This window comes from Dendropsophus ebraccatus, chromosome 5 (assembly GCF_027789765.1).
Source record: "Dendropsophus ebraccatus isolate aDenEbr1 chromosome 5, aDenEbr1.pat, whole genome shotgun sequence".
Classification (NCBI taxonomy): Eukaryota; Metazoa; Chordata; class Amphibia; order Anura; family Hylidae; genus Dendropsophus; species Dendropsophus ebraccatus.
The window spans coordinates 101,113,950-101,258,128 of NC_091458.1; the positions used below are offsets into that span (position 1 = coordinate 101,113,950).

At 43.9% G+C, this 144,179-nt stretch overlaps 2 protein-coding genes across 2 annotated transcripts; both read right to left on the reverse strand.

Annotated features, from left to right (window-relative positions):
- Positions 1 to 4,415: 4,415 nt before the first annotated feature.
- On the reverse strand, positions 4,416 to 57,615 carry JADE3 (jade family PHD finger 3). The gene is made up of 11 exons (XM_069970825.1): positions 57,295 to 57,615; positions 46,475 to 46,536; positions 40,902 to 40,984; positions 37,654 to 37,811; positions 36,012 to 36,202; positions 33,729 to 33,940; positions 31,673 to 31,840; positions 30,919 to 31,035; positions 27,848 to 28,318; positions 24,415 to 24,532; positions 4,416 to 9,798 (listed from the first exon to the last, which is right to left on the reverse strand). Exons 1-11 carry the CDS (start codon positions 57,606 to 57,608, stop codon positions 8,912 to 8,914), a joined length of 2,781 nt encoding a protein of 926 aa, XP_069826926.1. The 5' UTR covers positions 57,609 to 57,615; the 3' UTR covers positions 4,416 to 8,911.
- A 14,885-nt stretch (positions 57,616 to 72,500) lies between these two features.
- Positions 72,501 to 92,635, reverse strand: RP2 (RP2 activator of ARL3 GTPase). Its single transcript, XM_069972383.1, has 5 exons — positions 92,372 to 92,635; positions 84,724 to 85,389; positions 83,619 to 83,733; positions 82,084 to 82,169; positions 72,501 to 73,033 (listed from the first exon to the last, which is right to left on the reverse strand). Exons 1-5 carry the CDS (start codon positions 92,501 to 92,503, stop codon positions 72,950 to 72,952), a joined length of 1,083 nt encoding a protein of 360 aa, XP_069828484.1. The 5' UTR covers positions 92,504 to 92,635; the 3' UTR covers positions 72,501 to 72,949.
- Between the last annotated feature and the right edge of the window lie 51,544 nt (positions 92,636 to 144,179).

The window sequence follows — 144,179 nt, forward strand, 5'->3', positions numbered from 1 at the left end:
ACAGTCCAAAGGAACAGCACCGGTTGGAGTATGTAGAGTTTTAGTTCGAGTGCTCGCCTCACCAGACAGGACCCTTCCGTCCGGGCATAGATTCAAACAAATCCAAAAGGAGACAGCACTGCTCACAGCAAACCTGATTTCGTTATTCACATCCTACTCCCGCAACGTTTCGGCTGGTTATCAGCCTTTCTCAAGTGTGACTAACACAGTGTCCAAATCACTCTTAAATGTGCTTCACAACAATTCCATATCAATTAACTTTACAGTGTATCAATTCATAAGAGATTACAGCAAAGTAGACTATTGTAATCATAACGTGGTACATATCATTGGTACATATCTCATTAATGGTGCATAGTGGCCGGTGATATATATTTCACATAAAATATCAGACATTCCCTATCCCGACTGATATCAAATCACCCACACTGCAAATATGTAACTACAGTTAAAAACAATTAAATACTTTACCACATGTTCCCGTAACATGGAGTGTTCGTAAACAGCAAACGCTGGACTTAGAACGTCACTGCGTCAGCGTCATCCGAGCACGTCATCACGTCAACTCGTGTGTGACCGGCGCATGCGCAGTGACGTTCCAGTATCCCGGGCGCCATTTTGGATACAGGAGATTAGATGGGCATTTATCATAGATTAAATCTATGTGAAATCAGTTTTACAGATTGCCGAGCCGGGGAGTCCCGGCTCGGTAAGGAGAAGGGATCTCCCCTCTGCGATCGTATTGCACGGGGGGGGGGGGGGGCAGGGCTGTATTAACAGCTGCTGCTGCCCTAGGCACTAAACCTGAAGACACCCCATCTTCACGCACCTATTGGCGATACCAGACCTGACCAATACCGCCATACCCCCCACCCCCCTGGAAGACACTAGATTTACTGGCAAGTCTGAACGGGAGGAGGGAAACTAAAAAAATAAAAACAAAAAAATTTGTTTTTTCTGTCCCCCTGCTCTCTGGTGCTGCCCCCCTGCAAGGTGCTGCCCTAGGCACCGGACCACGGGTGCCTAAAGGTAAATACGGCCCTGGGGGGAGGGGGGGGGGAACATCAATCAATAATAAACATAGTTTTTACATTTACCGTCCCTCCGGAGTCTGTCTCTGTTTGAATTTCCCGCTGTTTGCAGGTCCTTGAAGCTCCAGTTGATGTCTTTATTTTTTCTTTACTTCCTGGTTTGGGCTTTCCCATGATGCACTTTGTCTTTTGTGATGTCTAACTGACTCTGTAAAACTGTTAGATGGCTTACATCTTGCTCAGCCAATCAAAGCTGAGCAACTTGTGTCATCTGACAAAGGGAGGCTGGCTTAACAGGGCCTAGACCCGCCTCCCTCTTGATGATGTCATTGTCACAAAATGGCTTCCACAGAACAGCCTGGGGTCAACAGTCATTAGGTAAGAATGAGTTTACTTCACTTCCTGGTGGGGGATTGAGGGGGAAAAGATAGGGAAGGGGGACAGATAGGCGATTAAAGCATATTACAAAATTATATAACTTTGTAATGTGTTTCAAATACTGTGAAAAAGCTTTTCTCCGGAAAACCCTTTAATCTGAAAGCCCCTATCTCTTAGGATCAGCCTTTCAGCATCCATAAAGTTAAGTGCAAGTGGGGAGATGCTGGATGAACAATTGGGCCTTGCGACAGAAAATCCGCCCTCTCTGGGAGAATCCATGGCTGATTGATTAAAAGTCTCCTGAGATAGGTAAACCATAGACTCTTTGGCCAATATGGCCATGTTGCCTTATCTTCCATTGTCTTCTTTAGGACTCTGAGGCTGAACGGAGGAAAGGGATATCCCTTCTCTTCTCCCCAGTCCTGTGAGAAACCATCCACTTCTCAAGGAGAGTCTTTGAGATTGAGGGAAATAGTTTTTCGTTCTCCCTGGTGGCAAATAAGTCAACTGTTGGTAAACCAAACCTTTTTACCATTGACCCCTTAAGGATGGAGCCAATTTTCATTTTAAAGGCCTTAGTACTTGCATTTTATCACCTAGAAACCCACATGAGCCTTTATTTTTTGTGTCACTATTTCTACTTTGCAATGGCAGACTTAATTTTTGCATAAAATATGCTGCGAACCCTCCAAAAAAAGATATGCGCGGTGAAATTGAAACAAAAACGCAATTCTTTTTCTTTTGGGGGGGACTTAGTTTTTACACCGTTAGTCATATGGAAAAACTGACATGTTATTTATGTTCCTCAAGTCGGTACAATTAAAACGATATGTAACATGCATAACTTTTATATTATTTGATGGCTTTTAAAAAAATAAAACCTTCGACAGAAAAAAAACGTTCCCTAAAATCGCTCTATTACCATGATCTGTTCTTTCTTTCGGTACCTTGATTGCGTATATGCGACACCAGGGACAGGGGACACAGCTGCTATTCAAATGCAGCTGTCAGCTTTGACAGCTGCATTTGAATAATTAGCCGGCCGCGGCGGCTAATGCACGCGGTCCCTGGCTGCACATAGCAACCGGTGACCGCGGGCTGCAGATGGCTCACGCCGGAAGCCCTCTCTGATCGCCCTTAACGGCCGCATGACGGGTATACCAGTCATGCGTCGTTAAGGGGTTAACAAGAATACTTCCTTTAGGGACCAGTTGTTAGCTAAAAAAGTGTTTATGTATGCAAATGCTGTGGTGTTGTTGGAGTAGATCAATTCATCCTTTAATGGTATCAGAGAAGAAAGATTTTGAAGGGCTTGGAACACTGCATAAAGTTCTTTGTAATTTGATGTTTTTTCCTTAAAGGGGTACTCTGGGCAAGCTTACTTAAAATGGAGCTCGGCCGCCGGAAGTCTGACGTCATGGCATGGCTGCACTCCTGCGCCGCCATTCTGTGCTGTGACGTCAGCTGCACAAGGCATCAAACATAAAGGGGTCCCAACAGCACTAAATAATCCAATGTGCCACAAGTGAGGGGGATGCACGCTGTTGGGCCACCAATCCCGGATGGCATATAAATAAACAAAAAGTCCAACAGCATCCTAACATAGTATCAATGCTTAGTGGAGTTTATTCATTAGGGCAGGTACTTAAATAACCATTGACACTATGTTTGGATGCTGTTGGACACCTGCAAACACAATCAATAGTACGTTTGCATCTGTAGTGTTTCAGTAGTAAATTTATTGTTTACCCTCACCCCAAACCCAAATCATTCTGTAGTTTAAAGGGGTTGGCCACTTTTTGTGTGTAGTATAAGTGTACTCACAGTACTTACTGTCAACAGCTCCCTGTGTACCCCATAGAGCTAAAATCAGACTCCCCTCCTCCAGGTTGCCCTGCTCTGTGGTGAGTCTGTCCATAAGATGGCCGACATAGAGGAGCATGTGACCATGCCCTACCCCCAGTGTCCTCCTTATGCATATACAGGCTCAGTGGAGGACACTGGAGGCCATAGCATAGTCACATGCTCCTCCATGTTGTCCATCTTATGGAAAGACTCACCACAGAGCAGGACAGGACAGCACCGCCTTGGGGGGGGGGGCATATGATTTTAGTTCTATGAGGTACAAAGGGAGCTGCTGTCAGTATATACAGTAAGTGCACTTAATACTGTACACCGAACAATTTTACTAGTGTCCAACCCCTTTGAGAAATCACAAGAATGGTAAGGCCAAGGGATATGAAAATTCATACATATATATATCAAATAAAGCAGATATGCTGCAAAATTTCTGCATGCAAATATGTAACAGAAACTGCACAGGATATCTGCTCCATGCAGTTCCCAGTGGGAACATACCCAGAGTTCGCACTGGGTAATGGTCAAGCTGCAAGTCTACAGCACTGTCCCGTCTCAGTCAGTGATTGCCAGAGTGCGCTGTCACAGTACAGAGGAGTTTGTTTCGGTGGCAGCAGGAGAGGTCAGCGGAGGACTTATGGAGTGTATAGAGGTAATAATAAGATGTTTATTATGTTTTATATAAGGGCAGCAGTATATCAGTTTGAAGTGAATGGAGGACTGTGAAGTAGTTCAGTTTGGGTTCGTACGAACCCGAACCCTCGGTAATGATTCCCGCTGTCTGCCGGCTCCGTGGAGCGGGCGGATCCAGTGGGAGGACCGCCTGGAAAACTGGGATACAGCCATAGCCATAGGCTGTATCCCAGTTTTCCAGGCGTTACTCCCGCTGTATCCGCCCGCTCCACAGAGTGGGCAGACAGCGGGAATCTGCTGCCGAGGGTTCGGGTTCATACGAACCCGAACCTCGGCAGGTTCGGACCATCTCTACTGTGAAGTGAATGAAGCAGGACTGTAATACCTGTTACAACCTGGGACAGGAGGAACCTTTTAGGTCGGTTTCACATAGCTCATGTATAAAATGTACACTTAAACATTTACATCAAATTATTCACATTAAAAATAACAGACTATGTATCAGGTTGGCAAATACATAATTTAATGAAAAAGTACTTGTAAAACATCAGGGACATCAAAATAGGCTCAGTCCATTTTTGAAAATTTAATATATACATATTTATATACGTTTGCAATAAGAAGAAAAAAACAGCAATAAAAGAACTTTTTTTGATGTACAAATGTACAGGAGGCAAACAAATCTGAAGATGAGTAAACTATATTAGCTATGCTCCATTACATATAAGCTGTAGTACATCCCCATCTTTGTAGCCCACAATTTAAATTCACAATTTAATTTTCAATAGACAGCAAAGCTTAGCACCAGTGTAATACTGTTGGAAGATCTAAATTTTTGTTTGTACCATCATCTATGAACAAACATGATCAGATAAATTATGTCTAAAAGAAAAATGCACAGACTAACCAACCAGAGCTTACCTTTTTTTTCTCCATAGCAGTTTAAGAAATGAAAGCAGAGGTCTGATTGGCTGCTTAGAGCAAAAAGAAACTTTATACTACACACTTTTGATACGTTTCCCATCAAGTATGGACTTCTATATCGTTATATATTGTCTAATCAATAAGACATTTATTTTTCCATTGCTTACATAGCACCAACATATTCAGCAGAGCCATATTCACAACCTCAAGTGACACATTTCAGATCAGTAGAAACCAAGTTGCTAGTACCCCTATGGATCAGTGAACTGGCCAATGCACTCAAAACACACCGGAATTATGGCACGATTGAGTTTTTGAGGTTCTGTAGTCTCCATTAATTTCAACAGATAATTCCTGCACTCCCACTTTCCACGGATTGTCAGCAGAGCTCCCAAATATCAAGTTAGACATTTAATAAAAGGGAGTTTGGAGAAATGAAAATTTTGTCAAGTGTTTTAATACACAGTAAACGACTTTCACTAGTGGGCAAATTCATTTGGCACAGGTATTTTAATTTAGCTTTCAAATATTTATTCCCTTTAACTTGCAGAGGGTTTTGGATCACTTTGTACACGTCGGATATGCACAGACTTGATTTAAAAAAAATCCATATGAAATCTTAAAAACTTTTTCTCAAAGAACTAGTGGCACATGCATCAAGGCAATATAGTCACAAAAAAACAGATGATGAGATGACAGATGAGTGTTCTGAATAGTTGCAGGAGTGACATGATATGCAACTCCTCTCACTTTTTTAATGGAAAATATATAAAACAAAATTACAATTATAGTGAAGGAAGGGCTGGGAGGAGAGAACAAAGAATTTTTTTTGTATTATAGGGTTCTTGTGTCCTCTGCTTATATGAAATGGTGGTGGGGTGTGTATGCTGCAGCTCCATTCAACGCAGGTATTAAGTGCTCTGCTTAACCATCTCTATCAGCCCCATAGAGATGGAAATAGGCAGCAGCATATATGCCTTACACTGTTCTTGTGAACATGTCACGACTTTTATGTTCCCTGGTCCTCAGGGAGGGCCCGGTGGCTTCTTCCTTCTCCAAAATCTTCAAGGCTAAAGAAGCACAGAGAAGCTGCCTGAGACTGTCCTGATGACTCACAATGATGATCTCTTTAAGGCTGGGTCAACATGACAGCAAGTCTCATCTCATTTTTTTAATTGCCAAGTAGCAGAGAAGTCGCAGTGACTTGCCAGTTGCATTGAGACCTATGGTAGCAAAGTTGAATGGGACGTGTGACCAAAAATCCATCAAGGGTGGATTTTTTTGCCACTGTTGCATCGCAGTCGCACTGTCACAGTCACAACACGGTTCACTAACATTAGGCACAACGTCGTATGGCTATTTGTAGGGCTTCTTTCCATAGCATTTTTGAGACCAGTGGTAACCATCCAATGGCACTAGAGAAAAGTGTTATGACTTTATATTGGCAGCTGATGTTGAAGAAGATATATCCCAACCACCATACAGTACCATATTTTTAAAATGAAATATTTAATCAGCACATTTCTGCAATTTACTCTGGTACACAAAGGTTTATGTAAAACCCTCCTCCTCATTCCCTTCTGCACTTGTGTCACACATAAAACAGTGGGAACCATGCAAAATTATCTCACTAAAAGTAGTTTATCAAACTTAATAAAACCTGGGGAAACAGGCACATTTCCCCTAAGTTTTGAAACATGGATATCAGAGATCATGTACTGAGACATTTAGTTGTATTGAGGCTGTGTCGTAACCTTATGACTTGTTATCGTAGTAAAATGGGACAAGTAGATGAATAACTAGGGCTTTATGGTAATATACTGCAGCGCTCCATTGATGGTAATGGCTGCAGAGGGTTCTTTTATCATCTCATGTTGTATTTCATGATTGCATTGTCATGTCTGCCTTTCCCTTCAAGAAGGTGCCATCCTAAAATGCAGATCATCACACATAAAACTGTACATGTCAGAATATAAGACATTACACCAAAAATAATAATAATTTGTCCTACCCAGCTTAATAAAGAAATGTTAATGCTATAAATATTTGAGGGGGGGGGGGGGCTATGTAGAATTTTCAGTAAGATTTATGCATGTCCACAGTTATCTTTACAGTGGTAGATTTAGATATTTTTTTAATTAATGAAAAGCCACAAGTACAGTATGTCAAGTATGTTTTCTCAATGTTTATGTTACTTATATAGTTTTGTACAAATTGTGTATTAAATTTTTTAAGAACCAATAGCCATGCATCCAATATAATTAAACATACACCATCCTTTTTTTAGGGGTTCTCAAATTGGCTGGAAAACATGTAGGGCTGCATCCAACTTCTCCAGCCACTGGCACTCGAAGTTCACTCATCTCTAGCCAGCACCTTTCTATGTAAAAGGTATTAAACCACCACTTGGGAAACCTCATAGGGTAACAGGAGAGAAGCACCTCCCTAGCACCACCTAAACCATTGTATCTTTAATTTAGTAATAAAGATTCTTTAAGGGAAACTGCAGTCGACTTCACTTCCTGTTTCTAAACGGCGAGAGTCCACAATGGGTGTGCAGCATGTAGACATAAGTGTGATCTGTAGTGCTTTTTCCTGCCATGTCTTAGCAGCAATGTAAGATGGATGCCTGCGCATTATGGAATACACACAGGAAGAAGCTAGAAGCAGCAACAGATGTAAACAAAGGCTTATTTTCCTGAATCCACAAATGTCACTCTTATTGCAATCCAATGTTCCAGCACGGAGATATAAGCATTAGAAATATGCAAATTAGGTGATGGAGCCACACAGTGTTCCCCTGAGCTGCAAAAGTCTGGCACAGTTTGACCCCTAAACTTATAACAGCTGGGTCAGGCTGAAAGAACAGGCTTTCCCTGTCATTCTAAAGTCTATGGGTATACACTGGTAGTCCTAGAGGCCTTAGTTTAAAGTGAAGGGGCTGTGTTGGGATTTTGTAGATAATTTGCATAATATTCCTGGATTACAATTATAGTGGCAAACGTGGAGTCAGGATAAGAAGCCCTATTGTACAATGGCTTTTAAGTAGGCATTAAAATATGCTGACAGGTCCACTTTAAATGAAGTTAAAACCTGTAATATTGAGGGAAATAATTTGCTGTGATGATATAGTCTTATAATTTCACTTGTGTTTTTCTCAAAGCTTTTCAGCTCACTACTAATCACTACAGAGCTGGTGCTTCTGATAAGGTTTTTTTTTTTTTAGTCAACCTCAATGAAAGGAAGACCTACAACTTACTACCGCTCAAACAACATGTTGTTTTACAGACACTTTTTTGGACAGTCATTCCAAAAAGGATGTCCAAAAAAGCCAGCCTTAAGATGATGTTACATAGCCTACAACTGCTTGGGAAGACCTGTTCTGAGGTGGTGGGGGTGAAGAAGGGTTAGGGGGTAAAAGCATACTCAATAGACAGAAATTAGTGTGTTCGGTTGTGAATTTAGTGCTGTTTTTCCAAGCTGCCATGAATAAATCCTGTGGATCACATGGATGATTCTTCATGCAGATGCCCCATGCTGAGCTCATCTTTTCAGTGTGACTGAAATATGATGATAAATAATGAAAATCTACCAAATCTCTTTGTAAACAATATTCACACATTGGCATCTGGTAGTTATACAATTAGGATATTTACATCAAATGCATTGCACAACAAGCAATTTCTGTACATTTGCTATTGACAACAAAGTATTTACACAAAGTAATACTTTCATTTGTTAGCAAAGATATTTAAAAGCATATTAAAACTATGGTACAGAGCTTTGCTTCCACATAAATTATAACAATGTGTTTGTATTGTATATTATTTAGGAACATTTCGGTGTTACAAACAATATAAAAATGTAACTGTGCATATTATTCTGGGCTCTACTTAATAAAAAGTAACACTGCAGCTTGAGCCTTCAGACTAATGACTCATTCCCATCCTTATAACATTAGCCATTCTACTGAAAACGCAGGAAATCATATCCCTTGACCACTGGATTTCAAGAGATGAGGGACTCTCTTTTTGGCATTTCAATATGCACAAGCATTAACAAATTTAAAATCAGGAAATCACGAGTTATCACCTCTGCCCTGAACTGTGTGGAATCATACTCTTTTTGCTTCTGCTACGACTGTTTCTATTGGAGTCTCTGCTTGGACTTTCTTGACTTGAGCTGCCTCTCCTTAGTCGCATATGGTCCTTATTTTCATCACTTTCAGCTTCTGAGTCGCTCAGTTCTAGGTCAGGACAATAGCCATCATTGTCCTGATATGGAGTCCCAGAAGACGGACATTCAATAGTCTGTTTGTTCCACAAACGCTCTTTTGCAGATTGCCTTTTTTGAGGTTTTTCACAGCTTCGCAAATCTTCTGTGGTCCTTACTAAGCTATTTGTGGTTTCTTTAAATGATCGGCTATAATGTTCAATGTTAGACTTTCTAAGGTTGCCTGGACTGGGCAAACGTGTTGTGACTAAAGATTCCTGGTCATGAGATGTTTGGCTTAAGCTCTCCCTTTGGATTTTTTCTGCACTGGAACGTAAAATTCCATTAGACTTGCTTGACCCAAGATGTTCATGCTGAACTTTCCCACTTCCATTTGAAGACTGACCATGGATTACAGCTTGTAAAGACATCGGTTTCCCTGAGCTCCTATATCGTGAAGTTTGCTTTGTCACTGGTTCCTGAATCTCAATCCTGGAATTACTACTCTCTAGTAATCCATTCCTTCGTTTTTCCGATGCAAAGCGGGAGTAGTGTTTACTGATGATCTCTGAAGATTTCTGTAGTTCGCCACCATGGCCATAATGTGAAGTATTGTTCTTATCCAGGAGGCCAGATCGTTTTCCAGTTTTCACTGAACTGTTTTTACAGACTCCTAGTGTGGATTTTGGCATTTTTAACTTCAAAGTTATTCTTGGAGGAGGATAGAATAATGTATTCTCCAGTGCACTTGATAATGGTTGTCCTAGAGACAAAAAAAAACGGTAAAATATATTAGAACGTAATCTAACGCAGAAGGAAAATATATATACTAACACTAGGACCTGATCACACATGATGGTAGTAGTATACTTACACAAGCAACAAACAATCACACATATATATACATATAATCTCCATCGAAACACTTAAAAAGCTTAGTTTATTGTCCTTATGCTTTACTTCATGTTGCAGAGGACCTTTTAGCAGCTATCAAAGCTGATAAACTAAGCCGACGGCCAGATAGGGCTCACCCTCCAGGTTAGTGACATTTTTTGTTCTCAAAAGGTTGCTTCTGTGACAAAAAAAAAAAAAGTGCCCACAGGACATTCCTCATTACCTCAGAAACCCCAACCTATGCCTTCCTCTGCTTTACCCCTTGCCTCAAATCCCTCACCTGTGATTGACAATTGACTACCACAAAACTGTCCCACTGTCCCCAGTGAAATCTTGAGCAAGTGCCATTCCAACCAGAGGCAACTGCATGTGCAATGATGTACTTTTCTCTTGGCAACCTCATATATTTTCTGCACATGCGTTACATACATGTGCAGAACATCTTTGAGCTTGGTTTATCAACTCAATGGCTACTGACAGGTTCTTTTTAATGTGTAAAACATTTCTTTCACCTTTCCTTTAAAAGGGGTATTCAGCAAATACATGTTGGACTGGGTTCACACTACATTTTTGTTGACTGTTGAACAGATCTGTTTAATAGAAAAAAATGGATGGAAAAAAAAAGGATGCATTTGTGTGCATCTGTTTTTCCATTTAAGTACCATGATTGACCATGCTTTTGTGTACACTAAAAAACAGATGCAGTTTGATCCCTTTGTTTTGTTTATAATGGAAGTTAATAGAAAAGCAGAGGTTTTTCCCCCATTAAACGGATCAGTTACAAAGACAGCAAAAATCGCTGTGTGAACCCAGCCTTACTCTTAGCATAATGATAACTATTCCAAATCTATTTTCTCATTTCCTGATGGTTTTCAAAATTTGGAATTGCAGTCATGTCATTTATTTAGGAAGAGTTCATATGTGACAAAGATTCCACCGTGGGCCAAATCAGCAGCAAAAACTTCCTGTGTTTTGTACTGAAAGGGTGAAAGCTATAACATAACATATGCTGCAGAAAATCTGTGCATAACTTTGGGATCCCCGAGCCAGGGGACTTATTCCATTCAGCACCTGCTTCATGAGGATTTGGATGTGCTGCTTTTTCCTGTATCTATCTATCTATCATATATATATATATATCTCGCTCTCTCTATATATCTATATCTATATATAGCGCATGTATGCAATTACCTTCTTCCGCAGTCCAAACATAACTATTGCAGGACAGATAAAAAATTTTATGTTTGAGAAGTAATGCTGCCCTAAATATAAATCAGTTGGTGGGTAACAGAAAGTGTTAACCCTGGGGCACCTATTTGCTCCTTATATTTTGAAGTTTGCCAAGTGCATTTCTTTTCTTGTATAAATGTTTTTCTATCATGATCAAGAGTCAGTACTAAGCTAAAGAACATGGGCCATTGCACTCCCAGCACTAAATCCTCCACATATTCCAAAAAGACGACTTAGGGCCCTTGCACACTGAGTGAGAGGTTGAATTGACGAGTCCGCGCCTCTCCATTCTGCTCAAAAAATTAACATGTTTATTCTTTGAGCGGAGGGGAGAGGCGCAAGAGAAATTCCATTGTAAATTGTAAATTCAGCCTCTTTTACTTCGTGTGCAAGGGCCCTTAGACTAGGTTCACACTACTCTGCAAAAATAGATATAAACACAGATTTGTCCTAACAGGAATGACTTGATGCTTCTCTGACAGAGTAACTGCAGGGTGTAGTAGTTGTGTTACACAGGCAAAAGGCCGCAGGGTTGATAAGGCTGGGTGCAGAATTATGCAATAGGTCAGGGATGTACTGCTTTGTAAATTATTAGACAGTAAATTATTAGGAGTCTGTCCTAAATGGTTATATTGTTTTCTGTGGCTCAGATGTAAAAATGAAGTTGAGTTGCAACACTCTATAAGGGTACAAACCCACTTGACGTATTTGCTGCGTGAATCAGTCTTAAAAATAAGCAGGCAAAACGCAGGTTGGCTTTATACGATTGTTCTGCATTAAAATACACAATTGCGTATTTTAACAACTGATGCTTTGCTAACAACAAGCTTCACGCTTCAAAAATACGCAATTGCGTATTTTAATGCAGAACAATCGTATAAAGCCAACCTGCGTTTTGCCTGCTTATTTTTAAGACTGATTCACGCAGCAAATACGTCAAGTGGGTTTGTACCCTAAAGCTAGGTTCACACTGCGTTTTTGCAGTTCTTTTTGTTCATCCGTTTTATGCAAAAACGGATAAAATACAGATGAAGAAATAAATGCATTTGTGCGCATCCATTTTGATTAGTGTACATGAAAATGTGGTCAACCACGTTTCTGTGTACGCTAAAAAAAAAGCACAAGTTGATCCTTTTTTATCATGGAAGTCAATGGAAAAACAGATCAAAATGCATGCACACAAATGCATCCATTTTTTCATCTGTATTTCATCCGTTTTGTGCATTAAACAGATGGGGGGGGGGGGGGGAGAAAAAACAGGGATTTCAAAAACTCAGTGTGAACCTAGCCTAATAGAGTGTTGCAACTCAACTTCATTTTCAAATCTCAGCCACAGGAGAGAACAGTTTAAAGACACAGACTCCTCTAATAATTTACAAAGCAGCACATCCCTGACCTATGGCACACAGCCTAATCAACCCTGCAGCCTTGTGACTGTGTAACACAACTACTACAACCTGCAGTTACTCTGTCAGAGAAGCATCAAGTAATTCCTGTTGGGACACAGACAGTGTAGGCAAGTGGAGGCCCTCCAGAAAATAAAAAATCTGATAAAGGTTAACCTGCAATTCAGAGCTATACAGGTTTAAGTAAAAATTACCAAATACCCCCAAAATAGAAGAATGTATAATCACTTCTGAGTGCGTTGTCTCATATACTGGTAATAAAGTAAGGCTCTTACTGGGCATTAGTGATGTAACGATACCAGAATTTTGAGTTCGATACCGATACCAACTTTTTTTTTTCAATGCTCGATACCAATTCGATACTTAAAAAATTATATTTAAGGAAAAAAAAACAACAAAAAAAACAAACATAAGAATAGAAATGGGGGTTGTAGCCATATAACACACCAGCCAGCAGGGGGGATGATGGGGGTTGTAGCCATATAACACACCAGCCAGCAGGGGGGATGATGGGGGTTGTAGCCATATAACACACCAGCCAGCAGGGGGATGGGGGTTGTAGCCATATAACACACCAGCCAGCAGGGGGGATGATGGGGGTTGTAGCCATATAACACACCAGCCAGCAGGGGGGATGATGGGGGCTGTAGCCATATAACACACCAGTCAGCAGGGGGGATGATGGGGGCTGTAGCCATATAACACACCAGCCAGCAGGGGGGATGATGGGGGTTGTAGCCATATAACACACACCAGCCAGCAGGGGGGATGATGGGGGCTGTAGCCATATAACACACCAGCCAGCAGGGGGGATGATGGGGGTTGTAGCCATATAACACACCAGCCAGCAGGGGGGATGATGGGGGCTGTAGTTTTACTATTCCTGGTGTCAGGGCATGCTTACCGGTGACCTGGATTTGTCTGTGATCTGCAGGTTACAGCCCCCCTCCCCCTCCCAGTCAGAGTCAGGCCGACTGTAAACCCCCCACATTGTGTCTGCTCCGGAGCCTCCTGCTGGCCCCGGCCTCCCGCCTCCTCACACTCCTGCCGCCCCCACCACCTCATAGTCCGGTGCAGATGTAGTGGCTGCATCTCCTGCCGACCCCTGCTCCAGCCTTCTCCTCTCCCGGACACCGCTCTCCCTCTCCAGCCCGTGACCCTGCTCTGCCCGCAGTCATTAGCAGCGGGGGTCTGCTACACACAGTAGCCGACCCCCACTGTATATGGAGCGGGCTCAGGAGGGGGGTAATGCCGCTGTCAGTGTGACAGCGGCATCTATATAGTTACATAGCCGGCACTAGCAATAGCTATGTGCCGGCTATTTGAATTTGGCGCCGACGGGGGAAGAGGGTGCGCGCTGAGGAGATGACAGGTGGGAGCAGGGGGCGGCACACAGAGAACACGGCCGGCGCTCATATAGCTCCCGGCCGTGTTCTCTGCGCTATACTTTATGTTAAACTGCATAATAGCGCAGTTTAACATAAAGTTTCGATACCAGGAAATCCTGGTATCGAACTGTTTTTCGGCCCGGAATATCGATAGTAGTATCGATATTTCGGTGCATCGTGCAACACTACTGGGCATTAGCTAAAACATGTCCGCTCACCCTCAGAGGAGTAGGAGGAGTGTTAAGTAAACTTAAGCTTATGAGCTGCAAATTCCAAATTAAAAGGGTGTGAGTGAGGGTGTTGGATTAACAGAATCTAGAGAGAACCTATACATGGGGGCATTGTTAGAATGGGCTGCACCTAATTCCAACAATTTGTTAAATACAGAGCTATTAACCTATTTTTAAAATATATACATTTTATTTTCTTGATTATGTCGTTACATCTACAATCAAAAGGTAGACAGACATACTTTAATGGGAATTGCTTTGTTTTATTAACTTAGTACCCTGTATATAAATAAGACTGACTACAGAAAATCACCATGTGCCACATCACAAAGAATGCTTTCATTTATATGAGACCATCTAGGAAAATCCCTGAGCACCTGGCCGCCCAAGCAATCCACTTCCTGGAGGACAGAGTTGATTTTAAATAGAAAAAAAAGGTTGTAGCATAAATGCAGTAATGTAAGCCCCCAATGCAACCTTTGCTGCTCATTCCTGTACAGATAAAAGCAACAATTTTAGAATGTTTCCTATCTAAAGAACAGAAGAATTGTCCAGAGCACACAGTGTCAAGAATATCAATTAGCTTCATATAGCTCGCACAGCAGCCAAATCTTGTCCTGTCACAGGATATGCTCTATGCAAGTGCCAAGTGTTGCAAATAACCCATTTGACTCTCACTAGCAGGGCCAGGTGCTCTGAGTTTCTGTATGCTTCTCACAAAAAAAATAGAACAAAAAGCCCATAGAAAAAGATTCTCTCTGTGTACAGTCTTCTCCAGCGTCCCTTTTCTGAGAATCAAAACAGGCACTTGTGGATTACATGCAGTATTTTCTCCCAGTTGAAATAAAAAATACATAAATATTTTTTTTTAATGATAACCTACACCTCAAATACAAGTCTCCATAATGTATACAGTACATATATAAAAAAGTTAAAAAAAAAAAAAAAAATCTATAGGGTCTGCTTTCACAGAGAATAGGTCACCTTCAGATTTTACAGAAAGTCTTCTATACAGACATGTAAATCTGCACCATTATTTGCCGTGGATTTGCGGCTGCGGGTATAATTTGTGGATATGTAAATTTAGAAAATATTTAAAAATTTCAAAGTTGACAGTATGTAATTTTGCAATGGGTCTGAAAAAAAGAATTGTCATGCTACAAACTTGAAATTAAACTACAGCTGAAGTCCAAAGCAGTACTATGCATGCAATTAGTGTCATATAATAGTTAAAATCTTGTAGTAATATAAAAAGCCCTAGCCTTATCCTCAGAAGGTGGAATTTTCTAAAAATTTCATTCACAATGTTGAAATCTCGTCAATGCTGCAATCTACAACACATATGAGAAAGCACTGGAAGGCTGCAGTCATACACTGCAGTTTTTAAGCCAAGGCCAGACATGGATTCAGCAGGAAGAAGAAGTATAAGTCCTTCCTTAACCCTTAGACGACCCAGGGCGTATAGTTACGCCATGGAAGTCTGTCCCCCAGACGACCTAGGGCGTAACTGTACGCCCTGGGTGTTTCTCCCGCTATGAAGCGTGCTCCGGAGCGGAGCGCGCTTCATAGCAGGTGGGGGCCGGCTGCAATTAGCAGCCGGGACCTCACCGGCAATGACACGCTGCAGCGATCGCGCTGCCGCGTGTCATTAACTCCTTAAACGCCGCGATCGCGGCGCGACCGCGGCGTTTAAGTGTAAGTGACAGGGGGAGTCCCCTGTCACTTACCGATCGGAACCCCCGCAGTGTGACTGCAGGGGTCCCGATCGGTAAAACGGACTGCCGGAGGTCTCTCACCTGCCTCCGTGCGGTCCGATCGGCGATCTGCTACACTGAGCCTGCACAGGCAGGCTCAATGAGCAGATCGCCGATAACACTGATCAATGCTATGCCTATGGCATAGCATTCATCAGTTCAGAAATCAAACTAATGTATGTAAAAGTCCCCCAAAGGGACTTCAAATGTGTAAAAAAAAAAAAAAAGTTAAAAACACTAACACACTACCCCAAAACCCCTCCCCCAATAAAAGTCTAAATCACCCCCCTTTCCCATTATATAAATAAAACATATAAAAATAAATAAACAAACATATAATATATCGTAGCGTGCGTAATTGTCCGATCTATTAAAATATAACAAGCGTCATTGCGAACGGTAAACAGCGTACACGAAAAGAGGGAAAAAAGTGCGCGGATTACCGATTTTATGTTACATTATATATAAAAAAAAATTAATAAAAAGTGATCAAAAACGTCCGATCTTCACAAATATGGTATTAATAAAAACTAGAGATCATGGCGGAAAAAATTACACCCCATACAGCCCTGTAGGTGAAAAAATAAAACCGTTATAAGCGTCACAATAGGCCCATTTTATTTATAATTAATTGCCAAAAAAAAGGATTTCATTTAAAAAAAATATATAACATTAGAGAATCTCTGTAAACCTGCATGTGGTTGTGTTCGGGCTGACCTATAGAATAATGGTATCATGTCGCTTTTACCATATAGTGCATTACGTAGACACAGGAACCCCCCAAACGTTACCATATTGCATTCTTTTTTACGATTTCACCTATTTATATCTTCATAAATAATATATTTGGAATTCCATCATACATGTTATGGTAGAATGAATGACGCCATTACACAGTACAACTATTCCTGTAACAAATAAGCCCTTACATGGCCTTGTAGATAAAAAACTGAAAGTGTTGGAGCTCTTAGAAGGGGAGGAGGGGAAAACGGAAACACTAAGATCAAAATTTGCGCGGTCCACTGGGTCATTTTGGGCCTGGTCCTCAAAGGGTTAATATTTCCCTTTTTTTCCAAAAACACCCTTATTTTTGGCTTAATACTGCAGTGGCAGTTTAAAAATAAATAAATAAACTACCATGTGCCTTGAGGTCGTTTAACCCCTTAAGGACAGAGCCTGAAATGGCCTTAATGACAGACAAATTTTATGAATATGACCAGTGTCACTTTATTCATTAATAACTTCGGGATGCTTTTACCTATCCGGCTGATTCTGAGATTGTTTTCTCGTGACATATTGTACTTTACATTTCTGGTAAATTGGAGTTGATACTCATAACGAATCTTTATGAAAAAAACCCAAATAATGTGTAAAAATGCATTTTTCCAACTTTGAAACTTTTTTTGCTTATACAGAAAGTGGTTATACCACATAAATTATATAGTAAATAGCATTAGCAACATGTCTACTTTATGTTGGCGGCATTAATTAAACAATCTTTCATTTTTTTTTAGACAATAGGAAGCTTAAAACATTAGCACCAAATTTCCAAATTTTCTGTAAAATTTCAAAATCAGATATTTTTAGGGACCTGTTCAGGTTTAAAGTGTATTTGAGGGGCCTGTATGTTAGAAAGCCCCACAAAGCACCCCATTTCAGAAACTGCACCCCCCACACTCTGCAAAAGCATATCCAGAAAGTGTTTTAACCCTTTAGAGGAGTCACAGAAATAAAAGCCAAGTGTGTAAGAAATTAGAAAATTTTAATTTTCTGTGCAGAGATTTTATTGTAATCCAATATTTTTCATAATTATGAACCTATTACCAGAGAAATGCACCCCAATAATTATTGCCCCGTTTCTGCAGTTTATAGAAATACCCCATATGTGGCCCTATTGCGCTATTTGACGCAACCACAAGCCTCAGATATAAGGGAGCGCCTAGTGAATTTCAACGCCTCCGTTATATTTGGTCATTTTTGACTGTACCACTTCAGGTTAGCAGAGGCTCTGGGGTGCCAAAACCTAAAAAACACTCATAAGGGACACCATTTAGAAAACTACATTTAGAAAACTACACCCCTCAAGGAATGTAACAAGGGGTGCGGTGAGCATTTGGACCCCACAGGTGCTTCACAGATTTTCCGAACATTATGGCGTGAAAAAAGAAAAATTTATTTTTTACACTAAACCGTTGTTCTAGCCTTCAATTTTTCATTTTCTTAAAGGGATAAGAGGGAAAAAAAAGACACAAAATGTGTAGCGCAGTTTCTCCCGAGTACAGAAATACCCCACATGTGGCGATAGAGTGCCAAGGGGGCGCAGGACGAGCCTCCAAAGGGAAGGAGCGCCAATTGGCTTTTGGAAGCTGAATTTCACTGGAAAGGATTTCAAGGGCCATGTCGCATTTACAGAGCCCTCGTGCTGCCAAGACACTGGAAACCCCCTACTAGGGACCCCATTCTGGAAACTACACCTCTTAAGGAATCTAACAAGGGGTGCAGTGAGCATATGGACCCCACTGGTGACGGCACAAATGTGGAACAATGTGACGTGAAAGGGAAAATTTTAATTTTTTCACTATTATGGCACAAATGTGCTCGTCATCAAGGGGCCCATATCCTCACTGCACCCCTTGTTAGATTCCCTGAGGGGTGCAGTTTCCAGAATGGGGTCACTTGTGGGGGGGTTTCCAGTGTTTTGGCAGCACGAGGGCTCTATAAATGCGACATGGCGTTCATCATCCATTCTAGCCAAATCCAACCTCCAAAATCCAAATGGGGCTCCTTCCCTTCGGAGGCTTGCCCTGCGCCCACATGGCGCTTTATGTCCACATGTGGGGTATTTACGGACTCGGGGGAAATTGCTCTACACATTTTGTTTTTTTCCCTCTTTTAACCCCTTGTGAAAATGATAAATTCAAGGCTAAACCAACATTATAGTGTAAAAAATTTAATATTTCATTTTCACGCCACATTGTTCCACATTTGTGCCCGTCACCAGTGGGGTCCATATGCTCACTACACCCCTTGTTACATTCCTTGAGGGGTGTAGTTTCCATAATGGGGTCACTTGTGGGGGGTTTCAACTGTCTTGGCAACACAGGGGCCTTTTGAATGCAACATGGCCCCTTGAAATCTATTCCATCCAAATCCAGCCTTCAAAAACCAAATGGCGCTCCTTCCCTTCGGAGGCTTACCCTGCACCCGCATGGCGGTTTATGTCCACATGTAGGGTATTTCCGTACTCAGGGGAAATTGCGCTACACATTTAGTGTTTTTTTTTTTTATCTTTTAGCCCCTTGTGAAAATGAAAAAATCATAACAAGATTAATGATTTAGAGTAAAAATTTTACAAAAATTACACTAAATGTTGTTCTAGCCTTGATTTTTTCCATTTCCACAAGGGGTTAAAAAAGAAAATGAACACAAAACGTGTAGGGTAGTTTCCCCTGAGTACGAAAATACCCCACATGTGGGCATAATGTGCCATATGGGCACAGGGCAAGCCACCAGAGGGACAGAGCGCCTTTTAGAGGCTGGAATGGAGGATGGAGGCCATGTCGCATTTACAAAGCTCCTGTGCTGCCAGGACCGTAGAAACCCCCTACAAGTGACCCCATTCTGGAAACTACACCCCATAAGGTATCCAACAAGGGGTGCAGTGAGGATATGGACCCCACTGGTGACGGGCACTTACGTAGAACATGTGCCGAGAAAATAAAAAATACCATTTTTTTCATTTTCACGTCCCAAATGTGGCCGTCACCAGGGGGCCATATCCCCACTGCCCCCCTTGTTAGATTCCTTATGGGGTGTAGTTTCCAGAATGGGGTCACTTGTGGGGGGTTTCTACTGTCCTGGCCGCACAGAGGCTTTGTAATTGCATTATGGCATCCTCTAATGGGAATGGCGGCCATACCTACTTAGCTGGGGAAAAGGGACAATTCTAATTTATTTGGGGGTATTAGGCCAATTATTAGTTTATAAGGTTGAAAATGACAGGTGTCCATCAAATTCAACCTGTGTTGACCCAGAGGAAGGCAAAAAACCCTCGTGAGGCAGACGACAGTAGCCTCACCACAGGGGAAAAATTCCTTCCCGACTCCATAATGGCGATCAGAATAATCCCTGGATCAACGTGACCCCTGAAATAGGAATAAGGGACAGAATTTAGATAATGTGGAACCCCAATGACGTGTAGTGCGCCTTGAAGCCATCCAGTATGCAGAGGCCGGGGGGATCAGGACAGGTGTCACACGGGAAAATGGTGTCCTTCCTGATCCCAGTTACTCCACACTCTGCACTTCTTCTGGGGTCTCCTGTTCTCCAGTGTGGGGGACGTCACCTGGAAAATGTTGCCCTGGTGCGATACGGGATCCCTCACATCCAGAAGCGCTGGGTCCGCTCCATGGCTGCTAAATATTAGGGCTCTATTACTACCTCTGATATGTTTGGATCGTGCCGCAAGCTACAGGGCAGCGAGGGACCGGAAGAGGGGGTGCTGGTATAAAAGTTATCCCCGTACCGGTGATAACCTTTATCCAGCAGTGGGAAGATCAGTTCCCGGACGATCTTCCCACTTGTTCCGAGGATGGGGGGGGGGGGGGGGGGGGGGGCATCTGGGGGCTGGATTCGGGTGTCCCTTCCTACATACACTCTAAGGGTACGTGCACACTGCGGAATCGCAACAAATAACCCTTCGTGGATTCCGCAGTTGGCACCCGCCGGCGGACTGATGCAGGCACATGTCTCCACATGTGTCATAGACTCCATTCTATGCACGGGCAGATTCCGCTCTCCGTCCAACGTATTCATTCTTTGGATGGACGATGGAATACGCCCGTGCATAGAATGGAGTCTATGACACGGGTAGAGACATGCGCCCGCATCAGTCCGCCGGCGGGTGCCAGCTGCGGAATGCACAAAGGGTTATCCTTCTCCATTCCGTAGTGTGCACGCACCCTAAATCTGTAAGAGTACCCAGAGGTACGCTCACAGAGTTTGTAGAATTTCACGCCATACCGCCATCTCTTATTGGGACGGTACTGGCGGAAAAGACGTGTCTGGGGGGCAGCGTACGCTACGCTACGCTACCCCCCAGACATGTCACTGGATGATGAGGATGAATGGAGGAAAGAAGGATCCCCCCCATTCATCCTCACTGGCTGTTTTGGTGTCGGAGGCAATAATAACGTATGCGTCCGACGCCGAAAACACCCTGGGGGCCATCTTTATATGGGGACTAGTATATGGGGTATGTAGTGGTGTAGTGTCAAACTTTATTCAATGTAGTGTGGTGTAATGTAAAGTAATGTAATGTTTTTTACATGTTTTTTTTACAGTAAGTATAAAAAAAACCTACGCCAACAAAGGCGTTGCTGATAAATGCCGCACTTATGTGCGGCACTTATCAGTAGACCGTGGCAGTAGGATATAGAAAAAAAACACCCTACGCCAAAAAGGAGGAGTTGCTGATTAGCAGCGGAAAATAGAAAAAAAAAAAAGTTTGGAAAAAAAAAACAACTTTTTCTACATTCTGAACATCCCTGTAGCTGCTGATAAGTGTATTACACATATCAGCCGCTAGGGGGCAGCAGAGCGCAAAATCCGGAAAAAGACGAGGCTGGAGCCGAAAAAAGCCGATGGGGACCGCCGGAAAGAGCCGAAGACCGAATGAGAAGACGGAGGACGCCGCGAACCCGGAAGACGCCGATCAGGACCCCGGGACAGGTGAGTAATGTACAAATACCTGCTCTGGACCCCTCAGCTACCTAGCTGAGGGGTCCAGAGCAGGTATTTACTATTTTGGGGGACTCTGATCGCCGTGCAACCGGCCCGATCGCCGTGATCGGCCGGACGTTCATGGCGATCGGGCCGGTGGCACCGTGACCACCATTACTTTTTACAGTAATGGCGGTCGGTGCCGTCCTCGGACAGCACCGACCGCCATTTTTTTCCGGGTCTTCGATGACCCGGAAAGGTTCCGATCGCCGCTATTGGCTGATCTGAATTGATCAGCCAATAGCGGCGATCGTAAGCACGGGGGGTGTTAACCACCCCCCGTGCCGAGAAGCTAAGATGGCCTGCTATGATTTATAGCAGGCCATCTTCCCCGATCGCTGTGTGCGAACACGCAGCGATCGGGGAAACATCGGGCGTTAATTTACACCCTGATGTGCTAAGTACCAGGGCGCGAGGGCGTACGTTTACGCCCGATGTCGTTAAGGGGTTAATACAGGTCTTATCCTCTGCAGGTTTACAGCTAGAACATTATCCACATTATAAAAACCTGTATAAAAATCTGTATTGCTTACCAGGAAATCCAGATAGATTTGCTGACCCGTAGGGTTCTATTGGGCATTATAGGACATGAGCACATGCAATTAAGTGCAGTAATGCAGTGCTGTGTTTGATAGGACAGAAACTGTTGGTTTATGGCCCTACAAATCGTTCTTTTAGCCAGAGGTGGCTCTTCCCAACCCCCCTTTCCCAAGGGCTGCAGCGCATAAAAGAGGTAGAAGCCAGAAGAAAACATCGCTGTAGCAGTTCAGCGGGTATGTTTTTTTTTTTTTTTTTTTCTTCTCTCCTCAGTTTTTACAGCCAGGAAATACTGACGATTTCCTGAAAGGTTTCAGGATCATTATTTCCAGACTGTAAAAACAGCCATGGATATATGAGTGGGGCTTTACAGATTTGTGGACTTTCTCCTGCACATTTTTCTCAAGTTCAGGTGGGAAAGCTTTGATGAAGCCAAAACTGGTATTGGTCATTATTGGAAGGAAAGTGTAAGGCTACATTCACACCTTCCATAACGGACTCCCCCCAACCCCCTCGGGCAGCATCTGTCATAAGATGATGGGAGTGGGGGAACTGTACAGATATGCGCCGCACTGTAATAAATCAGCCGCACAGCTCTGTCATTACAGTACCGAGCATATCTGTACGGTTCCCACGTACAGTCCGTTACATGCATTCCACGTCCGAGTTCCATGGAACACGGAACGTGTGAATGCAGCCTAAAGCTGTGTTTTTACATTTGCGTTCAGAATTGTGTTCCAAACGTGTCTGACACAACCCCATTTCTTCCCCAATAGCCACACAACGTTGCTGATAATCCTGGCAACATTGTGTGGTTATTGGTGGAAGAAGTGGACGTGTGGTTGAATCTGCGTTCAGAAGTCATTCTGAACACAAATGTAGAAACATTCTCAGTTTTGTTGCATTTCTTTGTTTGCATAATTAAAAACCTAACTGATTGTGTGGGTTCTGCAACTTTTTATTTTTTTTAATTGCCTGTCTGGGCTTTGTCAGGTAATTTGCATTTACTGGATTCATCAGATCGCATGACAAGAAAAACACCTGTGATGAAGCCTGATAATGCTAATTATATGGCAAAGCACAGAGTCAATTCAAACAAAATTGTGGAGCCCACATAATCGTATTTAACTAAACAAACGCAACAAAACTGCTAATGTGAGAACACAGCCTATAGGCCGTATTACACAGCTCAACGTAGTAGATCAACACTGATTTACATAGCTATTTACAACAGCCAATGATGATCTACCGCATTGGGCAGATAATCGTTCAGTATAATAAGACCTTCATGGTATGTTCACACACGTTTGAGTTTGATTGCATTAACGTAATAAAGGGTGGCAGGACGACAATGAACTGATCAATTACTGCAATTAAATTATACATTAAAGGGTAGCTCCACACGTAACGTATTGCAGCGGATTTTCTGCTGCAGATCTGCAGTAGATTTGGCTAAATGAATGAACACAGCATTAAATCTGCACTGTCAAATCTGCTGCGGATCCGCAGCTGATTTGATGGTGTAGATTTCATGCGGTGTTCATTCATTTAGTCAAATCTGCTGCATATCTGCAGCAGAAAATCCGCTGCGATACAGTACATGTGAAGCTACCCTCACAATGCATTTTCATTGTGTTAGTGCATTTGTGACCATAGAATAAAATGAACCAATCACCAGGATTCCACTGATTATACCACTAGCATTGTTTAATAGGTCTGCTAATAAGGATTTCTGCCATATCTTTTTTGAACAACGCGGTACCTTCACATGCAGCAAAAGCTTTTTATCCAGCACGCAAGGCAGGGAGACAGCAGTGAACTAGGCATCGGGGTGGAGACCAGGCAGTAACTAGTCACAGCACTCTGCCTGGCAGACACGTCCCCTTGCAGCCACATATGGGAAGGAAGGTGAGAGCAGCGGCAGTGAATGATGCTGGGACATTGCCAAATGATAGTGTCTTGGCGCCAAATGATAGTGTCTTGGCGCCAAATGCAAAAAGTTTGTCTTTTACATCTCCAACACATACATCTCTTTTACTTTTAAATACACAATTGCTTTCAGCTTCAAAACTGCATAAAAACCTGAATGTGCAAGACCCTGAATTCCCATTCTCTTAGAGTTTCCAGCCTTGTTAAGGACCTAGTGAAAAGTAGGTTACCTGCTGCCATCTCCTGATTGACAAGTTGCACTTGTAAATTGAAGATTTGCTCATGAATTTTACTGTGGGACAGTTTGAGTTTCTCTCTTCTATTGACCATGTAGCACAAATTTCTTACCTGTTTAAAAGGGGAAAAAATTAAATAAAATCAAAAAAGACCTTTTTAGACTCAGTTGTCAGTAATCCCCCACAGCAAGGGTCATTAAACATAGCAGCTGGGCCCATGTCACGCAAGAAAATAGACTACAATGAGGAAGTGGACTGCATATTAGCAGATATTCCTCACTGAATTAAAAGAAGAATGTATTACACACAGACTTAATATAAGCAACCTGTCACCAACGCAGTGCTATCTAAGCTTTCACCATCATGTTATAGAGCAGGAAGAGCTGAGCAGATTGAAGATTCAGTATACCTTGCAATTTGTTCACTGAAATCCCTGCTCATTATGTGCTAAAGAGTCCAGTGGGCAGTGTCACTCAATGGACTGGACTCTTTAGCTTGGCAAATATCAGAAAAATAATAATATACCGATAAATAACAAGTTATACAGAATATTTTCCTATAAAAGATATATACCAATCTGCTCATCTCCTGCTGCTCTAGAACATTATGCCAATAGCTTAGGTAGCATTTTCATAATGACGGGTTCCCTTTAGGGGGTTATATTACACACAAGTATGATCTACATAGGATTAGTGTTTAAAGCGATTGTACCCACAATCTGACACCCCCCCCCCCCCCAAACCACTTGCACCTTCGGATAGCTGCTTTTAATCCAAGATCTGACCCGGGGTCGGTTCAGCAGGTGATGCAGCTATTGTCCTAAAAAAACAACTTTTAAACTTGCTGCCCGTGCCAAACGGGAGTATCTGTGCCCTAACTTTGCACCATCCCTCCGTCCCTCCTCCCCACCCTCTTCATCATTAGGAATGCCCCAGGCAGATTGACTCCTATTCCCCACCTTTGTCAGCCCGGCACATGGGCTGGATCGTTAAGCACCTGTGCAGTAAAATGTTCCAGTGGCATTCCTAATGATGAAGAGGGTGGGGCACAGATACTCCCGTTTGGCATGGGCTGCAAGTTTAAAAGTTGTTTTTTTAGGACAATAACTGCATCACCTGCCGAACGGACCCCAGGACAGATCTTTGAGTAAAAGCAGCTATCCCAAGGTACAAGTGGTTTCGGGGAGGTCAGATTGTGGGTACAGAGTCGCTTTAAATCCTTGCAGGAATGTGTAGATACAGCCGAACGGCTGTATCAGTGCATTTCCGTGAAGATTCGAACACTTACAGCTCACACGGCATCATATTAATACATAATGCCGGGAGAGCTGTGAGTCCACATTACAGCTTCACGCTCTGTAACCTCCGTGGTAGGGATGTCACGATACCAGAATTTTGAGTTCGATACCGATACCAGAGGGCCGCGTCTCCTGCAGCGCTTCCTGTGTGTCTGCCCTCCCCCGTGCAGCTGCTGTCTCTCTCACCTTCTGTCCGTGCCTCCTCCTCAGTCCAAGTTAACCCTCTCTGTACGCTTCTCACTCTTCTCACCCCTGGAGCTGCTCAGGAGTTGTCATATGCCGCTGTCAGTTGTGACAGCGGTATGCACTCAGTAAACTAGCCGACACTAGCCACCGCTGAGTGTCGGCTATTTGAAGTTCGCGCGGCTGTGAGCAGAGGGTGCGCGGGCTGAGGAGGGGGCGGCACACAGAGAACACCGCCAGCGCTCAGCTAGCCGCCGGCCGTGTTCTCTGCAGTGTACTTTGTTTTAAGCTGCGCTATTAGGCAGCTCAAAATAAAGTCGATACCAGGAAATCCTGGTACCGAATCGTTTTTTCGCCCGGAATATCGATAGTAGTATCGATATTTCGGTGCATCGTGCAACACTACTCCGTGGTTTACAAAGTGTGGGCATAAGCCCTAACTGTAGACTTTTCTGTAACTGTTCTTTTCATATGAATGGGGTTTTGAATGAATAAATGAACATGCTGCAAATACAACCCCATTTAGATGCACCTGTTTTGTGACAAACTTCTGCAATGCATGAACATATTCTAACAGCTTAGCCAAGCTCCTATATCACAGGACATTTCATTTTTCTACATCATATTGCATGAATTTAGGCTAAAGAATAGAGGCCCTATTAGACAGGTTTTGTAAATAAGTGTTAAAGAGTCACTGTCGTATTTTTTTTTTTTTTTTTTTTGCAGAAATCAATAGTCCAGGCGATTTTAAGAAACTTTGTAATTGGGTTTATTAGCCAAATCTGCCATTATCTGCATGTAAAAAGCCTTTTCCCAGGTCCCCCCCTCCTTCCTCTTTTTCATCCACTCCGAAAAATCTGAAAATTGTGACTTGTTGCAGGAGTCGTCCCCTGTCTGTTCTAGGGAGAGGGGAGGGGGGAGGAGGGAGGAGGGAGTTAGCCTCAGCAGAAAGCAGATAACAGAGGATTACAGGCTGGGTGACAGCTGTAATCTGAGCTCAGACAGGTCACTGGTGATGGTCAGAAGAGATAACAGGTGAGGGATTTGTAGATTAACTCTTTGTTGTCCTGTTTTGGTCTTTTCTTTAGCTCTCTCCATAGGAGAACAATGAAGACAGGGGGGAGAGCTTCAAACTGCTTTTTCATGATAAAAATGCATTTTTCGGATAATAAACCCAATTACAAAGTTTCTTAAAATCGCCTGGACTATTGATTTCTGCAAAAAAAAATTTCACGACAGTGACACTTTAAAGTGATCCTGTCACCCCTTTTTTGCATTCTGACTCATCTACACAAGTGTAAAGGGTAAAGGATACCTTATTTTACATCATACGTCATGGTGCTTGTTCAAGTAAAAAGTGATCTTTTATCATCTGCAGATTGTGCTAAGTGGGCGGGGATTCACAGTAACAGCACCACTTAGCCCCGCCCACAGCGCCACCATAGGCCCCGCCCGTCCGCAGCGTCAGCACCACATAGGCCCTGCCGCCTCGACGCCCATTGGTATGGGCCGACCAAGAGGGGGTGAATCCTAGACCTAAAGGCCACCCTTTCTAATGGCTGACGAGAGGGCGGGGCCTATGTACCATTGAGGTCATGGACGGGGCTAAATTGAGCTGTTGCAGTGAAGCCTCGCCCACTTAGCACAATCTGCAGATGGTAAAAGATCACTTTTTACTTCAACAAGCACCATGACGTATGATGTAAAAAGGTATGAAAACTGCAAAATTTACCCTTTACTCCTGTGTCAGAATGCAAAAAGGAAGATGTCAGAATGCAAAAAGGGGGTTACAGTGTCACTTAAAGCTATTATAAAGCTTGAGCAGCATGACTGATTAGCTGCACATACCCTTTACTATGTATAAGAGTCCTGCTATAGTACAGATGTTTGATTCTTTATATAATGTATATTGTATAATTATTTAAAAACTGAATAGATGCAACTTACCCTTTCAAGATCTTGCCTAAGGTGCATAAACATTCTCATTCTAGTATGAATACTGTCTTCCTTTGGCTGCATCAAACCATTTTGTTCTTCCTCTTTAGGTGGTAAAAGCGGCCTGTTAAAATTACTTTTCCGTTTCAACATCCAAAAAGAATATATCAAGTCTACTGTTAACTTGGGCAATCCCAGTTCAGCCGCCACATCATCCACATTTACCATAGTATAAAAGTCTTCTTCCAACTCCTTCAGTTTCTGAGCACGGAGGCTGGTTTTTTCACTTTCACTTTGTCTGCTGTCCACTGGAATTTTTACAGGCTCATCTACGTCTGCTAAACAGTGCTTGTTTTTACTGTGCTTTAAGCAATAGGACTTAAATTTTACTTCATCCCCTTCATCTAGTATAGTCTTCATGTCCAAACTGTGTTCAAATGCGCAAGTGACATGAAAGGCGGTGATACAACTCTTGACTGAACACTACACAAAGAAAAGGACAACAAAAAGCAGATTATTAGTGAAACACATGCATAATAGTAAAACAGTATGAAAAACAAATTGAGATGAGCAGTAAAATTTTTCAGCAAAAAAATCCATGATGAATCACAGGTAAATGGCCCCAATAACATACATTTTAAAGGGGTTATCCAGCGCTACAAAAACATGGCCACTTTCCCCCCTCTCTCATCTCCCGTTCAGGTGTGGTTTGCAATTAAGCTCCATTTACTTCAATGGAACTTAGTTTGAAACCACACCCAATCTGGAGACAAGATAGGGGGAAAAGTGGCCATGTTTTTGTAGCACTGGATAACCCCTTTAACTAATATCTTGCAGTCCTATAGCTCAATCTGCCACATGTTTTAACCACAGATCAGCTAGAGATTAAAAAACAAAAACTAAGACTAGCAATTTTTTATATTTTTTTTTTAATCTGCCATGAGCTTTCAAAATCTCTTTGGTGGGGGGTGGGGGGTTTCAGCTTACTCCATACTTCCCTATCTGACCTATCAAATAAACAACCAGTCAAAAGTTTTAGACCACAATTTTTCCAGTTTTAATTGACATTTACACAGTTTAGTGTATCAAATGTACTCTGACATAAAAGCAAAAAAGAATAAAAGTAAAAAATCTTTTTGTTTAAACAAATCTAGATTTTTGACTTCAAGTAGCTACTTCAAGCTGGTATAAAAGCTTTATAAAACCGAGGCATTTTTCCTACAATTGCATTCAGATATTGCTTAGACATTTCTTACCAACTTTGTTGCAGAGGTTCCCAAAAATGTGCGGCACTTGTTGGTTGGTTGGTTGCTTTGCTTTCACCCTTCTATTTAGTTCATCCCAAACCAGGTTAATTGGGTTTAAGTCTGGACACAGTCATTCCATTCTTTGAAGCTTACTGGCTTTTTCTTGTCTTCTCAAGTTGTTCTGACTGTACCCCGGAGGATTTATTTGGCAAAATTAAAGTGTCTTATTGAGGTTATAAGAAGGAACTTATTGTTATAATTTCTTATTTGTTGCAATCTATCTTAGCTGGTTTTGTAGGTGGCATGACTTTTTATTTGGCTAAGTGTGTGGGAATATGTAGAAACATTGTTATGTCAAATGTTCAGGCATAAACCTCCCCAGTAATGCCAACGATGGAGGATATAGTGGTTGTTGTTGTGTCCAACTGTCCTAACCATAGAGCTATAATTGTGAAACCACATTGTGCTTGATAAATGTGTGCAAATCTTGGGAAACTTCCATTTATTGTCATCAGTGGTCAACATAGACATTTCTGGAAGCACATAACCCCCCATCCAAACTTACTATAGTATAAATATTACTAAAGCCTGGGGTATGTAGCTTCTAGTCAGCCTCAGCTGGGACCATGAATGGAAGGTTCCAGCACCCTGGTGGTTATCGAGGGAGATCTGTGTATATCAGAGCATAATATACAATGGGGCTCCACATTTCATTGTGGAACAAGTATGCATCTGTACCATCTGAAACTGCAGCCAAGTATCATTTCATGTATTTGATCTATTTTTTTTTTTTTTTTTTTTATAAATCTGTGTGATTCTTCAGCTATTATGAAAAGCAACCGATTACACTGACATACCCAGGCAGTATCATTGTCTTGCATCAAAATGCTGTGACAGCTCTTTATGTTCAGCGTGCAAGTCACCCTGTGCACGTTGCTTCTGGATCCAGAAAAAGGGGCCAAGACCATCAAGCTTCCTCCTCCATGTTTGACCTACGAGAGACTGCATACATAAACCATGCATGATGCCCCAAAGGTTTTGAACTTTGATTCATCAATCTTCCACTCTTAAGTAGTCCACTGGAGGTGCTGTTGACCCAGGCAAATTTTCTTAACTTTGCAATGCTTGCAGGGGTTTTCCGACTGATACTAAACCTGTCAAACCTGCAGACGGAAATCTTCCCATTCAAAGCTGAAACTGATCCTTGTTTATTTCCTGATACAAATAATCTGCACTCTAAGGTTTTGTGCTGTTGCACTTATCTCAAAAACTCTTGATTTTTTTTTAGTGGCTTTTGGTCTGCAAGACCTCTTCCTGTCAGTTTCCTTCGGTATCCAAGTGCTTCTTGATGGTATAGACCTACTCATTAAAGGGTTATAATTGTCTCTCTTCGCTTGTTAATTACACTTCTCTTGCCATTATAATAGCAATGTACTCTGTCCTGAGGGGCAGAACTGTCCAATTCCTTCCCCAAAGCATGTTGTAATGTGGTCTGCAATACGGTTTATATAGAATCAAAAGGGTTACAGTGATTTCCAAAAGTAAGGCCACCTGCTAAAAGTAACTGGAAAAATTTAGGTGTTCCAAAACTTTTGACCTGTAATGTATATGTATGTCTAGGGGTCAGGAAGGGAACACACAGACAGACACTGTAATCCACCTTACAAATCTATATCAAGGCAAGCCATCAAATCTTCTAAAAAACTATATAATTAATTTTTTTTTGTAATAAATAATAATAATAATAATAGTTAATAATAATAATACTAATAATAATACTAATAATAATAATACTAATACTAATAATAATATATTCTTTCATTCATTCTACTATACCTGTATGCAGGCTCCTGTCTTCAATTTGCAGAGACTGCAGACCAATGCCCACCGACTTGGAGGTATGTGCGAAAGCTTGGTGATAGGTTCCATCCTTTCAGGGCAAGCAATGCTCACCTGTATGTGACAACATTACACACCACATTGGGTTAACATGAGTAGAAACTTTGTGCTACAAAAATATTCTAGTGGTATTTTTTGGCAGATGTCAAAAGGAGATTTAGAAGGGAATATCTTCTTTAAGTGGGTCTATTACCCTAACTCACAAGGTTTTCTGGAGCATTTAAAAGGGGTTGCCCCAAAATCAACACATTCACTGAAAAAAAGAGAATTGTCTGATTACTAAGGATCCCTCAATCAAAGAAACGGGGTTTTCATGTCCCTGCACACTCTTCTTTCTTTACCATTCTCATTTTTATAATAATCCCAGAATTATAAGTGATCAAATCCACAGAAAGGTGGTAAGTATCTAGTGTCCACCTGTTGTTAAGATAAGCCCTGTCTGCATGTTTAGTCTCCACTTTATTCGCTATGGGACTGCCAAAGATGTCTATGTACAGTGCTATTTTCTGCATTCCCAAAGCAACTAAAGGGAGCAGCAGTCAAGCAAAGGGTGGCCAAGGGACACCAGTTCTTATGACTGATGGGTGTCCCAGCGGTTGAAACTCCATTGATCAAATACCTATCACTGTGCTAGGTAAGTATCGAAGGACTGCTGTCACAGATAACCATTAAGTATAAAATACTACAGTACCTCGGGTATCCATAGTGCACAGCTGACATGGGCCCATTTTGTTCCAGTTCGTGTAGGCTTCATGGCTCCCCCTCTTTTTGGGCACAAAATACACTGTGGATGAACACCTAACACACAGGTGCGACACAACCAGCTGCCTTCTGGGACCTTCAGGATGCCATAACATGCCTTCCAACAAAACAAAACACATTTGGTCATGTATAAGTTCCAGTAACAAGTAGGTCACCATTTCTCATCTGAATCACAGCTCAAATATTTGCATTTAGATACTATGCGTGTTGTCTGATTAGGTCAGTAGCTTGTACTTTGTAGTGCAGCCCCTGCAAAAAAAGCAACTTGTCTTGCAAAAATTAAAAAAAAAACCTCATATGGCTAATCTGATGATAAAAATGAGAGAAAGGCAATCTGTGTATTGGGTAAAATATCTGCCAAACATGTCTAGCTATACACCCACTGTATCATATGCGGCCCTATACACAATATGTTAATTAAAAGTGATATTGTCGACCCCTTACTCTATGTGCAGTTCTCCACACCATCCACAAGCTTAGATGTTGCACATTTGACATATATTTGTATAGAACTTGTCTGCATCTTTTTTCTGCTGTAAAATCGCTTAATTTCATCAGTGGACAGTGTCACCTAGACGGGGCTTCACAGCAGTTGGGGCCTCTCTCCAGTCAGGAAATGGGGCCCAGCTGCCGCAAAGCCCCGCCTTGTCGACACAGTTATCAGATTAAAGGAATAAAGAATAATAGGTGAGTGGGGGGCAACAGTATCACTTTAAATATGCATCATACTGATTGAATACACAATGAATTATTAAAGGACAACTCCCACCCTTAGTTAAAAAAAAAAAAAACAAACAACTGTTACAAACACAGTTTTCATAGTTACCTTTCCACCTAAGTCAGTCTCTGTTTGAATTTCCCGCCATTCATAGCCTCAATGAGTTCAGGTCTGCATCTTCATTTCTTCCTGGTTTAGGCTTCCCATGATGCACTTTGACTCCTGTGATGTCTAAGTCCTGCCCCTCTTGCAAGTACCTATCCCTTCATTCATTTCCCCTGATACACTAAACACTGCCCTATCTCTCTATTAAATCATGCCCCAAAACACACAGGGTCTCAGCCTGCACAGCCACACTTTCACTTTGCAATGTAAGTAGTGTACACTGCAATGTGAAAGCTGCAGGATCATTGTCCCTGACTGAGGGGAGAGAGGAGGGAGGGGGTCCCCTGCAGCTGATAAAATGCAGGGAGTGGAGGAAGGAGAAGCAGATACGACTCAGTCACACACGGACTCCGTCGCTGGGTTTCAGAGGGAGGCAGTGTAGCTGACAGCTTGCTGCGAAACAGTCAGGGAGGACAAAGATAAACAAACAAAGCGACTCCCTGACTGTCCTCATGGCTGAGAGAGGAGAGGAGGGGTCTGTGTATTTTATGTGCTGGAAGAAGTCAGTGAAGAGAAGCAGAAGAAATCATTCATTCACTTACAACAAGCAGCCTTCTCTGTTGCTGCACAAGGTCAGATGGCTTGCAGTTGCTCAGCCAATCAGAGCTGAGCAAGCTGAGTCACCTGACAAGGCAGGAGAGGGGGAGGCTGGTGTAACAGGACATAGACCAGCCCTCCTCCTGATGACGACATTGTCACAAGATGGAGCTGAGAGAAGAGCCTGGAGTCGACAGTAATTAGGTATGTATGAGTTTCCTACAGTTCCGGGAAGGGGGGCAGATAGGTGATTGATGCACATTACAAAGTTATATAGCTTTGTAATGGGTTTCAATAAATGGAAAAAAGTTTTTCACAGGAGTTGTCCTTTAAGGAATACACTTATAATAAAAACATCCACAGTACTCAAAGTGCAGTATGACTAATGTAAACAATGTCTCACTAACTAGAGCTACTAGGGTAATTCCTGATAAAGAGTCCAAGCTGTTTTCTTTAGAGATAAAATTAGATTTCAACTACATTGGCTGAGCCATTTAGATACAATGCACTGGTTTGTACATAGCTCAATTTACTCAATATTGCATCTTAAAATATAAAAGCCTACCTGGTGAACACAGATGTTGCACCTGTCACAGAATACCATATCATTGCCTTCCTCACTGTCAGGAGAACGACATACATCACAAATGACATCCTCATCATACTCAATCCCTAGGCCTTCTTCTGTCTCTATGGCATGACTCATGTTTTCATGGCACTGCCGTTCTAAAACTTCTAATGTCTTTTCCATAGTGTTCTCATCCAAAGGAACACAACCTGCAAAAAAAATAAAATAAAATTAGAAACTGCATTAGATGCTCACAGAACAAGTTAAACTGACAACAAGGGAAAAGCAGTATGCAGTTCATTATGGTAGCCTAATTATAGACATTAAAAGACTGCACAATCTACATTTTAGATATTGATCCACTGCTGCTGCAAAATTTATAAAAAAAAAGTAACATTTTATAAACAGTTTTATCAAATTGTATACAACCGACACAGCACCCAGCTTGTAACACAAAATGTGCTGCATGTCAAATAGCAGTATATAAGAAATGCATTCTACATATCCCTTTCTGTATTGTCTGACAAAAATGGAGAAAACATGAATGTGCAATGACCTCTCCACTTCAGATAAGGACAAAAAAAAAAAAAAAAAAGCAGCCCCTATACTGTGATAAGTTGGTCAGCACTGTTACAGATTATGTGAATCATGTGTATAACTATATAAAGCCTGAAAGCAAACCATTTCAGAATACCCGGCACGACAAGAAAGTATTTGGTATAAGAAATAGGGAAAACTGCAGGAAATCAAACTGATTGTTCACAAGCTTAATACTGGCCTGACCAGTAAAATATTGAAATATATGCTGTAAAGTTGGTAGGTGGGTTACACAGTTGTCAGTAGATAAAGGATGGACAGAATTTTACCCCTATTGCAGTACTAATTTAGTTTCAGATACACCTACCAACATGATACAGTAGATGAGTAAACTTGCTTGCCTAGTAGGTATAGCTCAGTACAAAAAGCTTACATAAAACATGTAGTTTTAAAAATAGGCAGCTATTGCAAACTATGATGTGCCCCAAATTATTACACACATTTTTTGGTGTGTGGGTATTCCAGTATAAACTTTTTTTTATTTTTTATGCTTCGAGTGGAACTGGGAGAGGGGGGAGAGACTGGGCTAGATAATTATCACTTGGTTTTTAATTTTATTCCGATACTGAAACAAAAGCAATATTCAGCTCAGTCATAAATAAGTCATTGTTACATATGGCTATGTACCGCTAATTAACGTGAAGTAAATATGTAATGGCCCAGAAAGGTATTTATTGTCAGGCGTCTGGAGATGTATTGTTGCTATTGGCAACCCTGGACCGTCTGTATTGGGACCTATGTATTTGCTGCTTTTTCCTAACTCTCTTATGAAGATAGTGTTTTCTGTCATATATTTATTCAATATGTTGTTATGTATTAATTGCTAATAATACAAGTGTTGAGCTTGATCAGTGCTCCTCCCCTGCAACCTTCCACACTCTAGTGATTGGCCAGGGGAAGCTAGCTCCACCCACCTTCTACCCAGAAGGGCTGTGCGGTCTCCTCAGTGACAGTTGGTAGTCTGGCATTGCCAGAGTCACATCTAACCTCCCTGCATCACCTCAGTAATCCTGTCAGACTCCATCTTCAACCCCCTAACCTGTTTCCAGTCAGCCATAAGGACTAATACGTGTCTTCAAAGTCTCAGCAGGACATCCTCTGTATTTATTAGTGCCTGCTGTCGGATTGGTGACGTGATAGAGGGTCTCCCATTCACCGTCCACATCTTCCTGGCTTCCAAGTCAGTGTGCCCATGCGTCTTCCTCCTACATGATAGCGAGCGTTGACAGCGTCAAGTCTCTTCAGTAACTTCAAATACCTATTCACACGTACCTTCTAAAGGCTGGAAAACCGCAAAGTCCCTTGAACAGGTCTGTCTACTTGAAACCCTATTTATCCACCAAGTCTAAGCTATAGTAACCAAGGTAACCCTCCCCCTGAAGCTAAGGACTATGATCAAGCCAAAGGTTTACAGTCATCAGATGCCCCTGTACTGGATTGTACATAGTAATCCTTCAAGTAAAGTCTTAATATACTTTCACCGCTAATGTGTGAAGACTTTTATTAAAAATGATATGTCCCTGTGTGTATGCTGAAGAAGACAAGGGCCCCAGCACCCTCGGACCCCACCATGACAGGAAGGTTTCAGAAGGTGAGCCCTAAGGTTGCACTACACCACCCAGCAACACAACCCCTCAGCACATCACACCGCACAACACCAAAGGGACATTATAAATAGATTACCCATATCTGCTAACTCAAGGTTGCATTCTTGAAGCCAAAAGAGGTCCACATCATCAAGATCGTAACGACACACACTCTCTGCCAACTCCAGGATGTTAATATAACCAGGTTCAGTTGGTTCTTGTCCTGAACAATGGATGTACTTTCGTGGACGAGAGTAAAGAACCTCCTTCACTTTTTCAGCGATGACCCTAAAAAAAAACAAAAAAAGCAGATCTTTCAAAATAGAGAAGTAACTTAATGACGCCACAAATACAGGGAACACAAAGGATGTATATGAAACTGACTGGCACACCCCAAAAATTTTTTTCCCCCAAAATAGAAAAAATTATACAAGTGGTATTTAAACCCTGACCCATAAAAACAATTAAACCCTCATCCAGGACTTGCTGAAGGTAACATCTCCCACACCGCCCTGATACAATGAAACAGGACTATCAACAATAGATGTAATGAAATAAAATATATGTGAAAATCACTGTGCTAAATACAGAAACAAACACATTATAAAACATACAATAGAGAAATAGACCCTACAAGGAAACCAAATGGTAAGAGTGAAATAATGGCTATGGGGGGGGGGGGGGGAGGGCTTAGGTACCTATCACTGACTGATCGGGACCTCTAATTACTTAGTTTTTAAAGATATTAACCCCTTAAGGACCCATGACCGCCTAGTACGCCCAGTGGGTCCAGCAGCGCTATAAAGTCAGTTTAGCTGGGTCCTCACTGTGATACCCAAGCAACCATGATCGCGTGGCGGCCCGCCATTAACCCCTGCAGTGTTGCAATCGTTTTGACTGCCGGAGGTCTCTTACCTTCCTCAAGTCATTATCTATGGACATCGGACTTATCTCTATCGGTTTGCATACAGACGCGCACAGCTTTGGGTGGTGATTTCTCCACCCCGGGACCGAGTCCAGGAGCGGGACATCTTGGAAGGATAAAGTACGCCACCGGGGAGGTAGGGTGGGCTCTGCCCAGGCAGCCAGTATGACCGGTTCCCTTTAGGGTCATTTTAGGTTCTGTCCTTAAGGGGTTAATCCACCCCCCCTCTAATAAAAGTTTAAATTACCCCTTTTGCCATTATACAAATAAAAATATGCAAAAAAAAAGAAAAAAAAGAAATAAATAAGCCCATTATATATTGTACTGTGTGGAATAGTAATCTATTAAAATATAATATTGATCAGAATTGCTTATTTTTAAAAAAATTATATAAAATCAGAAAAAAAAAAAATTATAAAAAGCAATCAAAAATTCTCTTTTACACCAATATGGTACCAATGAAAAACTATAGATCATGGCGCAAAAAATTATGCCCCAAGCAGCCCGGTAGGTGGAAAAATAAAAGCTTTATGGCTCTTAGAAGGCGGAGAGGAACATTGACCTGGACATCCGTGCACCACTGACCTTTGGTCATGAAGGGTTTATAGGTGTATGCAAAATAAGCTAACGTAACAAAAGTAGATTCTCACACCTGTTTTCCTTCCACAAATTTAAGTCAATGACAGAAAAACAACCACAGCAGCCCCAAAATAGCAACAAAACACCCTGGAACGAGTGCATTACAAAGAAAGAAATGCAGTGAGGGTCAGAAAGACATTTTTACAAATTTGTAAGATTATTTTTTATTTTCTACCTGAGAGAAGGCTGTGGGATTGAATCTGGATTAGCAGGAACTTGGACACCTTTCTCCCACTCTTGTTTCCACGTGTCTGTGAAGTGATAGTAGTCATCCATACTGACATGTTGGGAATCTGGAATCTTCATGGCACTGATTAGGTCTTTCCGAAATACCTGATAATGCACAATTCATAAGGAATTCAGAAGGTGAAATGCAAAATTATTTGTACTGTCAGCACATCTACTAAATTAGAGGTGGTAAAAAAACAACAACTCCATACAGGTAATAACATAGAGCTACGGTAAGTCAATGAGATATAATATCCCTCGCAGATCCTGTAACTTTATACACTGTTTTCCATATTCATAGTTTTCAGTTATTTTTGTTGCTTTTTACCCAAATATAGCAAGATCACCACAAAATGAGGAGGTCATTCCTATAACCCCTGAATTTTGTTAAAATTCACCACAGATGCTAAAGGGGTATTATTTCAGCAAAAAAAGGGTTAATCTAAGTACAGTATATTGAAAAGTATGGCTAGATTCACACTGTGTTTTTGCTGTCCGTTTGTAGTGTACCTTTAAAGGAAAAAAAAGAATGAGGCTGTTTGACCTAAAAAAATAATTTTGGCTTATACCCTATAAAACAAAATATAATAAAATGGGTTATTAAGGATACATGATTAAACAGTAGAGAAAAGAGTTCAAAAGATGGAAATTAAGCTTAGTGAGAACATAAAAATTGTTCTGACTTCACTCTGAAATAGGACACAAGGTATCTTAGGCTCTATTGAGACCTAACAGCTGCTCCTGGCAGCCATCCCAGTCCTGGCAGGGCATATTTATCTAGCAATGTCTGTCACCGGGCTTGATGAGCTGCCCTTCAGGAGGGGAATCTTCAGTGGGGCACTCAATGTATGTGTTTTTGTCAATAAAAAATAATCCGTGACCCATCTGGGTAACAGTTCGCAGGTAGCAAATCACTTGTCTGAGTATTCGAAATTAAATTTGAGGCATTACGCAGTAACAAGCAGCTGGCATTATTTTCCTTGTGATGTATGAAATGACAGACATCCTTCAAACGAAATGATTGTTCTGTAAATTCTCTTTTGTACTGATATTTTTAATGGACTGTCATAGGATTGTATTGTCATCTTCATGGCATTAAATACAATCATTTATATTGCATAATATCTATTTAACTGGTATTTATTTCAGTGGCAGAATTGACCTTCTATTCTTAATCATCCCTCAATCCCTGTGTAATGTTACATTATGTAACAGTGTTCATATACATGTATGCATAATATTTAAAGAGTAAAGAGTCCCAAGAAAATGCTAATTGGCAGGCAGGGGAGAAAACAACAGGTAAACTCACCGTCCCCGTGCTTCTGTTTCACTGCTCCCAGGTGCCATCAGCTGTCATATCCAGCTGGAAACCAAGTACGTCACGTACCCGGTTCTTCCAGCTGCAACATCACAGCCCGGCTGAGCGATTACCCACTCAGCCAAGGTTAAAGGGACTCTCCAGGCACAAAAGAAAAAAAAAAATGTGTAACCAGTGACTGGCCAACCATCAGACCTGTGATGTAGACTTGCAGCTCTCCCGGCATCATGCATCAATATGATGCTGGGCAAGCCGTGCTTAAATTTTCGTGGAAATGTACCAATACAGCCGCATGGCTGTATTAGTACATTTCAGCAGATTCACATGTCAGTCCCTGGGTCCCTCTAAACCCTTAAAGCGACTTTGTACACACAATCTGACCCAAACCACTTGTACCTTCGGATAGCTGCTTTTAATCCAAGATCTGTCCTGCGGTCCGTTTGGCAGGTGATGCAGTTAGGCTGCGTGCACACTACGGAATTGCCGCGTATAACCCGCGGCGTATTCCGTCACTCGTCTCCGCACGCGGCGGCGCGCATTTCCGTCCGTGCCATAGACACTATTCTATGCACGGGCGGATTCCGCGTTCCGCCAAAAGAATTGACATGTCAATTCTTTCGACGGAACGCGGAATCCGCCCGTGCACAGAACAGTGTCTATGGCACCGGCGGAAAAGCACGCCGCCGCGTGCGGGGACGAGCGACGGAATACGCCGCGGGTTATACGCGGCAATTCCGTAGTGTGCACGCAGCCTTATTGTCATAAAACATTACTTTTAAAATTGCAGCCCCGTGCCCTACGGCGTATCTGTGCCCTAACTTTGCACCACCCCTCTGTCCATCCTCCCCACCCTCTTCATCATTAGGAATGCCACTGGAACATTTACTTCTGTTTGAATATTGCACAGGTGTCTTAATGATCCAGCCCATGTGCTGTGGTAACACAGGTGGGGAAAAGGGAGGAGTCTGCCTGGAGCATTCCTAATGATAAAGAGGGTGGGGAGAAGGGACGGAGGGGGTGGTGCAAAGTTAGGGCACAGATACTCCCTTTGGGCACGGAGCTGCAATTTTAAAAGTAATGTTTTATGACAATAACTGCATCACCTGCCAAACGGACCACAGGACAGATCTTGGATTAAATGCAGCTATCTGAAGGTACAAGTGGTTTGGGGGGGGGGGGGGGTCAGATTGTGGGTACAGAGTGGCTTTAAGTGTACATGAATCGGCCAGCACAGTACCAGCACAGTGGCACATTTGGCAGGCCCCTTTGTCTAGCGTACTGCAGACCCTTTAATTAACGGTTATATGTAATAGTCAAAAGGGGCAAATTGATCAAATGTGAACAGAGCCTAGTGAAAAGAAATGTTATAAATGCAAGTAGAAACACATAGGTTAATAAAAGCAAGCAGCTGGGGACAGGGTGACAAACACTGTTGTAAGCCTGCTATCTGGGTCTTGGAGTCACTAATATATGCTTGTGTATAATAGTGGTGGTTTGATAAAATTGTGGATAACATTACACTTTTGTCTAAACAATACAAATAGGAATATGGTCAAGAACAAAATAATTTAGAAGACATTAAAAAATCCAATTTTAAAGGGGTAAATTACTTTTCCCCAATCCATGGGACCTCAACAGACCTCAAAAAATGCAGTGAAAGCACTAATCACTTGTCACAACTCTTTCACAGCCCAAACATTGTGTGAGCATACCCTAAAGACAATTGTGGTGAAAGGAATGGAAAAAAAGTCTAATACATATAGCAATTTGCATTGCCATTTCAATGAATATTCATGAGTCTAGAAGGTTGTTAAAACGCCAAACGTATGACACTTATGATAAATCTTCCAATTGCTTCCTAAGCTTGTGCTATATACCTCAGCAGACTTCTTTTCCTCCTCTGTTGTGTTTTTAGCATTGTTCCTGTACTGAAAACAGGAAGAAAAGGAAGTTGAAGGACCTGCAAATAAAATGAGAATAAATTACTGATGGTTCACTACAAGGGAAACAAGTAATTCATTGCATAAAATTAGTAACAGTTTTTTTTTAAGTTTACCAAGTTTAAATCAACATTATACATATGGCCAAACTGTGGCCCATGCTCCCTCATAGTGCCAATATTCAGTCCTTTCTCTGTTCAAAAAAGCATCCATAGAACATGCATCAATCCTGAATGGCGCAAGCATTGTGACATGTCAATACAGACATTTCAGAGGTTTGGGTCGGTCAGAGCGATCAGACTCCCACCAATCACGATAACGAACTGGGGGCTAGGGGCTTCTGACTGTGCCATCAAAAAATGGCCTATTGTTTAAATCAGGTTTTATTATAAACATATTTAAGATTTTTTTTAATTTTGTCCACTAAGCTTAAAGCGTAACTGTCATTTTTTTTTTATTGCAGAAATCAGTAGTATAAGCAATTTTAAGAAACTCTGTAATAGGTTTTATCAGCCAAAAAAGCCTCCTTCTGTACTCAAGAGTCAATCTCCTAGCCTCCCCCCCTGACTTCTTATCTGTGCATTATCAGGCAAACACGTCTTCATTACAGAGAAGCCAGTGAAGACGGGTTCTGCTCTCTCCATTGTAAGCCTATGAAGGGGGGAGGGGCTGAGGGAGATGAGGGAGCAGGAAGAGGTGACATGAAGGTCAGCTGTTTGTAGACTCTCTGGGCAGCTAAAATGCTAAATTCAGGTGTCAGAAAGGTCAGTGCTTATCTATGAACTTACTGAGAGAAGATTGCAGGGTGTTGTGCTTTGCAGGACTGCTCCGTGCTCAGTCACTCCTAACAGCCCCTCCCCTCTCCATAGCCACATAATGGAGACAGAAATCCTGCTTCATTTGATGTGAGGGGGGAGGCTGGGAGATTGCTTTTTCAGTCCAGAAGGAAACTCTTAGTACATAAAACCTATTAGAGAGTTTCTTAAAATCGCTTGTACTGTTGATATTTAATGTTTTCAGAAAAATGACCCTGAAATGACAGTTATGCTTTAAATCTAAACTTAGAAAAGTATATATAAAGTCTTGGCCAATACGTGTTCCCTTTTTTTATCTGTTATTCACTGCCTGTAGTCAGGGGATTTCTGTCTCCAGTAACAGAGAGATGAGGAACAAAACACAGGATGTAGGGGCTTGCTCATCTATGTGCATTTGAAGGGAAAAGCCTGAGAGAGCCTGGATGTTGAACCTGCAAGCTGGGCAACCAGTCTACCTGTTGAAGATGACCCACAAAAGTAAATCAAGGACTACCTCTCATCTCACACTAGCCACATAAAGGCAGCACATCTGTTTAAATAGTAATGTACCAACTGCTGTATGACTACAACAGCTATTGTAACCCCTTCATCGCCATTACTGTTGCTTGTATTTCTGCTCACAGCACCAAGCAAATCCAGTGCACTCATAACCCTTCTCTTCTATCCACATCCCATCATATATAGTATTGTTCTGTGTAAACCATCACCCAGTACAGCCCATTTAGTGCACTTTCACCAGGACTATGTCATGACATAGCAGTAAAGACCGAGCATTCTGTTATGCTTTTATTGGCTAGGCAACTAAGGGAGGAAGAGCAAGAGCACTACTGGCATACAGCTTAGCCCTGATCCAGGCCCTCTGAATAAAAAAAACAAAAAAAAAAAAACACTCTGCACCATGAAGGGGCTCTCATGGGTTTAATAACAGCATGGATCACTGAAATCACCTTGTCACCACTCTGAAAGTGTAATCTAACAAAGCTAAGTGGGTTTATAGAAATGTTAACAGGTATGCTTTTAGGTCTGTATATCTCATTATGTACATTTTTGGGGTCATTTATTGTTCGTCAAGCACTACGGTAATCTTATTTTGAGGTAAGGCTGGGCGATTAATCGAATTAATTCGATTAATCGTCCAGAACGTTGAAATCGATTTGATTTTTTGTGAAAATCGTAAATTCGATTTTCACAAAAAATCATTTCGGGCTGCGGTGCCGGGGAGGAGCTAAGAGAAGGGGGGTTGCGGTGCAGGCCGGCGGGAGAGCCGCAGAGGGGCGGTGTGGGTGAGCGGGGAGAAGATGCTGGGTGGCCAGGCTGGAGAGGGGCGGTGCAGTGCCGGCGGCCTCCAGCCACTGACAGCGCCGACGCTGATCTGCCCCCGCCCCCTCCACTGAGCGTCCCACTCCCCTCCCGGCCAGATATGGAGGTCCCGGGTCTGTGGAGGAGGCCGCAGGGACTACAGTAGGTGGTGATCGCGGCGCTGCTCGTCCTGGAGCTATACAGCGGGATCGGGGGGCTCGGTGCAGACCCCCGTTCCCGTTGTATAGCTCCGTGACCCGCAGCTATGCGATCACCACCTACTGTAGTCCCTGCGGCCTCCTCCTCCACAGACCCGGGACCTCCATATCTGGCCGGGAGGGGAGCGTGTGTGTGGAGGTGAGAGGAGGAGGAGATGTATGTGCCCTCCTGCTCCAATCACCCCCAGCTGCACCAGTCACCCCCCAGTCCCCTCAGTGTCCCCCCAATTCACTCCATGTCCCCCCAGTCCCCCAATCCCCTCAATGTCCCCCCCAGTCCCCTCAGTGTCCCCCCAATCCCTCATTGTTCCCTCAGTGTCCCCCCCGTCCTCTTCAGTGTGTCCCCCCCAGTCCCCTTCAGTGTCCCCCCCCAGTCCCCTTCAGTGTGTCCCCCCCAGTCCCCTCATTGTTCCCTCAGTGTCCCCCCCAATCCCCTCAGTGTCCCCCCCAGTCCCCTCAGTGTCCCCCCAGTCCCCTCAGTGTCCCCCCCGAGTCCCCTTCAGTGTCCCCCCGTCCCCTCATTGTTCCCTCAGTGTCCCCCCCGTCCTCTTCAGTGTGTCCCCCCCAGTCACCTTCAGTGTCCCCCCCCAGTCCCCTTCAGTGTGTCCCCCCCAGTCCCCTCATTGTTCCCTCAGTGTCCCCCCAGTGTCCCCCCCCAGTCCCCTCAGTGTCCCCCCAGTCCCCTCAGTGTCCCCCCCCGAGTCCCCTTCAGTGTCCCCCCCCCCGAGTCCCCTTCAGTGTCCCCCCCGAGTCCCCTTCAGTGTCCCCCCCGAGTCCCCTTCAGTGTCCCCCCGTCCCCTCATTGTTCCCTCAGTGTCCCCCCCGTCCTCTTCAGTGTGTCCCCCCCAGTCCCCTTCAGTGTCCCCCCCAGTCCCCTTCAGTGTGTCCCCCCCAGTCCCCTTCAGTGTGTCCCCCCAGTCCCCTTCAGTGTGTCCCCCCAGTCCCCTTCAGTGTGTCCCCCCCAGTCCCCTCATTGTTCCCTCAGTGTCCCCCCCAATCCCCTCAGTGTCCCCCCCAGTCCCCTCAGTGTCCCCCCAGTCCCCTTTAGTGTCCCCCATTGTCCCTCCAGTCCCCCAGTGTCACCCCAGTCCCCTTTAGTGTCACCCCAGTCCCCTTTAGTGTCCCCCAGTGTCACCCCAGTCCCCTTTAGTGTCACCCCAGTCCCCTTTAGTGTCCCCCAGTGTCACCCCAGTCCCCTTTAGTGTCACCCCAGTCCCCTTTAGTGTCACCCCAGTCCCCTTTAGGGTCCCCCATTGTCCCTCCAGTCCCCCAGGGTCACCCCAGTCCCCTTTAGTGTCCCCCAGTCCCCTTTAGTGTCACCCCAGTGTCACCCCAGTCCCCTTTAGTGTCCCCCAGTCCCCTTTAGTGTCCCCCAGTGTCACCCCCAGTCCCCTTTAGTGTCCCCCAGTCCCCTTTAGTGTCCCCCAGTGTCACCCCAGTCCCCTTTAGTGTCCCCCAGTCCCCTTTAGTGTCCCCCAGTCCCCTTTAGTGTCCCCCAGTCCCCTTTAGTGTCACCCCAGTCCCCTTTAGTGTCACCCCAGTCCCCTTTAGTGTCACCCCAGTCCCCTTCAGTTTTACCCCAGTCACCCCTCATCTATACCTCCACTCCTACACCCCCTATCCACTATACCTCCACTCCTACACCCCCTATCCACTATACCTCCACTCCTACACCCCCTATCCACTATACCTCCACTACTACACCCTACGTAGATGGAGGCACAAACATGATTTCCTATACTATATGGGGCCTCTGTTACACTGGAAATCAATACAGTTGTTGTCTAAAATATTAAAATAGTATCTGATGCTGCAGGGAGAAAATGTCCTGTTTATTTAGCAAAAAAGGAAAAAAAAATCGAGATTTAAATCGAGAATCGTCAAAAAAATTTTTAAAAAAAAAATCGAGATTTTATTTTTTGCCCATATCGCCCAGCCCTATTTTGAGGTTATGATTATTTTTAATTTTTCCCCATCTCCTACTGATCTCTTGTACTTTAATAACTAATCCAGGAGGTGGCATGCTACAAATGTAAAAAATGGAAGGCATATTTTCATTATTGTGAAAACTGCATAAGGAAGGAAACTGTCTCTTAGGTCCTGCTTATAGGTCTATCCTATATAAGAGCCTTTGAAACACTCGGGCGGATAATAATAATAATAAATTTATTTGTATAGCGCCAACAGATTCCGCAGCGCTTTTTTTCTATGCATACAGTACAGAGGTACATAATACGCAGTTAAATTGGAATAAATAAGAACATAGTAAAGAAAAATAACAAAAATACAAAATACAGAGTATAAACGAGACCTGCTCGTTGGAGCTTACAGACTATAATTTTCGTTGACACCAGGCATAAGTGCTTTATTTGTCCATGGTCCAGCCATTGTACATAATTAGAATTACAGGATGAGCCAGTAACAACGCCAACGTCTGATGCAGGTAAACATATAAAGTGCAGGAACCGTCAGAGATAAAGCAAGGGAAACAACAGAAGGGGGAAACAGTTTAGGGAACGTTATAAGCGAGCCTGAAGAGATGAGTCTTCAGGGCACGCTTGAAACTGTGGGTATTTGGTATGAGTCTGATGTGTTTGGGTAGGGAGTTCCAGAAAATTGGTGCAGCACGAGAGAAGTCTTGGAGGCGGGAATTAATACTGTCCAGTCTAGGTTTAGACCACATATATGCTTACTATATGTCAAAACTGTGTACCAAACTTTTGTAAATCTGTCACATTCAAGCCACCTTAATCTAAACAGTGTGCTTGCACCACTTTTTTGTGTTTTAAACAAACCTCTTCAGATTTACGGCACACATAATTTTCTTTATCACCTCCATTGACTTCAACTCTTCATACACTACCTTTAAGCAAATGTACCAGCAGTACATTCACTTTAAGATTTTCACATAGATAGAACAGTGCCAGTTAGGGGAGGCAGGTGCCATGGTCCTTTTTCAGAACTGCGGCCTGGTTCCTGTGTACGGCGCTGTTCTATTCCCGGGCACCAGCTGGTGGTGAAGCCATGGGAGGAATCCCCAGCCCCTCTATGATGTGGCTCCATTGATTCTAATGGAGCCACGTCATAGAGGGGCGGAGGTTTCCTGGAAGGCTAACCGGAATCCCCCAAGCTTTGTTAGCATGAAGATAGTTCAGCATGTAAATGTTATAATACTCACTTTCATTGTCTGAGCTGTCGCTGCTGCTGAGGTGCCTATGTCGCTTCATCCTGACGCATCCTCTATAAAGAGAAAAAATTAAGTAAACCGCATTAAAAATACTTATAAATCAATTTCTAACAAATGAAACATAGCCTCTGTCCAGGGCCTCCATTATTTTCACACCAAGAAAACCACAGAATGCACGAACCAGCCGGTAGCACTGTCCTTTCTTTGAACCACCGGGGCACGGTGCCAGTCTATTTCCAAGCATCAGCCCCGGCATAAAGCACTGAGGGCAGGGCCGCTGGCCCCCAGTGTGACGAAACACCCATACTATCCATACTTTCCCAAACTATCTATTCCTGCTATTATGTGCCTGCACTTACACTCAGCTATACACACACTGCTGCTATAATGTGTTTGCACTCAAACTCAGCCATTCACACTGCTGTATAGTTTCCGTCACTGTCCTTCTGCACAGCTCTGTGATTCTGCTGAACACACGCCACTTCCCCACTGGGATCATGTGACCACACAGACCTCTGACAGCAGCCCTGCTTCTCGATTCTAGCCTGTTGTACTACGCTACTGCATTATGGGGATCTGCACCTCCATTCTGTATCTACAAACTGCTGTTTTTTTTTTTCATTCTTATGCACTTACTATACATTATACTCCACATGCTACTTGGCTAAAAAGAAAAAACAATACACTATCTCAGAATCACTTAGATAAGCACATAAAAACGAGATTTGATAAACAGGTCTGTCAAAAGCAACCGCATCAGGACAACGGGGGGTGCGTGGAGAGGTAAGCATAACACATTTGTTATGTTTTCTTATATGGAAGGAACATGTTGAGGCCATATTTACATTGCATAAGACACCGGGCGTTCCGTGACCGGGCCGGGTCACAGAATGTCATCCTGGTCGGTACTGCAGTACCGGCCAGATGATCTTCACTGCTGCTGCCGTCAGCGTGTGCCCACATCCGAATTCCCCGCTACACACAATGGAGCGTGCAGCTGGAGCTGCACGCTCCATTGTGTGCACTGACAGGTTCTCTGCGGCCACTATTCAATGAATAGCACCCGCAGAAAACTGACATGTCAGTTTTTTTGCGGCGCAGCTAGGGATCCCAGCCGTATTGTACACTATGAGTATACACTCCGTCCCTGATTCCCTTAGCCTGCAGCACAATGTAGGTTCAGTAGTAATCACGGCCGTTGTTGAAAATTGGCAACAACGGCAGTGTTTACTACTGAACTTATGGTGTGTGAACATAGCCTAATAATATATGAATGTCGGACAACCCCTTTAAGGGCAGGGTAACCCTATTTGCCAAGAAGGGCATGCTAGGGATACACAGAGAAAACAAGTCCTAGGTCACCACTCTCTTATACTTAACACCCACAATTAAGCACCTTCATACATAAGTGCATACATAAACATTCTTAGTCTTGTATATATGACTGGTTCTTTTTTGTATTTGAAGCTGTTTTGGTGATTTATTGGTTAAAACTGTTTCTTTTTAATCCATAGAGTAATAAGAGTTATGCATTACGCACTTTGTGTTAACTGTGTTAGAAAAGAGCGGTGTTGTATTTTTTAAAACCACAGTCTCAGTAAACAATGTTAGTCTGTTTTATTTAGTCTTGAGATCTCTGCACCTAGTAACGGTACTAAAGGTACTAGATTCCTTTTAAGGCTATGGTCAGACATGTTGGATTTATATGGGTTCATAAATAGTGGGTGCTTTTTTGTACGCTCCTACATAAGATTCACAGTTCCAGCAAGCTAACAGCAATGTCTAAAAACATAGGGATTACCAGTATTCGCCATCCCATTAAACAACAATGGGAAATGGAATCATCACTTGTACAGGGAATGTGCTGATTTAAGATTCACAAAGCAAGGCGACAAAGCCAGCAAAGCTAGTAAATGTGTGTCTAAGATTCAGGTCAGACATAACCAGTGTGGGACTGGCCCACCGGAGGCCTTTCAGATTCTGTCAGGATATAGGCATGGAATACTAAAAGTGTGAACATGCTCTTCTCCACATAAATTATATTGCATCAAAAATATAAAGGGGTGTCTACAGAAATTGCTTATGCTTTCCTCCCCAAGCTTTGTTTCCACTATGGGAATGAGCAGTCATGTAGCAGGGAAAGGTGGCAGTCTATTGATAATGATGGCTACAAACATGGATCATGATCTTTATTTGTGGCCATCATTATCAATAGACTGCCCCTTTCCCCACTAAATGGTGGCATGTCCTGTAGTGGGAACATAGCCTAAAGATGCAAAATATTAAAACATGAACTATACTTACTTTCTTGGCCTCTGCTGCCATCACACAGCCCCAATCCTGATAAGCAATACTTCTAGGATCACAGCTGGCATGGATGTTGCCTGTTGAGGCGAGACACCAATGCTGCCGCTAACTGAAAAGTTGTTTGTCTTTCATAATCTTCTGGCTACTGTACAGTTTGGTATATGATTTATTCTAAGTCAATATGGTGGCCTAACTGATTGTTATATACTGAGTAATTTTTGGAACAAATATTCGTGATCTCAACCTGCTATCTGTATTTTGAGAACCTTCTGGCCAAATTTTAATATATATCTAATAAAATACATGATGTTTTAGTCTACATGCCGCAGTGAAGAACTTCCCTTTTCCCTTTTCTTAGGCTTACACCATTATCTGAAATGTATTACAAGTATTTTGGGTTTAACCCTTTCACTATGTAATGCAAATTGGTATGGCTAAGATAGGCCCAGTTTCAAAATATACCAGACTCAATATTCTAGGGGCAGAACTTATTTGACGTCTGTGAGCAGGATAAGTTGTTTTACTTCCTGGTTTTCTGTTACTGTGAGAGAGAGAGAAAGCTGCAAGTCATAGCAGGTTCACGTGTGTTGGATTTGTACATTATAAGATATATAAATCTTACGTTTGAAATTCTGCTGAGGGTGTGCAGCAAAACCACAAAAGCCTTAGCCCCATTGTTATGGTGTTATCAAGTGTTTCGATGCAGAATAAACTGTACTGAATTCTTTTCCCCCATGGTACAGACAAAAATCTGTGTAAATTTTCCTTATTAATCTGCACATGAATGCAGATTTCAGCATAGATACGGGAGAACAAGGCCTTATTGTGATCTCGCCATATATGCAGCATCCACGTCTAGTACTTTTATTCTTACCTTTTTGTTTCTTTATGCATTTCTTACAAAATGTTACACTGATGAAAATTTGAAAATGCCTATCCATGAGTGTCAAGTGCTGACTAACGTGCCAGATGTCTGAAAAAGTATGGGTATGGAAGATTATGATTTTTGTATCTACTGGATACACAAGTAGAAGGCTGTGGCAGCCATTGGACCGAATTCACACTTTGCAGTTTTTCCACATATCCTTGTTTTTGCTGGCAGAAAAACACTTTTTTTAACTCAATTTTGGCAAAACTGCAAAAAAACTACAACATTGCCTTGGTCACCTATTTATTTATTAAGAGGCTTTGACAAAGCACATAAAATATTAATCTTTGAGACTTCAGAGGATCACCACAATAAAATGCAAAGTTATACCTATACGGCATGTGCTGTTCTACTGATTTTTGGTCCTGGGACTGATTGGTCCAGAGAAGTGATGAGTGAACTTACAGAACAGTTGAGTTTGTGAACCCAAACTTACTGTATTTGAATCCTGGTGGCTGGAGAAGATGGATGTTGTCCTAGGGCTGCCTGGAAAATATACGTATATAGATATAGGTTGTATCCATGTTTTCCAGGCAACCCTAGGGCTACATCCATCTTCTCCAGCCACTGGGATTCAAATACTAAGCATTTCGGTTCATGTGAACCCAAACTTACTGTAAGTTCACTCATCTTTAGTCCAGAGTTGCAGCTTAGGGGGCATTCACACGTTGCATGAATATGGACAATGTGCTAAGGAACAAAGTTCGGAGCACCCCCGCCATCATTATTCATAATAATGTCGGGTGCTCTGAAACAGTTTAAATCGTCACACTACTGTACTGACACAGCGTGGTGATGTAAAGAAGATCGTAGCTCCCAGCATCACAACTTATTATGATGCAAGAAGCTCCGAACTCTGTTCTGTAGCACATTGTCTGTATTTACAGACTGTGCACAGGACTTGTGAATGCCTCCTTAAGAGTTACGAGGCCACAGTCACAAAAAACTCTTTGCTTATGTGCTATAGTTCTAAAGTATATGCAAGCAATTCTGATCATCAGAGCTCATCTAAAAGACTGAAGACATGAAGTGGAGAAGGTTAAAATAATTTAAGAACAATAACTGAGATATTTGCAGTAGGGCTTAGCAATTGCACCCATCTTTTTACATGTAGAAAATCTACTATGGAGAAGCCTGTGAATCCCAAAATGTTGCTAGTATTTAATATCCATTGTGGTGTATGCTTAGTTTTTGTAACACTTCCATGTAGAATGTGAAACCAGAGTAAAAGAAATGCCTTACACTGCTCCACCGCACAGTCCAAGCATCATATCATATTGCTGCATATTTTAGTATTTATTTTGGTTAAAAATGGTTTGGACTTCCTAGAGGAGCCCTGCCTACCGTATGCATGACCTTACTGCACTACTGGCAGATTCTAATGACAATGTCCACTTCGGACTTCTGTCAAATGTAACGTTATTTTTTTTAGACAATGTGAAAATCCAAACTGTGACATCCCCGTATATGCACGTCCCCAGATGTGTGAATAGTCGCTAAGTGTTAAGGCCCTATTCCACGGGTCGTTTTAGAGGAGCAAACGAGCGCTATTAGCGGTTGAGTGCGGGAGGGGCGGCGGGGAGCTGCGGGGGGGCTGCTCGGAGGATCGCTGATCATCCGGGCAGCCCATAGGATATAGCAGCGTCTGCTGCCGATGCTCCTATTCAACGGAGCGACGGCAGCAGATCGCTGCTATATCAGTCGCTTGTTTTTCAACATGTTGAAAAACAAGCGACTGCAACGATCAGCCGACATGAACGATGTCGGCTGATCGTTGCACTCTATTCCACGGAACGATTATTGTCCGTAGCGGTCGATATCGTCCGAAAACGAACGATAATCGTTCCGTGGAATAGGGCCTTTAGGCCTGTGTTATTAGGTTCAGTGTTTTCTGACCCCTATATTCTTCCCGCAATCTGCTAAAAAATACAGATCTGTACTGCAACACCTATTTTTTTGCTGTGCTAGTTTAATAAAGTTGATCAGGTTAAAAAAAAAAAAAATTAGCCAGTTTGCTTATTGAAGACCCGCATTTTTTTTGCAGACGATAGATGCCAAAATGTCACAATCCATAAAGAATAGCCAATCCCATTAGCTTCTATTTTTTTGCTGATCAGATTTCGTACACTGTAATCTACCGATCATGGAAACAGCCCAACTGAAATCAATGGACAACAATTCTAGAACGTAACTTTGGATCCGCAACTGCGAGTACAATTACGAAACGTGTAAATAGTGACTTCAATCCTTGTGTCCAGATTTGTGTTTTCATACAGTACAGTTTAAATAAGTGGGTATGTTCACTCAGACTTTCTGTAACTGATCCGCAGTATGAGACCATATCCTAAAATATGAACTTGGCCCAGAACAGTTAAACATTAGACAATGTATGGAAGCAGGTAAGAAAAATAAAACAAGATAAACTACCAATGCACAATAGTAAATTGTTTCCTGTAAATGAATTCCCAAGTTGCAAAACAGGGATATTGGCAAAGAATGCAAGATTTTGGTCATAAATGACTGTCCATGCAAACAGAAAAAAGTGGTATTCTAAAGTATACAGTGTAATATAGTATACAGTGTAATACAGCTGTTCTACTGTAAATTTAGACACTGTTACAGACATCAAATCTAAACTGAAAAAAACATCTGATAAAAACCACGGCTGCCTAAAATACAGCGAACTGACTAGAGAAAGACAGAATGAAAATCAAAATCTGAATGTTGAACAAAATGGTGTGAAGGTAAAAGTCCAAAAAAGCCACTTGCAGAATGCGTCATTAAACCTTTACACATACTGCAATGTATGCATTAAGAAGATTTCAGAAGCCACGTGTGGGAATAGCAAACTTTTGGGGCACAAACATTTAAAAGGGAAAACCAAAATAAAGAATGCTGCTTACACAGCATACCCGATACAGGTTAGTCATTTCCTACATTTTTGTATAACCACACAGTGGAAATAACTGGGAATATGGGTTTAATTACCATGGTCTAGACATCTATTTCAGAAGAAAAATACTACAACTCTTAAATGAATAAATTAGATCATATTGCTGCAAAATGACTGTTCTGGAGCACATGCAATGCATACAGAAGAGGTGGAGCAGGATACATACCCAATGGTTCGTTGTGACAGTGATCTGTGTGTGGTCATTCCAGTCTGGTCTGCCTTCATTATCAAGTGAATGGGGAAAGGAGCAACACGAATGTCATGGATGCATACTGAACTTGAAAACTAATACAACAGTAACTTAACACCTGGCGATCTAAAAACCCATGCTATTAGGTTATTTCCTATTTACAATGTCCATATCTTTATTGTTCACCAACAAGTTGTATTGGCATAACAATTTTATATATTAGGGAGGTATTCTGGATATATGAACTAACAATCATAATCATAAATACAGTAAGAATTATTAATGGGATCATACATCATTGTACTCATTGGGATCATTGTACAGTCAAAATGTAGTGAGAGAAACGCTGCCAATAAAGTTTACAGTCCACATACATAAATACATGGAAAAATTACCATAAGTTGTTCAAACTGAGATACTTCACCCCACAGATAATCACACTTAAGGCCCTATTCCACGGAACGATTATTGGCCATAACTGCCGTGGAATAGAAGGCAACGATCAGCCAACATTGTTCATGGCATCTGATTGTTGCAGTCGTTTGTTTTTCAACATGTTCATATAGCAGCGATCTGCTTCCGTCACTCCGTGGAACAGGAGTGGCGGCAGCAGACCACCACTATCCTCTATGAGCTGCCCGGAAGATCTACCAATCACCCGAGCAGCCCTCTCGCAGCTCCTGGAGGCCCCTCCCGCACTCACCCGCTCGCTGCTGCCACGTGTACTGGCGGCAGCAGCGAGCGGGGTACGAGAAGCAAGAGAGCACTGACAGCGCTCGTTTGCTCCCGACAGTCGGCCTGTGGAATAGGGCCATTACTCTCAGGCACAGTGTGGACCCTCTGGGAGGTCAACTACAAAGCCCAGCATATCATTACGTAAAGCCTCACCCTAACTTCCTGTACTTTGTCATGGTCTTACTGCAGGTGGAATTCCAACATAAAACTAACTTGTCCCCTATCTACTGTTGAAAAAAAAAAAAAGTTTACTGCTTAAACCAGTGGTATAAGGAATTACAGGATGTACCGTAGACGTGCATAGCAATAGCAACTTGCAACGAAAGGGGTGTTCAGCAAATCTGAGAAGTGCTTGCTGTGGCATACAGAGTCTGCATTTCTTTTCTGTGATCCTGCTGTGGATTTAAAATAAAAAATGGTACCCTTTAAGAAGAGTCTGTCAGCAGTACTGAGTCATCAAAACTGCTGACAGACCTATAGAGATTTCAGGAAGAGGGGCAGAACCACACCACCGCTGTTTAATATCTGGGGCACCGCCTCGTAAAGCGTCCATGAAAAGGGAATGTGGCATCAGAAAAGGACTTATTGTTTAAATAATGTTATGTTACAAGTAATTTTTGGTGTCTTTGGTGACTTTTCTTTTCTAATTTTCCAATTTTCTATCTATATTATAAAATAAACCTAAGCTCTTGTAGCTTTCATTCTCATCACTTGGGCTAAAACTAAGCTGAGACTTCCTGTTGAGCCTGTAGTGATAAGAGGAGGCTGCTGTAAAGTGATCTTTACAGCATTGCAGCAACATGTGACACCAGAGGATAGAGGATAAAATAGCAGCTCCCTGTGGAACAAGCTCTTCACAGGTCAGAGAGTACGTTCAGGAATGTTTCACATTGATCCCAAGGGGACAGACTGTATAATGTCGTCTATGTCCATGAGGCTTGCTGTAAAGCATGTCAATAAATGCTGCTAACAGCAGCTCAGGTAAGATGGCAGCCCCATAACAATGTACAAAAATGGAAACAAAAAAAGACAGTGAAAAAATAGAAAGATTAGAATACCAGAACAATTTTTGAATCTGACTCTAATGAGTAAGAAAATTTCGGTGACATTCCCTTTAAGCAGGCTGTTTCTTGGTTAGGCAAGCTGCCTGCCGGAGACCTCCCCTGACATCTGTATAGGACTACTAAAAGTTTTAATGGCTCAGAACAGCTGACACACTCCCTTTAACTATTTGCAAAACACAGGCCACCTTAAACAGCTTTCTGTAACCTGCTGATCGATTATCCTTATAAATAAGACCCGAAAACACGGATTTGTAATTAACTTCTATTAAAGGACAACTGTGGGCAGGGCATTTTCTGGTTAAAGTGTTTTCACCTCCCTTGCTCCAGAACTGATGCTGCGTACCCCTACTCCAGTCCCCAGGTCCTCGGCCACTTCCTAGGAGGGGAGACGGGTTGTGAAGTGTCAGGGCCACTCAGCAGTCGAGTCAAGACCCCATTACGGCAGCTGACTGGTTGAGCGGCCCTGACATGTCCTGCCTGGAGATGTCCTAAAAAAATCTCAAGTCTTCCAGTACTGATCAACTGCTGTATATCCTGCAGGAAGTGGTGCATTATTTCCAGTGTGATGCAGTGCTTCCTGCTGCCACCTCTGTCCATGACAGGAACTGTCCAGAGCAGAAGCAAATCCCCAAAGAAAACCTCTCCTGTTCTATAGACTGAAAAGAATACCACTTCCTACAGGACATACAGCAGCTGATAAATACTGGAATAAATACTGGAAGATTGGGTTGGTGGGTTCAAACTGCGTTTTTGCAATCCGTTTAATGGATCCGTTTTTTTTAACGGTCAAAAAAGTAGTGTCAACAGTACCTCATTGTGCGTCAAAAAAAACCTGCATCCGTTTTGATCCGTTTTTTAGAATGGAAGTCAATGGAAAAACGGATCAAAAACGAATGCACAAAAATGCATCCTTTTTTGCAATCCGTTTTTTGCAAAAAACAGATCAGTTAAACAGATGCTGAAAACGCAGTGTGAACCTAGCCTAAACTACCCCTTTAAAGTCTATGGCACTCCATTCTTGTTTTCATTCCACTGTGCGAATAGAGTGCCATAGCGTTGTGAAACGTCAGATACAGTGCTGCTGTTGTACCACAAATTATAAAGAAGCCATTCTTATCTGTCCGCACTAACTCTGTGCCCTCCTGTGTCGTCTCCAGCTCTGCCAATCACTGGCGGAGACGAGTGCCACAGTGAGCTGTCATTGAGCAGGGGACCCAAACACTGCAGGAGGGCACTGGGGGTATGTGGAGAGCTAAGAATGGCTCCATTATTTATTTATTTTTTTTTAATAACAGCAGTACAATATCTGAAGCATTACAATGCTATTACACTCAATCTTACATCTGCGAAAATGGAGTGCCATAGATGTTAACGGTAATCAGATTGCAGGAAGTACTTGCAAGGTGAAATTCGCTGCAATACGACACGTGTAAACGTACCCTAAGGGTGGGTTTACACATAGTGAAATCAAAGCAGATGCGATTCCCGTACTGTTTGAATAGGTTCACATACTCTCAGCAAAATTTTTAACCCATTGTATGTAAACGTCGCCCCTTTAACCCGCCGCGTCCTGGTGAATACTTTATCCACGCTCCAGCTTGCTTCTGTGGCTCCCGGCTCCCTCTCAGCCAGTGTGCTGATCTGCCGCAGTCAGTGATTGGCTGAGCGAACATCAGGACGCCGGGAGCCCCAGAAGCAGGCCGGAGCGTGGACCAGTATTCACCAGGACGCAGGGGGTTAAGGGGGGCGGCGTTTACATACTCACAGCGGGATGTAAACCTATTCAAACTGACAGTACAGGAATCGCAGGGTGAAATCGGCTGCTATTCCGCTATGCGTGAACCTGGCCTGAGGGTATCTTTATGCATACAGGAAGGTATTTATTAATGTTTTTTGTGTAGTCTTTTTAAAACACTAATAACTGATGGTGACGGACCTCGAGAGATCCCACCGACTCTGGGTTTCCGTCTGGTGTTTATTTGGCAGTGGACAAAACAAATAGCCACTTGCAGTATTTTTTGTCGGTTCTGATGCTTCAAAATAAACAGAACTGGCAAAGCCCTGTGAGGCAAGGTAACAACATGGAGGAACACACAGTCATGGAGCATTTACCAGGGCAATATTGTCGGCTTCCCTGTGTAAAAAAACACAAAACAAAACAGTGTTTTTGCTTTATTTGTAAACATTTTTCCAAACCTATAAAAGGTTGCAATCTTTTGGAAGCCCTGTGGCTGCAGCAGCAGTGTCCGTGCCCCCTGTGTCAGTGAGGGGAGAGCACGGCCACCACCACCGCCGCCTCCTGTCAGCTCCCTGAGGAGCGGCCATGACGTCACGCCAGCCGTGTCCCTGACAGCGCTTGTCCTGAGGTTGCCTTGGCGCCAAATTTCAGTAGTGGCTGCAGTGAGCGGAGGCGCCGCCTGACGTGACTCTCCGCACTGGCTCCGGGCTGACTGACCCGCCGTGTATGTAGTACAAAGCGGCACGTCCATACACAGCGAAACCGGCACCGCCACCATCAGGAGTACAGCTGCCGGGGCACATACCGCACAGCAGGGACCTCCGTGTACAGCCGCATGTAGTGCAGTGTGGCCGGCTGTACACGGCCTGCATTACTCACACATAGTAGCCGCTCACCTTCTCCGGAGCCCGTCCGCCCTCACACTCGCCGCTTCTCTCACGTCCTGTTCAGTCGCTGCCCGTACACATGCCCGAGCCGCGGTGCCCGGAGCACAGACAGCCCGGCCGCAGAGCTGACGAGCCGCAGCGTTTTCCCCCTGTTCGCAGCCTCCCAGCAGGCGCACACATCCACACACAAGAAGCCTATTGTATTGACACTGCTCGCTGGCTTCCTCCGCTCCTCCTCTTCCACTTCCTCCCTGGTGTCCATCCCTTCCTCCCCTCCCTGCACACACGGTGGGATGCGCTGCCTTCTCCCGGCGTTCTGTCATGTAGCGGTCCCGGCGCTTCCTCCTCCTCCTCTGCACCTGGCCTCTCCTTCTAGGTGTTTCTTAGAAGACGTTCCTCATGCATTCTGCGCTGCCGGGGGCTGTCACGCTTTCTAGGTTTCCTGCTTTCATCTCATTCACAAGACTGAAACCCATGACAGCGGAGGCCTCAGGGCGTGTTCACACCTTCACCTTGTTGATTGCAGTTTTTGAATAAAAAGCCTGAAACATGGTGGACGGGTATAAAAGAAGCCTGACACTTGTGTTTTCAGACCCATTACTGTATTTTTATTTGATAACTGCAATTATCACCTAAATCGGTGAACACAGCCTTAGGGCCCTATTCCATGGGACGATTATCGATCGCATAATCATTAACGATAAACGATCCAAACGACCACTATTGCGAAAGACCTGAAATCGTTCACCCATTTACATGGAACCATAATCATTACTTATGATCGCTCTTGCAGTCGTCTTGTCGTCGCTATTACGTTCGTCGCTACTCCGAACGACATCTTCTTATAATGCGAATGAGCAACGATAAAAATAGGTCCAGGTCTTATTAACCCCTTCAGGACGAGGCTAATTTTCATTTTTGCGTTTTCGTTTTTTCCTCCTTGTGCTTAAAAGGCCATAGCACTTGCATTTTTACACCTACAGACCCACATGAGCCCTTATTTTTTTCGTCACTAATTTTACTTTGCAATGACAGGCTGAATTTTTGCATAAAATATGCTACGAAATCAGAAAAAAATTATATGCATGGTGAAATTGAAAAAAAAAACACAATTCTTTTTCTTTGGGGGGGCTCTTCGTTTTTACACCATGTGTCCTATGGAAAAACTGACATGTAATATATGTTCCTCAAGTCGTTAACAATATGTAATGTATAACTTTTATTGTATCTGATGGCCTGTAAAAAATTCAAACCATTGTTAACAAATATATGTTCCTTAAAATCGCTCCATTCCCAGGCTTATAGCGCTTTTATCCTTTGGTCTATGGGGCTGTGTGAGGTGTCATTTTTTGCGCCATGATGTGTTCTTTCTATCGGTACATTGCGTACGCAGCGTATATGCGACTTTTTGATCGCTTTTTATTACAATTTTTCTGGATTTGATGCGACCAAAAATGCACAATTTTGCACTTTGGTATTTTTTTGCGCTTGTACCGTTTATGTATGAATGTGATGAATTAATATTTTGGGCAATTAGGCACGCGGCGATACCAAACATGTTTGTTTATTTATTTATTTTTATAAAATGGGAAAAGGGGGGTGATTCTGACTTTTATTGGGAGGGGGCTTTATATTAGTAATGACACTTTATTTTTAACTTTAACACTTATACTAGAAGCCTTGGGGGACTTCTAGTATAAGTGCACTGATCTCTCGTTTAGATCTATGCTGCATAGATATGCAGCATAGATCGATGAGATCGGAACTCGTTTGCTTCCGGCTGTGGCAACCGAATGCCGAGCCGGGATCAGCGCCATTATCGCGCAGACCCCGGCCAGCATCAGTCACGGGGGAGCGATCTCCCCACTAGACACCAGGGAAGAGCTGGTCTAAAGTCTTCAGATGCAGCTGTCAGCTACATGCGGCACCCGGGACCGCGGTGGTTCAGAGCGGTGTCGCCGCGCGGCCCCGCTCCGAACGGCCCCACGGGAAAGGGTTAAACGATCAGCAATTTTTCATTCAGTCGTTACTCGTTAACTGCTATTCAACCGAACGATTATCGCTTAGATGCTAACGACTTAACGATAATCTGAACGATAATTGTCTCGTGGAATAGGGCCCTTACTGTTCTGTCCAGAATTGCAGGGGTGCTGCAGCCAGACAGGAGCTCCTATAGAAATGCTTGCTTAAAGTACACCAGGGGGAAGATTTATCAAACAGGGTGTAAAGAAAACTGGCTCAGTTGCCACTAGCAACCAATCGGATTCCACCTTTTATTTTCCAAAGAGTCTGTGTAGCATAAAAAATGGAGTCTGATTGGTTGCTAGGGGCAACTGGGCCAGTTTCACTTTACACCATGTTTGATAAATCCCCCAGATTCCTGCCATGCTGTATAGAAGCCATATCACAAGGTGGTCTGTCTGAAGTCCAGCCTGCCAAACTGCAGCATCTCCAGAGTTGTCCCCTGACTCTCGCATGCCTCCCGGAGCCTGTGCAGCGCTCTTACAGGCCTGCAGCCCCCCATGTCCCCCATTGATGATATAGACCCTGGTTATACTGCGGTTAGGGTCCATTTACACAGAAAGATTATCTGACAGATTATCTGCCAAAGATTTGAACCCAAAGACAGAAATGGATTTAAAAATTCTTTCCTTTATGACCTGATCTCTGTTTATAGTCTGTTTCTGGCTTTGGCTTAAAATCTTCGGCAGATAATCTGTGAGGTAATCTTTCTGTGTAAATGGACCCTTAGGCCTAATTCAAACATCGTAGCCATAGGCTGTATCCCAGTTTTCCAGGCGGTCCTCAGGCTGTATCCACCCTCTCCACGGAGCGAGCAGACAGCGGGAATCAGAAGCCGAGAGTTCAGGTTCATACGAACCCGAACCTCGGCCAGTTCACTCATCTCTAGTCCTGACCTCTGCCCCAGTGCACACATGGTGCTTCGCATCAGGGAACGTAAGAAGTGGTTTTTTATGTTCCCCTCTGTCGGCTGACAAATTTTTAAAAACCTGCCTGTGTGACCTGCCCCCAGTGCCTTACAGCTGCCAGGCACAGTTCTCCCACACTGTTCCCAGCAGTGCAGCAATTTCAAAATAGCAACCTTGATTTTTCCATCACAGTGCTTGGTAACTAGACATGAGGGAGGAACCACAGGGTTCCTCCACCCTCTTCCCAGCCACTCATGATTGATTGACAGCAGCGCTGGCCTTAGCAAGTTCCCGGTGTTCGGAAGATTAAAGATTGATATTTTAAAATTGCTGCCCCACCAAAAACTTCTGGACGTAGCTTTCTAGTACTGTGCCAAGCAGTTTCTGATGGAGTGGTAATTTTTAAATATCAATCTTTAATCCTCCACTTATAGGCAGCTATTTTACACGAAACGATAATTGGCCCAATCGTACGATTAACGATGTCGGAGTAACGATTTTTTTTCATAACGATCAGTGTTTAGACGGTATGATATATCGTACAGAAAAATCGTTTTGTGATCGAGCGCCCGGCCCGCCCGCCCGCAGCCCGGCCCCCCGCTCATCTGCAGCCTGGCCCCACGGTCAACTGCAGCCCCCATCGCCGCCCCAATCGCCACGCCGCCGCCGCCGCTACGATCGACAATGCAAACGACGATTTGATAACATGTTGAAAGATTAAAATGAACGATTTCTCGTTCGTCGTTAGATCGTTCGCTGCGTTTACACGTACGATTATCGTTCGATTTCGATAGTTATTGCGCAAATTTGCACGATAATCGTTATGTGTAAACGCACCATTAGCCCTGTGTGGTGCAATTGCAGCATTGAATCAGCTGAATGACAGGTGCTGTACATGTCAGGTGTCCAATCAGCACTCCCTACAACATGATTGTGGAGTGCCAATTAGTGTTGAGCGGACTTGCCAAACTGTTTAGGTTCTGCAATGTTACCCATACACTCAGCATTTGACTTCTTGGCATCTAGAGAAGTTGGATGCTGCTGTAGGGAGTTCTTGAAAACATGAATACAGCTACTGTGTTACATTGCGGCATCAAAAGGGTTAAAGGGAACCAATCACCTCCCCGAGGTAGTGTGATTTGGGCCCTGTACCTTATAGCTGCCGGGCGGCAGTTTTAAAATATCAATGTTTAAAGGAGAAGTCCGGCCAAAATGTATTTTTTATATGTTATTACTGATGGAAAGTTATATAATTTTCTAATGTACATTAACTATGGGAAATGCTCATATACTGCTATTTCCCTTAATTTAGTAAATCAGGAAGTGTTACAATTATCTCTGAAGCAGTGACGTCACGACGAAAGGTGTAATTCCTATGGAGTGTCCAGCAGGGGGCGCACTATATATAGAAGTCAATGAGTACCATTGACTTCTATATATAGTGCGCCCCTGCTGGACACTCCATTGGAATTACAATGGATGTGTATGTAAATGTAGTATACAGTGTTTTTGATTGAATATATTTATGAAATACTTTGGTGAGCAAGTGTCCTTGCTCCCCAAAGTATTCCATAAATGTAAGCAATCAGTACATAACAGTAACCCACCGAATCGCCGCCGCCCGCCCGCCGCTACCGAACGCCCGCCACTCTGGACTACTGAACTACTACTCTTCCCACCTGCTCATAGCATGCACAGGTAATGGGAGAGTAGTAGCTGGGTTATATATCCGAGATCGCCGCCGCCAATGCCGCGCAGGGGAGCTGCTAATCACTTCCCCCTCCTGCTGCTTCCTTACTCTCTGAGATATAACCCAGCTACTACTCTCTCATCACCTGCGCATGCTATGAGCAGGTGGGGAGAGTAGTAGTTCGCCGCTGATGCTGCAGGGGGAGCCGCATGTCACTGCAGCCATCATCCCCCTCCGCTCCCCCCTCCTGCTGCTTCCTTACACTCCTTCCTTCCTGATGGCTGACTCCCTGCCCGGCCGCCGCTCTCCGATCACACGTGCCGGCGGCCGGGCGGGGAGTCAGCCATCAGGAAGGAAGGAGTGTAAGGAAGCAGCAGGAGGGGGGAGCGGAGGGCGATGATGGCTGCAGTGACGTGCGGCTCCCCCTGCAGCATCAGCGGCGGCGGCGAACTACTACTCTCCCCACCTGCTCATAGCATGCGCAGGTGATGGGAGAGTAGTAGCCGGGTTATATCTCAGAGAGTAAAGCAGCAGGAGGGGGATGATGGCTGCAGTGATTAGCGGCTCCCCTGCGCGGCATCGGCGGCGATCTCGGAGATATAACCCAGCTACTACTCTCCCATCACCTGTGCATGCTATGAGCAGGTGGGGAGAGTAGTAGTTCAGTAGTCCAGAGCGGCGGGCGGCGGCGATTCGTCGGGCTTACTGTTATGTACTGATTGCTTACATTTATGGAATACTTTGGGGAGCAAGGACACTTGCTCCCTAAAGTATTTCATAAATGTATTCAACCAAAAATACTGTATATTACATTTACATACACATCCATTGTATTTCCAATGGAGTGTCCAGCAGGGGCGCACTATATATAGAAGTCAATGGTACTCATTGACTTCTATATATAGAGCGCCCCCTGCTGGACACTCCATAGGAATTACACCTTTCGTCGTGACGTCACTGCTTCAGAGATAATTCTAACACTTCCTGATACACTAAATTAAGGGAAATAGCAGTATATGAGCATTTCCCATAATTAATGTACATTAGAAAATTATATAACTTTCCATCAGCAATAACATATAAAAAATACATTTTAATCCTCCGAGTGCTGGGAATGTGATTCAAAGCTCAGCAGGCTGCCAATCAATCTCTGTGAGTCATCTCTATTAAAAGAGCACTGATTTCACTGATCTGCATAGATGATGGTGCGTTTACACAGAGAGATTTATCTGACAGATTTTTTAAGCCAAAACCAGAAACAGTCTATAAACAGGGTGCAGGTCATAAAGGAAAGACTGAGATTCCCTGTCTTTTCAAGTCCATTCCTGACTTTGGCTTCCAAAATTGGTCAGATAAATCTGCCTGTGTAAATGCACCATGAGTATTAGCAATTTAACAATTGCTTATGAAATGTTCCTTGGGGGATTTAAAATGTGTTTAAAAAAACCCTCATATGCCTCTGTATATAGAAAGCCTTATGAGTTTTAGAAAGCGAGCAGGAAAAAATGTAAACTCAAAAGTGAAAGTAAACTGACACAAAGGGCTTAAAAGTATCATTCTAAATACTGAGATATTGTACCATCAACTTAAAGCGTACCTGTCATTATGTAAGTTTTCTACCATAAGCATGCAGTTGCTGCTGGTGTTGGAAGGGCAGGTTACCATAGATATGTCCACGTCGGGTGAGTTCCAAGCACTTACACTATTGAGTCAGAATGGAACTCACTTGGTGTGAATGTATCCATAGTAATTAGAGATGAGCGAACCTCGAGCATGCTCGATTCCGTCCGAACCTGAGAGTTCGGCATTTGATTAGCGGTGGCTGCTGAAGTTGGATAAAGCTCTAAGGTTGTCTGGAAAACATGGATACAGCCAATGACTATATCCCTGTTTTCTACATAGGCTTAGGGCTTTATCCAACTTTAGCAGCCACCGCTAATCAAATGCCGAACGATCGGGTTCAGATGGACTCGAGCATGCTCGGGGTTCGCTCATCTCTAATAGTAATCTCTGACAAAAGCGACTGCACACAGATTGGGTACAAGATGCAAAAGGACAGGAAACTTTCAGCTGCAATTCAGGTTCCAAACTACTGACACTGTTAAATAACTCTTAGGGCAAGGAGACAAATGGTACCTTTCATATAACCAGCTGTGCTTTTGTAACACAGAAAAATGCTTTTACTCTCTAGTCCAAAGTAAAGATGCTTTCCCAAGCCCCCAGACTGGGGCAGGCTGGGATGTATCCTTTCTCCCTTGTTACGAAGCGATTTTTCGACAATAAACGATCTCAAACGACCGCTATGGTGAACGACCTGAAATAGTTCACTCAATTACAAGGAACCATGATCGTTTTTGTGGTCGTCCTGTTGTGGCTACTGCGTCCGTCACTACAGCGAATGACTGCATGCAGTCATTACACCGAACGATGCACGAACAATTTGCAAACAATCAATGATAAAATAGGCTCAAATGGTATCAAACAATCAACGATTTCTTGTTGGTCGTTTAATCATTGTCTGCTATTACATGAAACAATTATTGTTCAATTATGAATGATCTAAAAATGCTTCGAGTGATAATCGTCCTGTGGAATAGAGCTCTTAGGGTATGTGCACACACTGAGGAAAACACGCAGAGGACTCGTCCCCGCGTACTGCTGCTTCACTCTCGGCCTGTGCCATAGACTCCATTGTATGGTCAGGCAGATTCCGCCATCCGCCCATAGACTGAACCCGTTCATTCTTTGGACAGATGGCAGAATCTGCCTGACCATAGAATGGAGTTAATGGCACAGACGGAGAGTGAAGCGGGAGCGCGTGGTGGAATCTGCCGCAAGACCTCAGCGTGCACATACCCTTACTGCAGAATAATTTAAACACTCCTGAAATCTATGCCACAATACAAAGCTGTGGTTCTGAAGGCCAAAGTTGGTCCAACTTGTCACAGCATAATTGTATACATTAAGGTGCACAGTGTGTATCAGCCTTATCTATTTAAAACACGCCAGCAGTTAAACAGATGTAAAAAGAAAACCCTGACTAGATAGGTCTTTTCAGAATTCCGTTTTTTTTTTTTTAAACTCCATAGTTCTTTCAGCACTGAGATAAGTCTTTTGTGATTATGTAAATGAAGCTCAAATGCATATAGCATGCATTAAAGGAAATCCATTCAATGTAATTGAGGTTCCAAACTGCTGACACTGGCATTTTTATACATTCTAGAAACACAGGTGAATATTCTAAAGGTACCATGTGTCTTCTTGAGCAGTTTTAAAAGTGAATGTCAGGTTCCTTTGAAAGTGTACCTGTCATTAACTTTTAAAATCTAAATCATCAGTAGATATGAAATAAAGCAAGTTTGCAATTTACAGCCAGTATTCTTTTTTTGTTATCATGCTGAAGGCAGATTTTTATGTGTTTATTGACAACAAAAAAACAGAAATAACATATCAAGACAGCATGTAATGAAAAGCGACCTGCAAGTTGCATGCTGCAAAGTATTTTATATATAATAATAAAAAAAAAACAGACAGTTTCTTGGATATCTATGTATTTTTAACTCATGGTAATAAAATAAAAATTCTACTTTTTTAACGCACTTGCTGGAGCTGGTTCCATACCATTTTTGCGTCAAGCACAGTATCTGGACAGAAGTCGGTTTTACCTTGCTCCACCGAAGGCATGTGGTCTTGCTGCACACAATTGAATTCCTCTGAGCCCATGTATGTGTGCCTAGGAAACCACATTTTATCAAACTTGTCAGAGCAGTCATGAGTAGAGATGATTGAACAGGGCCGATGTTTAGGTTCATACGAACCCGAACCATCGGCATTTGACTCCCGCTGCCTAGATAATAAGCTGTATCCCTGTTTTCCAGGCAGTACTCGGGCTGTCTCCACCTTCCCCATGGAACGGGAAGGCAGTGGGAGTCAAATGCCGATCTGCCCTGTTCGATCATCTCTAGTCATGAGCCTGCTATGATTTCCTCCATTCTTTTCTCCAAGTTCCCCTATCCATTCTGCAATAATAGGTATAGTGAGTGTCTTCCAATGTCGGAATAACCATGCAAGCAGCTGGCAGAAAATGTTGAAAGATCCCTTTATTAATTGTAGCAAAAGAACCTGGCATCTTGGACAGCAAGATCAATTGTCTCAAGTTGACAAAAACCTTTCCATAAAATGTATATATATCGCTAGGATCCTATCCCAAAAATCACGAATACCAGGACAAGCCCACCAAATGTGCAACATGTCTCCTGCCTCCGTCCGGCCCCGCCAACAGCGATCTGAGGCCTCCGGAAACATATTGTGCAGAGTGACTCGACAGTAGTACCATCTAGAGCTGATTTAATAATTCTTCGTTTTAGAGGTCATGGAGATGTCATGGTAGAGCTTGCAAATTTTCTGGAGAGACTATTTATCAAATGAGCTGTTGAACGTTCTCTTCCCCCTGTCCAAGAAGGTAGCTCTGTCAGGGTTGGCAGTACTGACCAAGATCTGTTGCAATAATTAGGTTATCAAAATCTGTGTGTTGACTTATAGGTACCACTCAGGAAGAGAGACCAAATATATGAAGCCAGTTGCCCGTATACCAGCCAGGACAGCTAACATCCTATGGACTGGGAGTGTAAAGCGGCCAAAGGAGATATGGCATCACCGTTCATGCAGTTGCTTACTCTGGGGAAAGCAGAAAACTTCCACTGGAGAAATTTATGAGTCTGCCATCCAGGCTGGAATGCCAGGTTTTGGAGAATTGGAGAAAGTAGTTCCGGGGATTAAGACAACCTGTACTTGGTAACCCATCTATTCCAAACACAGCACAGATAATAAAAAGGGCAGGTTTGAAGATGCTTTGCAGTCCATGGGAGGTATCCATGGAAGAAAGGAGGGGTCAGTTGAGCATAGGGAGAGTTCTAAGTCGACCCACCTCTTCAATCCCCTGTTGTGTACCCAATGCAGAACTCTGCATAATGATATGTGCGCAAATCTGGAAGTCCCATACCACCTACAACTCTAGGTAGTGTGAAAGTAGAGTATTTCATCTGGGGTCTGCTCTTACCCTAAATTAATTTTGAAATAGCCGTTGCAAAGTTCTGAAAAAGGCCACTAGAACAACAATGGGCATTGTCTGGAAAATGTACAATAGTTTAGGAAGTATGTCCATCCTTCCAAACCACAACATCTGCTTCAGAAAATAGGAAGTCAGGTCCAAAAGGACTCTATTCAGCAAAGGAGTATAGTTCAAAGCGAAAAGAGAGCTAAGTTCAGAAGGGATTATAACTACCAGGTATACTATGTAATCCTTGTGCCATTGAAAAGAGAATGAAGCTCTGACTGCACTGAATTTCTCTTGGGAAAGAGAAAATGTTCAGTTTTGGTCAAATTGTCCTTAAAATTACTAATGTCACCGAGCTGCTGAAAGTCCTTAAGGACTGGGGGAAGAGAGGTAACAGGAGAGGAAATTTATAGAAGATTGACCGCATAGAACACCAATTTGTGGTGGTCCTGCCCAATCACAGCTCCCTTGATTGAAGACAGATTTTTAGTCTTGTGCTGGTTGCAAGGAGAAACTAAGGGGTCCTATTAGATGGGCCCAATCAATAATGTAAATGAGCACCGATCTGCTAGGTCGGCATTCATATACTTAAAGCCCTATTCCACGGGTCGTCAGAGGAGCAAACGAGCGCTCTCAGCGCTCGTTTGCTCCTCGTTCCCCGCTCGCTGCCGCCGCTATTCAACGCGGCTGCAGCGAGCAGGTGAGTGCGGGAGGGCTGCCCGGGTGATCGCTAGATCGTCCGGGCAGCCCATAGGATACAGCAGCGTCTGCTGCCAACGGTCCTATTCAATGCAGCGTCGGAGCGTTGAAAAACAAGCGACTGCAACGATCAGCCGACATGAACGATGTTGGCTGATCGTTGCACTCTATTCCACGGGACGATTATCGTTCGTAGCGGCCAATAATCGTTCCGTGGAATAGGGCCTTAAGCCTGTTATACGGCTCAATTATCGTTAAGAAAGGGCTGCAAGGACGTCGTTAGCGATATCCGTGCAGCCCTTGCCCTAAACTGTTCATAAATTACCTCTCCATGCTCCCGGTCTTCTCCTGCCCTCTTCTTGCTTCCCGACACCAGATGCTGCAGCTTCTCTGAGCTGCTTAGCCAATCACTGGCTGTGGCAGTGCTATCCAGTGATTGGTTAGCGGCCTGTCAGCTCAGAGAGGCTGCAGCGCATGGCGTCAGGAAGCAAGCAAAGGGCAGGAGAAGACCAGGAGTGTGGAGGGGTAATGTACAGTTTATTGAATCGTTGGCAGCGCATATATATGACACCTAGCAATGCACGCCCAACAATTTTAGGTCTGGACCTAAATAAACGATCAGCCGGTGATAGTTTCAGAAAGTGATCACTGTCTCTATCACACAGAGCGATAACACAGGCCAACAAAAAACAACTTTTTTATGTTTCTTTGATGAAAATATGCAAATATTACTAATTTTGGGTTGAGAAACTCAAATATACCCACAGAATTGTTTAATTAGCTCTCGTTTTTTAGATACACGCCATGGAAGTATGTGCTGTAGGTAGCAAGAAGCATTCATTACAAGAGTATAAATTGCACACAAATGTCATGTTTAAACTTGAAATATTTCATGGAGAATCTTTAAAATAGCACAAAATAGCAAGAACAAAATAGCAAGAACACAATACATTAATTGAACACAACAGTTCAGACAAGACCTATTCACAAGAACTCTTTATTTTTGCTTGTTTATTGAAGTGTACTTCTGGTACATCTCTGAATAATGTCCAACAGTAGTCTGCAAGCATGGAAGCATTCCACTTGCCCTGATATCTTCGTTCCATATTTAAAATATCTTGGTGGAATCGCTCACCATGCTTATCGCTTACTGCACCACAATTGTCCGGGAAGAAATCCAGATGAGAGTCAAGAAAGTGTATTTTTAATGACATGTTGCAGCCTAAGGGCTGGGTTCACACTACGTATATTTCAGTCAGTATTGTGGTCCTCATATTGCAACCAAAACCAGGAGTGGATTAAAAATACAGAAAGGCTGTGTTCATACAATGTTAAAATTGAGTGGATGGCCGCCATATAACAGTAAATAACTGCCATTATTTCAATACAACAGCCGTTGTTTTAAAGTAACAGCAAATATTTGCCATTAAATGGCGGCCGTCCACTCAATTTCAACATTGTGTGAACAGATCCTTTCTGTGTTTTCAATCCACTCCTGGTTTTAGTTGCAATATTAGGACCACAATACTGACTGAAATATACGTAGCGTGAACCGAGCCTGAGGCTGCGTTCACACTACGTATATTTCAGTCAGTATATGTATATTTCAGTCAGTATTGTGGTCCTCATATTGCAACCAAAACCAGGAGTGGATTAAAAACATAGAAAGGATCTGTTCACACAATGTTGAAATTGAGTGGATGGCCGCCATTTAATGGCAAATATTTGCTGTTACTTTAAAACAACGGCTGTTGTATTGAAATAATGGCAGTTATTTATTGTTATATGGTGGCCGTCCACTCAATTTCAACATTGTGTGAACAGATCCTTTCTGTGTTTTTAATCCACTCCTGGTTTTGGTTGCAATACTGACTGAAATATACATAGTGTGAACCCAGCCTAATTTATGATACTTCATAAGAAGGTTATTCACAATATCAACATAGTTATCAACTCGTCTGTTTCCCAAGAAGCCACGTACAACATCTCTGAAGGCTTGCCATGCCGCCTTCTCATTGCCTTGTAGGATCTCGTCAAAGTTTCCATCCCTAAGTAGGTCACAAATTAAAAATTTCCCTGATAATTCCTGCATAATCATAAATGACCTGTATCTCAGAAACAAGAGCTAAAAATGACTTTTAAGTAACATATTTGTTTTTTGGGTGCTAAAATTATTACAAACCAGCTATTTTCATTTCAGAAACATTTTCACTGTTGGCCAGTGTAATCATTCCATGTAATAGTACCCTAAAACACATGGGGGGACATTCTTTAAGACTGGCGTACTCGTAGGCCAGTCTTAAATAAAGCCCCATCTCCTTTTTCCCGTCCGGATTTACTAAGAGGCGAACTGCCCACAGCAACCAATCACAGCTCAGCTTTCATTTTACCAGAGCTGAAAGATGAGCTGTGATTGGTTGCTGTTGGCAGTTTACACCAGTCTATATTTTACACCCTTTGTTAAATTATACCCATGGTGCGGTAAATCCAGAAAATGGCCTAAAACATTTGTGTTTTTTCTAACCATGGTAATGATATTAGTGAAAATTGGTACCGCTTTACATTTCTGGGGGGGGGGAAAAAAAAATAGACTACAGTGAATTTATTCATGGTTTATTTTTAAATGCATGCGTATATCTAATTCGGATATAAAAGCATAAATTTTCCAGTTGTAAACTATTAAAAAATACAAACAGCATAAAGATATAAAACAGTCACCAATCACTCTGACGTCTACATTTTCTTAGTAATAAAAACAGATGACTTTCAGAATGTATACTAGGAGACAGTATTTGCAATCATTAAAGGGGAACTCCGGATAAGAAAAACTTGTTTTCTATTAAAAGTACATTAAAAGTTATATAGATGTGTCTATACAATGTATTACCGCATCTGTGAGGTTCTGCCACACTGGTAGCTGATAGAAATCCAGGAAGAAAAAAGAAAAAAAAAAAATGGCCTCTGTGCCAATTCACATTGTCTTCTGCTCCTTCTGCTATCCCTCCATAAGAGACAAATCTTACATGCCTCTGTCTCACATTGTGTGTTTACTGATGATGCAGACAGGAGGCTTGGCTGGATCCCCATCTCTGACCGACCAGAAGCAGGTGCAGCACTAATTTTACTGATTGTGTGGGTGGGGGACTGTGATGATCATCTGACCCCCCCGCCCCCCCCAACAAACAAATGGATTTTTGGTAGTTTAAAAACTGGGATAGACAGGTAAGTAATGCGTTATCCTTCTGCAGAAGTTCCATTTTTTTAACCTCTTCCTGGAGTTCCCCTTTAAAAAGGAGTCATTTACACTTTGTGGACATATCAGTGAAAAGACTATACTCGTCTTAAACTGCTTAAACTGTTTCGGGGCTCATATAAAGAACTTGGCTCCATTCTTTTTGCACAGTAAGCTTGGATTCACACATGGCAGTTCTTTTGGAAAACTGCCACTGCCGCTTTTGTGCCACAACCAGAAGTGGATTCAAATGGGTTGGAAAATATAAGGCAGGACTTGTACTTCTCTTTCCTTTTGAATCAAATTCTGGTTTTGGCACAAAAACTGCAGTGGCGGTTTCCAAACAATATAGACTAGTGCTTTCTGTGGTTCACAGTTGACGGTTAGCATTTATATGATTGAAACGCATTGTACATGATTAGATGCCATGATGGATAATGAAAACATGGCTGCTTTTTTTTCCTATACATGCCATTTAGTGGGGAAAAGGCTTAAAATCACTGCCGATTATTTTGTGTTTATCATTCACTATTATTTACATGTAAAACAAAAGGACAATTTACAAACAGACGTTCTGATTTCACAGTATAAAACCCAGAGTGCATTTTATAAATCGTATTAAAATGTATTGCATGTGTAAAATGAAAAAATAAATATTACAAACATTAATATACATAACCTTAAATCTGCCATCTTTAGCGGTGTGATGGCACACAAGCATTTGGAATGTAGATTTATATTTTTAACATGTTTCCTGATTCAAAGTACTAGTAATATACAAAACTAACATGATACAAGCTTAGCCTTGTAAAAATTTACTTTTAGGGGAAATCCAAAACAAAAGTCATAAATATTTGGTCTCATCGGTCTTCATTCATTCACACTTTTGTCTCTAGACTATTGGCAACTATTGGCCTGGCTGCAGGCTCCCTGGTATCCCCACCTGTGATGATCCCTTTCCTGCGGCATCATTCTAGTGCTACGACGCTATTCAAATCCTGCTGGCATTAACATGACCTCTTCTCTGGCTGTCCCACATCTAAAGAGGCTGGAAGGGAGTGTCTTCAATGCATCTCCATGAGAGCGCTCTCACAGAGATGCACTGAAGACAATGAAGTCCTGGGTAAAGAATAAGAGTCAGAAGAGATGCATCGTAGGCAGCAGCAACAGGATTTAAACAGCATCAGATCATCAGAAGTAGAGATGAGCGAATTTACATTAATAATTAAGTGACAAGTGCTTCATTATCTCTGCAAAACAGATGACCAGCTGCCTCCTAACTGACTGCCGCTGCATGTTGTTCATCTCTAATAACAATGACACCACACTGTAAAGGCCCTATTCCACGGAACGATTATTGGCCGTATTCAGCCGCCACGGACGATAATCGTCCCGTGGAATATAGTGCAACGATCAGCTGACATCGTTCATGTCGGCTGATCGTTGCAGTCGCTTGTTTTTCAACATGTTGAAAAACAAGTGACTGATACAGCAACGATCTGCTGCCATCGCTCCGTTGAATAGGAGCATCGGCAGCAGACGCTGCTGTATCCTATGGGCTGCCCGGACGATCAGCGATCCTCCCAGCAGCCCCCCCCCCCCCCCCCCCGCAGCTCCCCGCCGCCCCTCCCGGCGGTAGCGAGCGGGGAACGAGGAGCAAACGAGCGCTGAGAGTGCTCGTTTGCTCCTCTAAACGACCCGTGAAAAAGGGCCATAAGAAAGTGATCATCACTGGTGAGTATACCAGGCAGTCTGCAGCTGGGGAGCAAATAATAAAAAGTGGAGTGCTACTTTAAGTGAAATCCCAATCCCATCTCTCAAGATGTAAAGGACAATATATATGTAAATACACTTTTTTGGCCTATACACAGTTAGCAAAATCAAGTTTACTTTTCATGCTATGATAGAAGGAAGCTTATCCATACGGATTTACAGTTCCTTTACCATTCACTAAATCAAAGTGTAAACAATATTGTTTCAGATGAATTATGGAGCTTCACAGTAATCCATTTTCATACCAGTTGCATGTCAACATTACAACAATTAAATCAAAAGCTCTACACTCCCATCTGCATATCAGCAAAATTGTAGAAGTTGTCCACATCATGAGAAGAGGATATCTTGCTTTCTGAAACGAATACCTATTTTGTGTAAAAAAAAAATAAAAAATGATAATATGCACGTGTTAAAGTCAGTCAGTAACAAAATTCCTGTGATTTTACAGTAACGGTTATTTATGAATTAAAATTAGTCATATGTAAAACACAATGCCTGGTCATAAAATTTGTAAGCAATATCACTCTCCACTTTTTCAAAAATTTCAAACAGTAGATACTCCATTTTTGCAGAGGATACTAAACTGGGTAAAGTAATCACCACAGAGGATGATAAAATCATATTACAGAGGGATTTGGATAAGCTGGAGGCTTGGGCAGTGAAATGGCAAATGAAGTTTAATGTGGATAAATGTAAGGTTATGCATTTGGGCTGTAAAAATAAGTACAGTTATGTGCTAAATAATAAAACACTGGGTAAAACTGCTTCCGAAAAAGACCTAGGGGTATTGGTGGACAGTAAACTCTACTTTAGTGATCAGTCCCAGGCAGAAGCTGCCAAGGCTAATAAAATAATGAGATGCATCAAAAGAGGTATAGATGCTAAAGATGAGAACATAGTTTTGCCTCTTTATAAATCACTGGTCAGACCACATATGCAATACTGTGTACAGTTTTGGGCACCGGTATATAAGAAGGACACAGCTGAACAACAAATATATAATATAACAAGTTATGGGCATTATATTTCTGGTAATACGCTGATCCAGGGATTATTCTGGTTGCCATTGGAGTTGGGGGGAGTTCTCTCCCTGTGACGGGGCGGTTGTCGTCTGCCTTGTGGGGGGTTTTGCCTTTCCCTGGATTAACACCGTAGGGTTTCCCTAGGTTGAGCCTGATGGACTCTTGTCTTTTCAACCTTATTAACTATGTTACTATGTTTGAAAAAATTCATACCAAAGACTCCAAAAGAAGAAGCAGCACGTATGCTCTGCCACTGTTCCTTTCAAAACCATCAAATAATAAACAAGGACAGGGGACTCTCATTCTAGTGAAGCGAGTGATTATTTTGGATGGCTCTTTGCAGAGGAGACACTTAACAAACATTACATCATTAGATGATCACCTTACCACTGCATGTATGTTATTTTTGGTGTTAAATGGCATATCAGGCTACCCTATTCAGTAGTTTCTAATACAGTACTAGTATCCTGGTCTAAACCATGTGAAAAGGATATTCTTATTAAAAGAGGACAGCGACGCACCAAGGAGGAAGATAAATCTCATACTTTTCTCCTCAGCGCCATTCCCGTGCTGTTAGCTCTTTACTCCTCGGTCCGCAGCACCTTTATAAGCACTGCCCGTCCCCATTGTGCAAGCCCTCCTACTCCTTTTAATGATAATTAGATCGGCGCTCTGGGGGTGGGGCAGTGCTTCTAATGGTGCTCCAGATCGAGGATTACACTGCTAACAGCATGGGAACGGTGCCCGGGGGAGACATACCTTCTTCCCCTGCGTGCAATTAGGGGCTATCAGCAGGTTAGATTCGTGTAACCTGCCGATATTTAAAGGGGAACTATCTGCTACAAAAATAATTAACCTTTGAAGCAGAACATTTTTGTAGTTTTGGTCCTCACCATTAGGACACTTTCACAAAGAAGTATTTTTGTCAGCATTTTGGATCAATATTTGTAAACCAAAGCTAGGAGTGTGTCTAAAACATAGCGATGCAAATCTTTCTATGTTTTTTATGATCTAATCTGGTTTAGAAAACGGAAATTACTTATGGTAATGATGTTTCCCGGAGTACATGACAGCACCAACCAGAGAGGGACCCCGCCTCCCCAGGGACAGGAACCTGAAGAGATAAAAGAGCAGGCCCTCCTCTTCCTCCTCAGTGAATTTCCGAGACCAAAGAGAGCCTGAATTATTAGTTACAACAAACACTTATAACCATACCCGTATCACCAATTCCGACATTAACACCCTGTGAACACCCTAGTGCCAACAGAAGTCGAACGGAAAAGAAAAGAAAAGAGAAGAAAAGGGTGGGTTATACCATGGTGCTGTCATGTACTCCGGGAAACATCATTACCGTAAGTAATTTCCGTTTTCCCCCTCGACATGACAGCACCAACCAGAGAGAATACCAGAGATGGAATTTAGGGAGGGACCACCGCCTGTAACACCTTTCTCCCAAAAGCAAGCTCTGAGGCAGAAGAAAGATCTAACCGATAGTGACGAAAAAAAGTGTGCGGTGACGACCATACTGCCGCCTTGCAAATTTGATCCAGCGAGGCGTCTCCCCTTTCGGCCCAGGAGGTGGCCACTGCCCGAGTAGAGTGGGCCTTTACAGAGAGAGGAGGAGACAGACCCGAAGACGAGTAACACATACATACAGCCTGCCTAATCCACCTAGCTAGGGTCCCCCTAGACACCCTATCACCTCTATTAGGACCCGCAAACTGTATAAACAGGGAATTTGTCTTTCTAAACTGTTTTGTTATTTCTAAGTACTTAATCACTGTCCTCCTTACATCCAGCAAGTGAAATTCTTTTTCCCTATCATTCCTGGGATTATCACAGAAGGATGGGAGGATTATTTCTTGCGTTTGGTGGAAATTAGAGACTACCTTCGGTAAGAAAGAGGGGTCTGGTTTAAAAATAATTCTATCTGAAAGTATTTTTGTGTAAGGTTCTGAACTAGACAAGTGGACTATCTCACAAACCCTTCTGGCTGAAGTAACTGCCACAAGCAAGGCTGTTTTCCACGTTAAAATCTTAAGGGAAGCTTCCGACAATGGCTCAAAGGGCCCTTTAATTAAAGCATTTAGGACCACATTTAGGTCCCATGGGGGAGTTCTATTCACTACCCTGGGACATATTTTTACTAAAGCTCTAAAAAAACGCATAATCCAAGGATGTCTGGCTAGCTGTTGATCATACAATGCCCCTAGCGCAGACACCTGCACTTTCAGGGTTGCTGGTTTTAACCCTTTCTCCAACCCTTTCTGCAAGAAATCAAGAATCTTCGCTATATTTGGACTACTAAAATCCAACTGTCTTGTTCCCACAAAATTAAAGAAAGTTTTCCAGATTCTAAAATAAATTTTGCAGGTAATCGGCTTTCTGCTCAGCTGCAAGGTAGAAATTACGGAATCTGATAACCCCTTGCTCTTAAGAATCATCCTCTCAAGAGCCAAGCCGTCAAGTGTAGATGTTGTGCTTGTGGATGCAGAATCGGGCCCTGAGATAGTAGGTCTGGTAGTTCTGGTAGCACCCACGGATCCGCAATTGACAAATCTCTGAGGGCTGAGAACCAGGCCCTGCGAGGCCAAAACGGGGCGATCAGAATGACTCTCGCCTGATCCTGTCTGATTTTTCTTAACACCCTTGGGAGAATGGCTATTGGCGGGAAGGCATACGCTAGATCCCACCCCCATGTCTGTGACAGGGCGTCCACCGCCATCGGCTTGTCCATGGGGGACAGTGAGTAGAACCGATCTATCTGTCGATTCTCCCTGGTTGCAAATAAATCCACCTCCGGACTTCCCCACAGACGTACAATCTTTTGGAAGATTTCTCGGCTCAACTTCCATTCTCCCCGTTTTAATCGATTTCTGCTTAAGTAGTCCGCCCTTATGTTTTGCGATCCCTTTAGATGGATAGCCGAGAGGCTTAGGAGATTTATTTCTGCAAAGGCAAAAATTTCATAAGACAGATTCAATAAACTCTTACTCCTTGTGGTACCCTGCCTGTTTATTATGGCTACCGCTGTGGAGTTGTCTGTAAGCACATTAATATTTGAGTTCTTAATATATCCCTCTGACATCTTAAGAGCCTCACTAATTGCTGCCAACTCTCTAAAATTAGATGATCTTTCCTCAAAGGAACTATCCCATGATCCCTGAAAATCCAAACTACCTAAGTGGGCTCCCCAACCTGAGGGGCTGGCATCTGTAGTGATGACTAAAGGACATTTCCTGACCCAGGATAACCCCACCGAAAGATGCTCTGTCTTCAACCACCAGGATAAACTTTTCACAACCTCCTTTGTCAACACTATGGATCTGTCTAGCCCTCCCGGGGATCCGTCACAGAGATCTAAGAGATATGTCTGAAGGGGCCTGGAGTGTGTCTGCGCCCATGGGACTGCTGGAATAGCTGCCGTAAATAACCCCAGCAAGGACATACCCCTTCTGATTGTGAGCCTGGGATTTCTTACTGCCAGCGACACTGTGGATTGTATTTTCTGAATCTTTTCTTCTGGCAGAAAAGACCTTTGAACAGAAGAATCTAAAACGATCCCCAGAAACTTTTTCCTTTGCGCTGGAGACAAAAAAGATTTTTCATAATTTACAATCCAGCCCAGCCTACCTAGGATGGCTAAAGTTCTATCTACTAGTGACTGTAATAACCCTGCTGATTCAGCCACCAACAAAAAATCGTCTAAATAGGGGATGAACAGACCTGGCCCTTCCCTGACATGCGCTGCCATCTCTGCCACGATTTTGGTGAACACCCTGGGCGCTATCGCTATGCCGAAGGGAAGAGCCTGGAACTGGAGGTGAAACAAAGAACCATTTATACATATAGCAATACGTAGGTACTTCTGAAATTGTGAGTGTATAGGGACATGTAAGTAGGCATCCTTTAAGTCAATAGATGCCATAAAACAATCTTTGCTAAGCAAATTAACCGTAGACTTGACCGTCTCCATCTTAAATTTTTGGTATCTTAGATACTTATTTAATGGTTTTAAATTAATAATAACTCTATAGGAGCCATCCGGTTTCTGGATCAAAAAAAGGCTAGAGTAGAAGCCATGACACCTTTCAGCCTCTGGCACTGGTACCAGGACATTTTTATTTATCAAAGAAATAACTTCCCCCTCTAAGGTCTTCTGACCTATTTCCCCCATGTGACTTCTTGTCACCAAAAACCGGGTAGGGGGTAAAGACACAAAGTCAAAAATAACTCCTTCTCTAATATAACTGAGAACCCAACTGCTACCGCAGATCTTTTCCCATTCACTAAAAAAAAACTTCAATCTGCCTCCGACTTGCTCTGAATTATTGGCCGGCTGGCTTCTTCCCCATGTCCGATTTCTGGTTGAAGAGGTATCCCCTAGCTCTGGATGCCCCTCTTCCTCTTGATCTATCTGCAGCTCGACCCCGGAAGTTTCCCCTTCCTTGTACCCGAAAGGACTGGAACCTTCCTGGTTGAAAAGTAGAGGGAAACCCTTTCTTCCTGTCCCCTGCTTTTTCTAATAAATCTTCTAGCACTGAACCAAATAATGTATTTCCCTCACAGGGAATGTTACACAATTTTGTTTTGGCCACTGCATCTCCTGACCAATTCTTTAACCATATGGCCCTCCTGGCTGAATTGGACAGGGCTGCGGATCTTGCGGAAAACCGCAAGGCATCCGCAGACGCATCCGCTAAAAAGGATGCAGATTTTTTTAGCCTGGGCAAGCATGCTAACAGATTTTCTCTAGACTCACCAGACTGCAGCCCTTCCTCCAACTGTGCCAACCATAATAACATAGCCCTAGCTACACAAGTGCTTGCTACACTCGGCTTAAAGGACTCTGTTGTGGCTTCCCAAGCTCTCCTTAAGAACCCCTCCGCTTTTTTGTCCATTGGGTCCTTCAAGGTGCCCAGATCTTCAAACGGGAGAGTTCCCTTCTTAGAGACTTTGGCAATTGCCACATCTATTTTTGGGGGATGGACCCACCCTGGATTTTCTGAGTCGTTAAAAGGGTATTTCCTTTTTACCGCTCTGGGCACAAACCCCTTTCTATCAGGCTTGGACCATTCCCTCTTAATAAGGGCTGAGATGCTTCTATGGACTGGAAAGACTATTTTCTTCTTCTCCTCCAGCCCCCCAAACATGATATCTTGGATTGACTTAGGCGCTACTTGTTCCTCCAGCTGCATAGCAGCTCGGACCTCTAACTAAAAAGTCCACATCCTCTAAGGGGCACAATGGCTTCCCTCCAGCATCTTCCTCCGGCCCATTAGCTTCCTCTATTTCAGAGGTATTATTTTCTGCCCCATCCGCCTCCTGATCAGAATAACCCGCACCTGCATGCGAGGGGCCCGCAGCCTCCACAACCAGAGGGGCTGCCACAGGTGGGACTACTTTTAGAGAGTTCTGGATTTCCATTTTAATCAACTCCCTAAAAATAAGAAAACACAAAAAACCACCTTAGCTATGTGCTGACCTTTCACCAGTAATATGCTGGGCAACAACAGAGGGATCACTCACTTCATGGATGCTAGCAAGGTAGACATATTAGGGACTTCTGCTGACACCATCTTGCTCACACAGGAGTCACATGTAGGACGATCCAAATCAGCCGGCAACCTGACTTTACAGATCCTACATTCTTTCTTAGTAGATTTTGAGGACCTCTTAACCTCCTCCTCCTAAGAAAACATCATATTGTCAGCTCCCTGAGAGATTTTTTTGTCTTACCTCCAAGTGACCCTCAGCCCTCTGGTACCCTGGGTTTTTCTGCCGTCCGTTCCGATTCCTTTCTTTCACTCATCGCTGCGTCCAGTGACCGGCCTTCTCACCCCCAACCGCCTGCGCCACACTCTCGCCTTTATGATACCACGAGCGCTCCTCACTGAAGAGCCTCCGGCATCCGGCGCTCTTCCGGCGTGTGACGCAGCTTCCGGAACTTCCAGACGCGTCACCGCGCGTCACTTCCGGAAGTTCCGATACCAGGCCCCAATCCTCCGGACCCTCCGGCGCGCCACAGCGCTTCCCCGGAGCTCCGTATGCGTCCGGCCTGACTGGGAACCGACCCAATGTCTCCTCGGTCTCCGGGGTGAGTAGGACTTAGGCCGAACTACGGCCTCTAGAGCATCCCCCTCAGCTTACAGCCCCAGGGAATAGAGGGAGCTCCGGTCCCCTACTTTTCTTCAGGCTTCCCGCAGGGACAGGAAACCACTGAGGAGGAAGAGGAGGGCCTGCTCTTTTATCTCTTCAGGTTCCTGTCCCTGGGGAGGCGGGGTCCCTCTCTGGTTGGTGCTGTCATGTCGAGGGGGAAAAACTGATGCAAAATATTGCTAAAAACACTACTGTGTGAAAGTGGTTAGCCATTTGACCACTGGACAGTAGTAGACAAGATGGTGTATGAGTGTGGGTACCCACAGGTGAAGTAGATGGCAGGGAGTTGTGCAATTCTCCTGGATGTAATGTATACTTTGTTTGCATCCCGAGTTAAAGCGACTCTGTACCCACAATGAGCCCCCCCAAACCACTTGTACCTTCGGATAGCTGCTTTTAATCCAAGATCTGTCCTGTGGTCCGTTCGGCAGGGGATGCATTGGCAAACGGGAGTATCTGTGCCCCAACTTTGCACCACCCCTCTGTCCCTCCTCCCCACCCTCTTCAGGTATTGCCACTGAAACATTTTCTCCATGCTAAACATTGCACAGGTCCTTAACGATCCAGCCCATGTGCCGGGCTGACACAGGTGGGGTATAGGAGGCAATCTGCCTGGAGCATTGCTAATGATGAAGAGGGTGGGGAGGAGGGACAGAGAGGTTGTGCAAAGTTAGGGCACAGATACTGCCGTTGGGCACGGGGCTTCGAGTTTAAAAGTATTTTTTTAGGACAATAACTGCCTCACCTGCCGAACGGACCGCAGGACAGATCTTGGATTTAAAGCAGCTATCCAAAAGGTACAAGTGGTTTGGGGGGGTCATATTGTGGGTACAGAGTCACTTTAAGGGAAGATGTAGCTGGGATAAATCATGGCTGTCTGGACCAGATAAAGAAAAAAAAGGAAAGAATATAGAAAAGAAATCACAAGTGAGTGTGTTCTGCCTATGTCCAATCACTGATGTAGTTACTTGTACCTTCTACAGGGCTGATTCTGGGGTTTCTGACGCCTGAGGCAAACCTCAGGCGGCCGCCCCGAGTGATGGCCGGCACCCCCCCCACCCCAGCCATCCACTCACCTGTCCCACACCGCAGCCGGCCCGCGCTCTCTGCTGTCTCCACATCCTGTCAGGTCCCGCGATGTCACCCTGCAGCTGTCACGGACCTCCAGGCTGTGGTAAGTGAGTAGGGTGATCGGGTCCCGCGCGACCCGATCACCCCAGCGCATCCCCCACCGACCCCAGGCACTCACCACAGCCTGGAGGTCTGTGACAGCTGCAGGGTGACATCGCAGGACCTGACGGGATGTGGAGAGCGCGGGTGACGGGACAGGTGAGCGGCCGCTGTCATTTTTGTTAAGTGATACTTAACAAAGATGACAGCAGGGGGGACATAATGCCACCCCCTGCCGGACCGCAAAATCTGCCGCCTGAGGCGGAAGGCTCATTCCGCCTCATGGCAGAAGCGGGCCTGGATGGGTGAAACAACTTCCAATATACCCATACCACTGCTTAGATCATACTGGGAGCTGTAGTTTCATGTGGTAAAATTTTTAGCACTTTCCCCTAACTTGGTAAATGTGATAATTATTTTTGTGGAATTAATTTTCTATGACATGCTACGCGGTGGGCGACCATCATGAATAGTAAGGAACCTGTTAAAGATTATACATTCTGTAAAACTCTATAGTTTTAGTCTAAAAAAAAAAAAAACTCTCCAAATAAAAAGTCACTGCTAATAAAAATTACCAATAAATATTACAGATTTCACCACAAAAAATATGAGTCATTATATTGTTCTCTAGACAGAAAAATTAAGTTATGGAGGTCAGTCAGAATATAACAATTCAAAACCTGTTTGGGTTTTTTGTTTGTTTGTTTTTTTAGAAAAACAAGTTATTTTTTTTTTTAACTAAAACATAAAAATATATAAACCGGCTAATCATACTGACCTGCAGAAGATATTAGTTTTACTGCAAAGGTAATGGCATAAAAACACATCTCTGACCAAGAAAGTCAAGCCCTGCTTAGGTGACAATGTCCACCGATTAACTAAAGCAATTTTAGAGGATAAAGACGACAAAGACAAGTTTTATAAAAGGTATATATGATTTGTGCAGCATCTAAGTTTGTGTATGGTGCACAGAACCACACAGAGTAAGGGGGTGGCTATCACTAAAACACTAAAGATAGTATATAACAATATTAATATTAAATATTAATAATACTATGACTCACCGTTGTTCCACTAAAGATGCTGGAAGTAGCCTCCTGACAGGTCTCTACTGCACCTTCTCCATTAAACTCCAAAGCAACAACTGAGCCTTAAAGATACAAACATACATTATATACATACATAAAGGTTATTGAATCATGAAGCACACCAAGCTGCTAATCTTACCCAAGAAGTTTATACAATGATACTTTAGATATATAATAAAAAGGTATACATTTCTCCAATTTATATGCTGAAGTATACGCAAACAGGTGGGGGTGGTTTGACCACTGGTATTCTATTCATTCTCAATAGGAGCCAGAAAAAAAAACAAAAAAAAAAAACTGCCAAATGCGGTAAATCATCCATTTCCAGCAGCTCCCATAGAGACTAAATAGGAAAACCCCTTTAACCATCCGATCATGAAAAGCAGCTGGCATGTCAATGTGCAGGCGCTCTATAAAGAGAGCTCAGGGGCTTTGTGCAGTCCTCAGGCAGACTAATGAGGACTAAGGGCCCTATTACACGGAACGATTATCATATGAAAAATTGTTAAAATCGCTCGACTATAAACGATAATCGCTCTGTGTAATTGCAGGCAACGATCGAAAAATCATTCATATGTCGTTGATCGTTGATATACATCTGAACGTAAAATTATTGCTAATCGTTTGCTGTAATTCCACATTCGTTCGCTCAAGTTCTTCATTTTTTCACTAATCATTCAGTGTAATTGCACATTGTTCATAGTTTTTCTGAGATCAGCAGGAATAAACAATCATAGTAACGATCGCAATAACGATCATAACTAACGATTATCGTTCTGTGTAATATGTGAACGATTTCAGGTTAACGATAAACAATCTTGTTTGCGATCGTTTATCGTTGTTAATCGCTCAGTGTAATAGGACCCTAAGATTGCTAATGAGACTGATCAATGGTATGCAATAGCATAGCATTCAACAGTCTAATGATTGCATGTAATAGTTCCCTAGGCGGACTTAAAAAGTGTAAAAAAAAAAAAAATTAAAGAAAATATTAAATAGCCCCTCCTCTAATAAGTTTAAATCACCCCATTTCAAAAACTAAATAAATAAAAATAAATATACATATTATAAACCGTAGTGTGCTGTATTGTCTGATCTAGTAAAACATAATACTATTCCCGCACTGCAAATGTTGTAAATGGAAAAAGAAAAAAAGAATGCAAGGATTGTGGATTTTTTGCCACATCAGGAAAAAAAAAAAAAAAAGCTAGTAATAAAAACTAGAGATTGTAGCGCAAAAGATGACACCCCAACCAGCCCAGTATTTGGAAAAGTAAAAGCACTATGGCTTTTAGAGGGAGAGGAGGAAAAAGCAAAAAATGGCCTGGTTATTCTGGCCAAAATAGGCAGCAGAGGCAAGGCTTTAAGGACAGGCCAGAACCGTCACTGTGCAGGGGATAACTTGGAATTGGAAATAGTAGTAAAGAATCTCTGCAGGCCACTATTTTCAGAATCAGTTTTAGTATTCAAGGCCTGACATACACATACATACAAACCATAATATCTCATACCATTCTCCAATAAAGGTAAAAACTCAGTGGATCGTTCTTTAAAAACTCTTTTTGCGTCTTCAGGTTTCATTGTAACCTCTTTAGTCTGAATGAGAGATAAACCTTTGCCAACCATCTGGAAAAAAATAAAATAAATAAAAAATAAAAATCACATTGGTTATATATCTTAAAAACAAATGTAAAAATTACCAGATGATTCTTTGAACCTAAAGGTTTGAACTTAAGGGGCTTGTCAACCTTTCTATGTAATATATTGTAATGATTAACTTTTTTCCCCCAATACATCTATTGTTCAAATTTGTTAATGGTGAACCCTTGCTCTTTAGTGCAGCTCAGGCAGCGCCACAGGGATCCCTGCACCAGCACCAATCGGGGAAAAATAAAAATAAAAGCGATGAACCTGATGGTACATTTCACTTTAATGGGGCTGACCACTGTACAGTAAAATTGTATAGTATTCGTAAACATACACACTATATCAGGCACCCCTCCTGCAGGCTGTGCTGTCTTGGGCTGTATCCCCAATGGTAATTCTGTCTATAAGATGGCAGAGCATTGAGGAGCATGTGACCATGCCACTCCTTCAGTGTCCTGTGTCTTCCACCGAAGAACCTATAAAAACTTGTTTAAGGGTACAAACACACACCGTATACGCAGCAGATTTGATGTTGCAGATTTGATCCTGTGCTCAGTTATTTAAATCTAATCTACTGCATATCTGCTGTGTATCGCAGCAGAAAATACGCTGCGATACAGTGTGTGTGTTTGTACCCTAAAGGCGTTTTCCAGGCAAAACAGACTGACAAGCTACCTACAGGATAGGTCATCAGTCACTGTTGACTGTACTACTTAGTGTCTGGGGCCAGAAGTACTTTGCGCCATTCGCCGTGTAGCAGTTTTGATGCGTAACTGCAGCTCAGCTCTTGCTCAGATGTACACAGTTGAGCAACAGTAACCAAGTCCTGCCACTACACAACGAAAGGAGGCAGCTGTTCCTGGCACTGTTTACTGAGTAATGCAAGCGACAGTGACTGATGACCTATCCTGGTGGATAAATAAAAAAAAAGCCTTTAAAACGTTCTTTATAAATATTACAGGCACTTACCTCATCAATCATCTTTCTTGCATTTGCTATGGTATAATCTCCAGCAAAAAACACTACCAAACATGACTCGTCACTTTTCTTCGGTCTCTGTCCCCAGGTTACGGGAACTATGCTCCTGTTAACATCCATTGAAACACGAACAGCTTTCAGTTCCTCATTGTCAGGCAGTGGGACATAATCCTGGATTCCACAGTCACTGGGAAGAAGACTCCAGTTGGTCTCTCCAGACACAGGAGTAAAGTCATGGATGTTGCTCCATGTGTTGTTAAATATACTCAAACCAGCATCTTTAAACTGTGAAGCTAGTTCTGGATAATAGTACTGGAAACATCCAAATTTCATGCCGGTGGAGGATTCTATGATGGGTTGAGTAGAACAGCACAAGAATATATCCATTTTCCTGCAGTCTCTTGTACGAAACTGCTGGCAAGCCACAATACATTTACAATCCTTACAGTCCCGGAAAAACACACTGCCCTTAACAGGTCCCAGAAAGATTCGACAGTTTGTACAGTCATCAATGGTGATGGTAGCAGAGTGGTCAAAAATGTAGATGTTACAGTTTTCACATTCCTGTATGACAAATTGCTGACCGGCAACTTTATCTGGCAAACGTCCTACGGTTTGATCTTTAAGACCATTAAACATGTAATCCTTTGGGTCCACCTGTGGGTTTTGAATTGACAATATTTAGTTAATTCTGAATGTAAATGTTTCCAACTGAAAATTATACGTACAATCAAATCAAGTACACAAGCTTTTTGGTTTTGTTTTTATGGATAAATAGATGTCATGATAGGCTGTTCTCCTGACTTACCTCTCAGATGGAAAGCTGCAGCATATCCTACTACATACAGTTAGCTGCATCACAAATGCTGCCATCATTCCTCATGGAATTGTTCAAATACGGTGTGTTTACTGTAATTTTATGGGGCACAGATAAAAAGCAACCATAGTCCTCAAACTATCAGGATTTGGAGGGGAGAGACTATCTCCCAGGACTCGGCAATCCAGTTATGTGGGCCAGGGCCCCCCAAGGAGAAAGCTGCAGGTCAGAGTTCAGCATCTAAGCACATTGGTCAGGACACTTCAAAAGGGCTTTGGCTTGTCTAGTCCCAGGACAAGCAGTTCTCATTCTAGAGAAGTTCCAGTGATAACTGTCAATCTATGGGCACTTATATGAGAACTGAAAAGTAGGTTATCCTTGATTGGAAAAGCCTTTCTTCCAAAAACACCTCACCTCCTTAGGTTGTTTGACATTACAGCCTGGTCTCAATGGATTAGAGTTGGAATACTACACACAAAAACAAGAGTAGCCAGCTCCTGGAAGAAATTAGCTATGTTTTTCTAATACTGGATACCCCTTTGCATATTTTAATAAATGTATCAATGTTTAACAATTTAACATATTTGTAATTAATTTAATTATAACACTGGCCACTAGGTGTGGCTGTTTCTGATCCTCGGAGTCGGTTGTGAACCTCGAGCACATTCGGGTTGGTCCGAACCCGTACTCTCAGAGTTTCATTACCAGTGGCTGAAAAAGTTGGATGCAGCCCCATTGCTGTCTGGAAAACATTTTTTGACAGGACTCTCTAGGACTGCATTGAACTTCTACAACAACAGGCTTGAGGTTAGCTCATCTCTAGTCAATAAAATGTTAGGGTACTATTACATGGAATGATAATCGGCCGAATCGGTCCAGTAAACGAGCGACGATCTAGCAGATCGCTGCTCGTTTACAGGTATTATCGGGCCCCCATCGCCCCGTGTAATACCACCCTTATGGTGCGTTTACACAGGCAGATTTATCTGACAGATTTTGGAAGCCAAAACCAGGAATGGATTTGAAAAGAGGAGAAATCTAAGTCTTTTCTTTATGACCGGTTCCCTGTATATAGTCTGTTCCTAGTTTTGGCTTCAAAAATCTGTCAGATAAATCTGCCTGTGTAAACGCACCATTAGTCTATGACAACTGCAGGACTTGTATAAGACTTCAGGAAGTGTAGGCCAGACATTCAGATTGCCCTCCTGTGCTGTCAATCACAGTGCAGTAAGCCCTGTGACAATTTTTTTTTTTAACATATTTTTATTGGATTTTAAGCGAAAAGAAAAATCTCACATTACATAGTAATATCAAGAAATACAGTAGTATAACATCACAACAGTGTTATACAGAAAAGCTATAACAGCAAGATTGCGGACATGTGAATAAGAAGCTGTCTTGTCCTGTGACATCTTATAGAAGATTAGGTGAGCAGCTTTCAAAGATCACTGCAAATTGTTTTTTTTTCTTTTTGGATTATAACTTTCATGCTCTCCATAGTCATGTCTATTCTAACAAAATACATTTTTGGCACCATTTCACTGCAAATTTGTGACAAAAAGGCCCTTATTCTAAGGCAGAAACGAAATTCACTGCAACAATGCCATAGAGCATATATGGGTGTAAGGAGATGTAAATGACTAATTATTTTTTAACTAGCTTTTTTTTTTTTTTTTACTAATTATTCATTTGACGTTTTGGGGGTTTATCTCCTCAAACATTTTACACTGAATCATTTGCTTTTGAAAATGTAAATCAGGGAGGAAATTTCCATGATTTAACAAATCTAACTTAATAAGCCTCATTCAGCAAAAAGACAACATACAAACTGCTTTAAACTTGAGGTTTAGATGTTAGAATGACCCTATTGAGCTAGCTTGGCTGCCATCCTTTACATATACACTTAAGAGTTGTCTTGTGCAGCCCACATAGCTTTATCCTGAGTTCTGCATAGCTGTATCCTGAGTTCTGCATAGCTGTAACTTCCCAAGTAGAATTACACAAAGACAACATTCACTCGCTCAGTGATCAGACTAAGAACATTCCTGTAGATTTTGTTACTGAGAATTGTCAAATTATCAGCCGAGCAGTGATACAAAGCAGGCAAACAAACATTATGGCTCACAGGGCAAACATTTTAAATATCCTTATATGTAAAGCTGAATCTCATCACAGGCCCATTTGTTTTCCCTGCCTATACACCTCCAATATATTCTGCAGCACTGTACAGAGTGTCTGCATTCACACAAATCCCTGTTCCAATCTAATTTTCCATATTGCAGACCCAAACACAATTAACCCTTAAATGAGAGGAGCTGCTTCAGTCAACAGACCCATACGCACACAGTTCATTCATTGTATACTGGTTGCGCTAGGTATTTGCAATTCAGTTCATACTGAATGGGAGTCAAGCTGCAGTAACCTACCACAGCCACTATATAATGAACACAGACGTGTCCATCCCAGTGCAGCTCCACTGAACAGCTGCTCAGCAGCACTATCGACGTTCGCACCTGATCAGATCTACTTGAAAATGCTTTTAGGGTACAAACCCACTTGACGTATTTGCTGCGTGAATCAGTCTTAAAAATAAGCAGGCAAAACGCAGGTTGGCTTTATACAATTGTTCTGCGTTAAAATACGCAATTGCGTATTTTTGAAGCGTGAAGCTACATGCGTTTTTCGCACAGGTTGTTAACAACTGTGCTTTGCTAACAACAAGCTTCATGCTTCAAAAATACGCAATTGCGTATTTTAACGCAGAACAATCGTATGAAGCCAACCTGCGTTTTGCCTGCTTATTTTTAAGACTGATTCACGCAGCAAATACGTCAAGTGGGTTTGTACCCTAAAGGATTCGTCCGTTTTAAAATTACATTTGCAAGTATTTTAGTAGCCATCTGTAGTCCTTCCAGAACTGTTTGAGATGGTAATGTGGATTAAAGACCCTTCTTATTTTCATACAATTTTCATCCAGTCTGATAAATGCAGGTCCTACACCTATCAAGAATAAGGGTGCAATGATGCCAGGCTCAGAAGTGAGGGGAAAATGATGAAAATCAAACTATAAAACGTTTGGGGAAGGGGAGAGTCAGTGCTCTATCTTTTTGTTTAAAAATATACTTAGTTCTAGGTGTGTCCAGTGGGTTGTCAACATGTGACTAAGTATCATTTACATTAGTTCTGCTTTGCTCAAAAGGGAAATTACACGGCTTAGTCACTGAACAGATATCTTAAGCAAAAAAATAAAGTTTCATTTTACAAAAAAAAAAAAAAAAAGTGGTAGACTGTTTTAAAGGGAACCATACATGAGGATTTGGGGTTCCAAGCAACAATAATGAGGTTCTGAAGCATGTTGTAGTGTTTTCTACCATATAAACTAATTGTTTGCTGTTGCCTTCAGGAGTTGGGTTACAGTGAGAAGGGGTGCGATTCCCGCCCGGGAACTGTGACTAGTTGACACGCTGCCCACGTGACTAGTTAGCACTGATTTGCATACAGCATGGGGAGGAATAAAATTACATTTTCAGGAGGATGGAGGTAAGCAGTTTATATAATAGGAAATGCTGCAGCAAGCTTCAGAACATCATTATTGACGCTTGGAACCCTAAATCCTCATGATTGGTTTCCTTTCATTTGAATTATGTCAAAGTTTTTCCTAATATAAGGGTCAATTTACACAGAAAGATTATCGGACAGATTATCTGCCAAAGATTTGAAGCCAAAGCCAGGAATGGATTTGAAAAGAGGAGAAATCTTTACTGGTTCATGCCTTTCTTATGGTGGCAAACCAATGTCTCTTATCTAGGTGGTTAACTCCGGATATGCCCACAGTAGGAAACATGGTACAACAGGTTAAACATTATCTTTTTATGGAACAGTTAGTGGCAGAACAATCCAGGGAAAAGAGGGCTAAGTCTTTCTTTAAGAAGTGGAAAACATTTATAGTGACCTTCCTGGATTCTATAGAACATCAGAAAATGGTCAGGCCCTTTCTCGACACTAAATGGTACTTAACAGCTGATATAGCTGATAACCTGGGTGGTTTAAGATTACCTGACTAAGGGTCCATTTACATAGAAAGATTATCTGACAGATTATCTGCCAAAGATGTAAAGCCAAAGCCAGGAATGGATCTGAAAAGGCTCTGAAAATCTCAGGCTTTCCTTTATTACCTAATCTCTGTTTACAGTCTGTTCCTGGCTTTGGCTTCAAATCTTTGTCAGATAATCTTTCTTTGTAAATGGACCCTAACTAAAGTTATACAGATAGATAGATAGATAGAGATTTGTAGTTAGGGCCTACCTAAAAGTTCCCTTAGACTAAAGTTGGCCAAACCTGATGACTTAAAGGAGAAGTCCAGGGTCAGACTTTTTTATTTATTTTTTACAAGAGCCAGGGAGAAGGTGGCTGAACATAACATGCACCTACCTTCCTGGCTTTGACACAGGGGTCCTCTGTCCCTCACCTGTTTCCTGGTCTGAGTGGGGACCCAAGTTGTGACACATTAGCCCCACTCAGCCAGTAAGTGAACATAGCCTGCAGCAGGCCCCCAGCTGCCGAGAATGGTGCCGAGAATTAAGTTAAGAGACATACCTTAGTATGTCTTAGTTCTGTATTTTGTGGTTGTACTTCCTGGTTGAGCGGTTGATAAGTACTAAAAGTTCCAGAATGCATTGACATGTCAATTCTTTAAGCAGAGGAGCACGAGCCCTCCTATTCGAAGACATAGCAGGAGGAAATCATAGTGTGAACGGGCCCCAACACCACACAGCACGCTGTAGTCTCTCCCTGTAACACCACACAGCACGCTGTCAATTCTTTGGGTGGACAGCGGAATCTGCCAGAGCATAGAATGGAGCCTATTGGATGGGTGAAACTTCGAGCGGTGGAATGCGCTGGAAGTTATCCACGCGGATTTCGTAGTGTGAACATACCCAAAGGGTATGTGCACACTCCTTAAGAGAGACAGAAACTCCCTCGAGTAATCAGTCTCCACCCGTGTCATAGACCCCATTCTATGCAACTTGATCATTCTTTGGACGGAGGAAGGAATCCGCCCGAGTATAGAATGGGGTCTATGACGCTGGCAGAGTCGCGCACGCCTGCCGATGTCCGCAAGCGGGCGTGAACGATGGATTATGCAACGGAGTTTCCGTCTCTTACAAGCAGTGTGCACATACCCAAAAACTATTTAAAGTGTACCTGTCGTTATAACTTTCAAAATCTAAATCAACAGTAGATGTAATATAAAGAAAGACTGCAATTTACATGCATTATTTATTTTTATAGTTATCATTAAAAACAGAGCACTTCCTGTTCCTGACTTCTTTTTTTTTTGCAAAAAAACTGCAAACAGTCAGAAAACAGGAAGTCCTGGGTATCCCAGGTAATCTGAGCGCTCACAGAGAGAAGGCAGTCATGTGACTGATGGACACATTGAGCCAGGACTCTCAGTACTGCCTGGAATTGCTGTATTTAGTCAGTTTTTTTTTCAACCAGTAGTCAGTAAGCAGTCAGAAAATCTGCCTTCAGGATACTGGACCTGGATTTCTGGTAAGTACAGCTTTGTTTTACAACATGATACCAACAAAAACATAATGAATGTAAATTGCAAACTTGCTTTATATCACCTATACTGTTGATTTAGATTTTGAAGGTTATAACGACAGGAACACTTTAAGCTTAGAAATGAGCTGAAAGTTGCCACTACTTAACTATGATCAGTCCACTGAAATCAATAGACACAGGGCAGGTATACAGCGGTGCATGTCAGCAGACAGTTTCACTGAGATATACCCCCAAAGTATGGTACTGTATTTTCCTGCGTATAAGACGACCCCCAACTTTTTCAGTTAAAATATAAAGCTTGGGATATACTCACTGTATAAGACTATCCCTCTTCCAACGCACACCAAATAAAAATTTATAAAAAACATCAGACAGCAACGAGATCTGAGAGGCAGAGAAGGAGGTACAGTAATACCGGTAGGATGCAAAGGCCGGCTAGAAGTGTGAAAGAGGTGTGTTTTTCTGGGGACAGTGCCACTCTACCGTATCTTTTTTCCATACCCCGGACGCCTGCAGCTTGCTCTGCCATTCATACAGTTGCCGTATACGGAGGGAAGCTGACTTTTTTTGGCTCCCCCCACTGTATGAGACAACCGCAGATTCTCCGTTCCAATTCCAATGTTTTTCAGCACCTGTCCTATAAGACTAAGACGACACCAAGCGTATGAGAAGATTTTCCTGGGTTAAAAAGTCTTCTATGCAGGAAAATACTGTAATTGTTATTGGCCATTTATTGTTCATAGGGCATATCACATACTACAGTTTTCCGTTAAACCATATTATTGAAACCATCTATTCCTCATTATGAATACAAATAATAATAATAATAATAATAATAATAATAATAATAGTAAGTGTTCTCTGAATAAAGGCCATCTACTACTAGATAGGATGTCTCCATCTATACCACAGTCTATCAGATAGTGGTAACATCTAGCAGGCACCTGAGGAGCTCCTGCAGGGATGTCAGTGTGCAGGAACACAGGTTGATCATCTTGGACATGTACAATGGAGATTTCTATGAATAAAGTTGTAAGCTCCATCTAATCCCACACTGTAGTGACTAGAGGAGCCCTGCTTCCTTGTGATACAGACGCTGCAGGGACACACCTAGATCTCTATGTGCATCTCATGAGGAATCAGGGGCGATGCACCCATAGGGGCCACAGCACAGAGCCCAGGGGGCTGTCACCCTGTGCCCGCCTCCCCCCCAGCCCTAGCAGACAGGTACACGCTGGGTCCAGAGCTCACCTTCTCCCTCTTATCCCAGCTGTACTGCTTGCTCTCCCCACCATCCACTTGCTGAAGCTGTTGCTGCTCTCCATCTGCAGAATCCTTAGAGCTCTGCTTCCTCTCAGGGCGTTTGGAGAAGCAACAACCCATCTCAAAGACACGGGCAGGAGAAGCTGACAGAGGGGGTCGCAGGGTCCGGGCTCCTCTCTAAAGCCGCAATGTCCACTTCCAGCGAGCGTTGTACTAAAAGAGTGCACGAGCAGCGCGGCCACGCCAGATTGTGTGCGGGGACGCGCACGCTACACCGCCTAGTCGGCTGCCCAGCAACAGATCTGTTTACTATGCCCGTGTGAACTGCCGAGCGCTCTCATTGGAGGAGCAGACCTTCCTGCTGATGCCACAGGTTTTTTTTATACTCAGCTTTATTAGCAGCGCTAGCAGGACAGAGCGCTTTTAAATGCTTCTTCCTTCTACTGGCCTTAAAAAAATTCATTCTCGCTTCCTCTCCGGCTGTCAGTGATGGAACTAGGGAACAGCTGTATTCACATGAATGGACCTAACCCATACTTCCGCAACAAATCTGCAAGAAGCAGTGCCAATACGTTTTAATGGGTTTATTCACATGTTCTAATGGTTCTGACAGTATTGGTATAATGTTTAGCCTATAGATGTCACCTCTGTGACTGTATTTCATCAATATCACAATAAACACCAACAAAAAAAATAAAAAATCTTTAGAGTGTACCTGTAGTGATATAAAGCGTACGCTGACCCGATGGGTGTGAAATCCTTTCTGTCACCAGAGGTTCAGGTACATATGGATACGACCAGGCCGGGTTGGTTCTGTGCACAAGCTCTGTTAGGGTAAGTGCACACTACAGAATGGCGACGGAAAACCCTCCGTCCAAAGAATGAACAGGTCCGCGCAGGTGCATAGAATGGAGTCTATGACACGGGCGGAGACGCGCACGTCGCTGTCCATGGGCGGCGGATTCTGCAACGGATTTCCCGTTGATTTCCTAAAGTGTGCACACACCCTCAGATGAGAATGGGGCCCTTGTATAGTACCAACCCCAACAGCAGAAGGGATTTCACACCGATGAGGTCAGTATGCATCATGACAGGTACACTTTAACAAATATGAATGTGTAGCCAAACTGATGTGTCCAAATCGGCATGAACATTCACCCCAACACATTATCTGTCCAGTGGTAGATGGTGGGGTCATGCACAATGGTGTAGGTGCCATGAACACTAGACACAGGAAGACAAATGATGGTTAATTTTTTACTTAGGATACGTTTAAGTGTGCTACATCACAGACTATGTAAAGTGTACCAGCCCCCCCCCCAGTATTGTTCCATACAGTAGCCAGTCCCCTAACAGTAGTGTCCCATGCAGTAGACAGCCCCCCAACAGCAGTGTCCCATACCATAGCCAGCCCCCATAATAGTGTCCCACACAGTAGCCAGCCCCTATAATAGTGTCCCACACAGTAGCCAGCCCCCATAATAGTGTCCCATTCAGTAGCCATCCCCCATAATAGTGTCCCACACAGTAGTCAGCCCCTATAATAGTGTCCCACACAGTAGTCAGCCCCTATAATAGTGTCCCACACAGTAGCCCGCCCCTATAATAGTGTCCCACACAGTAGTCAGCTCCTATAATAGTGTCCCACACAGTAGTCAGCCCCTATAATAGTGTCCCACACAGTAGCCCGCCCCTATAATAGTGTCCCACACAGTAGTCAGCCCCTATAATAGTGTCCCACACAGTAGTCAGCCCCTATAATAGTGTCCCACACAGTAGTCAGCCCCTATAATAGTGTCCCACACAGTAGTCAGCCCCTATAATAGTGTCCCACACAGTAGCCCGCCCCTATAATAGTGTCCCACACAGTAGTCAGCCCCTATAATAGTGTCCCACACAGTAGCCCACCCCTATAATAGTGTCCCATACAGTAGCCAGCCCCCATAATAGTGTCTCACACAGTAGCCCGCCCCTATAATAGTGTCCCATACAGTAGCCAGCTCCCATAATAGTGTCCCACACAGTAGTCAGCCCCTATAATGGTGTCCCACACAGTAGCCAGCCCCTATAATAGTGTCCCACACAGTAGCCAGCCCCTATAATAGTGTCCCATTCAGTAGCCAGCCCCTATAATAGTATCCCACACAGTAGCCCGCCCCTATAATAGTGTCCCATACAGTAGCCAGCCCCTATAATAGTGTCCCATACAGTAGCCAGCGCCTATAATAGTGTCCCACACAGTAGCCAGCGCCTATAAAAGTGTCCCGCACAGTAGCCAGCCTCTATAATAGTGTTCCACACAGTAGCAAGTCCCCCACAGAGGTGTCTCATTAGATATAGTGTATGTATGTGCTGCGGGTGGTAGGTCTGTGTGTACCCTGTATATGCATTTTATACATTAAATCTGGAAGGTGGAGAAAAGGGATTTCTATCCATACAAGCACAAAATTGTACACCTGAAGCTCAGGCTCTCGTCTTTGTAATACAACACAAACGGTTTTGCAAAAATTGACACAGTGTTAACAGTGTCAGTCAGTGTCACACCACATGGGCTTAGAGGTAAGAGGGCAATTGGCAGACATTTGACCCATATCATGTCATGTCTTCTTTGTGGGGAGTCCTTCCTATGGCTATTAGACCACTTGGTACCACCATCAGTCTTTTACTCACAAGTCCCTTTTATTCTATCTGCACTCTTCAACACTCCCCTAAGATATGGAAATTTCTTGCCAAAAGAAATCACAGGTTTGGTGCTCCTGTAAAGTGATTGCGCTGCTGGTAGATTATGAAGGTAGTGATCAGGTGCTGGGAACCATTCCACCAAGCTGATGATTTGGTCTTTATTGATTATGTGGGCTCTGCAAATTTATGTAAATTGACTGGGCTTAGCCATGTGATTACCATTACCGCGCTTAATCAGATCATTTCTGAAAAACACTGCGATGAAGCCTGGTAATTACATGGCAAAGCCAAGACAGTCCATTTAGTCCACAAAATCAGTTAGGCTATTTAAAGGGGTACTCCAGCAAAAATCTTTTTTTTTCCCCAAATCAAGTCTTCCCAAACTTATGAGCTGCTGTATGTCCTGCATTAAATGTTTTTTTTTTTTTTTTTTTTTTTTTCCCCACCGTCTGACACAGTGCTCTCTGCTGATATCTCTGTCCAACACAGGAACTGTCCAGAGCAGGAAAGGGTATCTATGGGAATTTGCTGCTGTTCTGGACAGTTCCTGTCTCGGATGTCAGCAGAGAGCTGTGTGCTTATAGTAATTATATAGAAAAAAAAATAGACTAATGCTTCCAAATGCAAATGATTAATATAAGACTTGCAAATTGCGCACAGGCAATTGTGGAATGAAATGATGTGTTATAAATATTTTATGAATGGGTCATTCACAGAGCTAGAAGCTGATCACGGTTACTGTAGGCATTCATTCACTAGAGGTATCTGGACTTAAAATGTTAGTGCTAAGATTTACATCTTTCACTGAGTTAAAAATGCTATTTTCTGTGTGTGATATTTTACTTAATATTGTCATTGTAGTTTTATACATCTTTTATTTCAAGAGAAACTGTCAGCACGTCTATGCATATACACGTGCTGACCGTTACCAGTTACTTATGAAGCAAGCATTCTGGCCTTACCTTTAAATAGATCCTCCATTCCTTTTTCTTTGGAAAAATCTATTTTTGTTATTTCTGGGGCACAGTGTAACTGAGGTGCATATATGATGCTGCTGCCACCCCCCCCCCCTCAAAAAAAAAAATGGTTATAACTTGTAACCTTTTAAACCTGTTAATGCAAATCACATGCCAAAGCCCATTGAGTCAATTGACATGGAATTGGAGAACCTATAGAATCATCTAGGCTCTAATCAAGTAAACAAACACAACAAAGCGATTGTGTAAATACAGCTTTTAGTGCGATGTTGCCTAGATATCGTGGCTATTGAGAGAGAAATGGGAAAACCCAGTCATAGGGTCCTATTACATAGCTGACTACAGCCACATCATTCTAGTGCACAAGTGCTGATCTGCTACCTATTAGACGCTCGATAATAAGGGCTGCATGGACATTGTTAACAATGTCCATGCAGCCCCTGCCAAAACACCTGATACATTACCTCTCCCTGCTCCCAGTCTTCACTCCTGTGCTCCGCAGCTTCCCGGTCCCGGTGGCAGCAGCATCTGATCGGCCTGTCAGCTATTACACATAGCGATGCGCGTTCGGCCACCGACGATTTTAGGTCCAAATCTAAACCAACAATTAGCCAATGATCGTTTCATCGCCTGGTCGTTTTCTCTATTACTAAGAGCGATAATCGCTCTGTGTAATAGGGCCCATACAGTCTGACTAACCTCCCCATGTGTTTTGTTTTTACTAGTCTAATTTTTTGTTTCATACAGTCTAGTATTTGCCATAAACTCAGCAGAGTATTCCTCAACCGTTCAGTTTTCCTGAACTAAAATTGGCAGCAGCAGAGGAGGCGCAGCAAAGTCATATAAAGAAACCTTGAAAGAACCTTGAAAGAAGACACCCTAAGGGTATATTCACACGGGCGGGCTCGCAGCGAGATTCTCGCTGCGAGCCCGGCAGGACCTGTCAGTTCCCATAAACTACATACTTGCTGCGGTCTAAACGACCGCAGCGAGTATGTAATTATACCGCACTTAACCCCTTCTACTCCCGCCGGCTCCCCCGCTGTAAGCAGCATACATTACCTGTCCTTGCTGCACGGGTCCGGCGTCCTGCTCTCCCGTCCGGCCAATTAGTGTGTTGCCCAGCCGCAGCCACTGATTGGCCGGGCGGGAGAGCAGGACGCCGGACCCGTGCAGCAAGGACAGGTAATGTATGCTGCTTACAGCGGGGGAGCCGGCGGGAGTAGAAGGGGTTAAGCGCGGTATAATTACATACTCGCTGCGGTCGTTTAGACCGCAGCAAGTATGTAGTTTATGGGAACTGCCAGGACCTGCCGGGCTCGCAGCGAGAATCTCGCTGCGAGCCCGCCTGTGTGAATATACCCTAACTAAGACTGGATGCCCTGGCCAGAGCCTCAAGGACCAGGACTGAGGGTCCCCCTCTAAAAGGGTCATAATAATTTCCACTCTCTGAGCCGCCAAACCGCGTCATCAGCTGCCAATCGCGGCTGAGCACAGTTAGGACGCGGTGGAGGGGGGAAGGCGGCAGGGATTCGGCCGTCCGTCCGAAGATGACGTTTGGCACAAAATGGCTGATGGCCCTCGACACGGATCAGGTAATGTATAATGCACCACACACTTCCGGGTACACGGGCAGGGGTGGTGGGACACGGGAAGGGGGCGATTCACAGACATAACATACATTACAAAGTTGTATAACTTGTATAACTGTATAATTTTTTAGCGCCGCACTACCCCTTTAAGCATCTTCAAATTATCAGATATTTTTGGATCAGATACAATTTATATTATCAAATGTTTGTATAAACTTGTTATACAGTTAATAAAAGCTGTGGTCGACCCCAGCATCACCCCAAATATGTTCCAGCTGCTTATTTAAATGTATAGGAATAAGGTTATTCATCAGTTCCACAAACTTATCAAGCCCTGTTTTACAACATGCTGGTACACTTAATAGTAGAGATCTGATGACAACCATGTTTATATGCAGTGTAGGTCAGCCACACTTCACATGACACTGACACTAGTGATCTATTTATTATATTTTGTTAGGAGGCCTCCTCATTTTGACTCATAATTGTTTTAACTGACTATGTATAGGAATTCAGAGACACCCTGAAAAAAAACAAATAAACCACATCTCTTTTACACTTTAACTCATGAAAGAGGAACATTTAAATTCAGATACTTTTTACATGCAGGATGACTAATATATATGACCTCTACATGAGCATTAAATTTAAGGAAATGAGCTAAGCAGCAAAGTCACATTTTTTATTATTCATGCATCATCTGAATAGATTTCACAAAAAGCTTAAAGGGAATGAGTCAGAGGATTAGCTATTGATTAAATCACATTTTTTATTGTAAATTAGTTTTTTAAGAATTTTTGGTGTTTTTTTTATTTTTTATAAAATAATCCTGAAATCTTGCAGTTTTTACTTCTAAGCATATAAGTAAGCGAGAATGCCTGTAGTGATTAGACGTAGGCTGCTGTAAAGTGATCTGTAGAGAATTACAGCGAAAGGTGACACCAGTAGATAGAGATTTCAATAGATGATGTTCACAGTTCAGCCTCCCTGGAAATACCAAAGGTCACAGAATATGCTCAGTAATGTTTCCTTTCCTGGACGTCCTACGGCAGCACAATGGGTTAAGTTCAGGATTCCTGGAACAAATCAGAAGAGACTAATTAGCAGTGATTAATAGATCAATTAAAAGACTATAAAACACCAGCAAGACCAGAGACACACTGAGTTTTATTTCTTCTGCAACAATAGGAAGAGACTAGTCTCTTTTCAGAGACTCTATGTATTTGTTTGCTAATTTTATTTTCTTTCATTTCAGGTTGTTTCACTGGCACCTAGTATATCCCTGTTATGGCAGCGAGTGTTACCCTGCTTAGGGATCATACTCAGAGTTGTTATGTCGGGCAGCGAGTTCCTGCCTATAACTCTTGTTTAAAACGGCGATTCTCTAAGGTGCATTACGGTTACCTGCCTCCACATGATGTCCCGGCCAGAGTGGGTTCCGTTTCCGCACGCCGCATCCCACGTGTAAAGATGGCGGCGGGATGTGATGGAGTTTTCGTCACCGGAAGTGACGCAGGTCCGTATGCCGTCGGGAACCGGAAGTGATGCAAGCGCCGTACGTCCCGTGCGCCGCAACGTAAGTGACGTAAACGGATGTGACGTCACACAGCCCTCTCGGCGCATGCGCTGGTTTCCCGAAAGGTATTTAAATCGGCGTCCGGCGCCCTGGCGTGCGGACGCACTTGCCGGGCAGCCGTATACTCAGACGCCAAACGTGGGTATTTCTGTCTTGGGCTTATACTGTAGCCCTTTACCATTACTTACGCCTGTTTTGTGTTCATCTCTCCTCAGATGTCACAGTCTCACCATCCGGGGAAAAGAAGCAGAAAATCAAGGCACAGAGCATGTCACTCTTGTCAGCAGCCAATGCCTGATGACTGCCAGGATGATTTATGTGACAACTGTTCTGCTGATCCTCCGGTGGATTACTTTGAGTCACAGGCTAAAGACTTTTTTCATTGGTTCAAACGCAAGTTGCAACCTATGATGAGCTCTCAGCCTTTATCAAAAAGGTCAAAGTCCACCAGATCTCCTTCTCCTCCTGCTAGATCTTCTAACACTTCCTCTGATTCCTCTTCAGATGATGATGATGATCAAGGACTGTCAGAGGATTACTACCTCTTTCATAAAGAAGATCTAAACAAATTAATTAAAACAGTAAAATCTACAGTTGAATCCGATTCTACTCCTCAAAAGAAATCGAAGAGAGAATCATTATACTATTTTCCTTCAATGGAGGACAAAGTTTTCCCTAGCCATCCATTATTAACCCTTTAAGGACATGGCCCATTTTCGTTTTTACGTCTTCGGTTTTTCCTCCTTGTGTTTAAAAGGTCATAGCACTTGCATTTTTCCACCTAGAAACCCACATGACCCCTTATTTTTTGCGTCACTAATTGTACTTTGCAATTACAGGCTGAATTTTTGCATAAAGTACACTGCGAAACCAGAAAAAAATTCAAAGTGTGGTGAAATTGAAAAAAAAAAAAACGCATTTCTTTTATTTGGGGGAAATGTGTTTTTACGCCATTCGCCCTGGGGTAAAACTGACTTGTTATGCATGTTCCTCAAGTTGTTACGATTAAAACGATATATAACATGTATAACTTATATTGTATCTGATGGCCTGTAAAAAATTCAAACCGTTGTTAACCAATATACGTTCCTTAAAATCGCTCCATTCCCAGGCTTATAGCGCTTTTATCCTTTGGTCTATGGGGCTGTGCGAGGTGTCATTTTTTGCGCCATGATGTGATCTTTCTATCGGTACCTTGATTGCCCATATGCGTCTTTTTGATCGCTTTTTATTACATTTTTTCTGGATTTGATGCGACCAAAAATGCGCAATTTTGCACTTTGGGATTTTTTTGCGCTGACGCCGTTTACCGTACGAGATCAGGAATGTGATTAATTAATAGTTCGGGCGATTACGCACGCGGCGATACCAAACATGTTTATTTATTTATTTGTTTACTTTTATTTAAAACCTGGGAAAAGGGGGGTGATTCAGACATTTATTAGGGGAGGGGGCTTTTTACTATTAACAACACTTTATTTTTTTTTTTTACACATATACTAGAAGCCCCCCTGGGGGACTTCTAGTATATACACTGTGATCTCTCATTGAGATCTCTGCAGCATAGATATGCTGCAGAGATCCATGAGATCGGCACTCGTTTGCTTTCGGCTGCTGCAGCCGAAAACGAACGAGTGCCGAGCCGAGGACGGCGCCATCTTGGACGCGTCCCCGGCCGGCATCAGTAACGGAGATCGCTCCTCCGGGACAAGGTCCCGGAGGAGCGATCTCCCCCACTAGACACCAGGGAAACGTTGCCTCCGGTAATCGGAGGCAACTGTCAACTTTGACAGCTGCCTCCGATTAGCTAATTAGCGGGCACGGCGATCAGACCGTGCCCGCTAATAGCAGCGGTCCCGGGCTACTCGCGGCACCCTAGATCGCGGCACTTCAAAGCGGAGCCGCCGCGCGGCCCCGCTTTGAAGTGCAAGTGCGGACATATGACGTACCGGTACGTCATATGTCCTTAAGAGGTTAAAATCTCTGTTCCAGCTCGATTGGAAGAAGCCAGAGAAGAGAGTAGATCCAGGTGCAAGGTTTAAATCTATGTACAAGCTAAACCCTGCAGAAACAGAAGCATGGGAATTACCACCTAAAGTAGATTTAGCAGTTGCAAAGCTGTCAAAAAATGCTGTCTATCCTTCTGATGAGGCTACGTTATTAAAGGACCCTATGGATAAGAAGGCAGATTCTCTAAAAAAGCTTATTCCTCGGCTTCATATTCAGCGAAAGCTTGTTTTGCAGCGGTTCCAGTGGCAAGAGCCCTTCGTACCTGGTTGAGTCAACTTACCAGGGATCTGGAGGAAGGGGTCCAAAGAGAGGATATCCTAAAGAAGATTCCTACGATGAAAAGGGCAGCAGAATTCTTGTGCGACTATCCTTTGGATATGCTTCGCCTTTCTTCCCGTAGTCTGACACTCAACAATGCTATCCGTAGGTCATTGTGGATCAAACAGTGGTCAGGGGACCTGTCTTCCAAGAGTAATTTCTGCTCCCTCCCCTTTGATCCAGAAACCCTTTTTGGGCCTAAACTTCATACCATTCTTAATGATATCAATGGAGGGAAGGGCCCAGTGTTTCCTTCTACCTCCAAGAAGATAGATACGAGATCTTTCCAGCGAAGGCGTAGTTCTCCAAAGTTTAAAAAGAACTACAAGCCATTTCGTTATCGGGTCCAAAAACAAAAAGACTCAGGATATACGAAGAAAGAAAAGCTTCAGTCCAAAAAATCCTCAGACCAATGACGCCAGGCCTCCAGCCCCCCCTGTCAGTGCAAGGCTGCAGAAATATTCGTCCGTTTGGCAAAGATCTACAGAGGACGTTTGGGTCAAAAACGTGGTTTCTTCAGGCTACGCTCTCGAATTCAGAGTCCATCCTCCAGAAAGATTCTTTCTAAACACCTCATCCGACCCTCATCTACTCACTCTAATTCAAGAGTTCATTTCAAAAGGTGCTCTGGAAAGAGTCCCTCCCAATCAAAAACATCAAGGAGTCTACTCCAGGCTTTTCACGGTTCCAAAAGCAAATGGGAAATACCGTCTGGTTATAGATCTGACGTATCTCAACAGATATCTCGTCTCAAAACACTTCAAGATGGAAAACATCAAGTCCGTCATAGCCGCCCTGCAGCCAAACGACTTCCTGGCCCTTATAGATCTCACAGATGCATACCTACATGTACCAATACTTCCAGCACACAGGAAGTTTCTGAGGGTCGCGATTCAAATTCACCATGTCCAATGGCACCTACAGTTCACATGCCTGCCCTTTGGCCTATCATCCGCTCCAAGGGTATTCACCAAAGTGGCAGTGGTGTTAACAGCCGCACTACGTCTCAACGGAATATCTATAATACCGTATTTAGACGACTGGCTTATAAAAGCAGAGTCCAAGTCCCTTCTGAGAGTTCATCTTGCTACAGCTCTCGAATTTCTTCAACATCATGGGTTTCTGATCAACTGGAAAAAGTCCCGGCTTGTTCAATCTCAGTCTGTACAGTACCTCGGTTTCATTGTGAACTCTCGGCGAATGTCTCTAACTCTTTCCACAGAGAGGATATCGAAGATTCAAGCAGAGGTCAAGTACCTAATCAATCATCCAGAAACCTCAATAAGGAGAGCGATGAGAACTCTGGGGGTGTCTAACCTCAGCTATAGATGCGGTGGATTGGGCACGCTTCCACACAAGATGCCTGCAGGACAACATACTTTCAGTCTGGGATCGAACTACATCCACTCTAGACAGTCGACTGTGGATCTCTCTTCGAACAAGACAGGATCTTCGCTGGTGGCTCAACCTCGGTCGTCTTCAGGCTGGTGTATCTCTTCTTCCTCGGGAGAAGATAACTCTCACAACGGATGCCTCCTCCTGGGCTTGGGGTGCCCATGTCGGGAACAACTGGGTCCAGCGTCCTTGGTCCCCTCAAGAGAAATTGATGTCCTCGAATTGGAAGGAACTTCGAGCAGTCAGGCTAGCCTTAATCCACTTTCGCCCTCTGGTTCTTCAGAAAGAGGTGTTAGTTCAGACCGACAACATGGCAACGGTCTTTTACCTGAAGAAACAGGGAGGCACGAGATCGCCCTCACTAATGTCGGAGTGCAGACATCTATTTCAGTGGGCGGAAATGAATCTTGCGACCATCTCAGCTGTTCACATCAGAGGGGAATTGAACATCACAGCAGATACATTGAGCAGACATGCTCTCTTACCAGGGGAATGGAGTCTCACTCCAGAAGTCTTCTCTCAGATCACCCAGAAGTTCGGCAATCCAGTAGTGGATGTGTTCGCCACCTATCTGAACACCAAACTCCAAAGATTCTGTTCCCTGTCAAGATATCACAATCCATGGGCCCTAGACGGGATGTCAATTTCTTGGAAGAAGATCTTCATATATGCTTATCCACCCATTCCTCTGATTCAGAGAGTCCTGGAGAAGATAAAGAACGAGAATGCCATAGCATTAGTAATTCTCCCGTTCTGGCCCCGCAGGGCATGGTTCGCTCTTGCATTGTCTCTTTCGAGAGGAAGATTCTGGAGACTCCCGCTTCAACCAGACCTACTGTCCCAGAGGGGTGTGTTGCATCCGGATCTCAACCGATTACATCTGACGGCTTGGTTGATGAACTAAACCTATTACGCCATGAGGGGTTTTCAGATGAGGTGATCACCACACTTTCCAAAGCAAGGAAACCCAATACTCTGAAAACTTATGATAGGATTTGGAGAATCTTCAAATCTAAGCTGGACTCCTCGGCAGATGTCTCCCTTCCCTCAGTGCTGCATTTCTTACAGGAAGGATTAAAGAAAGGTTTAAAGATGAATACACTTAAACTTCAGTTTACAGCAATAAATGCTCACCTGAACGGGAAGTTTTCTAACAATCCGGTTGTACGGACATTCTTTAAAGCGGTAAAGAACATCGCTCCGCCGATCCGCCGCCCCTTGCCATCATGGGATCTCATCGTGGTTCTGAAACATCTGGTCAAACCCCCGTTTGAACCCTTGGAGGAGGTGGATATTAAATATGTCTCCTGGAAAACGTTATACCTAGTCGCCATGGCAACAGCCAGGAGAATAAGTGAACTCCAGGCGTTATCCTCAAGGCAACCGTACCTGAGAGATCTGGGCAATTCTCTAGCAATGCGCACCATGCCCAGTTTTCGTCCAAAAGTGACTTCATCATTCAATCTCAATCAAGAGATTTTTCTACCATCCCTGGAATCTGAGGATCCATCAGTCGCTCTGCTGGATGGGAGAAGGGCGGTCCTGTGCTATCTAGATAGAGTGAAGGCAGTGAGAAAATCGGAACATCTATTTCTCCTGTTTGCAGCTTCCTCTGAAGGTCAGAAGGCCACTAAACCTACCCTGGCAAGGTGGATTCGTGATACTATTTCCTTCTGCTACAATCAGGAAGGTCTCGAAATTCCTCCTCATCTTCGGGCACACTCTACTCGCTCTACAGCTGCATCATGGGCCGAACCCAGATGTGTTCCTCTGGAAGAGATATGCCGAGCCGCGACGTGGTCAAGCCCCTCCACCTTCGTGAACCATTACAGGCTTGACATGTCTGAGTACACAGCCTTTGGCAGACGGGTGCTCCAGTGTGCTGCTGATCCAGTTACCCCCCCTTAGTTTGGCTTCTTAAATCCCATTGTACTGCCGTAGGACGTCCAGGAAGGAAAAAAAATTTAACCTGTAATTTTCTTTTCCTGGAGTCCGTAGGCAGCACAAGCGCCCTCCCAATAAATATGTTTTGCTGCATACCACTCAGTGTGTCTCTGGTCTTGCTGGTTTTTTATAGTCTTTTAATTGATCTATTAATCACTGCTAATTAGTCTCTTCTGATTTGTTCCAGGAATCCTGAACTTAACCCATTGTGCTGCCTACGGACTCCAAGAAAAGAAAATTACAGGTTAAATTTTTTTCCATTCCTCTCAACAGGAGAGGTCCTGTCCATTTTTATCTATGTCAGTGGGGCTTGCATATCGCTGAATGCTGTTTAAGGCTGGGTTCACACTACGTATATTTCAGTCAGTATTGTGGTCCTCATATTGCAACCAAAACCAGGAGTGGATTAAAAACACAGAAAGGATCTGTTCACACAATGTTGAAATTGAGTGGATGGACGCCATTTAATGGCAAATATTCGCTGTTATTTTAAAACAACGGCTGTTATATTGAAATAATGGCCGTTATTTACTGTTATATGGCGGCCATCCACTCAATTTCACCATTGTGTGAACAGATCCTTTCTGTGTTTGTAATCCACTCCTGGTTTTGGTTGCAATATGAGGACCACAATACTGACTGAAATATACATAGTGTGAACCCAGCCTTAAACAGCTCAGGCAAGATGGCTTATAATGTACACACAATGAAATAAAAAAAAAAATTACAATCAGAAAATAGAAACAGAGTAGACTCCTTTCTGCCCAGGTGTCATGACTATCTTAAAGACACACGCACACGCTGACGTCTGATAGAGGCTGCGACGTCCGGCCCAGGCAGAGTCTCCTGTACTATGCTGCCTGCGCCGGAAGATGAGTAAGAAGACGCGCGCTGCCGGGGGAGGAGCAGCAGGAACAGGTGACAGGTAAGATGTTTTTTTTTTTTTTTTCGCGGGTAGGGCACTATGGATGGGTCACTGCTGGTGGGGCACTGTGGGTGGTGGCAAGATACGGGGCACAGAGGAGGCACAGCATAACAAGGGCACACAGAGGACATAGAAAAGTATTTGGGGCAAAGAGGGGGCATGGAAAAAGCTATATATGGGCACAGAGGGGATATTTAAAAACCATATGGGGCATGGAAAAAGCTATATATGGGCACAGAGGGGATATTTAAAAACCATATGGGGCGGAAAAAGCTATATATGGGCACAGAGGGGATATTTAAAAACCATATGGGGCATATAAAGCTATATATGGGCACAGAGGGGATATTTAAAAACCATATGGGGCATATAAAGCTATATATGGGCACAGAGGGGATATTTAAAAACCATATGGGGCATATAAAGCTATATATGGGCACAGAGGGGATATTTAAAAACCATATGGGGCATATAAAGCTATATATGGGCACAGAGGGGATATTTAAAAACCATATGGGGCATATAAAGCTATATATGGGCACAGAGGGGATATTTAAAAACCATATGGGGCATATAAAACTAAGGGGGCACACAGAAATACTTTATACACTATATGGGGGCACAGTGGGGATAGATATATATATATACACATACACTATATGGGGGCACAGTGGGGATAGATATATATATACACACTATATGGGGGCACAGTGGGGATAGATATATATATACACACTATATGGGGGCACAGTGGGGATAGATATATATATACACACTATATGGGGGCACAGTGGGGATAGATATATATATACACACTATATGGGGGCACAGTGGGGATAGATATATATATACACACTATATGGGGGCACAGTGGGGATAGATATATATATACACACTATATGGGGGCACAGTGGGGATAGATATATATATACACACTATATGGGGGCACAGTGGGGATAGATATATATATACACACTATATGGGGGCACAGTGGGGATAGATATATATATACACACTATATGGGGGCACAGTGGGGATAGATATATATATACACACTATATGGGGGCACAGTGGGGATAGATATATATATACACACTATATGGGGGCACAGTGGGGATAGATATATATATACACACTATATGGGGGCACAGTGGGGATAGATATATATATACACACTATATGGGGGCACAGTGGGGATAGATATATATATACACACTATATGGGGGCACAGTGGGGATAGATATATATATACACACTATATGGGGGCACAGTGGGGATAGATATATATATACACACTATATGGGGGCACAGTGGGGATAGATATATATATACACACTATATGGGGGCACAGTGGGGATAGATATATATATACACACTATATGGGGGCACAGTGGGGATAGATATATATATATACACACTATATGGGGGCACAGTGGGGATAGATATATATATACACACTATATGGGGGCACAGTGGGGATAGATATATATACACACTATATGGGGGCACAGTGGGGATAGATATATATATACACACTATATGGGGGCACAGTGGGGATAGATATATATATACACTATATGGGGGCACAGTGGGGATAGATATATATATACACACTATATGGGGGCACAGTGGGGATAGATATATATATACACACTATATGGGGGCACAGTGGGGATAGATATATATATACACACTATATGGGGGCACAGTGGGGATAGATATATACACACACACTATATGGGGGCACAGTGGGGATAGATATATACACACACACTATATGGGGGCACAGTGGGGATAGATATATACACACACACTATATGGGGGCACAGTGGGGATAGATATATATACACACTATATGGGGGCACAGTGGGGATAGATATATACACACTATATGGGGGCACAGTGGGGATAGATATATACACACTATATGGGGGCACAGTGGGTATAGATATATACACACTATATGGGGGCACAGTGGGGAGATATATATATATATATACACACTATATGGGGGCACAGTGGGGATATATATACACTATATGGGTGTCAGGTAGGGGGTCTGGGAAAACAAGACAAGTGCAGCCCTAAAACTGGCACCCACCCCAGCTGGCCCTACCTGCTTGCCGTGACAGCTGTAAACGGCTGCGGACAACTGGGTGGCGTTCCCTAACCTTGCAAAGTGCATACACGAAAAACAGAGACAAGACTAACAAACAAGCAAGGGAAAGTCAGAGGTCCGAGTCGGTAACAGCCAGTCAGTATAGGTACAAAATCGTGATCCAAAGAATAGTTGAGGTCCAAGCCAAAAGGTCAGGTATCGGAAGTACAAAGTCAGAGTAATGCTAGGTCAAGATACACAGGAGGAACCAGGTTCTATCACAGACAAGAAATGAGAGCACAGGTCTGATATTTATTCAGCCTGGAGTCCCAGCCCCAGACTTGATTGGGGCTGAGGCTCCAGGTCCTGCCAGATACAGAAAGCTAACTGGTAAGTCAGCTGTCAATCAATAATCAGTGCACACACCCAACACCTATGCTGAACAGCCAGGGGAGTAAAACCTTGGCCTCCGCTATAACAAAGAACAGCAGAGCTGAGTATGTGAAAAACATGTGAAGCATTATGGCTGAAAAAGCCGAGACGAGCGCCTGACTCGAGTCCTAACAATGGGGGCACAGTGGGGATATATATATACTATATGGGGGCACAGTGGGGATATATATACACTATATGGGGGCACAGTGGGGATATACATACACTATATGGGGGCTCAGTGGGGATATATATACTATATGGGGGCACAGTGGGGATATATATACACTATATGGGGGCACAGTGGGGATATACATACACTATATGGGGGCTCAGTGGGGATATATATACTATATGGGGGCACAGTGGGGATATATATATACTATATGGCGGCACAGTGGGGATATATATACACTATATGGGGGCACAGTGGGGATATATATATACTATATGGGGGCACAGTGGGGATATATATACACTATATGGGGGCACAGTGGGGATATATATATATATATATACTATATGGGGGCACAGTGGGGATATATATACACTATATGGGGGCACAGTGGGGATATATATACACTATATGGGGGCAAAGTGGGGATATATATACTATATGGGGGCACAGTGGGGATATATATATATACTATATGGGGGCACAGTGGGGATATATATATACTATATGGGGGCACAGTGGGGATAGATATATATATATTTACACACACTATATGGGGGCACAGTGGGGATATATATATATATATATATATATATATATTTACACACACTATATGGGGGCACAGTGGGGATAGATAGATATATATATATATATATATATATATATATACATACACTATATGGGGCACAGTGGGGATAGATATATAGAGATATACACTATATGGGGGCACAGTGGGGATATATACACTATATGGGGGCACAGTGGGGATATATATATATATATATATATATATATATATATATATATACACTATATGGGGCACAGTGGGGATATATATATATATATATATATATATATACACTATATGGGGGCACAGTGGGGATATATATATATATATATATATATATATACTATATGGGGGCACAGTGGGGATATATATACCCTATATGAGGTCACAAAGGGGGCTATGTATACTATATGGGGGTGCAGAGAGGGCTATTATATGGGCACAGAGTGGGCACTATTACAGTATGTGGCAATACATGGGGACTGTGTATAGAAGTGAGGATGGTGCTAATGCCAGGAGCCTAAATTCTTTGTCTGGCAGATTCTGTGGAGATGAATTGTGCTCGGGAGAATAGTCATGATGGCCGGGCCTGATGGGAAAGAAAAAAGAAAGTGAGCGACTCTGATCAGAGAAGACGCCACCTGTTAATCCAGTGTAATCACTTATGTAGGGGCAAGAGTGGGGGGATACTTAGGTTATGTGGGGCTCAGGCACATCCTTGCACAGGGATCCTCGGCTGTCTGTGTCCACCCCTGCTGACAGCTAATATTGCATCTTCTGAGGATAGTCCTGCTGCTCACACACTATATAATAGTACTAATAGTGTGTGACATAGTAATAATAACAGCAAGTGTTTACTGTGCGAGGGATATTATATTTGGGAGTCTGATAGGGGAACAGCACAATGACAGGAGAGCGGACAGAGCCTCTGTAACTGTTCTGTATTCTACCTGTGACTGCGTTTGATAACTGCTGTATACTCTTCTATAGTCTGCAGGGTGTAATACTCTGCAACATCTGTGTACACCTGGTAGCTGATATCACTGCTATATTCTATTCTGTAGTCTTGAGGGTGTAATACTCTGCTGCATCTGTGTACAACTGGTATGTGATATCACTGCTGTATTCTATTCTGTAGTCTTGAGGGTGTAATAGTCTGCTGCATCTGTGTACAGCTTGTATCTGGTGACTATATGGTCAGTGTATGGTGGTATTATTAATTATATTGGTAGTGTACACTTATTTTTCTTCTGTGATAATTCTGGGCTTCACATATGTAAGAAAGTAATGTGACTAAGTAGAGCTAAAAATTCTTCTGTTCGAAATAGTTGGCAAAATGGGGGTGTGTGTGGAGGGGCAACGATATATATGGGGGCTGGTGGGGGTTTTGTGCCCGGGCTGCTTTTCAGCCCCAGTCCGGCTCTGCAGGTGTCTGTGCTTGGAGATCAGGGGGATGGTCCAATTATGTTCTAGACCAGACCCCTGGCCTCCTATATGACAACCCCAGTCTGTGTACTCCTTGCTGGTTATTGAGTTTGTCTCTGCCTGCTTCTGACTCTGCTATTCTGTGTTTGTTCTGACCCTTCTGCTTTATATATCTGACCTCCCTTGCTTACTGCCTGCCCCTGACCATATTGCTGTCATGATCATGCCTGAAAAGGCATCAGTGCCACCCTCTGTGGTGAAGATCCGACCTCTGCGACAAAGATTGTGCTTTTGACATTAGTTCGTTCCTGGTTTTAATATGTTCTTTGCCTATGTCTTCTGTGATCCGGTCCATGTTTTCTCAGTTCTCCCTGCACTTTCCTTGCTGTGGTCTATTCACTAATTGTCTCTGCTGTGTTCTGATTGACAGGTCTCTTCACCTCTGGCTTTCTGTGATTCTCTTGTGTGTTTCTCCTGCTCTACCTATTAGGCTACGTTCACACAGAGCAAAAGGGGCGGATTATGCGAGGAAATATTTCCGCCTCAAATCAACTGACGCTGAATTCCGAGCAGAATGTAAGCAGAATCACTGCGTATTCCGCTAGGAAAGTGTTCAGCTCGTAATCAGCTCTTGACAAATTCAGCGCGGAATACTCGAGGAATCCGCGCTGAATCCGCATGCATTCGGCGCTGAAATTCAGCGAGTATTTGGCGAGTGAGGGTATATGCACACTGAGCAATTCTCGCGGAATTCCGCCCGAATTCCGCCATAAAAAGCGAGCGGAATCCGCGTGGAATTCCGCCCGTCTAAGTGCAACATTGCTCCTTCCATAGCGAACAATGGGATTTCCGACTGCCCGTGCACAGAGAGTAAATTTCCGTGCAGAATCCGCATTCCGCCCAAAGAATGTACATGTCAATTCTTTGGGCGGATTCCGCTAGAGGAATCCTATAGAAGTCAATGAGGTTTGAATCCTGCTGGTAATTCCGCTTGCATTCCGCTTGATTTCCGCACGGATTCCGCTGGAATTCCGCTCAAATTCCGCTGGAATTCCGCTCAAATTCCGCCCAAATTCCGCTTAAATTCTGCCAGAGCAGAATAGGCAAGGAATTTCAAGCAGAAATCTTTCAGCTACAATTCCTCGAGAATTGCTCAGTGTGCAAGGGCCCTCAGGCTGCGTGCACACTACGGAATTGCCGCGTATAACCCGCGGCGTATTCCGTCGCTCGTCCCCGCACGCGGCGGCGCGCTTTTCCGCCGGTGCCATAGACACTGTTCTGTGCACGGGCGGATTACGCGTTCTGTCGAAAGAAGTGACATGTCAATTCTTTCGACGGAACGCGTAATCCGCCCGTGCACAGAACGGGGTCTATGGCACCGGCGGAAAAGCGCGCCGCCGCATGCAGGGACGAGCGACGGAATACGCCGCGGGTCATACGCGGCTATTCCGTAGTGTGCACTCACCCTCAACTAGACTATACCAGAATATAAACTAGAATCCTCCTCCCCCCCCCTTTCTTCCCCATTTCCGCGCTGATTCAGCGCGTAATTTCCGCTTGTATTACGCTTGTATTCCGCGCTGAATACGCACAAATTCCGCGCTGAAACAGAAAATCAGAGCCCCATTGGTTTGTATAGGCTTCCGCTAGCGGAAGAATGAACATGTTCATTCTTCTGGCGGAAAGCGGATTAGTTCAGTGTGGAAATTCCACCTTGTGAACTGCAGAGCAGAATTTCCATTCAACACAATGGAAATTAGCTCTGCACCTATTTTAACGGCTGAAATTTCAGCGCTGATTCAGCGCAGAAATTCAGCTGCTTTTGCTCTGTGTGAACGAGCCCTAAGGGTGGGTTCACACTACGGAATTCTCGCGGACAATGTCCGCGGAATTCCGTCAGCTGTCCACCCGCGCATCTGGGCGCCTTTCCGCCGGCCCCATAGACACCATTCTATGGGCCGGCATATTCCGCTATACGCTGAAAGAAGTGTCATGTCACTTCTTTTAGCGGATCGCGGAATACGCCGGCCCATAGAACGGTGTCTATGGAGCCGGCGGAAAAGCGCGTGCCCGTGCGGGCGGACAGCTGACGGAATTCCGCGGACATTGTCCGCGAGAATTCCGTAGTGTGAACCCGCCCTTAGCTTGCAATCCAGGACATCTGTTCCCTTATAGCTTGGTCTCTCCCTTCACTCTTCCTATTCCACCAACAGATCTGACAACAGATTATCTGCCAAAGATTTGAAGCCAAACCCAGGAACAGACTATAAACAGAGAACAGGTCTTAAAGGAAAGACTGGATTTCTCCTCTTTTCAAATCCACTCCTGGGTTTGGCTTCAAATCTTTGGGAGATAATCTGTCGTCAGATCTGTTGTTGGAATAGGGCCTTTAGTGTTATAGCCTGTATTCCTGGTTTCCTCATCCCTTTGCTTGTTTCTTGTCAGTCTTTATCTTTTGGTTTTGTGCCACGCTTAGTCCTCAGTTTACCTTGCTTAGTCCTTAGTTCATCCTGCTTCTATCTCTGGCTTTTGTTTTTCCGTTTACCTTGTTGCAGCTCTTGCTTTCGTCCTCCATTTTTTTAGTCCACTGTTCCTTGTTGCCTTCTTGGTCCTGTCCTCCTGTGTGTCGTTGTGACTTTGCCTTGTCTTCTGTCATTGTACCTTGTTCGCCTGTTCTGTCTTGTTTTGTGTTTGCACTTACTGCAGCGTAGGGAACGCCGCCCAGTTGCGGACAGTCATTTAGGACCTGCACTGCAAGTAGGTAGGGACATAGCCATAGGTCCCACTTGTCCTGTGTCTCTTTGTTCCCCGGGGCCCTGACAATTGCGTATGTTTTGACTACACCTATTGGCCAGGCTATTCAGGCCAGGGACCGCCCACCAGTTGCCTGCTGCCATTTTAGGACAGATAATGGCAAGTAGGCAGGGACAGTGGGCGGGGCCGAGCTTAGGGTACACTGTCTGTATCTCTCCTGCATCTTTCTGTCACCTGAGTCATAACACCAGGAAGGAGCGACAGTTCAAGTAGAATGGACTTAAACATAAGACTTAGCATAAGAAAAAAAAGAAAACTCTAGTATCTTATCTGATCTATCTGCTTAAAGTTGGTTTAGAAATAACCTGGAGATTCTCTTTAATTTTTAAACCCCCTAGATCTCTCGAGATAAATGCTAAGTCATATGGAAATGTCAAGAATATAGAGTATCTGTTCTTCCTTTGAGAAAAGGTCTGTTCACACTGAGTAAGAACGTAGTACAGATTTGAATAAAGTTCCTGAATGAAGGAACCTTGGGAATCACAATAGCTAGCAGGAATGGCTCTTTCAGAAACAAGACTTTTAGGCAACTTCAACAGAGGTTCAAATGGGAGAGCATAAACCCCTGAAGACAATAAAAAACATCAATTTAAGGAATGGACTTGAGGATATCAGGCCTCACTCAAGTCTATCCTTTAAGGAACATCTTAAACAGGAAGTCTTGAGGCAATGGTTTGCCTAAAAAAGTTGACATAGCCACACTCTGGACAGAGGAAGTGCTAAGACCTTTTACCTAGACTGTCCTGCAAGAAGAATAAAACTAATTAATATATGTGAAGCCTTTATGTTTTTACTACATCTGGCCAGAAATGTGTGTTTCCCTCTGACAAAGACTTTCTGACAAAAAACTGGCGGGTAAGACACAGACTGTGCAAGCCCTAATACTGATCCCGCCCCAGCTGTCCCTACCTACTTGCCACACTCTACCCTAGGTGGCAGCAGGCGACTGGGCAGCATTCCCTATACTGCAGCAAGTGGTAACACAAAACAAGACAATACACACACAATAAAAGAAGGATCAGTCGGTCCAAGTGTGGGAGCTAAAGTACAAAATCGGAGTCCAGGAGAGAGGTTGAGGTCACAAAAAGCCAAAGGTCAAAAGCACACAAGTTAGTCAAGTCAGAAAACGCTAGATCAAGGCACTAGGAACTAGGCTCTATCACAGGCAAAGAACCTGAGACAAGTAAAGTACTTATAGGACTAGAAGAACTGACTGGGAGAGTTAGTTGTCAGTCAAATCACTGTGATGACAAACACCTAGTGCTGATCAGCCAGGGACAAAATACTTACCACTGCTACAACAAGGAATAGCAGAGCAAAGTATAGCAAAAACATGAGAAGCATTATGTTTGCTATGGAGGCTGAGCCGAATGCACGTCCTGAGTGCTAACACTTTCTTTGTGGAATTCATTCTGGAATGAGTCTTTAAGACTGCCCCTGCCAGTCCTATGGTTTCTAGAAGGCACTGGTCAACCATCAGGCTGAATCTCTTCCAACTCAGGATAAGTGCCCTGAGTGCCCTGAGTCTCCAATAGTGCCTTTAACTCAACTACATAATAACCCTAAGTATCATGAAAAACAAAGAGAACACATAGACTGATCTGAATCTCTATGATTGACAGAGCATCTATTCTATTGCCAAGAGATTGTTCTTCTAATATTGGGAGCAGAATCATTACACCTGGCGAACTTGCTACCATGAGATCTATCTCTGGCATCCCCCACTGTGGAGTGATTCGATGGCATATCTCTGGACATTGCGACCACTTTCCTAGTACTGAGTGACCCTCAGATGGTCTGCATGAGATTAAATGACCGCTGTAGTTTTAACTTTCTAAATCTAATTCAACAGTAGATGTGATAAAACATGTTTGCAATTTACATTATTTTATTTTTTTATCATGCTGTAAAACAAAGCTATACTTACTTGAATTCCAGGTTCAGTCTCCTGAGGGCAGCTCTTTAGTCTTGTGCTGGTTAAAAAGAGACCAAACGCAGGAAGTCCCGGTCATCCATGCGCTCACAGAGAAAGCAGTCATTTGATTAATTAGTCTCTTTTTGTCAACCAGCTCAAGACTAAAAAGCTGCTTTCAGGAGACTGGACCAGAATACAAGTAAGAACACCTTTGTTTTTAAGCATAATAACTAAAAATAAAAAAATGAAAATTGCAAATTTGCGTTATTTCACAACTACTGTTGATTTAGATCACTTTAAAACACTTTAAGGCTGGGCTCACACTGCGTATATTTCAGTCAGTATTGTGGTCCTCATATTGCATCCAAAACCAGGAGTGGACAATGTTGAAATTGAGTGGATGGCCGCCATATAACAGTAAATAACTGCCATTATTTCAATATAATAGCCGTTGTTTTAACCCCTTAGGGACCAAGCCTGTTTGGGCCTTAATGACCAGGCTCATTTTTCAAAATCTGACCTGTCTCACTTTATGCGCTTATAGCTCAGTGATGCTTTAACGTATGCTAGCGATTCTGAGATTGTTTTTTCGTAACATATGGTACTTTATGTTAGTGGCAAAATTTGGTCACTGTCTTGTGTGTTTTTTGTGAAAAACATCAAAATATAATGAAAAATTTGAAAATTTTGCACTTTACGAACTTTGAAATTCTTTGCTTCTAAAAAAAAAAAGGCACATGACAAAAATTAGTTAGTAAGTCACATTATCAATATGTCCTCTTTATTCTGGCTTCATTTCGTAAACATATTTCACTTTTTTAGGGTGTTACGGGGCTTAGAAATGTATCAGCAAATTATCAAATTTTCATGAAATTTCCAAAACTGATTTCTTTAGGGACCAGTTCTTTTTTTAAGTTGATTTAGGAGGCTTGTATACTGGAAACCCCCATAAGTGACCCCATTTTGGAAACTAGACACCTTAAAGAATTAATCTAGGGGTATAATGAGCATTTTAACCCTACAGGGGCTGGAGGAAAGTATTCACAATTAGGCCGGAAAAAAATGGAAAATAGAAATTTTCCAATAATATATTTGTTAAGATTAAAGTATCTCATTTTCATAATAAACATGAGAGAAAATGCACCCCAAATTTTGTAATGCAGGTTCTCCTGAGTAGAACGGTACCCCATATGTGGGCGTAAACCACTGTATGGGCACACAGCAGGCCTCAGAAGGAAGGGAGCACCTATTAGCATTTCCAGTTCAGATTTTGCTGAAGAAATTTCTGAGCGCCAGGTGCGTTTGCAGAGCCCCTGTAGTGTCAGCAGAATAGAACCCCCCCAAAAGTCACCCCATTTTGGAAAGTACACCCATCAAAGAATACATCTTGGGGTGTGGTGACCATTTTGACCCCACAGGTATTAGAGGAAAGTATTCAAAAGAAGACAGTAAAAATGAAAAAATAGAATTTTTCCAATAATATGTTTGTTTAGTTTGAAATTTCTCAATTTCACGAGGAACAGGGGAGAAAACTCACCCCAATATATGTAAGGCAGGTACTCCTGAGTAGAACGATACCCCATATGTGGGCATAAACCACTGTGTGGGCACACAGCGGGGCTCAGAAGGGAAGGAGCACCAATTAGCATTTCCAGTTCAGATTTTGCTGAAGAAATTTCTGAGCGCCAGGTGCGTTTGCAGAGCCCCTGTAGTGTCAGCAGAATAGAACCCCCCCAAAAGTCACCCCATTTTGGAAAGTACACCCATCAAAGAATACATCTTGGGGTGTGGTGACCATTTTGACCCCACAGGTATTAGAGGAAAGTATTCAAAAGAAGACAGTAAAAATGAAAAAATAGAATTTTTCCAATAATATGTTTGTTTAGTTTGAAATTTCTCAATTTAACGAGGAACAGGGGAGAAAACTCACCCCAATATATGTAAGGCAGGTACTCCTGAGTAGAACGATACCCCATATGTGGGCATAAACCACTGTGTGGGCACACAGCGGGGCTCAGAAGGGAAGGAGCGCCAATTAGCATTTCCAGTTCAGATTTTGCTGAAGAAATTTCTGAGCGCCAGGTGCGTTTGCAGAGCCCCTGTAGTGTCAGCAGAATAGAACCCCCCCAAAAGTCACCCCATTTTGGAAAGTACACCCATCAAAGAATACATCTTGGGGTGTGGTGACCATTTTGACCCCACAGGTATTAGAGGAAAGTATTCAAAAGAAGACAGTAAAAATGAAAAAATAGAATTTTTCCAATAACATGTTTGTTTAGTTTGAAATTTCTCAATTTCACGAGAAACAGGGGAGAAAACTCACCCCAATATATGTAAGGCAGGTTCTCCTGAGTAGAACAGTACCCCATATGTGGGCATAAACCACTGTATGGGCACACAGCAGGGCTCAGTAGGGAGGGAGCGCCAAGCATTTTCAGTGCATGATTTTCCTGAAGAAGTTTCTGAGCGCCAGGTGCGTTTGCAGTGCCCCTGTAATGTCTACAGAATAGAACCCTCCCCCCCAAAATCACCCCATTTTGGAAAGTACACCCCTCAGGGAATTTATCTTGGGGTGTGGTGACCATTTTGACCCCACAGGTATTGGAGGAAAGTATTCAAAACTAGACCGTAAAAATGAAAAAAATTTAATTTTTTCAATAACATGTTTGTTTAGTTTGAAATTTCTCAATTTCACTAGGAACAAGGGAGAAAAAGCACCCCAAAACTTGTAACGGAGGTTCTCCTGAGTACAATGGTACCCCATATGTGGGCATAAACCACTGTATGGGCACACAGCAGGGCTCAGAAGAGAAGGAGTGTCATTTTAGTTACAGGCAATATGTGGGTGTTTACTGGTTATCTGGGGTGGTAATAGACAATCTCAGGGTGTTTACTGGCTATCTGAGGTGGCAGCAGGCAATCTGGTGGGGTTATGGGCAATCTGGGGTGGTTACGAGCAGTCTGTGCCAATCTGGGGTGGTTACGGTCAATCTGGGGTGGTTACGGTCAATCTGGGGTGGTTACGGTCAATCTGGGGTGGTCACAGGCAATCTGGGGTGGTCACAGGCAAGCTGGGGTGGTTACGGGCAATCTGGGGTGGTTACTGGCTGTATGGGGTGGTTATGGGCAATCTTGCGGTGTTTACTGGCTATCTAGGGGTGGTTACTGGCTATCTGGGGAGGTGACGGGCAATCTGGTGGTGTTCACTGACTATCTGGGGATGCAACTGGCATGCAATCTGGGGTGGTGACGGAAAATCTGGGGTGGTGACGGGAAATCTGGGGTGGTTGCGAGCAATCTGTGGTGGTTACAGGCAATTTGGGGTAGTTACAGGCAGTCTGTGGCAATCTGGGGTGGTTACGGGCTGTCTGGAATGGTTATGGGCTATGGGGGGGGATACGGGCAATCTGGGGAGATTACGGGCAATCTGTGGAGATTACGGGCATTCTGGGGTGGTGACAGGCAATCTGGGGTGGTTATGGGCTGTCTGGGATGGTTATGGGCTGTCTGGGATGGTTATGGGCTGTCTGGGATGGTTATGGGCTGTCTGGGATGGTTATGGGCTGTCTGGGGTGGATACGGGCAATCTGGGGTGGATACGGACAATCTGGGGAGGTTACAGACAATCTGGGGAGGTTACAGGCAATTTAGGGTGGTTACAGGCAATCTGGGGTGGTTACGGGCAATCTGGGGTGGTTACGGGCAATCTGGGGTGGTTACGGGTAATCTGGGGTGGTTACGGGTAATCTGGGGTGGTGATGGGTAATCTGGGGTGGTTACAGGTAATCTGGGGTGGTTACAAGTAATCCAGGGTGGTTACGGGTAATCCAGGGCACTTGACTTTGGTGACAGGCGTAAAAAAGTGCCGGCACCATTTGGAACAAGCGATCAGTGGTATATAGTATATACCGCTGATCACTTGTACTAGGACCACACCGGGTGGTCACCGATCATTGCCCCATGCTCTCCGCCACCTCCTGTGGTGGAAAGAATGAAGCTTGGATCATTTTTAGGAATCCATCACTGTGAACAGAGTCTGTTCACAGTGATGACGGTGGCCATCTTGGATCAGATGGCCGCCCAGGGAGGGGAGGGTCAGTGGCCAGGTCACTAGGGTTAATTCTGGGGATGGGGGGACATGTTTTCATCTCCTCTGACTGTGGATTCACGGTGAGAAGAGATGAAAGCGTTCAGCTGCGATGGCAATGCCCGTTACCGGTAGCCGCCTTTATACTGATAATAACGGCGATCACCGGTGAGGGGACTGGCCGGGACTGACCCCACACTCTCCCCCAACCCCTCAGCTACCTCCGATAGCTGAGAGGAGGAGGCTGCGGGCATTACCGGCGCCGCTGCACTATTCTGCACCATCGCCATAAAGAGCTGATGGCAGAAGAATAGAGCCCATTAGTGATCGCCGTAAAAATCCGTATCGGCGGTCACTAATAACATAACACATGTATTCTCTGGGTCGCTACGGTTACGGCGATACCACATTTGTATAGTTTTTTTTAACTATTACCGCTTTGGCGCAATAGAAACTATCTTCCTAGCCAAAACCCACAAAAACTGTCCCTGCATTGCAAGATCCATAGCGTTCTCATCTTTTGCGCAACAGAGCTGGTTTTGGGCTTATTTTTTGCGGGAAGATCTGTAGTTTCTATTGATACCAAGTTTTATATGTATATGACTTTTTGATCTCTTTTATGACGTATTTTCTAAAGTGGATTGATAAAATACAGCTATTCTAGTACTGTTTTTTTAATTTTTTTTTTACAGCGTGTGTCGTGCAATATAATTATTGATATAGTTTTATAGATTGGGTTGTTACGGACGTAACGATACCAAATATGTATAGGATTTGTGTTTTTGATCACTTTTATGTAATGTTTTATAGTGTATGGGGAATGTAATGCATCTTTATTATTGGGGGGGCTGGGGGGGGGCTGTGTTGTGTTTGGTGCACACTTTTTTTCACTTTTTTTTACTTTTACACTAGTGTACATTACTGTACACTAGTGTAAAATACTTAGATCACTGATACAATACATTGCAGTACCTGATGTACTGCAATGTATTGTATCATGCCTCATGCTGACAGGCAATAGCTGCGGCCACCCCTGTCAGCATCAGGCATCTCCATGGTGACCCCGGGGACCTTCATTAGGACCCCGGAATCACCATGGAGACATCGGGACCCCGGACGGCGCCGCGGGACATCGCGATCATGTAAGTGAACCACGGCGCCGTCCGGGATCCACCGGGACCCGTTAGATGCCGCTGTCATGGTTTGACAGCGGCATTTAACGGGTTAAACTGCCCGGAGCGGAGAATCCTCCGCTCCGGGCAGTTACAGGAGGGTGTCAGCGGTCACACTGACCGCTGATCACCCGACCTGCAGCCGCCGCCGGGCGGTAATTTATTCCGATGCGCCCGCCGTTAAAAGGCGTACACATCGGAATAAAGCCCATTAGTGGCCGCCGTGAAAAGGCAGCATGGCGGTCACTAAGGGGTTAAAATAACAGCAAATATTTGCCATTAAATGGCGGCCATCCACTCAATTTCAACATTGTGTGAGCAGATCCTTTCTGTGTTTTTAATCCACTACTGGTTTTGGTTGCAATATGAGGACCACAATACTGACTGAAATATACGTAGTGTGAACCCAGCCTAAAACACTTAAAAAAAACCTAAATGTGGCCCACAGACGCATAAATAAGGTTCTTCTCTGCCCAGTCTAGGATTAATCCTACTTTAATGAGAATAGGTTGAAATTTTGAGCCTCTCCATTGAGAGGTCCTCTTTAAAATTAGAGATGAGCGAATTAACATTAATAACGAAGTGAAGCGCTTTGTTATCCCTGAAATCTGCTCATTGGCCTGATGCCTTCTAACTGACTACCGCTCCTCCCCGGGTGCTGGGAAAAGCTTGATCCAGTCCTGAGAAACGGAGAAGTTGTCAGGAACTTACCTCACCAGACTCCTGCGACGTCTTCTTCCAGCTCGGCCCGCCGGAGCAGAGTGACGTCATGGAGACCCAACGGCGTCCCTGACCACCAGGGAGGTCGCGGTCACATGACTGTCAGCCGGCACTCAGCTGAGCGGTGTCCAGGCAGGCTGAGTGACGGATCACTCTGCCACTCAGCCTGCAGTGCCGCAGCTGAATTGTGTCTGGATTCAGGAGGCCGGACCAATCAGCCTTTGGTCCAGGCTCCTGATTAAGTATAAGTAAGAGCCAGACACTAATCGCTGGCTGTTAGGTTAATCCCTGGTCCCAGCTCCCCTAGTCTATTCCTGCGCTCCCCGTCCTAATTCCTGCTGACTGTCTGCCCGTGTTTTTGACCTCCTGCCTGACCCGTGACTACTCTTTGCATTCTGATTTGGTACTGCGTTGCTCGTGTGGTTTGACCTGGCTTTGTTCATGCTTCTATATTGTGTTTGTCTGTCTGTCGTGTTTCGTGTCCCACGTACTCAGTGCAGGGAACGTCTCCGTGGTTGTCCGCGACCACCTAGGGTCAACTGAGGCAGGGTTCCTCCCCTGACAGAAGTTTTCTTTTAAATCAATTTTTCTTTTAAATCATTTGCTACCAGTGGCAGAGATTTATAATTTACTTCTAATAAAAATTCTTAGGTCTTTCAGTACTTAGCAGCTGCTGTGTGTCCTGCGGGAAGTGGTGTATTCTTTCCAGTCTGGAGAGAAGGAGTGGTTTTCTATGGAGATTTGCTACTGATCTGGACAGTTCCTGTCATGGATATAGGTGGCAGCAGAGAGCACTGTGTCAGACTGGAAAGAAAACAGCACTTCATGAAGGACATACAGCAGCTGATAAGTACTGGAAGACTTGAGATTTTTTTTAAATCAAAGTATATTACAAATCTCTGACACTTGCTGGGACCAGCTTATTTGAAAGAAAAACATTTTTGGTGAACTACCCCTTTAACAGCTTACTTGACATGCATCTTGTAAAGTCCAGTCCTTTACAGTTTTTTAAGTGGCTAGTGGCCCAAGATGGGTTAGCCTGCTTGTGTGGAGAGGTGTTTGTAGTTACCTGCAGCTGAGAGTGTCACTAACTAGTGGTATTTCAGTCTTTCCCAAGTGCAGACGAGAAGCATTTAGACACGGTTCTAGGCTGGTCCGGAAGCCAACTTAACATGGTGAGTTGGTACATTGTATTTGATCAAATGGTGTGGTAAGAACCTCATTTTTCATCAAAAATAACTAAAAAAATTTAGAACAGGTTTTTATCGTGTGTCTCGCTCAGCCAGTGTGCTGAGTGGGACGTCCGTGACCTGGGAGCTGGAGTAGCAAGCCAAAGTGCATGTAGGTAATGTATTAGTGTGTTAAGTGGCAGGGGCTACATTCTCAAAGCGGAATGAAAATCCACTGCAAGAATGTCCATTCATAGGAAATGACAGGACAAAGGATCACAACGAATTTTGCTGTGGAAATAGCAGCGATGCGGTACGTGTGAAAGTGGACTTGCACAGATTTTTCAAAGACAATTTTCCATGTCTGTACCCTAACTGAGCTGAAGGTGGCACTATAGGTGCATGAATGAACGTTATTAAGGGCTCTTAGGATATACATGCATTTTGGTTAGTAATAACCTATCATTATATCCTGCAATATCCTCCTCTGTACTCTTTAATACAGTGGTGCCTTGGATTACGAGCATAATTCGTTCCGGGACCGTACTTGTAATCCAAATCCACTCTTAAACCAAAGCAAATTTTCCCATAAGAAATTATTCAAATGCAGACAATTGGTTCCACACCCCAAAAATAATGATTTATTATTCTGAATAACATGTAAAACAAATGAAACAAACATTCAGAAACAGCAAAATATGTGATATTATATGTTACTGTACAGTAATGGAGAGGATGGGGCACACAAGGGCTGACAGAGACTGCAGGGAGCATGAAGGAATGAGCAGGGTAGATGTGGGCACAGTATAGCAGCACTCTCTGTCCGGGGAGAGAGGGGTTACATCTATGAAGAGATTACCTCCACAGTCCTGTCCCCTGATGCAAGCCCCAGCCTGAAGTTGATCTGCTATGATTTGGAAGGTGAGGGAGACTTCCTGGGTCAGAGTACAGGGCTGTAGACCCCGCTATGCAGACCATATCCCTCCCCCACTTGCGCTCCCACCCAGTACAGGGAGCCCTCAAACCAAAGCAATGCTCTTAAACCAAGTCACAATTCTGAAAAACTGTGAGCTCTTAAACCAAAACGCTCTTAAACCAAGTTACTCTTAAACCAAGGTACCACTGTACTCTTACATCTGTCAACATTGGAGAATACAGTTTTTCAGTCCAGCTATAGCTGTAATTGTGAGACCTCATTGTGACACCGGAGACAACAGTTGGGGGAAAAGTGGCCATGTTTTTGTAGCGCTGGATAACTTCTTTAACTCACTACCATTCATGTTCATTATAGACAGTTCTAGAAGCAACCCCCCCCCCCCCCCCCCCCCCACACACACACACACACACACTTACTAAAAAAAAACAAGGGTATGTAGCTTCTAGTCAGCTTCAGCTGGGACCATGAATGGAAGGTGTCCAGCACCCTGGTGGTCATCGAAGGAGATGGGTGTATATTAGAGCATGATATACAATGGAGCTCCCCATTTTATTGTGGAACAGCCTATCATCTGTACCATCTGTAACTGCATCTAAGTGTCATTTTATGTCTTAAAGTTATTATTTTTATATAAATCTATGTGATTAAAGCTTTCTCCTTCTTATCAAAAGCAAGCAAAATTACATACTGCCACTCTTCTCTGCCTATACATTTACTAACCTCACCAGTTGAAAGTCCCAAATAAAGGTGCAGAATATGTATAAAAAACTTATATAATATAATTTATCAGTACAACACTTGCACTGAAAAATCTATTTTTTGCATAACAGATACCAAACCAAACATCTATGAATTATTTAATTTGTATTTGCTTCAATATTATACCAAGTTATTATGGGGAATTAGAGCTTCAGATATTCATTAGCAATCAACCCTTGTGTGGAATTGCCCTATATAGACCCTAAGTGCCATTCTTAGTGTACTATTACACAGGCTGACTACGGCCTGATCATTTGAGTAAACAAGCTCCAATGTGCTAGATTGATAATCGGCAGAATTGGCCCAATTCGGCCAATTATCGCTCCGTGTAATAGGGCCCTTATGGTACTTTTACACGGAGCGATAATTCGCACGATTAACGATTTTGAATGAACGATTTTTTTTTTATAACGATCAGCGTTTAGACGGAACGATACATCGTACGGAAAATTCGCTATGCTCGTTTTGCGTTTTGCGATCGTTTAAGCCTATCTTACACATAGGTGAAATCGTTGAAAGACTGTTTACACTGAACGATCTGCGAATTTTTTGCGAACAATCAACGATGATTTGTGAACATGTTGACAGATCAAAATGAACGATTTATCGTATGATCGTTCACTGCGTTTACACGTACGATTATTGTTCGAATTCGATCGTTATCGTGCAAATTCGAACGATAAATCGTTCCGTGTAAAAGGACCATTAGTTTCACTAGGAAATGGGAGTGTCCAAGAATCCTCTTTGAGACGAATGGAATTTTGTCCAGAGCAAAAAATTATATCATCATCTTGCTTGAACATAGAGTTATACAAATTTGATGTCATGCCACTGGATGATACTCGCCACCTGTGGTGCTGTCCTGGTTCTGCACCTGCTCACCAATGTCGCCTGCTTCCTTGTTATGCTCCATGCTGCAATGATACCCCTGGCTAAGTCGTGGGGAAGAGGGGGTGGGGCTTTTTTGTAAGACTGTCTTGATAAATGTCCCCCTGAATGTGAAGTTATTACTTTAACAAATAAATATCTGATGAAGATTTACTGGTTGGTGCCTATGCATTTTAGACTGTTCCAGTCCTTAGTCATAACCAGCCAATATCGTAAAAGACTGACGGCTGAATTCAGGCTCAGAGGATAAAGGAGTTTACAAGATTGATTCCTCTTTTCAAATCCTTTAATGTCCATATGTATAACTGACTAGTTCCCAACCATGTGGCTCAGTTAGTTTCAGAAGGTTCTACACAGGGCCACCGATAGGGCAGTACAAGTGGTACTGCCGTATGGGGCCCGGACCCTAAGAGACACGGGGGGGGGGGGGGGGCCCGGCGGGCCCGCCGCCCCCCGCCCCCCGACCGCTACGCTAGGGGGGTCCGCACGGCCCCCCTTGCCACCTGTTTTTGAGCATCCCGAGAAGCTGCGACCACGCAGCTCCTCGGGATGCACTGATCGCTTTAATGTTCCGCCCGCACAGCGGGCGGAACATTAAAGCGATCAGAATACAGGAGAAGGACCTGTCAGCGTCCTCCTCCTGTATTCTCTCCCATAGGCTGCCGGCACTTCATACCAGCAGCCTATGGGAGGCCGGGCCGTGATCATGTGCCCCTCCGGCAGGCGTGATGATGTGACGTCATCACGTCTGCCGGAAGTCCCGTCCCTGCGGCTCGCAAGATGGAGCCCGAAGAGGAGGAGGAAGATGCTGCCTGCACAGCGCGGATTAGGTGAGTAGGATGTTTTTTTTTTTTTAGGGGCACCTCTGGGGGCGTTATTAGTGTATGGGGGCACCTCTGGGGGCATTATTAGTATATGGGGGCACCTCTGGGGGCGTTATTAGTGTATGGGGGCACCTCTGGGGGCATTATTAGTGTATGGGGGCACCTCTGGGGGCATTATTAGTGTATGGGGGCACCTCTGGGGGCATTATTAGTATATAAGGGCACCTCTGGGGGCATTATTAGTATATGGGGGGCACCTCTGGGGGCATTATTAGTGTATGGGGGGCACCTCTGGGGGCATTATTAGTATATGGGGGCACCTCTGGGGGCATTATTAGTGTATGGGGGCACCTCTGGGGGCAGTATTAGTATATGGGGGCACCTCTGGGGGCATTATTAGTATATGGGGGCACCTCTGGGGGCATTATTAGTATATGGGGGGCACCTCTGGGGGCATTATTAGTATATGGGGGGCACCTCTGGGGGCATTATTAGTGTATGGGGGCACCTCTGGGGGCATTATTAGTATATGGGGGCACCTCTGGGGGCATTATTAGTGTATGGGGGCACCTCTGGGGGCATTATTAGTATATGGGGGCACCTCTGGGGGCATTATTAGTATATGGGGGCACCTCTGGGGGCATTATTAGTATATGGGGGCACCTCTGGGGGCATTATTAGTACATGGGGGGCACCTCTGGGGGCATTATTAGTTCATGGGGGCACCTCTGGGGGCATTATTAGTATATGGGGGCACCTCTGGGGGCATTATTAGTATAGGGGGGCACCTCTGGGGGCATTATTAGTGTATGGGCGCACCTCTGGGGGCATTATTAGTATATGGGGGCACCTCTGGGGGCATTATTAGTATATGGGGGCACCTCTGGGGGCATTATTAGCTCATGGGGGCACCTCTGGGGGATGAATTAGTATATGGGGGCATTATTAGTTCATGGGGGCACCTCTGGGGGCATTATTAGTATATGGGGGCACCTCTGGGGGCATTATTAACTCATGGGGGCATCTCTGGGGGCATTATTAACTCATGGGGGCATCTCTGGGGGCATTATTAGTGCATGGGGGTACCTCTGGGGGCATTATTAGTTCATGGGGGCCACCTCTAGGGGCATTATTAGCTCATGGGGGCACAGCTGGGAATCCTACATACAGGGGGCACAGCAGGGGATCCTACATACAGGGGGCACAGCAGGGGATCCTACATACAGGGGGCATCCCACACAGCGCAGTTACTATGGGAGCCTACAGGGGGAGAAAGGAAAGGAAGTTGCTAGAAATGTGCGGAGCCTAAATTGTTTGTCTCGCAGGTTCTAAGGGGATGAAACGTATCTGGAAGGAATCATCATGGAGGACTGGGCCGGATGGAGAGGAAAAGGGAAAGTGACGCCTCAGATCAAAGAAGACGTCACCTGTGAGTCACTGTATGACACTTTTCTTATTTTGTAGAACATCATTTAGTAGGGGCGCCCCGAGGTGACAGCTACTACATTATCTGTATTTAGAGATATCACTGTGTTATCTGTTGTGTTACATAGGACTGCAGGTGACTACTACATTATCTGTACTCAGAGATATCACTGTGTTATCTGTGGTGTTACATAGGACTGCAGGTGACATCTACATTATCTGTACTCAGAGGGATATCACTGTGTTATCTGTGCTGTTACATAGGACTGCAGGTGACATCTACTACATGATCTATACTCAGCGATATCACTGTGTTATGTGGTGTTACATAGGACTGCAGGTGATATCAGGTGATTTCTCCAGGTTGCAGAAGTTCAAACTTCATCGTGCCCTGGTGTGCTGGTGTCTGTATGTCTGTATACATGTGTGCTGGTGTCTGTATGTCTGTATACATGTGTGCTGGTGTCTGTATGTCTGTATACATGTGTGCTGGTGTCTGTATGTCTGTATACATGTGTGCTGGTGTCTGTATGTCTGTATACATGTGTGCTGGTGTCTGTATGTCTGTATACATGTGTGCTGGTGTCTGTATACATGTGTGCTGGTGTCTGTATACATGTGTGCTGGTGTCTGTGTGTGAGATCAATTCTAGAGAACTGGCTCATATATCCCATTTTCCCCAGTGGCTTAAAATGTAACCTCTGTTATACAGTTATAAAATTGTAGAAACTAAATGTGAACAAGGTGCAATTCAAATAGACACTTACTTGTATAGCTGTCTCTTGTGCTCTGTATGCAGTGCATTATATTCACCCTTGCAACGTACAATTTATAGCGTGTCTACAAGCCCAGCGGGGCTCATTATGATGGAGACTAAAACTTATACAAGAGTGGGGTAGGGGTTCCCCTGTATTCAGAATGCTGTTGAGTGCTAGGCAATGCCCCGTCTGGGATTATTGAATTACGAGGGTCTATGCAGAGCAGGATAAAGACACCTCTGCTGCACAAACAGGATCTCCTAGAAAGCGTTCTCACCGCCATGTATTCGCTATCACTGTCTTGGGTGAGCTAAACTAGTCTGCCTGGGGGTGGGTGGGATTTGTATATGCTCACTAACATGGAACAGCCTCATTATATTAGCCTTATCAACATATTCTATGTTAGTGAGCATACCGGGGGGGGGGGGGGATATTGGTGAACATATACAAATCAAACAGCCCCCCCAGACCCTCGAAATTTAATAACCCCAAATGGGGCATTGCCTAATACTCAACAGCATTCTGAATACAGGGGAACCCCTACCCCACTCTTGTATAAGTATTAGTCTCCATCATAATGAGCCCCGCTGGGCTTGTAGACACGCTATAAATTGTACGTTGCAGGGGTGAATATAATGCACTGCATACAGAGCACAAGAGGCAGCTATACAAGTAAGTGTCTGTTTGAATTGCACCTTGTTCACATTTAGTTTCTACAATTTTATAACTGTATAACAGAGGTTACATTTTAAGCCACTGGGGAAAATGGGGTATATGAGCCATTTCTCAAGAATTGATCGGAACCAAATTATACCTCCCAGCAAGGCGTGGGGCGAACACACAATTTTTTTCTATTAATGTGGGGAGCCCAGACACTTTGGTTGTATGGGGCCCCGAAATTCCTGATGGCGGCCCTGGTTCTACAATATCAGTCTATGATCCCAGTGGCACTTATGAATTTATATTTTTTATATTATATGTTAAATTATAAAAAAAATACATTTATTATTTATTTGGATCTGTTGCTAGTTCATATGAATAAGAGTGGCTCCTAAAAACTCCACTATAATACTTAATTGCTAAAGTGAATACTGTCAATCTGGTGCTGCTTCTGTGACATGGCTACCTAATGGTGCGTTTACACAAAGAGATTTATCTGGCAGATTTTTGAAGCTAAAGCCAGGAATCGATTTGAAAAGAGGAGAAATCTCAATCTTTCCTTTATGACCTGTTCCCTGTTTATAGTCTGTTCCTGGCTTTGGCTTCAAAGATCTGTCAGATAAATCTCTCTATGTAAACGCACCATAACAAGAAGTAATGTAATGAAGAACATACTTGTGTAAATACTGCATCATGCTATTTCAGCATGTCATTTCTAATAAATGAATTGAATTTGTAGTGTTTGTGTAGCTAGGTAATTGAGTAGTTGTGCAGGTATGATTTTTCCATTCAGTAAAGCAAACAAATCCCTAGTGACCTAGGCTATGAAGAGCCATGCTACATCCATTGTTTGTTATGATCCTTTGGGAAGTGATAAGGTTATGTTTCAGCAGAAATCCATACTGTGGATATGCATGTTGCCTGGCCATTATTGTGTATGGACACCTTTAACCCTTTAAAGGGGTATTCAGAATATATATATATATATATATATATATACATATATATATATATATATATATATATATATATATATATATATATATATGAATATGTAAATAATTAATAAGTTAATGGGAAAAGTTGTGTAAGTGTTTAACATACTTTCCTTAATCATTAACAAAAAATGCATAATGCATCGCAACGATACAATAAAACACCAAGAAACAATAGTGTTATAGGGAAAAATACAGATAATCTTTAGTGTTAAATGAAATGAAAATTTGTTAAAATACATACAGTAGCCTGGGTCTGTATGATGCAGTATAAAAAGTTTTACACAGGACAGCGACCCCACGTGTAGCAAAAAAGAGGGGACCCCAGGACATATCTCGGAAAAAATAACCTATGTACAATATATACTACCACTATGCAGTATTCCGCTAGATGTCCAGGCTAATGGGACCTGTGAATACAATTAAAGTGAGGAAAAAGAAGGAAAAGAGGAGAGCTGGCTACATATCTGTGCGAGCCTAGCCTCAGACCTGTCAGTAAACACTAGTAATAAACAGAGGATCTGATGTACGTTTTGCTGACACAAGCTTCTTCCGGAGGCTTTCTACTGGGGGGGGGGGGGGGGGAGGTGGAGATCACCTACAGGGTGGGGGTATATCTACAGGGGGTTTACAGGGGGATATTACCTACTGGGGACCTACCTGCACCGAGAAGCCTAACTAATATGCAGAGTTCACTTGGCTGCAATATGCATGCACAGAAGGGCCTAACTACTATATCATGGCACAGAGAGGCCTAACTACCATATGGAAGAAGTGACCTAACCGCTTAATGGAAACTCAAGGCGAACCTAACTACTACAATGGGGGAACAGAGGGACCTAAATACTATATAGTGGCATAGAGAGAATTAATACCCTATATACTAAAGCAAGGAACATAAAATGTTGTTGTTTTTTCCCCCCAGACATATCTGCAGAGAAGAGTCAGGCCTGGGACTGATAAAAAAAAAAAAGGAGAACAAGTCAACATTGAAACAGAGAAGACGCCTCCTGTGAGTCACTGGATATAAATGTATTGTCATCATTTACAGTATATGATCCGTAGAGTCTGTGCAGAGTTGGTGTTATAAACATACCTACACATGCCTCTACACCGATCCCTGTGTAGTATGACCTGCGGTGGTATGGCGGAGGTATGGCCGGTCACTTGCCAGATGGTGAAGTGTGACGCCAGCTTTATGGTGGTTGGCTAAGATATATAGCTGGGCCCAGTGATGTTATGTTGTGATGCCAGTGCCCTTTGAGCACAAAGGTATGGTGGCACACCTGTTTTTATTTTAAAGAGTTGGTTATACCTTGCTCCCCTGTGGTCAGTGACCTGCCGGGCTGTTGAGTTGTTGTCACGGTGGTCTGGAGAGGAATAATGACCCACCCGGACTATTGGCACTTCAGAGGTGTAGCTAGGCTCTCCTGCACCCGGGGCAAAGATTTAATTTGGCGCCCCCCCCCCCCCCTTGCTGCGGATACGCCAAGTGTGTTTGTAGCCTTTATGAAGTGTAGATAAGCGATTGTTTAGATGAGCGATCATCTCTACTGGCAGCACTAGTGTGGTGTTCACAATATGGGATACATAATGACATAATGTCATATTTACTGTGTACCTGGAATGTTCCCATTTAAAATTTGGTCCCTAAGTACCTTAACGGAGGCGCCGTTGCCTCCGCTCCCTGCTGTCTGTACCTGAGGAGGCGCCGTTGCCTCCGCTCCCTACTGTCTGTACCTGAGAAGGCGCCGTTGTCTCAGCTCCCTGCTGTCTGTACCTGAGGAGGTGCCGTTGTCTCCGCTCCCTCCTGTCTGTACCTGAGGAGGCGCCGTTGTCTCTGCTCCCTGCTGTCTGTTCCTGTGGAGGCGCCCTTGTCTCCGCTCCCTGCTGTCTGTACTTGAGGAGGCGCCGTTGTCTCCACTCCCTGCTGTCTGTACCTGTGGAGGTGCCGTTGTCTTCGCTCCCTGCTGTCTGTACCTGAGGAGGCGCCGTTGTCTCTGTTCCCTGCTGTCTGTACCTGTGAATTAGGAGGCAAAGCTTCCTGATCTATCTCCAGTGTGACAACCAGTGTAATGTGATTCTATGGTGCTGTCTCCTAATGCACAGGTACGCTCAGCAGTAGAGTTGATCGAACTTCGGGAAATCCTAGGTTCAATTGAACTTGAACATTCATAAACCTGCCGCATAAGATTGCTGATGCCTGCCCGGTCCGTGGGGAAGAAAGAGACTGCCCGTATACCGACTGGAATTCCAGGATTCAGCCTAGGTAATAGGAATTCCAGTCGGTACCCAGGCTGTCTCCTCCTTCCCCAGTGACCAGGCAGGCATCAGCAATCTAATGCGGCAGGTTTGTGAATGTTCGGGTTCTATAGAACCTAGGATTTCCTGAGGTTCCATCAACTCCACTCAGCAGCGGAGACAACAGCAGCAATACCTCCAGTAAGGTATTCTATCACCTCCAGTAAGGTATGCCATCACCAAATTCAAAATAGAAATAATTTAGAAAAATAACAGATACAGGTGCTTTATAGATTGGCATAGGGAACTTTGGCTCTCCAGCTGTTGCAGAACTACAACTCCTATCATACATGGACAGTCAAAGCTAAAACTTTGACTGTCCAGACATGATGGTAGTTGTAGTTCTGCAACAGTTGGAGAGCCAAGGTCCGGCCAAAATTTATTTTTTATATGTTATTACTGATGGAAAGTTATACAATTTTCTAATGTACATTAACTATGGGAAATGCTCATATACTGCTATTTCCCTTTATTTAGTATATCAGGAAGTTTTACAATTATCTCTGAAGCAGTGACGTCACGACGAAAGGTGTAATTCCTATGGAGTGTCCAGCAGGGGGCGCACTATATATAGAAGTCAATGAGTACCATTTACTTCTATATATAGTGCACCCCTGCTGGACACTCCATTGGAAATACAATGGATGTGTATGTAAATGTAATATACAGTGTTTTTGATTGAATACATTTATGAAATACTTTGGGGAGCAAGTTTCCTTGCTCCCCAAAGTATTCCATAAATGTAAGCAATCAGTACATAATAGTAAGCCCGCAGAACCGCCGCCGCCCGCAACCGAACGCCCGCCGCTCTGGACTACACTCAACTACTACTCTCCCCACCTGCTCACAGTATGAGCAGGTGATGGGAGAGTAGTAGCTGTGTTATATCTCCGAGATCACCGCCGCCGCTGATGCTGCCGTGCACGGGAGCCGTTCATCACTGCAGCCAGCCCCCTCCTGCTGCTTCCTTACACTATCTGATGGCTGACTCCCCGCCCGGCCGCCGCTCTCTGATCACACGTGACGGCGGCCGGGCGGGGAGTCAGCCATCAGATAGAGTAAGGAAGAAACAGAAGGGGGATGATGGCTGCCGTGATGAGCGGCTCCCCTGCGCGGCATCAGCGGCGGCGGTGATCTCGGAGATATAACACAGCTACTACTCTCCCATCACCTGCTCATGCTGTTGACTTCTGTGCCCCCTGCTGGACTCTCCATAGGAATTACACCATTCGTCGTGACGTCACTGCTTCAGAGATAATTCTAACACTTCCTGATACACTAAATTAAGGGAAATAGCAGTATATGAGCATTTCCCATAATTAATGTACATTAGAAAATTGTATAACTTTCCATCAGTAATAACATATAAAAAATAAATTTTGGCCGGACTTCTCCTTTAAGGGGTTAAGTATGGAATAATGTACAACCAGACCCCTAAATAAACACTGGACCCCAACTCTGTTTTGTGTCTCCCCCCCCCCCATCCCAGACAAGTGTCACCCTGTACCCCCCCCCCTGTACCTCCTCCGTAGACTGTGCACCCCTGATGGTCCTCCCCTTCCCACACACCTGTATCTTCTTTCTTCCTCCTCCTCCATAGTGCAGTGTACATACAGGACCTGCGGTGACATCATAGTCACATGTCAAGGTCCTTCACCATCTCTTTACTGTACTGTCTCCTGGCTGCTGTTTAGCCCTAATTTGCGCAAAATCGCGGTAAAAACGCCGCAATTTTGCGCAAATTATTGCTAATCAGCAGCCAGGAGACAGTACAGGATGAGAAATACCTTTTTTGATCAAGCAAAAATCGTCCCCTGCCTCCCCACACTGACAGGGCAGGACGCTTCCAGGCTGCCTCATCCACTGTCATCCTCTCTCTCTCTGCTCCCTGTGATGGCGCCCCCCCCCCCCCCCCAGGTCTCGGCACCCGGGGCAGCTGCCCCCTTTCCCCCCCTAGCTACGACCCTGGGCACTGCCACGCACAGCCAGGGGAGATAACCCAAGGAATGTTCATGTACTGTATTGGTTGGTGGAGTGAGAAATCACAGAGTCTCTTTATCATAAATAAGGTTTGCTTTACTTGGAGACTGTGTGCGCACAGCAGGTCATACAGCTTTACCTTGAAACAACACTTTATACTTGATAAGACACTTGATAAGTTAGGATCCAGATCTGTAGTGAGCGAAGGAGAAGTAGTACAGTCGTGTGGACTGAGTTGCGTGCAGAGAATATAGAGTCAGAGGAGCAGAGAGGAGAATGTCGTGAGAGTCCCAACCCAATTAGCACTGTGCTCTGCTGGGATGTTGGAAGATGAGGTAGAAATAGAAGAATACTTGAGAGAGAATACTTGTGCCCGTGCATCGACTCTTTTCGGAATAACCCACCTATTGCCCTAACAGTGTCGGGGGACCTGTCCTAGTGGGTGACACAAGCCCCAGACCTTGTTACCTGGGATGAGCGGAATGCTGAGGGTTCCCTGCTGAGTTCATAGGCTTCTAGCATCTTTGCTTCATCCGGATCAGTTCCTAGCCTTCTGCTTTGTGGATACTGTCCTGCACTGTGACTCTCCTAGTCCATGGCAGGGGTTGAAATGATCTCTGACTTGTCCTCTCTAAGGAAGGAGTTTAACACAGCTTAGTGTCGCATAGCGTTACTTGAAGAGAAAAGATTAACTTCATCTTGTCTCTAAAGAGTCTAGTGACAAAAGACCACTACACTTCCTCCACCCATGAAACTTCCTATCTACAGCTACCTATAAGGTGTGCTGTGAATGGGTGAAGAGTGCATACAGAAGAAGTAAAGGGAGAATTGATAGGACAGAAGAAGAGAACACGCTCATTGGTCTACAGATCCATGTGACATAGTAACAAAAATAACCCTTACAGTTCTGCAGCTGTGCATCAACTAAGCATACACATTTGCAATAGCGGCATCTTGTGGAGAAACTTTAACATTACTTCATCACAACCTACTTACAATAAGTACAGGCTTTTGTGAAGGATGTAACTATGAGCAACACCCGTGGTGGGATACCACACCTTTTCCTCTAGAACTCTAGCGATAGTGTGGGGAGGTGTCTGGACTGTCTGCCAGGTATGCTGTTCAGCCTGACGGAGGACAGAAACAAGGCCCAATCGGAGCTGATGCTGGCTCCACACACAATCCATGATATTGATTTAAATGGGTGGAGGCAGCTATACCTTCCCCGTGATCAACTCTTTTGCCTGGCTTGTGTGTGCTACTGTTTGGAATTTGATTCAAAAGTATATAAGAGAAAATTGCGGCACTTACCACTTCAGTAGCATATTAACCCTATCCCGCACAAGGACGTAACTGTACGTCCTCGTGCGGGTGCCGGCGTTCAGAGCGACCCCGCTCTGAACCGCCGCGGTCCCGGGTGCCTCATGTAGCCTGGGGCCGCGGCTATTAGCGGGCACGGTCCGATCGCCGTGCCCGCTAATAAGGTAAAGATGACAGCTGCAACCGATTACCGGATCCAGCGCTTCCCTGGTGTCTAGTGGCGGAGATCGCTCCCCTGCGACGTTGTCCCAGAGGAGCGATCTCCGTCTGTGGTGCCGGCCGGGGTCTCCGCCAAGATGGCGCTGATCCCGCCTCGGCACTCGTTTGTTTTCGGCTGCAGCAGCCGAAAGCAAACGAGTGCCTATCTCATCGATCTTTGCTGTATAAGATCTTCTAGTATAAGTGTAAAAGTTTAAAAAAAAGTGTTGTTAATAAAAAAAAAACCTCCCCTAATAAAAGTCAGAATCACCCCCCTTTTCCCATGTTATGAATATAAATAAATAAATAAACATGTTTGGTATCGCCGCGTGCATAATCGCCCAAACTATTAATTAATTACATTCCTGATCTCGCACGGTAAACGGCTTAAGTGCAAAAAAATCCCAAAGTGCAAAATTGTGCATTTTTGGTCGCATTAAATCCATAAAAGTTGTAATAAAAAGCGATCAAAAAGTCGCATATGCACAATCAAGGTACTGATAGAAAGAACACATCATGGCGCAAAAAATGACACCTCACACAGCCCCATAGACCAAAGGATAAAAGCGTTATAAGCCTGGGAAAAGAGCGATTTTAAGGAACATATATTTGTTAACAACGGTTTGAAAGTCATCATATACAATAAAAGTTATACATGTTACATATCGTTGTAATCATAACGACTTGAGGAACATATATAACATGTCAGTTTTTCCATAGGACACACGGCGTAAAAACGACCCCCCCCCCCCCCCAAAGAAAAAGAATTGTGTGTTTTTTTTTCAATTTCACTGCGCATATTATTTTTTTCTGGTTTCGCAGCATATTTCATGCAAAAGTTCAGCTTGTCATTGCAAAGTAAAATTAGTGACGCAAAAAATAAGGGCTCGTGTGGGTCTGTAGGTGGAAAAATGCAAGTGCCATGGCCTTTCAAGCACAAGGAGGAAAAAACGAAAACGCAAAAACGAAAATTAGCCTGGTCCCGAATACTGGTATTATTGGTAATACTGTTTTTCCCTACTGTATTTGCCAGCAATGAACCTGCGAGCTCGGGGTGGGAGGATTGTGGGGGTTTGGGCCTTGGTCTCATGGCTCGGAGCCCTATGTCGTGAGGCTCGGGCTCCGATCTCGGTTGGAGGAAGCGGAGGGGTGTTACTATGCTGGGCTTTCTTTTTTTTTTGGTTTGTTTTGTCATTATTTTATTATTATTTGGAGGTCCGCTGGTTGATGAGTTAATGTGAGATATTAAGCTGGAGCGGGCGAGATGGAGCAATGAAGGGATCCTTTGTTGGTGTCCAGATAGCCTGCCCCAGAGCAACACCACAAGTCTATATAATATGTAGGCGGTGGTGTTGGAATGTTTGGAAAATGCTCCAATGGTGGCTCGGTACCGAGGGCTGAGCTCCCAGAGGGGGTTAATGGTATGTAGTATGTATGAAGTATGTACAAGGCCGGGCACGAGAATAATAAGGTTTATAGTTTGGTGTGTTTTTTTTTTTTCTTTGATGCTGGTGATGGTACTCCCTCTCGGTCCGGTGGAGGCAGGAGCCTGGGGGGCGAGGGGGTTACCAGAGTGTGTGGGGGTGGGTTCTCTCTCCTGCGGTCCCCTGCACGATGGAGGAGACCGTCTGGGATACGAAGTTGTAAGGTAGTTAAAAGAGAGGTAATGAATTGATGGCGTCCATGGACACGCACCCTCCGGAAGGAGAAATGTTATGTTAACCTTTTTTGAATTGTTATGGGGTGAAATGCCTAAGAAGATATTTGGTTTAAGATGTGGAAAAATAGCGGCGGTATCCAGACATGGAAGGAGTGTTTTTTAATGTTTGTATGGTTAATTCTGTAATAAAGGAAATTTAAAAAAAAAAACAAAAAAAAAAAAACAACCTGCCAGCAATGAATCTACAGTAGCAGAAAAGTCATTTTTCAGTTGTCATCTATAGTATTATCTTAACCCCTAGACCACCCATGCCATAGGGGTACGCCATTATTAGATAGGGCGATATGAAGCAAGCTCAGGAGCTGAGTTCGCTTCTTAGCAGGTGAGAACTGACTGCCGTCAGCTGGGTCTTCACTGTTAATGACAGGCAGCAGCGATTGCACTGCAGCCCATCTTTAACCCCTTAAAGGAGAAGTCCAGTAAATATTTTTATTAAAGTATTGTATTGGCCCCCATAAGTTATACAAATCACCCATATACACTTATTACGGGAAATGCTTATAAAGTGCTTTTTTCCCTGCACTTACTACTGCATCAAGGCTTCCCTTCCTGGATAACATGGTGATGTCACGACCCGACTCCCAGAGCTGTGCGGGCTGTGGCTGCTGGAGAGGATGATGGCAGGGGGATGCTCAGTGTCCCTCCAGTGCCCTGTGTCCCTCAGTGTCCCCCTGCCATCATCCTCTCCAGCAGCCACAGCCCGCACAGCTCTAGGAGTCAGGATGTGACATCACCATGTTATCCAGGAAGTGACATCACCATGTTATCCAGGAAGTGACATCACCTTTTTATCCAGGAAGTGAAGCCTTGATGCAGTAGTAAGTGCAGGGAAAAAAGTACATTGGGGGAGATTTTGTAAAGTAGAATTGGCTCAGTAGCCCCTAGTAACCAATCAGATTCCACTTTTCATTCCTCACAGACTCTTTGGAAAATGAAAGGTGGAATCTGATTGGTTGCTAGGGGCAACTGAGCCAATTCTACTTTATGCCATGTTTCATAAATCTACCCCATTATGTGCATTTCCTGTAATAAGTGTATATTGGTGATTTGTATAACTTTTAGGGGGCAATACAATATTTTGCTAAAATTTTTTGCAGAACCTTTAACCCCTTGCCGCAAAATGACGTTTGGGAAACGTCATGTAAAGCAGGTAGTTCCCGCAACATGACGTTTCCCAAACGTCATGCGTTCCCTGCCTCCCCCCGCTGTCCCGAGGTGAGATCGGGCAGCGGGAGGAGGCTATGTCACATAGCCTCCTCCCGCTGCCTCTGCTCGGAGGGGAGCCGCGCTCCCCCCGGGCAGTTAACCCCATAGACGCCGCGGTCAATGCGACCGCAGCGTCTATGGGGATATGTTTGCATTGGGAGGCGATCGGGCGGCGGGAGGGGGCTGTTGCATGTTGCCTCCTCCCGCCGCCACTACAGATCCTCCCCCTGCAGTTCCCTGTCCCCCCGGTACTGGCGGATCGCCGCTATTACCGTTATAGCGGCGATCCGCCAGTACCGGCGCCGCCGCTGCATTTCATCTCCCCCCACCGTGAATCCACGGTGGGGGGAGATGAAATAAGTATTAATCAGACCTCAGATCAGCCCCCTTGTGGCCGATCTCTACCCCCCCCCCCCCTCCCCGGGCGGCCATCAAATCCAAGATGGACGCCCCCATCGCTGCGAATAAACGATGTTTGTTCGCAGCGATGGAAATAAAAAATGAATGAAAACCCCATGCTCTCCGCCACCGGAGGTAGAGGAGAGCATGGGGCAGTGATCGGGGACCCCCCTGTGGGGTCCCGGAACAGGCGATCGGCGGTATATACTATATACCGCCGATCGCCTGTTCCCATTGCTGCCTGGCACTTTTTATCCCCTGTCACCATAAATCATTGGTGTCAGGGGATAAAAAGTGTCACCGTGCCCCCCCCCAAGTCGCCCCCCACCCCCCCAGTCACCCCCGTCCCCCAGTCACCCCTTCTTCCCCACATACGTTACCTGATCCTGGAGCTCCGTCCTCCTCGACGTCCTGACTGCTTCTGATGTGCGCATGCGCGTCAGAAGCAGTTAGCTCTGAAAATTTAAAGTGACAGAGACCAATTTGGTCTCTGTCACTAAACTATGATTACTGTGATAGAAAATATCACAGTAATCATAGTAATACAGTGAAAATGAAAGTGAAAAAAGTACAAGTGAAAAAGTGTAAATGTGAAAAAGTGAAAAACATACAAACAAAATAAAACACACTTTTTATTATAGTAATAATTGCGTTTTACTCCCAGATTACCCGTAACCACCGCAGGTTGCCCGTATCCACCCCAGTTTGCCCGTAACCGCCGCAGGTTGCCCGTAAACACGCCAGATTACATGTAACCACCGCACGTTGCCCATAACCACCACATCTTGACCGTAACCACCCCAAATTGCCAGTGACCCCCTCCAGATTGCCCGTAACTACCGCACGCTGCCTCTGACCACCGCACGTTGCCTCTGACCACGGCACGTTGCCCCTGACCACCGCACGCTGCCTCTGACCACCGCACGTTGCCATTGACCACCGCACGCTGCCTCTGACCACCGCACGCTGCCTCTGACCACCGCACGCTGCCTCTGACCACCGCACGCTGCCTCTGACCACCGCACGTTGCCATTGACCACCGCACGCTGCCTCTGACCACCGCACGCTGCCTCTGACCACCGCACGCTGCCTCTAACCACCGCACGTTGGCTCTAGCCACCGCACGTTGCCTCTAACCACCGCACGTTGCCTCTGACCACCGCAGGTTGCCCCTGACCACCGCAGGTTGCCCCTAACCACCGCACGTTGCCTCTAACCACCGCACGTTGCCCTTAACCACCGCACGTTGCCCTTAACCACCGCACTTTGCCTCTAACCACCGCACGTTGCCTCTAACCACCGCACGTTGCCCTTAACCACCGCACGTTGCCTCTAACCACCGCACGTTGCCTCTAACCACCGCACGTTGCCTCTAACCACCGCACGTTGCCCTTAACCACCGCACGTTGCCTCTAACCACCGCACGTTGCCTCTGACCACCGCACGTTGCCTCTGACCACCGCACGTTGCCCCTGACCACCGCAGGTTGCCTCTAACCACCGCACGTTACCTCTAACCACCGCACGTTGCCTCTGACCACCGCACGTTGCCCCTGACCACCGCAGGTTGCCCCTGACCACCGCAGGTTGCCCCTGACCACCGCACGTTGCCTCTAACCACCGCACGTTGCCTCTAACCACCGCACGTTGCCTCTAACCACCGCACGTTGCCTCTAATCACCGCACGTTGCCTCTGACCACCGCACGTTGCCCCTGACCACCGCAGGTTGCCTCTAACCACCGCACGTTGCCTCTAACCACCGCACGTTGCCTCTGACCCCCGCAGGTTGCCCCTGACCACCGCAGATTGCCCCTGACCACCGCAGGTTGCCCCTGACCACCGCACGTTGCCCCTGACCACCGCACGTTGCCTATAACCACCGCACGTTGCCTCTAACCACCCCCAAATTGCCAGTGACCCTCTCCAGATTGCCCGTAACCACGCCAGATTGCCTATAACTACCCCAAATTACAGGTATCCATCCCAGATTACCTATAAGCACTTCAGTTTATCCGTAACCACCCCACGTTGCCCGTTACCACCCCACGTTGCCCGTTACCACCCCTCGTTGCCCGTAACCACCCCGCGTTGCCCGTAACCACCCCATGTTGCCCATAACCACCCCAGGTTGCCCATAACCACCCCAGGTTGCCCGTGACCACCCCAGGTTGCCTGTGACCACCCCAGGTTGCCCGTGACCACCCCACATTACCTGTAATCTCATTTTTTATTGTATTTTAGTAACTGCGCTATTCTAATAACTATTACTAGCTGCGGTTTTGCTCCAGCAAATTGGCGCTCCCTTCCTTCTGAGCCCGGCTGTGTGCCCATACTGAGGTTTATGCCCACATATTGGATACCGTTTTACTCAGAAGAAGCTGCGTTACAGATTTTGGGGTACGTTTTCTCTCCTGTTCCTCGTGAAATTAAGAAATTTTTAACTAAACAAACATATTATTAGAAAAATTCGAGTTTTTCATTTTTACTGTCTTATTTTGAATACTTTCCTCTAATACCTGTGGGGTCAAACCGCTCACTGCACCCCAAGATGAGTTCTTTCAGGGGTGTACTTTCCTAAATGGGGTGACTTTTGCTGGGGTTCTATTCTTCTGACACTACAGGGGCTCTGCAAACGCACCTGGCACTCAGAAACTTCTTCGGAAAAATCTGCACTGAAAATGCTAATTGGCGCTCCTTCCCTTCTGAGCCCGGCTGTGTGCCCATACAGTGGTTTATGCCCACATATGGGGTACCGTTCTACTCAGGAGAACCTGCGTTACAGATTTGGGCATGCAGCCTCTCCCCTGTTCCTAGTGAAATTGAGAAATTTCAAACTAAACGAACATATTATTGGAAAAATTCTAGTTTTTCAATTTTACTGTCTTATTTTGAATACTTTCCTCTAATACCTTTGGGGTCAAAATGGTCACCACACCCCAAGATGAATTCTTTGAGGGGTGTACTTTCCAAAATGGGGGGACTTTTGGGGGGGTTCTCTTCTGCGGACACTACAGGGGCACTGCAAACGCACCTGGCGCTCAGAAACTTCTTCAGCAAAATCTGAACTGAAAATGCTAATTGGCGCTCCCTTCTTTCTGAGCCCGGCTGTGTGGCCATGCAGTGGTTTATGCCCAAATATGGGGTACCGTTGTATTCAGGAGAACCTTCTTTACAAATTTGGGGGTACTTTTTTTCTCTTGTTCCTCGTGAAATTGAGAAATTTCAAACTAAACAAACATATTATAGGAAAAATTCAAGTTTTTCATTTTTACTGTCTAATTTTAAATACTTTCCTCTAATACCTGTGGGGTCAAAATGGTCACCACACCCCAAGATGAATTCTTTGAGGGGTGTACTTTCCAAAATGGGGTGACTTTTGGGGGGTTTCTCTTCTGCGGACGCTACAGGGGCGCTGCAAATGCACCTGGCGCTCAGAAACTTCTTCAGCAAAATCTGCATTGAAAAAGCTAATTGGCGCTCCTTTTCTTCTGAGCCCGGCTGTGTGCCCATACAGTGGTTTACACCCACATATGGGGTACCGTTGTATTCAGGAGAACCTTCTTTACAAATTTTGGGGTACTTTTTTTCTCTTGTTCCTCGTGAAATTGAGAAATTTCAAACTAAACAAACATATTATTGGAAAAATTCGTGTTTTTCATTTTTACTGTCTAATTTTGAATACTTTGCTCTAATGCATGTGGGGTCAAAATGCTCATCCTACCCAAAGATGAATTCTTTGAGGGGTATACTTTCGAAAATGGGGTGACTTTTGGGGGGATTCTATTCTGCGGACACTACAGGGGCTCTGCAAATGCACCTGGCGCTCAGAAACTTCTTCAGCAAAATCTGCATTAAAAAAGCTAATTGGCGCTCCTTTACTTCTGAGCCCTGCTGTGTGCCCATACAGTGGTTTACGCCCACATCTGGGGTACCGTTGTATTCAGGAGAACCTGCGTTACAAATTTTGGCATGCTTTTTTTCTCATGTTCCTTTTGAAAATGAGAAACTTTAATCTAAACGTATATATTATTTGAAAATTTAAATTTTCTATTTTTTTACGGCCTAATTGTAAATACTTTCCTCCAGCCCCTGTAGGGTTAAAATGCTCATTATACCCCTAGATTAATTCTTTAAGGTGTCTAGTTTCCAAAATGGGGTCACTTATGGGGGTTTTCAGTATACAAGCCTTCTAAATCCATTTAAAAAAAGAACTGGTCCCTAAAAAAAATCAGGTTTGGAAATTTTCACAAAATGTGATAATTTGCTCATAAATTTCTAAGCCCCGTAACACCCTAAAAAAGTAAAATATGTTTCCCAAATTATGCCAGAATAAAGAGGACATATTGGTAATGTGATTTAGTAACTAATTTATGTGCTATGACTTCCTTTTTTAGAAGTTCATAAAATGCAAAATTTTCAAATTTTTCTTGATATTTTGATGTTTTTCACAAAAAATACACAAAGTAGTGACCAAATTTTGCTACTAATATAAAGTGCCATATGTGACGAAAAAACAATCTCAGAATCGCTAGCATACGTTAAAGCATCACTGAGCTATAAGCGCACAAAGTGAGACAGGTCAGATTTTGAAAAATGAGCCTGGTCATTAAGGCCAAAACAGGCTTTAGAGGCAAGGGGTTAAAGGCGCCAAAGTACATGTGGTCCTAAAAAAAACAAAAAAAAAAACAAGCATGACCCTGTAGACGGAGAAATAAAAGTGCTATAGCTCTTAGAAGGTGAGGAGATTAAAACAAAAACTCAAAAATGAAAATTGGCCCGGTCATTTAGGCCATTTTGGGCTGGGTCATGAAGGGGTTAACAGGCTGGATAACAATAAAATGTAACCCTTATATATATAGATAAATAAATAGATAGATAACCCAGGATCCACTACTGATAATAAGTGATAGACACAGCATACCCCTGCACAGTGATCTCTGTGACAGTTATACAAACAAAACTCTTGCATAGATGATTCATCTCCAAACACCCGTTTCCTTTGGTCAGTGTAGCTGCCTTAAAGGAGAAGTACGGTGGATTATAAAAGCTGTCATCGGTCATTTTCTCCTCGTTCCCTGCTCGCTGCCATCGCCATTACACGCAGCGAGCGGGTGAGTGCGGGAGGGGCCACGGGGAGCTGCAGGGGTGCTGCCCGGGTGATCGCTAGATCGACTGGGCAGCCCATAGAGGATAGTGGCGGTCTGCTGCCTCCGCTCCTATTCCATGGAGAGACGGCAGCAGATCGCTGCTATCACAGTCTTTAGTTTTTCAACATGGTTGAACGACAACCGACTGCAACGATCAGCGGACATGAACGATGTCGGCTGATCGTTGCCTTCTATTTCACGGGACGATTATCGGCTGTAGCGGTCGATAATTGTTCCATGGAATAGGGCCTTTACCTCTCCTCATGCCTGTGGAGAGTGGTGGGA

Excerpts from the sequence above, each read along its gene's own strand:
- JADE3 (XM_069970825.1), bottom strand. The coding sequence starts at position 57,608 with ATGACAGAACGCCGGGAGAAGGCAGCGCATCCCACCGTGTGTGCAGGG. Across the intron at positions 31,841-33,728 it reads GCAACATCTGTGTTCACCAG|GCATGTTATGGCATCCTGAA; the intron begins GTAGGCTTTTAT and ends TTTTGTTGGAAG. Across the intron at positions 24,533-27,847 it reads TTAGGCAAGATCTTGAAAGG|GTAAGAAATTTGTGCTACAT; the intron begins GTAAGTTGCATC and ends CCTTTTAAACAG.
- RP2 (XM_069972383.1), bottom strand. The coding sequence starts at position 92,503 with ATGGGTTGTTGCTTCTCCAAACGCCCTGAGAGGAAGCAGAGCTCTAAG. Across the intron at positions 85,390-92,371 it reads GCTGGGATAAGAGGGAGAAG|GTGGACCCAAAGGATTACAT; the intron begins GTGAGCTCTGGA and ends CAAAACCCACAG. Across the intron at positions 83,734-84,723 it reads CAAGAAAGATGATTGATGAG|ATGGTTGGCAAAGGTTTATC; the intron begins GTAAGTGCCTGT and ends ATTTTTTTCCAG.